We start from the raw sequence: 126,162 nt of genomic DNA on the forward strand, positions 1-126,162 counted from the left end.
GCTTTTGATTCAGAAAGAAAACTGATCACGAGGTTCAGTGAACCTTCAAGGAAATCGACAGAAAACAATTCAATAGTTAGATTTGGTGGGAAAGACGCTACTCTTTGAGGGAGATTTAACACATTTAAACCACGTGACTGTCTTCACCCGCCCATGTATGCAAGGGTCCACATCTGAGTGCAGCCCCAAATGTGTGACTGTACGTATTATATGCTAAGCAATCGTGCCAAGTGTGCTCGGTCCAGTTTTGTATGTGGTGGATGCTCCTCTGGTTATCCAAGAAGAAGATACCAACATTGACGTTTGTTTTAAAGGGAGATTATGTGAGGATATCCGCCGTTATATCACATTTATAGCATTCGTTTTTATAGGAATACAAAAACGGTTAAATGGCATTGAACTCCTGTCAAAAATCGTTATGGTGCATTACCGCTACCAACTGTTACCGTGGATCGGGAAACGCGCTCCACCAGACCCACGCGGACTCTCAGTTGTAGTATTGGACCACGTGTGTGTGTGACCGGAACAAGTCAACCGCTAACCGCAGAAAATATGGGCTTTACAGTAAAAGCCCAAACAGAAGGCTAATACTGGCTTCGCTTGCAGGCTCTCCCTTATGAGGCAGCTCCAGGAAGTGTTGAGTTAGCTTTAACAGCACACTAAGAGTCCACTGCTGTCTCATTCTTCATCTTGGCCCGGTAGGTCAGAGCAAACCCTGAGGGGGAACTGGTCCTTCAGCTGCAGGTCACTATAGTGCAGCTTACTCTATAAGGTAGAAAGAGTAGTTTTATTCCTAAAAAAGATAAAATGTTGACGTGTGGTCAGTTGAGCCTGTCATCAAAATAAAAATCCACTTGTTGAAAAGGTTGATTGTACACATTAAAATCTCTGCTCTATATCAGATCAGTCGTCACACCCGAGAGCAATCAGGGGATGGCTTTCGTGAACGAGTTTTAAGTACTGTAATTCAAATCAATGTGGCCGGGCTGTCTATTCGAAATGTGTCTTCTGGCACTGCTTGGTTCAGCAAACTCGAGAGCTTAATGTGCTCACCGTTCAAACAAGTAAAAATGCAAAAAGTTGTCTCTTCCTATCATGGCTTTCAGCTGCAGGCCAGGATCACAGAATTTTCCAGCTCAGTGCTTCATGTAATCATCTGCTCTCTCTCGTAACATGATAGAGGAAGAAAATAGAATAGGATAAGAACAAAAACGTATGGCGAGTGCTGCTCTGCATTTAATCTCCTTTTTAAATGGAGGCTGGTGGAGGAGAAAGATTATTCCTGCCTCCAGGTTAGAGATGGAAATGGCCCTCAGCATTATAATTATCTTATTCTCTCTCTCAACAGTTAAGGTGCAGGGGCTGACAGTAATTACTTTGGTGAATATTTACATTTTAGCTCCTTTATCTTTTAGTACCTTTGCCTCAAAAGTGTTCAACATTTCTTTTGGGTTTCTGCTATTTATTTAGGCATCATTTAATCTGGCAGAGTTGTTTTGAAAATGAGAGCTGGCTAAGACTTGCTAAACAACAGCAACCATCGCCTCACAACGACGCCGATGATGGAACGCTGAGTGTTCGTGGACTTAAATGGAGGCATGAATGCTGCTGTGAGTGTCAACGCTCCTTTTTAGATGACGAGAAATGATCTATAGATGGTAAAATGGTGAAAGAGCTCTTGGTAGCGGTGCACATAAAGGTGTAATTTCACATTGAATGTAGGTTCATAGCTATTATCACACTATGTATTGAATCCACTCTGCTCACCATTGATTAAGAACCAGAATAATATTCTTTGCACTCGGTCTTCTCTTACGGCTGCAATCATTCATAAATTCTAATGTGGAGTTTTAAAAAGTGTGTGTGTGTGTGTGTGTGTGTGTGTGTGTGTGTGTGTGTGTGTGTGTGTGTGTGTGTGTGTGTGTGTGTGTGTGTGTGTGTGTGTGTGTGTGTGTGTGTGTGTGTGTGTGTGTGTGTGTGTGTGTGTGTGTGTGTGTGTGTGTGTGTGTGTGTGTGTACACATGCCTGTGGATCCAAAGACAGACACACCACGCTCACATATGCTGGGAACGACACAGCTGAGAGGGAGTGTGGCATACTGAAGGGATTCGGAGCAGGAGGTTGGCAATTGTTTGCGCTCCTCATCTTTGACCTTACCTGACCTCGGAGAACATGGAGGCTATCGGATCAAAGGCTGTCAGCACGGGGAGTTATGCTTTTAATGCCCATTGTTTGGAACAACAAGTAGAGCCTTTTGGTTTGAAATTATACATAATGGCTGCAATCTGGAAGTATAGTATATACTATATATAAGTATAGTATATATACTTTTTTGCAGTTATGCAAATGCCTGTTGTCCAAATTAATTAAAAACATAACAAATCTAGTCATTGAAGTTTTTGTTTGTACTTTATCCTTATTAATATGATTAAAAGGAAACTATTCATGTAAGCTGAACATTCAGTGCGGAGTCCGTTTCTTTAGGTTTGTACAGCTTTCCGTGCCACGGTTTTAATCTCTAATAAATCCCACTGGGTGGAGTGTGTTTGAGTAACAAAGGGGCCCTGGACCTCTGCGCAGTTTTGTAACGCATCATTTTCCTTAAAGAAAAGTCTTGGGGCTTTTGGAGCGTCTCTTGGTGATTTACAAAGAGCAGCTGAGAATGACAATGAACACACTATCTCTCGCCTGATACACACACACACACACACACACACACACACACACACACACACACACACACACACACACACACACACACACACACACCCGACATGTACATGCTACACATGTATTCATGGATCTACAGATTCTCTGGATTGTTTAGTCTTAAAGGTGTCAAACTGTTTGCATTTCATTTGCATTTGTCCTTATCAAACAGCTTGAGCGATTAATCGATGATGAAACATGTTATTATCATTTTCTGTCGGTTGAGTAAGCAGCAATGCACTCCAGCAGATAGTTAAGCACAAATTGCTCACTCATAGAGATTTGGCCGATAGAGTTTAAATTTGCTAAAGATACTGATAACATGTATTAGTTATTACTAATGGAGCATATCGGGGCGTTAATGTGAATCAGATACAGATACAGATTAGAGATTAAACGGATTGCATTGACTGAAATGTGATAGCTATGTTGGATGTAATTCAATTCAAATTGATTCTGCTAATAAGATAGAATCATGCAGTGTGGACACAGATCGCGTGCTGCAACACGTATAAAAGGCACGGTTTCAGAAAAGTGATTAAATTCAAGCAGAGAGACGGAACAGTGGATATCAGTTATTATGTTTCCGCTATGTAACAAGTGAGCAATAGAAGTGCCCACATATAAGAGAGTAATGGACAAGGCACAGGCAAAGGCAGCAAGGCAATTATTTTCTGTATCGGGACATCTCCAATCACATTATCATGGTTGGGAAAATGTCTCCATTCTTTCGGTATGCCGCATCTGGACTTGTATCTAGAGTGTGCATGTTGAATCTTTTCATATACGCTCTCAACTACAGCATGTTTAAATGAGACTCGGGGCTGGTTTGCATCTTGAAGTCTTGGAAGAAATCCCAACGGCTATGCTGGCAATTACAAGCCCGCGAGTGACATCATACTCTATAAGAAGGGGTGTTTGGGTGAGGAGTGGTAGGTGTGGGTGGTAAGTGGGGGAAGGGGAGTGTAAAAGATGTTAGGAGAGTGAGAGAAAGAGGAGAGTGAACGCGCAGTACTTCCTAACAGGCTATCACAGGCTAATTTCCCTTGAGCTTCTCTTAGAGGAACGACTCTCGTGTCTCCCATGGGAGTGTTTACACTCACACCTACACACAGACACACACATGCAGATGCACACACACACACACACACACACACACACACACACACTACCACACACTGAAAGCGAGGCCTTTTCTGGGTTTTCTTTTTTCTTCTATTTTTTACTGTTTCTTCAAAGCAGTTGCAAGGGCAAGGCTGCTCTCAAAAGGTGCATTTGCATCAATGAAAATGTGTGTGTGTATTGCAAAGTCCCAGCTAGCAGTAAAAGCTCTAACGTCATTGCCATGACAACAGCCCTGTAACAACAGGGAGACAACACCCATCTCAACCCTCCCAACCCCCATCAGTTGTGTGTGTGAGTGTGTGTGTTCATGCTTGATTACTTGCATATTTGATAGTGTGCATTTGAGCGAAATTCCAATGTGTGTGTGTGTGTGTGTGTGTGTGTGTGTGTGTGTGTGACCAAGAGGGCGGCCATTAGGGAGTGTCCTAGCAGGTACTGTCTGTGTCTCTGAATGATGGACACAACCCTAATAGCTCTGCCTGTATGCCTCAGTGGGGAGTGGTCACACATACAAAAACACACGCACACACACACGCACACCTATACACATGCACACACACACTCCATTGCTGCCTCTGTATGAATGGAATTGACACCTCAGCGGCGCTCTCCCACTGTCTGCCTCAGCCAGCCAATTGTTCAGCTCGCTTCTCAACCTCCGGGAAGAGATGACATCATTGCTGGCCAATGGCATCACAGCTCTAGGGTGTGCTTCTTTCTAACGGTCTGCATGATCAAGGGTGACGCGGAAGTGTGTGTGTGTGTGTGTGTGCACGTGCACGTATGCATGCTGGTAATAGAGAGATAAAACTGATTGATTAGCAGCCGTGGCCGCTCTGTGGGATCAAAATGTTCCTCATTTCATCATCATATAACCATTTCCTTCTTGCCTTTTTTTTTTCTCGACTTCTATTACTTTTTATCTCTTTTTCCCTCATCCCTTTTTATTCTTTCTTGTTTTCCTCCCATCTCCCCTTTTTCATTGTCTGTTTACCTTTTTGCGTCTGCCTTTCTTTCTGCCTTCGCTTCTAACTGCATCATCATCATCATCATCATCATCATCATCATCATCATCATCTCTTCCTGTATGCGTTTGTGTGTCAAGTTCCAAGGCCAGTCGATAGTTCATTGTTTGTACTGTGACTTGGCAAGAAGTGTGTGTGTGTGTGTGTGTACTGACACAGCGGGGACTATAGGATGACACTGACTGAGCTACAGATAAACTTGTTCATGATACACTCCTCTACTGTGACCTTTCATATAAAGTCAGTGTTTGCATTATGGAATCCCAGACATGGACTATTTGCTGGCTTCATATATAACGGAAAGATATGAGAATGCAAGTTTACAAGGCAGTAAATCCTTTTCTTTAATCTTAATTGAGTTTAAAGTCGAGCTAATCCTTAGCATGTACAATTACATAGATGTTGTTTATAATGAAGCATCATAAGCTATGGTTTGCATCTACATTCTGCTTCTTGGCCCTGTTTCAACCATCAAAGCTGATTAATCCTCTGCTGTCAGTCATTGATTAATTAATTAGATGCTGTGTCACCATATGTGCGAGAAACCATGGTAACGAGGCTGCGGCTTAGGACACAGCCTTTATTGAAGTTGGAAAGTAATACAAGCAGTAAAATGGTATGTAATGTGTAAATGTAATAAGTACTAACACAATATGTGTTATGTATTTTAAAAGTACAAGTTATTGCACCGTTATTGTCCAAACAATGAGCCTCTGCACTGTCGGTCACTTGGCAACATACAACACATATAAATTGCTTTGTGTTACAGCATTCCTCTTAAAGTCAATGAGAGATACAGATTTCCATTTTAATGTTAAGCAACCAAGGGTCTCTTCTCCCTCCTCACCAACCCCCACCTCTCATTGAGCCTCTCTGCTGCCTGTCCTTCAACGGCTGCTTCCTCCCTTTTGGCCCCTTTTTAACTGCATTGGAGAAATGCATTGTGGGTTTGTGGTGTTTCCCTTCACACCTGTCACTATTAAGATAGATGGTACTAGTATGGATGGTAATGTTGCTGGCTTGTTGTTAAATGGCAAGCAAGCAAGGTGCGTGTGCGTGTGCGTGTGCGTGTGCGTGTGCGTGTGTGTGTGTGTGTGTGTGTGTGTGTGTGTGTGTGTGTGTGTGTGTGTGTGTGTGTGTGTGTGTGTGTGTGTGTGTGTGTGTGTGTGTGTGTGTGTGTGTGTGTGTGTGTGTGTGTGTGTGTGTGTGTGTGTGTGTGTGTGTGTGTGTGTGTGTGTGTGTGTGTGTGTGTGTGTGTGTGTGTGTGTGTGTGTGTGTGTGTGTGTGTGTGTGTGTGTGTGTGTGTGTGTGTGTGTGTGTGTGTGTACTGAGGATGGCCAGTATTGATGCGTCTTTAGACCTTCCATCCATCAGTGTGCTGACCTTTTACCCCAAAAAGCCTGCAAATTAGCCATAAATGGTTCAGCCCAGAGAAAAGAGGATGACAGCGAGTGGCACAGCCCTAAGGGGTAATTGTGTGTGAGTTGGTTGTGTTGCGTCTTTCTGAAGAAAAATTGTGACCAAGCTGGGCAAAAAGTGTTTGACTTTGTGAGAATATGCTGCCAATATTTATTTATCATGATGAGGTCTATTTTAAAAGAAGGCTTTGCAGTTTGCAGAGGGTCATGATTTTCATGACCCTCTGCCCCTCCAATCACAAGCTCTCCTCTGAGCTGCCAAAATGAAAGGTTAGATTTGTATTTCCAGTCGAGTGAATAAACTGCCCCGAGCATCTTTCAGCTGTCCCAGCTAGTCCAGCTTGTCAATAGGCACTAACAGCTCCTTTTTCAATTACAGACCAAAAGAGGACACTCTTTATTGTGAGTGAAATGTGCAGTAGCCTTCCTAATATTGACCTCTTTTGAGTAAATGTGCTCATTTATTTATATATATATATATATATATATATATATATATATATATATATATATTCTTTTACATTTCATATATATATTAATCCTCATAATGCATTGCGTCTCTCTGTCTCTTTTTGTCTCTGCTTCGCTGATGGCACAAGGTGATGCTCCTGCTGTTGTTTTACATCAACACACATTCACTCACACAAACAACTACACACCCACGCCGACAGACCGGCTGAGTGGATCGTTGAGGGAAAGTGCACAGGGAGAGGAATGATGTGATATGTGGTTGAGAGATGGCAGGTTACAGCAGGAGGGCGGGAGGGAGAGATGCACTGACAGTGGTCTGCAATTAGAGAAGAAAGAAAAGGAGCATTTTGAGTAAAGGAATGGAGGAAAAAGACAAAGGATAATAGAGTAGGTTGCAAGGATATTAAAGTGCATATTAAGAAAGAGATGAGAAGGACAGATGAGCCGTTGTGCTTGAGATAAAGAAGAAGAAAGGGGAAATGAGTCAACTGGCCTCCATTCTATTTACATCCTTCTTTCTAAGAGAGAGGGAAGATAAGAGAAAACATATTCAAAGAGCATGGGAAACTAAGAAGTGCAGAAAACAAGTCTTCAGTGTTTGCCTAAAGCATGGTAAGTGGAGAAATCTGAGGTAAAGTGGTGGGAAATAAAGCAGTAAAGGAAGGCCATTAGTCTGAGGTGTGTGTACATTTGAGCGGTCTATAAATTGCACCGCAACGAGGGATGAGTGAAGAAAGGCAAAGGAAAGCAGGCTGAAATGCAGTGATTGAACAGCAAAGCCACAATTCTCTTTGATTACTCTGAGCTTTAGCCAGGAAAGATGGACGGGGTTGATTCAGCTGTCAGTCAGGATTTATCTGGAAAATGAGCTGTTTTGAAACCAGTTTCTACGTGATCCAGATTCTAAAACGGTGTCCGGGATTTATTCCATATCATTGCTAAATGTGAACTGACAATGTGGGGTGCACACACTGAACACAATATGGCAAATAAATGAATAAATAGCCTATTTTATAGGTGCCGTGTGGAGTTTTTGAGCACTAGCAGTGCTACAGAGCAATGTTTTTAAGAGCGGGTCCATGTATTGTTTGTGTTTATCACAAATGCACCAGGACAGTTGGCCCCACGAGTGATGCAATACTCAGGCCTGCCAAAGTTAAGCCAGGTTTAATCTTTCTTGTCTGTGTGTGTGTGTGTATAAAGGTCTTCTTGCTCCACATTGTTGATCAGTTCTTGACATTTTAATTATATGTTCCAAATGTCGGACATCAGCACAGAAAGCAAAGCACACAGAACACAATGCCGCAGCGATGGTGGATTAGCCGTTAGCTATTATATCATAGATGACAAGTTCATTGCTAAATCTTTTATTATTCTTTGTGTACGTTCCTGTGGCGAGTGACGCTACAGTGAACAAAACTGAGAGCTGAAAACGGGACTGCTGAATGTGGTACTTGTCTCAAATCCTTTCAGCCATGTTGGCAGAAGCCCAGGTCACCACGATGTAATGTGTGTAAATTTAAAGCATGAGTCACCGTGAGAAAAAAGCCCAAAAGCTGTGTGACTGCTGAGGTATTTGTTTATGCTGGTGTGGCTCCATGACGTTGCTCTCTGCTATTGTTGTGGGTCTACGATCGGATTCTAATTAATTTGGATCGAGATCAGATGCTGTCGGTTCATTCTTGGCAGTAAAATTTATCAAAAGAATTTGATGTTTTTCAAATGAAAGTTGAATCATGATTTGTGAACTGCTTCACCAATCAATAGCAAAACTAACATCGGAAGAGATCACACGCACACAATCTGACACACAATGGAATACCATGATGGCTGCCCCCAACCAGCCATGTTTTCCTCTTGAGTACACCTCATTGCACATGGCAGAGCAGAGCACACACGAGGCACATTAACCTCTCTCCGACAGACACACACATACACACACACACACACACACACACACACACTATCCCAACACTATACAGTTCTCCTCAGGGAAACACCAGCTGGGGCATGCAGAGTATGGAGTTACCATGGCAACGGCATCTATAGGTGTGGCATTGCTGAGTCGACAGTAAGGGGAGTGGGGTGTGAGTATTTGAGTATGTGTGTGCGTCTTATTTTTGTATGTGTAGTAGTGTGGCATCTGGTGTTTATTCTGGATAATGGTTTTGTTTAATGGACATCTATCCATCCCCTCATTACTGCAGCAGTCTTTCCATTTTACAAACGGGCATCTGCAGTCAAGTCCTGTATAGCCATATACTTTCCGCGTCTCTCTCTGCTACATGCACATTTCTATTCAGTAGTTGTAAGTAAATAAAAGGGAAGGTTGTCTAGTGTTTCTAAAAGCTGTTGGCCTATTTTGGCCAAGAAACAATATTTGCATTGTACATTTCTGCAAACCGCGGATATGTTGAATGTTGATATCTTCGCTTTCAGGCCGAGCAAATGATGTAGTACGAGTGACGCATGGATCACGTGACATAGTGTATCGAGCGACCGTTATTTAAAGTTCGGTGGCATAACAACGCATATAAGAAGCAAGAAAGTGCACAGACACAAGGTGGAAGGAGTGGTGGGGAGGTCAAACAAACACAGAACTTTCACTCAGGAAACGGCCTTTCCTGTCCATTGTGAAACCAAAAGTAAATGTTAACTTTGTCAGAAAGTCCATTAATGATGTTGCTTTTATATTAAAGTTACATTAAGGAAGATCTTTTAAGTTACATTAAAGTTACATTAAGGAAGTAGTTTTTACCTAACCAATTGTTCCTTTTTAATTGTGCGAGCGTGATACCAGGCTCGCATATTTCAGAAACGTTGACATTCAACGTATCTGTGGTTTGCAGACACGTAAGAAAATGCCAATTTTGTCTTTTTGGACATCCATTTTTTTCCAAGGTGGGTGACGCATTGCTGCATACTCCGGAAAATGTAAGATAATTAAGCAGAAACCGGTGACATTTATTTGAAAATTGGTCAAATTTGAAATGCAAGACCAGGCATCAAATCTTAGGTATGCATAACTGAATATAAGCAACATCAAATTAAAAACATCTTCGGATACTGTTCATTTGGAATTAAACATTCAAAAACTCAACAGCTGTCTCCAGATTTATTAATTGTTGCTGAACCCTGATTGATTCTCAGATGTACGTTACCTTTTTACAACTGAGACCATTTCAAACCAGTGAGACATAATAAAGCCAGAAATCTCTCGTGTGACAGAACCCAAACTTTGTCAGCGAATATAATTCTTGTTTACGATCCAATCTCTCATTGTCAGAAGTTAAATGAGAAAATGTGTTTTTAAGGCCTTTAAGCTAACCAGCTCAGTTATGACCCGACCCCTCAGTCATTTATGTCCTCGGGTGAGCTTGTGCAAATAGAAATGTGCATGCGTTAAATTGTGTATGCAATTACACCAACACAGTGTGTGTTGCTACATAGCTGTGTCATTAGCAGAAGTATTAAACTAATTCAAATTGAATCAGGTTTAGTCAAGCTATCTAATTTCATCCAGAGAAACTTCTAATTGAATCTGTCTAATCTCTAATCAGTATCTGTGTGGTTCTCTGGGTGACATCAGCGTCTCAATCGGTCTTCACAAGTTATCAGTACCGTCTCACTTTTGTCTTCAAGTATATGCGCATGTGGGGGGGAAAAGGCTTGTTTGTGTCTGTGCGGACGCTTTGGGGAAATGGATGTTTACTCCCCATCTCTCTTCCGTGTGTGTGTGTGTTCGTGCTTGTGTGTGACAGATAAAACATGGGTCAGGAGGCGAGGGAGAGACGTGCAGTTTGGAGTCCTACTTAACAGTCAAACATCATTAAAATGTGTGTGTGTGTGTGTGTGTGTGTGTGTGTGTGTGCGCGCATCAGAATGTCATGTGTATTCATATCTGTATGTGTTTCTCCGTCTGTTCACGTTTGTGGGGATGTAAAAAATATTTTTTTCTCTTTTTTGCATTTCTGTGATAAGTATTATATATATATATATATATATATATATATATATATATATATATTTTCTTCTTCATAAAATGAGCCAGAAAAGATGAAATTAAATTCACAGGAGTGACAGTATTGCCGATACAAGCATGATAATGATGATAATAATACACAAAATGAAACGTGCACACATGCAGCACAAACACATCCAGGGAGGATATTCAGCCTCCTTTTATCGGCATATATCTATTGGCAAGATGACATACACATTGATACATAAAGTACTCTCGGTAATGGTCTTTTCATCAAAGTGCTGATAGATGTTGCTCAGCAGGTTGATTAGCGAGCGGGAGGGAAATGGAGAAAGGAAATGCTCCAGTGGGTCTTTGAGCCATAAACAAAAAGCATCAAAAGAAGTGAATCAGAGAGGCGGAGGAATTACAATATGAATGTAGAGTCAGACACAGAGAGGGAAGCGATGGGTTTGGTTCATAGAGAATAAGGCAGCTACTTGCATAAATGTATTAAAGGACATGTTTTACAACTCGTGTTTTATTGTCATATTTGTTACAATCATTCATACCAACTTTATTGATGATAGACACAATGGGAGGTCGTAGCTTCACAAATGGTCTGACATGTTTTTATGTAGCCTGTGTTAGACACGTCCACAGTTCAACTATATGACAGGTAACCAATGAAGGGAGATTTAAGGGTTGTTACCCGAGTTGACCCAATAGGCTGAGATAGACCAGAAGCTGTGACTCACAGTGCTGCAGTGCAAAGGAGGATTCTAACAGACATTTTGGGTGCATCTGCTTTCATTTTTAAAACAAGTCTTCTTACTGTCCAGCCGCCATAATTCAGATGAGAAGAGGGAAGAGTTCATCAAAATGTTGATATGCTCATCAAGGTCACTTTCAATTGTCAGAGCAATTAAGCTTTTTGAGCAGACAAGAGTTAATGAGGGTCTTTCTTTTCCCTGGGGCGGTGTCTCTCAGGCTACATAGAGGCATCTGCCCTGTCCTCTGATGAGTGGAGGTTGAACCTGCAGAGGACTACAGGTACTATAAATACCTCAGAGTCCTTGGCACATTTTGGAGTAAAGACTCTGTTCTATATGTTTTTATCGCCCTCAATATTCTCCAAAAAGAGATGCTATATTTTTCAGTTAATAATGAGGAAGTAAAGGACAGTACTCATTTTGGAATCGGGTATCATAAGGTACAGGCTTTCCATCAACAATAACGGCGGAACACAGTGTAGGAATCATTATATCATATTTAAATTTTCTAAAATGATGCATTTGTCACTGTCCTTTCTATAAATGAAGTTAATAGGTTGAGGGAAGGCAGGAGATAACCTGGGAGAACATAGGAAAAGAGAAAAACACATAGCTGATAGCAAAAGTGTAAATGTAGAGCAGATTGAGAGGGAGGTTTAGAGAAAGAGAGGAAACCCTGCGGTGAAGAGCGGCACCGTGCTTCCTGCAGTCTCAGTGGGAGTGGAGCTGTATGTCATATCCTGTCCATCAGCTGTCACTCAATTTAAGGAGTCTCTTCTCTGACACCATACTGACTGACAGCTCAAAATATATATATATATAATCTGTAGGGTTTATACCGGCATCTAGCTGCCCTAAAGGGTCGACGCCCTGTTTGTGCATGTGTTTGTAGACACACTCATTGTTAACGACAGTAGAAGGTCATTGTCATCAGTCTCATAGTCTCTGCCTGTCTCTCCACCAGTTGCCACAAGCTGTCTGTCTGAGGCTGGTTCTCTGATACTGTCTGATCACATGAAACGCCATCCAAGTCTATGTAGGATACTTTCTTTGGTCAATTGTTTCTTTGTTTATGCAAAGTGTGCAGAGACGATGTCTTTCCACGATGATTTGAAACTAAGACCAAAAGTAATAGGTAATAGGGTAATAGGTCAGTATCATTGACAAGTATTTAATAGGATTCAGGCTTGTTACACTGCAGTTGCTCAGGTCAACTTCAGACTGTACCCACTGTTGAGCTTTCTTTATTGCATCTTTGCTAAAGTAGTTTCATTAGCTCTGATTCAATGCCAGTCCCACCTTGCTAAGAAAAAAAAAAATACAAGGTAAATATAAAAGGTCTAATCTTACCAGCGCTCCCTCTAATGCTCGTATCATTTTACATGTGCGTTAATAATATACCCGTGTGAACCAGTGTGAATGTAACAGGGGAAATCAGGCTGGAGGGCACAGAGGGATTAGTGTGTGTGTGTGTGTGTGTGTGTGTGTGTGTGTGTGTGTGTGTGTGTGTGTGTGTGTGTGTGTGTGTGTGTGTGTTGAAGGGGGTGATAGAAAGCAGAGTTCTTCAAGAGTTGGACCTCTGACCTTTATTTGTGTGTGCGCTCATGACCAGGAATTGCCCCCGCCTCTACCCCCAAATCAACCGAATCCAGCCCCCTCCCTCCCCCCACTGTCACTACCGCTCGTGGGCGCTACCATGACAACGAGGTTAGAGGCTAGCCCGCACGCTGAAAAAGAAAGAAGATGCATTCTGACATGAGCTTAGATCTAAGTGCTGCAGTCTGTTGAAAAGGCATTCCTCTCCTTTGTTGGTGCTTCTTCTGTTGGAATGTGCTCCTCTCTTTTTTCATCCATCCTCTCCGTTTCTTTTCTCCCCTGCAGGTTTTTATACTTGTCAGCAATTGTATTATATTTAATTTCTCGTTCATGCCTTCTGGAGTTGTTAGTTTTTAGTCACTCCCCTGTACACTGCTCAAGGTACTTGCCTTTGTGCTCCTTCCGCAAAAATTAGCAAACAAACTAGTTCAACCACAAACGGCAACATGCTGATTTGTGCCAGTTAACTCTCTACCTCCCACTGTGCTGTGCATTGTAAATACCTGTGGCTGTATGTTTTTGACTCCACATTGAACCACACCACAGTGCAGTGATGAGAGGGTTTTAGTAAAATGTTGCTGTAATGACTATTTAGATTGTTTGTTGAATCAAATAATGTCCATGTTCACTTTATTTTAGAACTGAAACCCCTGCATATTGACACAGAAAACAAGGAATACAGCAAGCATGCAAAATGGACAAAGAGATAAACATATATAAATTAACCAATTTATCGTGGAACAGACAACAAAACAAAACCAAGAACGGCAGTACACACAAAACATGCTAAAAAAAGACGTGTGGCCATAATATATGTATAAATATGTGCATACATTTAGAATGTCTCCCCATTATCATCCCTTTCATTTATTTTCTTTTTAAGTCTGTGTTTTTTTCTGACTGATCTTTAGTGATGGTAGTGTCAATTTTCACTCGGGGAGGTTGTGGCCAAGTCCTGCAATGAAATCGTCTAATTGGCTCACTGAGGAAAAGAGGCTCAAGTGCATGTTGGTGTAAATTAGGCAATGGATCACACTGTGTTATTATCTATAACTCCATAGCCACGCATGCACACACGCCCCTAACCCCTATAGCATATTCCCTGACTCGCCCCCATCCATTCAATCTGTGCAGTACACCCACCATTATAATTAGTGTATCAGCGCCAGTCTTTATATTAACAGCACTCTTTTCTCTGCTTAACTAAAATAGAGCTCCATCCATTTATAGTGCCACCCATGTAGAACACACACATATGCAACTACACCTACATGGATGGATGGACACCCATACACATCTTGCATGTGCACACACACACACACACACACACACACACACACACACACAAACACACACACACACACACACACACACACACACACCAATCACTTTTCCTCTCTTTGCCCCCCAGGGGAAACAAAGTCCTGCATCAGCTGCTAAACTGCCTCAACTCTCTCATCTGCTAATGGGCTACCTGTCTCCCTGCGTACTCTGTCTACATTAATGAGTTTGTCTGTCTGTCTGCCAACTAAAAACATAAACTGTAGAAATAATAGCACTGAGACATTGTAGTTAGTGTAAAGTGTTATTAAGTTAGTATTAAGAGATAGATAGCAGTTGAAGTCTAACAAGTAATATAAGTATTTGTTATTAGTATAAGAAGCAGGCTATACATTGTAGCGGTAGGCTGAGGATAATTAATGATGGTAGTATTGGTATTTGTAGTAATTGTAGCAGTATTTAATATTATGAGTATTGTTAGAAATCATTACTATTAATATTATTGGTGTAGTACACACTCAGTGGAGTTACTGCTACTATCTGATGGAAGACTCTTCTTCGCACACCAACAGGCAAACAAACAGTTATACAGTATGTTGCTATTGCAACCAAGGACTAAGCGTATAGTGATGGTGAGTTGCATTAAACCTAGCCATTGTGATTAGAATAGTAATATCATACTGGTCTTTGTAGATGTCTCCCATTGGACCCTTTGTGCCATCCCCTTTTCTCCCCAGTCAACACATGTCTCCTGAATACCATTTCATTCTTTATTCTCACCTTTTCTGTACTCTCACAGCTCTACTTCATATCCGTGTGTCTGCTATTGCAGCACAAAAGAATACATATTAATATTACATTTAGATGGATTTAAATTGGTGTGTGTGTGTGTGTGTGTGTGTGTGTGTGTGTGTGTGTGTGTGTGTGTGTGTGTGTGTGTGTGTGTGTGTGTGTGTGTGTGTGTGTGTGTGTGTGTGTGTGTGTGTGTGTGTGTGTGTGTGTGTGTGTGTGTGTGTGTGTGTGTGTGTGTGTGTGTGTGTGTGTGTGTGTGTGTGTGTGTGTGTGTGTGTGTGTGTGTGTGTGTGTGTGTGTGTGTGTGTGTGTGTGTGTGTGTGTGTGTGTGTGTGTGTGTGTGTGTGTGTGAAGCATACTTTCAATTTTCCTCATATGTTAGAATACAATGAAGTTGATGTTTCTTTTCTGTGTCCTTGTCAAATCACGTTTTGTCGATCCATTTTTCTCCCCTCTTTCAATGTGTCCTGATGTCGGCCTATTCCATGAACCGTATCATAAATAGAGCCCCTCTGACATTTCAATTTCCCCCATAACCCTTCATATATATACACACACATGCACACACACACAATTATACACACCAAGTTCATTTTTGAGCATCAGTTCAGTGGCTGGCCTCGTCTGGGTTTCCAGGGAGACGAGGAAAAGCAATAACGGCACACTTGACCCCCCCCCTGCACTTTTATCGGCTTCTTCACGCATACACACACGTACACTCACACCCCTCAATTCTAATCTGGGAGAGAGTGAGCCCCCATGGCGGTATTCCTCCATCTTCCCCGGAGGATTGGAGAAGAGAGGATGAAGAGAAGGGGAGAGGAGGAAGTTAATAATTTCATCCTGCAGTGACCTGGAGACCATACAATCGATTGTTTGGCTCTTGTAGTCTCATGTCACACACACTCTCATGCGGGAAGTTGGAAACACTCGACATACACCCACAGATCATCAGTTTCCAATCCACGCTCACACCCTTACAATGTATTTGTAAGTCAAACAACTTACTGAAATGTTATGATTTTGATGAACGGACGGCATGAGGGAAAAGCTGTGAAGGAGAGAAAATAGTCGAAAAACTTTGAGCCAGAGAGAGAGAATCAAAATATTAGGAGAAACAACAGGGTAGCCGTAGCGACAAGGCTGTGTACTGTTTATTTTGGTCCCAGTCTCATTTCTCCTCATATTGGCAGAGTTGAAATGATTTCCTTTTGCTGTTTATTCCTGTGTGGGTTTCTATTTGTTTCCTTTTGAGGTTGTTTGTATGAGAGTTTTCTGTTTGCGTGTCCCCTGTTTGCCTCATCTAAGATCATCTTTGTGAACCCAATCTTTCCACAATCATCCGTTGTTATGGTGTTGTCACGTCACATCAGGGTCCCAGTGTGGGATTTCATGTTTTTTCTTTCCAAACCCACTCAAATAATTCCTGAGTCAATCACGTACAATCTTCAAATGTTTTATTGCAATGCATTTATTTGTTTATACATTTATTGTGCATAGTTTGTTTGGGAATTCAACCAATGCTGGTCTCAATATCACCTAAGAAGCTCAAATGCTTGTTGTCATTATCTCTTAAACACACTTAGCTTGAAGATTAATTGTATTTAAATAATCATTAAAAATTCTGTAGACATTTATTTTCATGTTTTACAACCGAGATTTCACCTAAGTGATGTTCTTTGTGAAAACAGAAATATGAAGCTTTAAAATGGGAAATCTAATCCGTTTGTTTGTTTATAATGACAGAGACACACACACACACACACACACACACACACACACACACACACACACAGTGTGTGTATTTGGCATTATTATAAGCCATCAAAGCTAGGTCTCCACTGTACATGAGAACAATAAGAGTATAATCATGACAATTTCTGCCTCTTTGTAATCAGGTCAGGGTTGATTGGATTGGTGTGTGTGTGTGTGTGTGTGTGTGCTTGAGTGTGTGGCAGTACACAGTGTTGCTTCCCTGCCGTGTTGCCTTCTGTAACAAAATTGTGTTTTTGTGTGTATTTGTGGCAACGGCGCTCTGTTGCGTCTAAAAGCCGTACACCTGTGTTGCAATATTATACCTGATTTATATTGATTTTTGTATTGTAAATTATACATTCTGTAGGTATAAATATGTATTTGCTTCAAGTCTCTCTTCCTAAAATCCTAATCTCTATGGGATGTACCTGAATAAATAAGTTCTATATCAACTGATCGTGGTCGGTTACACATGAATACACTATAATACTTGTGAAGAGTCCTTTCTGTAAAACTCATTCCCTCTAATGTTGTGTTGTCCTGTGTTTGTTCCACGCAGTTCTCCAAGGAGAAGTATCTGCTGGAGTCTCCTCCTGAGAAACTTCGTAAGGAGTTGGAGGAGGAGCTAAAACTGAGTGCTGCTGACATCAGGAGCCATGGCTGGTACCATGGACACATACCCAGAGAGGTAAACGCACACTGAAGTACACTGTGGAAACTTTACGCATGCACAGCAGAGAAAAATGGAATTAGACTTACACTAGGAGTCCTGAATGGATGTTGGAGAACAGATGGGTACACATAATACATTAAAGACAATCAATCCTTGAGGTAATGCACTTCCTGTGCAATAAGGCCCAGCACATGAGTAGCCCATATACACAAACACACACGCACACACACGCACACACACGCACACACATATGCAGGCAGGCATATCCCCCTATCAGGCTAAACTTTCATACTAAATAACCAAAACTCAAGCCTTTTCAAACCTTTAGTTGTCAAGAAACCCATTAAGATATGAATAAAAAGCTTCAAGTAAAACTTTATGTCACATTCTCTTAGTCCCTGTGGCAGTGTAATAAATAATGAATGAAGATGTTATGATGCTGTGGTTTTTATTTCATGATGCATTTCAAAAAGACATGAGATAAAAGTACAAACACAATAGTATTTATGTGCGGGTTGATGTGCCTGTCAACCAATAGTATTAGTGAGTGATTACTTGGCCAAAGTCTCTGGCATTGAAAGCGCAGTTTAAATGCGTTACACACAAAATGACACTGATTACAGAATCCCATCATCTGTCACAGCTCAGTAGAAATTGCTTTAGCATTCAGAAGAAGGGGAAACTCTGCCAAACAGACAGCTGTGTGTGTCGCTGATGCACGCTGTCGGGTGTCACAGCTGGTGACCTGAGACACGGATACACACAACAGACCTGCACCCACCCACGCACAAAAATGCACGCACACACACACGGCATGCACATGTGGAGCGGACTCGTTCATAGCCGCTGCCTCTGTCTCTTGATCAACCTCTGCTCTCACACACACACACACAGACACACACAAATCAGCCATCTGTGAGTCTTTCCTCTTTTTTAAATTTGCATAAAATATTCATGCATTCATGGTTCGCACCCGTGGAAACTTGGGGAAACCCTGAGCCCTCCGGTTACCAAAACAATACTTAGTGATTAGACTTCACACACGTGCTGTACATCCAGTCCATCCTTCCTGCTGGTTTTCTTCCTTCTGTTTGTTCTTCGTCCTTTTAAAGTGAAGACTTCCTGTATGACCGATGTGGCATTCCTTTTATATTTTGTTATATATATTTTGTTACAAAATTTTGTTGCATTTAGTGCAAAACTTGAATGCAGTGAGTTATCAAATAATTAAAAAGAAGTGACCCCTCCACAACATAATTATGTTTAGTTATGGTCAATATAAAAGGATCCTGTGCTTGGTTGGAGCTTTAGATCTTTGTATATACTGCCTCCTGCTGGTGTCTGAAGCACTGTTTACCTTGTGCTGTGCTGCATTGCATATGTCTTGCCTTGTTTCCTGTGTAAAGTGAATTTAACATGTCACACCTTCAGCCTTCATCATTCGTCTCCATGCAGGTAGTTTTAAAGGGAGCACTACTTGGTTTGAAATGTGTTTCTCTTTTTCTACATGACGATCAATAATGATCAATATTTGCATATTACCATGAATGGGAGTGTGCATGTTTGCATTCAAAATAACTTGTATTTTATATTTTACAATGGTGCTGAACTCGATTAAAATGTATCCTCTGAAAGTCATCCCAGCCATCGTCGCTGGTATTTCGTCCATCATTGCCAATTCAAGCTGTGTAGCACAGACATTTTGTCAGGGGGAGAGTGTGTTTGTTCAGAGAAACGGCAGTCCTAAGGCATTGTTATAAATAATCATGATTCTATTAATTCAATTATTCAACAATTGTGTCAGAAACAAAATATTCACACACACATGCTCAGTGGGCCAAGTTAGCTTCCAGCTCGTTAAGATTGGAGCCAGTGTTGGTTTACTAACTTTTAATCATATATATATATATATATATATATATATATATATATATTCATTCTCTGTCTAGGTGTCCGAGAGTCTGATTGTCCGTAATGGAGACTTCCTTGTGCGTGACTCTCTGACCAGCGTGGGCGACTTCGTACTGACCTGTCGATGGGACAATGAGGTGCTGCACTTCAAGATCAGTAAAGTACTGGTCAAATCCAACGAGACCAAGGTGTGTATTTAAGCTTTACTAAACTCATCTTTTCTTAACAACTTTAGATGCCTTTTACTTTATTTTTCTCTCATACCTAAACGTAATGACTTAGTTAGCGTTATTATTTACACCTGTGTTTGGCAAGTCAAGATCCATTTGAAGGGGCCTACTTTCTCTCTGTGCCCGTAATGAGGGGAGTCGTTACAGGCCAATGTGATGCAGGTGTGCCTTGTTGACCCGCTGTTCCTCTCTTGCTTCTCTGTCTGCCTCCTCAATTCCCAGCCTGCTCCCTGATTTATGTTTCATTTTATCATGCACAAAGCAGGTGTTGGATGCTGCTGCAATGTGTAAACTGGTCTGAAGCAGAGATTTTAAGAGGAACAGGAGCATTTTGTGCTCCATTCTTAAAGAACTCCTGAGGGTAGGCTCCCTTTCCGGAGTGATTTGGGGACAAAGAGGAAAATACCAAAATCGGAACAAAACAAACAAAAAAAGATGTTATATTAAATTCTGTAATCTCTTCCTCCTCAGGTGCAGTATGTGTTGGAGTCCGACAGCTTCGACTCGGTCCAGGAGCTCGTGCGGTTTTATATTGGCCAGCGCAAACCGGTCTCCCAGTCCAGCGGTGTCCACATCTACTGTCCGGTGAGCAGGACGCTCCCTCTGCGCTACCTGGAGGCCACCTTCGCTCTGGCCATCAGCAAGCAAAGCTCCGCCTACTCCCCATCCAGTCAGAGGGGAGCGCATATCAAGAGACGGAGCGTCACCATGACGGATGGGCTGACGACGGAGAAGATGATACCTCACAGGTGAGCCGGGGAGCGGGTGTTGTGCTTTTTATTGCCAGCGCTACAACAGCTAAGCAGGCAATTATAAAAACCCTGGCAGTTCTTTTTTGCAGTTTTTCATGATATTTCATTCTTGCTTTATGTTACATACATGATCAGTGACTCAGACAGTCCCAGTCCAGTTAAGACACCAGTGACAACACCAGAACCAGAGCCGGAACGTGTGCCCATCTGCAGGTTGTCTGAGTGTGTATGTGTGACACTAGTGTTGTGTTTGAGCACTAAACTAGTGCACTTCCCTCCCACATTCCTTACGTCCCCTCACTTCACAAACACCGTTAGCACCTCCCTCAGTGATGACCATCAAGTCCTCTTAGTCCTCACAATGAAGTTGCAAAATGACTTGTTCACTTGGCCACTTCTGCACTGGATTCACTCAAGTTTCAAACAGAACAAGGCTTTTTGAAACCTGAATCTACAAAGAAGGAGCAGACAAATATGTTTGTACAGTGTGTGTGCACAGTGGAAGTAAACGTTAGCCTCATGCTAATGACGCACTGTGCTATAGAAGGCAAAGATGTGTAAAACATATATATTTGGGCGTGATTGCTGAAAATATTTTCCAGCGTTAATGCACTCAAAAAAGTGATTATGAACTGTAACTTTAACGGATTAGTTGAGTATTAAAATGCTTCTTTTTAATGAAGCTACACTGTTACATTCTCTGCTCCTGCTTTAAGGTTCTAACACCGTTTTAATTCCTGAATAACACATGAGTTTGTCATGAAGTAATTGTCTTCAAGGTTGCACCAACTGAAATGTCTCCCACTTCTCTCACCCTAAAATAATTAGCCTTTGCATCTGTTTTGACACCATTCCTGTCATCTGAGACTGATAATTGTGACACCCTGAACTGCACTGCTTTGTGAGGTTCCCTTCAGTGCTTTGATGGATGTTAAATCCATACCCAAAGATTATTTTTTTTAATCCTAAAAATGCTATGTGTGCAGCCCGTCGACAATCCACCACCATAAAGACGCAATGCGGAACTGTGCGATGAGCATGGACCAGATTCAGGAGTATCGCTGCCCCTTGTCACCTGTTGGGGAAACCCCACTGTCTCCTGCATATAGTGCTAGTAAGTACCAGAGACACACAGACACATGGGTACCAAAATAAAAGCTCTCCCACTCACAAACAAAGTCTCCATGAGAGATAGTGAGACTCTTCTCTCTTTCTACAGTCACCAGGCAGAGAGCCCACTCAAGCGGGAGGGCCCTGGCTGTCGTCCCTCCCTCCCCCCAGATGCGTCGTTCCAGCGACCCTCAGCTTAGCCCCTCAGCGAGTAACAACCCTCCAGAGCATCCCGCGCATACCTCTCACTCGGCGCACTGCACGCCCGCCCATCTTCCCAGCTACCAATCACATTCCTCAGAAACAGCAGGGAGCTACTGTGACCTCGGACCTTGCCCCGCTGGGCCCGCTGGGCCCGCGGGGCCTCCTAAACCCCCGACCAAGAGCTACGTGGAGCGATTGCGAGTGGAAGAAGGGAGGGGGGACGGAGCGAGGGCGGAGGGAAATGGGATGTTCAGCGCTCCACAGGTGGAGACGGCGTCCTCGTTCAGGCCGTCCAGGTACACATCCACACAGCTTGATATGCAAAACCATACAGTTATAATGTTGCTAACAACGGCACACGGCAGCTGAGTATTTTGAGACGAAGGGAGTCACTTCGGCATGAATCGTTCTCGTTTTATTCGTCTCTGTTCTCTGATGTTTCATTGTCCAGCTGCTAAGGCTTAACGCACATAAGTAATACTTGTCATGTCCATTGGAAGAAGAGAACGTACAGAAATATGGCCTTCCTATGTATCAAGTAAATTTATGGCTGGTCTTTCGGCTCAGTCAGATTGATGATCGGTAGAAAAGAATTTCACTGCTGAAGGGAGCTGAAAAGAAACCGTGGAGCACACGCAGTGAGAGCTCCTCACTACAGCAGGGTTCATTTTAAATTCATGTGTTCAAGGGTTAACTGCTGACATTTTGTCATTGAGGACAACAATAGTGGAGGACAGCCTTCAGTGATCAGAGACTGGAAAAAATACTTGAGTAAGCAACTGATAATCCTGTGGGAAATAGCCTGAAGGCAGACTTTGTGCTGTGGTCAGAGACACTGTTTTATTGGGCTTACGGTGCCATGGGAGGACACAGCAGATAAGGCTTGTCACAGGAAAATGGTCAGGTACACTGACGGCAATGGACCAGGCAGCAGCTTTAGACACATAAGGTCCCCTGTGAAATGTTAGCGCATGGGAATTAGTGACACTAGTGGGGAAATTGGTAGTAAAGGCAATTTATGATTGAGGCACTAGTGTGCGTCTGTGACACAGTGTAACAAATGTTTAAACTAGTGTTGAGTGTCATTTTAGTGAAATATAAACTGTGTATTTGGTTTGGCTTGCTGATGTATTAGTCCAGTTTGTTGTTGAAGTCCAGAGGCCTTACATATCCATGACATAGAGGGTTGGATGGCTACCATTTGTTGTAACTTTGTTCTTATGATGAACTTAAAGTCATAACTCTGGACCGCTGGATAAGCCTGCCCGTTTAAAAAAACATTATGTTAAAACCTGTTGATCTTAACAACACTCTTCTCTTGCAGGTACGAGTCTTGCCTAATGCCAGCTGAGAATAAGCCTCTGGAGATGTTGGTGCTGAAGAGAGTCAAAGAGCTGCTGGCTGAGGTGGATGCAAAGACCGCGGCTAAACACATCACCATGGCGGACTGCACGGTACAAACACACATATACATGTATGCAGTTCACATGCAAGCACACAGGCTTACACGTGCATACAAAAGTGTGCATTCACAGGTATGCGTACAGGCACACAAAGAAAACAAACATATTAACACACTACCATATGGCTACACACACACACACAACTAATCTATTATTGTTGTTGTACTCTTGGACAGGTGGCTAGAATATTAGGTGTAACCTCAGAGATGCAAAGGATGATGGGAGTGTCCTCAGGGTTGGAGTTACTGACACTACCACATGGACACCAGCTAAGACTTGACCTACTGGAGAGGTACAAACACGCTTTGTTTTCCCCCTGTTCTTTTATACATCACTCACTAACTCCTTCATTAATTCATCTATTGATTAGCTGTACTCTTCTGTTCTTCCCCTCCATCTCTTCTCATTCCTCCTCGGTTCTCATCTTGTAACACACTACTGTCTGCCACAATGCCAATTTCCAGAGGGGTTTTCAAAATGGGCTTTTGACTCGCCACCCTCCGCTTCCCTATCAGCAGCAGCAGTAATGAACTTGTATTGATGCATTTTATTGAATAGCACGTTGTTCTTTTCTCAGGTTCTATACCATGTCTATCATGATGGCAGTGGACCTGCTAGGCTGCACGGGAAGCACAGAGGAGAGGGCGGCGCTGCTCCACAAGACCATCCAATTGGCAGCAGAGTTGAAAAGCAACCTGGGCAACATGTTTGGCTTTGCTGCAGTGATGAGAGCCCTTGAGCTGCCACAGGTAAGATATATATATATATATATATATATATATATATATATATAGATATAGATAAAAAAAACAGATAGAACTCACCAATAATTTGCTAAACAAATTTTTGCATTAAAACATGTTCTTGTTTCGTCATACATTTCCACAGATTTCCCGGCTGGAGCAGACGTGGGTGACTTTACGCCAGAGACACACAGAGGGAGCTATTCTATATGAGAAGAAGCTAAAACCTTTCATGAAGAATATGAACGATGGCAAAGGTGAGACCCTAGTTTAAAGTATTGGCCTGTCTTTGCAGTTTTTTGTTTTTTTATTCGAAAATGTGCAAAAGTGTGTATTTATTTACAATTCTCAACTGAAAACTCTCCTGTGATCACAGAGTCAAATGCCCTCTCCAGCACCTCTGTGCCCCACATCATCCCCGTCTTGTCCTTATTGGAGCGGGGCATGGCGGTTGGGGAGTTGCTGGAGCCCTGGGAGAGTGCCGAAGTGGGAGTAGATGTGGTCATGTACCACCTAGAGGCAGCTCGCACCATCGCACATCACGGGGGGATCTACAGAGCCAACACTGAGACCAAACTGCAGGGTAAGGCCAAGGGCAGTCTTTGGAAGTGTGACCTGAGACGGCATCTGTGTTGCTGTGTGTTCTAGCCATGCTAGCACTGTAGCACTAAGTATGGCAATGTCGGTCTGTTGGTCCGTGTTTAGTGGCATTTCGGCCGCCCACCACTTTGGCCCCTGATGAACAGTTGGTTCCCAGACCATGAATCCTAATTATTTTAGTGAGTTTTCCTTTACTAATGGATGGAATTGCCATGATATTTGGTTCACACATTCATGGTAAAACTTTAATAAATGTAATAACCTTGGTGATCTTTTTGACTTGTATGGAACAATTCTATATAATTGTATACCCAATACTTAGGTTTATGAACAAATACCTACATAAAAAATTAATTATTTCATCCACACCTTAAGAAACCATTTTCTCTGGCATTGTGTTCCATCTCATCTTATTAACGCATTGCTGTTAATAATGATGAGTGTTCAGTATCACTGATTTGATGTAAGGATTATGTGTGGTTACTATGTTAACTGTATTGACCTCTAGTACCTCCCCAATGATTCTCAGTTTGAGGCTATTACTGCTTTATTGAACAGTGTGTCAATAGGTACCTGCTCACATCTGTTTCCTGTTATATCTCGCTATCGATCAGCCAGACCTCCGTCTGCTCCCCTCGTCAATATTTCTATGAGCCGAAGTTAAGAAGCTTACTTCATACAGTTGTCAAAACAGGTTCAGCTTATGTTCCAAACCTATTTGTAGTTCATATAAAGGGTAATTAATTGAAGCGTTTCAGCTTGGATAATCATTGTTTACCTTGGGGGCAATATGTGTGACAGAATATTGTTTCAACCTCATCTCATGGTCTTCATCAAGTGGAACTGGCTCCAGATGTCATCCCTTGATCTGGAGTGGGCACAACATAATAAGTGGTCATATACAAGGGAAACCAATGCAGATGAAGTTTCACGTGATATGGTTGAAAAACTAGTTTGCGAACATTTCAATTTAGATTATTTTGTCACACAGAATGATGATAAATACGCACTATTTAGTTCCTACTTTACCCTAATTTATTTTTCTTCCAATATTGTTTTTTAATGAACTTTTCCCCCTCTCCTCTCCTCCAGGATTCCAGGAGCGAGCAGAAATACATGAGATCTTCCAGACAGAGTTTCAGATGCGTCTCCTGTGGGGCAGCCGCGGCTCTGAGGGCAGCCAATCGGAGCGCTACGAGAAGTTCGACAAGGTTCTCACCGCTCTTTCACACAAGCTTGAGCCTCCTGTGCGCCACAGCGAGCTATAGCACCTGACCCAACAACATCTCCAACAGCCCCATCTGCACACACCACTCATTGTGGTATGGTCTTTTTGGTTTTGCATCGTAAAGGATGATGTGATAGAGTCCGGCGTGAACACTGGGAAGGGGGAGGGGGGGTGAATGAAGAGGCAGCTAACAGATCATGAGCAGAGTGTAACAGAAAAGAGGGTCTCACTTATAACACGTGTTACGCTCAATGTGTACTTCTCTTTCTGTTCCTTCCTTTGGACTTCCTCAAGCAAAGTGGAAAAGAAGAAGAAGAAGAAGAAGATGGAGGAGGAGGGTGACCCGCTCCTCTGCATGGTACAAACAGTAACATGTGTACAGTGGCTCTCGAGGGCCACACAGAGCTGCAGAGTTTGGATTTGCTCCAATAAAACAGACTCTTGTTTCAAACAACTGCTGTCACACACTGTAGCAGGAATGCTAACAATAACTTGCATAGCTCATATAGATGTTTTGTCTTTGTGAGTGTGTGTCTGTGTGTATGTTTGTTTACATTCCTTTATTTTTGTATGTCATTAATGTTTCATGTATTTGTCTTTATGTTATTTATTTGTTTTGATCAAAGGATATCTAGACATCATGGACGTTGCTTCACCAAACTCATGAGAATCTGCTAAAGCCTATTCTGAGGGAACCATATTCATAAAACCTAATTAAATATGTATCAAGCTGTCCCTTTGAATCGCATTAAAAATGTATCTGGCATGCATTAATAAATGTGTCAGAAATTAAACATTTGCAGAAGTAATGCAGCAACTTCAATATGAGGGCTTTGCGAGTTGTTAAAAAAGACAAAGCGACTTCCCTCTGTTGCATCTGTGTGACTAATACATTTGATATTGTGTTTCTAGTGCACATCATTTAGCTCAAAGCAGCACTAAGACAGAAGAAAATGGGATGTACACTCTTTACATTTTGTTTAAGCAACTTGGTAGGTTTCAGTTTAAGTTGCAGAAATAACAAATGTTTGGTGCATGCAGCTACAAATCTTAGTAAAATGTTGCTCAAAACTACTAATTCAAATATAAACGTGTCAAACTTGAGAAATAAGCAGATAATAATAGTGATGATCTTTCAGGTCTGTAAAATAATCCAAATTGATACCAAACAGACAGAGAAATCTGTTATTTTTCTCCAGTTTGAAAACCAATACATAGATCACAGCCCTTCTGCAGGGAATGTCTTTTGATTGTATGTTTTGAGTTTGTGTTTCAGCAATGGAGCTAATCCTTTTATTGCTATGGGGTTTTGTTATGGATGTGGACCTGAGAGGGCTGCAGCTGACTCAGAGCTGTTCCATCATTGCAACCAAGGGTTGAAACCCCTGAGGTACAGGCACCCATTCACAAAATTCACTTGTTGCCCCCCACCCCCCCCCCCCCCCCCCCCCCCCATATCACCTATTATTTAAAATGTATATCCTTTGTTCTCTCTGATGATGTGAACCAAAGTCATATCAGATATCAATCAATCAGAATGAATTCTAAAAACACCCGTCTGCCTGATAGTTGCATATCAGAGATTCTTAACTGGGTGTTGATTGTCCTGCTTTCTAGTTTGAGTCTGTATCTGATCATGAGGTGAGGAGCCATGTGCCAGTTCCCACTGTGGTCCAACAGGGGGCGATCTTTATCAAAACACCAAATCATTAATTGTAATACAATATAACAGGAGGAAATATATACAAAAAACACATGTATTGTGTGTTTTGAGACCAATGTTTGATACCAATATAATTAGATATGAAATCTACAGGTTTAGGTTGGATATCTGATAACACGGATGATGAAAAGGTGATGATAGTGTTGATGTGATGTGTTTTTATTTGTCCTGTTGAATGCTGTACAGGAATGCTCCGACCGTGTATGGATACTCCTGTTTTTTTTAATAACGGGACTGCTTGAGTTGAATGTGAAAAGCAAAAAAGACAAGAAATGTTTCAGGACGATTTTTTTTTTACGAACTGTACAAATCAATTCACTGTTTTTCAAATAAAATGATTGCTTGTGTGAAGGAGTTTAGTTTTGTTCAGAAAAAGTTTTGGTATCATTGTTTTGGTATCATTGTGTATAATTATCTTATACGTTTCATATTCATCAAATCCCATGAAAACCAACAATTAAGTGATGCCTTTGAAAGTCTGATATTCCTTATATCTCTGTGACTTAGACTTCAATTGTTGCCCAACAACTATTAGAAACACATAAATGAGCCACACTGGCACCTGTTGACATGAACATATTTACTGATAGAAACCTGGGGAAGTTGGAATGTATTGAGAGAACATTGTTTGGGTCTTTTTATGAGAGTTGTTGACAATAATTATTAGAACTAAAATAAGAAAAAAATAGAAATATATAGATAATAGCTACATAATAGCCACATTAAACTAAAAACACTATATATATATATATATATATATATATATATATATATATATATATATATATATATATATATTCTTGTTATGGAAGAAAAGACTTAACAACTGAATTCCAATGAAGATACTTGGCAACAACTGGGTTAGAATTGATGGTAAAAAAAAGGCTCTAGCTTTGCTTGCAATGCACAAAAGTAACCAATAGGGGACACCATTTCACTACCAAACCCAAGCTGCACACTTACCCCGAGAGCCAACTGCTCTCTGCAGCTGTGAACATCCTGGTTCTTGGTCCAGTTAGGTGGCTGGGTCTCGCTCAGGTAAACAACAACATACATTTTAGTCCACTGTTGTCTTGGATCAAGCACCCTCCTGGGCACTTCAACTCCCCTATTAGTGTTAATGTTCTTAAGCATTTAAATATGCAATGTATCTCATGTTTCACTGAAAATGCACTGCATGAAGTGACCATGCGTGATGTGCGAAGCATCACACATTGTTTAGCAGACAGACCCTGGTGATGGCAGTGGGAGGGAGACAAAAACAGATGGACTGTGTGTGTGTCCCTCATGTGTGAGCGTGTTTCCAAGATGTGTGCATGTGTGTGTTTTTGTGTCAGCGTGTGCTTTTTGCAAACGTGTGTATGTGTGCCACAACACAGATGTTGCAGGAATACTGCTGCTGCTCTTGCTGCTTACTCCCTCCATAACGGAGGCAGTAGGGCCTAGCAGCTACTATACTGAGGGAGGGGGGGGAGTTTATTTCAGGTGAAAGATTTCCTGGGAAAAACAGAAAGTACAATTACTGCATTTGCGACATTAACAAAGCTATAATGTAGAACAGAAAGTATCAACAAAATCGAACAGATTCGAAAAGGGTAGGATGCCACATAATCTGCTACAATGGAAAATGATCATTCGCTCTGCTCTTTGTCTCCCCTTTCCATACAGTTCCATAGGCGTAACATGTTATGGATGTAATCTCTAAGAGGATTCTCTCTGCTTGGTATCATGGTACATGTTAATTTCAGCTCTTTATGTTCCTTATTGAAACCAAGATCTCCCTGGCTCGCCAGCCAACCAGCCAACCAGCCAGCCAACCGTCATCAATTCACCCCTAATCTCTCCCCCCAGTCCTTTTATAGCTAATCCATTGTGTGGGTCATTGTCATCTGATCATGTGTGACCCTGGCTGCTCTATAGCCGGTGCCTGGCAGCGTAGCACTGACTATTGACGTTCATCTGTAGGAAGATATGGACCGTTTCCTAATATCAAGAAAATGTCCCAAATCACATCCAACTTTGAGTTCAAGAGGCTGAGATGAAGATGGTGAACGTGCGGGTGTGATATGGAGACGGCCAACAAAAAACCCTGTAAAAACACAGTATTTATCATGCCAGAGGTTACCACGGCTCCTTTACATAATGTAATACTAGTCTGATTAAAAATAATCTAATAAAAATGGTTGGACCTCATGAATCAGGAAGTGAATCATGTTTTGGAATGTGCATATGAATATTATCATTGGATGATAGGAGCACATCCTTCTAATAGTGTGTTGTGTATTTGAGTTTTACACAGCAGACATGAGCGTGTCTGCAAAAGTTAACAGATGTTTCACATCATCTTCAGGTGAATTTAACATATTGAAAGACCACAAAATCCGCTGGATTTAAAATCCTAATAAAACTAATCGCATAAAAACTGTAAATATTTGTGTACACTATTTTAGTCACTACATACTGAGATGAAGAAAGCACAATAAGTCCATCACAATACAAAAAAAGCACTGTGTACTATCCACAGCTGTATGTGCCCCTCATGACAGCGCAGCACATGTGACGTGACACCCAGTGATGGTGTGTCATGAAATACAGCCATAACACACCCCACCTTCTGCCTCCTTGTCCTCCTTCTGACTGTATGCCCCTCATCCCAGGACGAGAGGCTGCAGCCACTAATGGCACCCATCATGTCTTCATCATCTTTCAAAACTTCCACTGCAGCCTCCAGCATCAGAGGACGCCCTTGTTTTCCTGCCTGCCTCCCCACCATCGCCTCACCCCTCCCAGGCCCCAGGTCGATCTGTCTATCTGCCCCTGCACTGACTCCTCATTAACACATGAATGAGGAAAAGGAAGGGCGTGCGAAGGCTTGGACGCCAACAGAAGGCAGCGGATTTGCAATTCAAACCTCTGACCGACCCCCTCCCACACCCACCTCGTCCTCCCGGCCCTGTATACTGGGGACTGGAACTGTCACCAGTATGATTGAGGATGCATGTAAGGAGGGAGAGAGGGATAGAGAGAGACAGATGTGCATTCACACACTCATGTCAGGCCTCTGCACACTTTCATATTGACATACACAATGCAAATACATGCAGACATGCACAAGGCATGTGAGAGAGGGAGAGTGAGAGAGAGTGCTGCATACTAATGACTTTCCAATATAAGGATTTTCTAAATTAACATTAAGTTCAAGGAAATACCAGTGCATAAATGGGGCCACCGTCACACAGAATCAGTTACAGAGATGCATACTGTTTCCAGAGTGCAAACTAAACATGGAGAAGCAGTATTTACTGAGCCTTAAATACTCATCATGAACCATCTTGTTCTCCTATCCTGTATTTATGTCTCTCTCCTTAACATTTTAATTTCCTTAATTAGCATTTTTACGTTTTCACGCTGTGTTTCTTCATTCTTTAACAATGTTTTTAATGCATTATGTAAAGCAAATTGAATGTTCTTTGTGTGTGAAATCTGCCATACAAATATACGTTCCTTGCTTTGGGATAAAGGAGTTTGTTTTGGAATTTTGAATTCTGGCGTTCAAAGAAACTAAACTTAACATGTGTTCAGAACAAAACTCAGTCCAAGTTGCAGACATGTTTAGGTTAGAAAAAGAGAGTGTATAATGAAAAGTGTAGAAATGTAAATACTGTAAATAAAAAGAAAGAAACAATTATATTATCTTTCATTCTGAATCATTACATATAACTCATATATATGAAAGCATGCTTTAGCAATGCGACCCTTAATTATGGGCATGCAAAGAAAGAAAGAGGTGGAAAATATAAATTAAATAATAATATGTTTATTAACTAAATAATATTGATTCTAAAAATATTATATGATTGCTTTCTGATTTTTTTAAAAACATTTTTTAAACACAACATTGTCCATACCAGGGTAAAAAATAAATACTAATACTACTACTACTACTACTAATAATAATAATAATAATAATAATAATAATAATAATAATAATAATAATAATAATAATAATAATAAAGAGAAAGTGATTCAAAGTATCATTGGCCATGAGAAATGTATCCTGAAAGTAATATTCGTTTTAATTGCCTTCTTATTCTTAATGTTTCTTTTCTGTTTGCCATATTAATGCAGTCCTTTATATATTAACGTATCCTCTTGTATGTAAAAAAAAAAAAATCTCATGCAAAACGTCACGTCCGGCTTACCCACTCCACCACTTCCTGCATGTGCCGACAATATGGCAGCGCCCGTAGCGATTCACCTGGAGTTTGGGTAGGCGATGATAAAGCTCCTAATGATAATGTAGTATGCAGTGTTGTTGTTCTGTGAGCAGCTCTGTATTAACCTTTGTATGAACTCGTCTCCGTATCGTCCGCCTTCGCTTAGCTACTTCAACAATACCTCAAACCGGTTAACAGCTAAGTTAGCTCCCTGCTAGTTTTGAGTTTGTTTATGAAATATTCACCATCGTGGGGTCGCTTTATTTCTGTAAATTGTCAGGAATAGAGAGACGTGTTGGCTTGACACGTCTAAGAAAATGACCAAAGAGAAAACATTCGTAAAGCGGTACACAGCAACAGAAGTGAACAGAGCTGACACAACTCACTAACTTTAGTCAAACCATTTAAACTGCGAGGTTGTCTCGCGCTCATCGGCGACGCACCTGTTTCCTCTTGCAGCTCAGCCAGATGTGCAGAAGTCTGCCTTTCAAAACATGCCAGGAGTTTCTGAACGCTATCAATGACCTGCAAAACAAAAGGAAGACCAGCACCAGTCACAATGTAGACCTGAGCCTCAAGTCAGACCTGGTTCACTACAAAGGAGGACTTAGGGTTTGACGTGTGCTTCGCTGCTGTGATAATTGCCTTTCTTTAGACTTCTCAATAAAACAATAAATATGACAGCGACAGACATCAGTACATGTGTGGAGATAAGTAAAGTCCATTTTCATGCTTTATGTAATTTAAAAATGAAAATAAATATTGTAATTTATTTATTTTGTGTTAAACTTTATTGTACCATCATAGCACCCTGTTATTATCTAGAAAGTAACTCATAATAATAATTCATAGAAAGGTATTTTAGCCTGTGAACCACAGGTCAGAGGACCTTGCAAAAATGTCTAATAACAAACATGCATTGTAACGAATGTGGGAATAATGTTTCCAATAATAAATTACTGTTTTCTTGGATTTAAATGCATCTGTCAGTTTTTTTTAGTCATTAAGATTATAAACAGTTTTTCAAGAAATTCCTCGACAACCCAACACGGCTGACTACAACAACAACAACAAAAATACAATTTCAGAACGCTGTCTTTATTTTGCATCCCAGAAAGTCCTCTGGACAAGTGTGTTAGTTGTGTGACTGCAAAAGAACCAAACAAATCATGCACACTGTCGATCATGTGTACTTTGGTCCTCAGACATTTGTCAGGTACAAATGAAACAGTACTAGCCCCCGTACATACTGACAAATTAGCTGATGTTCTTTCTTACCAAGGAAAAATAGGAAATTACAGACCTTTGAATGAAAGTGTTAACTAACTTCAAACAATTGACTCAATATGGTAACAATGACGAGACACATCTGTCTGTGTTCTGGCTGATCTAGTGAACTAAATACCTGACCAGTCATAGTACTTCATCACAGTAATGCAAAACCCGATAAAAATACAACATTGTCATAAATCTGCCATGCTCAATGATTTGCAAAATTAACCTGAGCTGCTGTTGCAGTGTGATGGTCAGCATTCAGAGAAATAACAGACTTCTGTTTGTTCATAAAAACCTGAGATTTGACTTGGACCTGCCCCAAAAGACTTACTTTATACAAAAGCTTTCTCTTCGTCTCGCCAAACTGCCCCAGTCTCAGAATAATAGAAACCAGAGATACATTAGTTTAATCCTGCAACCTGTCTGATCACTTAATTTGATGTTCTTTAACTCAAATGTGTTTTACGCCTCTATTCAACGGCAACTGCATTTTTATTTCCCATCACTCAGCTTTGCAGACCTCATGACATGTTCGTCCTATCTTTTGTGAAAGTATGTAAACACCACATAAACAAACACTTAATTGGCCTATTTTACTTTTTTTGTGTGTAGTGGTGGAGCGGAGCTGCTTTTTAATGGTGTGAAGGAACATCATGTGACTCTTCCTAGCCAATCCGAACCTTGTGAGTATCACCTGTCTGTTCATGTCAGAATGAGGAGTCTCTGTCATAGTGACATTTTCAAGATGCTTTTATTTCAAATAGATGTGGTGTAGTGACTGTAGTGAGCCAATGTCAGGTAGCTGCATCTCTGGAAGCGAAATGTTACTAATGAGGGTTTTTTGGTTGCCACTTAAAGGTCATGTCCAAACTGTGTCTTATTTCTCCTGAGGTTTTAATTTTCCAACAGAGCCGTTTAATTAATGCAATGTGGTCAACCAACCCTCAATTCACCAGCTCATGAATAGACCATCTTTGATGACTTTTCAAATATATCCATGTTTTTAGCTGCATTGGTATGTGATGAGGATGTTAAATTAACTACATTTTAAATGAGTTCTGAGGGTTCACTGATGAATCAGGTTTATCAATTTGAGTGACATATGAAATCAATGGAAGCCAACGGCAGGTAGGATGGTTTGAGGAGGAACTCAAAGAGTCCTTCACTGTCGATCACTTGTGTTCTCTTAATGACATGTCTGTCCTTTTCCTGATGCTAGTGTGCAGGATTCTTTGGTTTGTGATCCAGTACACCTCAGTGAAGCTTTTACTTAAGGTTTGGAAATGTTTGGCGGTCATTTAAAGATAGATCACGTACAAATGCAAACATATTGTCTTGTTTACACATAATACGTTTAGCATTTTTAATTGAGCCTTTATTTAGCCAGGAAGTCTTTTGAGATACATTCTCATCTTTGACATTGTAGCTTTCACTTTGTACTTCTCTGTCACAACATCTTCCATGATTCTGCTGTTCCATCCTCACCCATGAATGGATCCTTTCACTTTGTATCACCTGTTGCCCGCTGTGAATACCAGTGCTTGTGTGTATGTGAATGGACGTAGTAAAGGGGGCAAAAGGGGAAGTCTATGTTCTTTCTGTTGGTTGCTAAAGAGCAGTAGGGTGACAGCTTTTTGGGGTCGGTCAAGATCATTTTGGCTGACTTAGCAGGCGTGTTCTATTTCTGATTTCATAAAAACTTTCCTACCTCAGGATCCAAATTGATTAGATTTCATTTTTCTGTAGGATTCAAGCTACTTCCAATATGGGTCACTAACTCGCATCGAGGGAAAAATCTGCCTGCAGCCCCCCGATTCTATTTCCCAAACCCTGCTCAGGACCCGGGTCACTGAGAGAAATATGTGTTTTTGGTGCTGATGTTGCCATGACAACAACATGACAAAAGTTGTGTGTGTGTTTGTTTATAATTTCAACTTCAAAGCAGCACAGACATTTTGACACAACCTTTCCTGGACGTATTGTCTCATTATGATCTTAAGTCTGAACAGGTTGTGTGTCTGGCAGGTTTGCTGATCCTGAAAATGTCCCTTTTCGAACTAATTTTGCCTTACTGTGTGTGTGTGTGTGTATGTATGTATGTGTGTGTACGTGTGTGTGTGTGTGTGTGTGTGTGTGTGTGTGTGTTTGCATGAGTGTCTGTTAGTACAGAAGGGGTGAAGGCAGATATAATTGGTTCTGAATCCTTCGTATTTCTCTTTGACCCCAGCCGGTGATTGATGACCCTCAACTGAAAGACCCCTCCCCCCCACACACACACACACTCTCTCTCTCTCTCTTTCTCTCTCTCTCACCCACACACACACACACACACCCACACCAAAACCCTGTGGTCTCAGGATCACCCAGCTTTTGCCCCTCAAATCAGCAGAAAGCTGATGTGAGCCCCCCCCCCCCCCCCTCAAATAACAGTCATAATCGCACAAAGACAGAAAAGCAAAAGGAGAAGAAAAGGGAGGGAAACTGCATGCACAAAAGAAACGCGACCACGGTTTTGAATCGGTGTCAAAATGGCGCCCTTTCCCTCCCCTCCCCTCCCTCCGTGTCTCCTCTCTATCAACGCAGCTATCCCAAGATGCTTCAGGAGCCTGTGACGCATTTTCCCTCTCTTGTCTTTTTGTTCCCTCATTTATTTTCTGTGCCCCTCTACCTGGACCGCAAAGCTCTTTCAAAAACCTTCACCTCTCAGTCGCTCCATGTCATTGTTCTCGTTCTTGTCTTTCTCCTCTTTAACTCTTTATTTCTTTACGGTGTCTTCCATTTTTAGAACAGCCCTTTTTCGACTGGATGACGTGAATTGGTTGCCCTGTGTCTAACCTTTTAACAGAAAGCCAATAAAAGAACAGCGCCTGATGACTATTTCTGTTATAAAAAAGCTGTCTGAATTATTATTGATCTGTGTATTGAGCTAAGACAACCTATTTATTTTCTATGTGCAACTTTGTACATGTTTTCCTGTGTGTGTGTGTGTGTGTGTGTGTGTGTGTGTGTGTGTGTGTGTGTGTCGAGGGAAGGAAATACAAATAAAGGCTAAAGATGGAAGGAGAGAAAAGGTTTTATGAGAGAATGAGAGAGAGAGAGGGTGTGTGTGTGGGTGGGTGTGTGGGAGAGCGAGCAAATGATGTAAATGGGCGAGAGGAGCGAATAAGGGGTAATGGTGGAGAAAAATTACCAATGGTTAAAAGGCAGAGAGGGAGCAAAAAAAAAAAGGAGTCGCCACAAAGAAGGAGTTATGACTGCTGTCGTGATTAGTTCTGTTTTTAGCCCTGCAGAGGTGCAGGTCAATATTCACTGCCTGCTCCGGTGTGTGCGTCTGGTAGTCCTTTTTTATATGGAGGCCTGGAACCGTAGAAAACTAGCACTATCATTATACTACTGAGCTGGCCGACAGCACTGCAATTAACCTGAGCACCAGTCACACATGCATGTCCACACGCACACGCACACACACACACACACCTTATACATCACATATCATCCACACAGTAAGCTTCCCTCTTCAGTGACCAGGCAGGTGCCGCTATAAATATATTTGTTACAAGCTAAGTGCTGCAAGTAGACCTTTATTTTATTACTTTGTGAAATGCGTTTTTACGTCTTCTTAGTTTGTATTTCATTTGATTACATCTTGTGGTTATTTGTATGAAATGCTTTATTAGCAAGCACTGTCCTTTCTCTTATTTTATGGCTGAATAAATGAAACCTTGAACTTAAGAAGATGACTCTTTGACGGAAGATACAAAAACAAATGTTTTAAGTGTGTCTTAGATGTGTGGTTTATAACTCCTCTCAGTATAATTTCAGAACCTGAAACCTCAGAAAAGGCAGGTATTTTTGGTGGATTTCAGACACCAGAATGTCTCAGTAATTTTAGATATGCTCACAATGTATGCCTAGATGCTCTAATATAATAATTTATTGAAAGTAAAAATTGGGCTACACCTGTGAACATCTTTTTTTCTGAATGTATTTCATGTAAAAGCTGCTGTGGTCTCTACACAGTTTTGACATGTGATATTAGCTCCAGCTGAAGTCCCTGTGTGACTCCAACCTGCTACGGCTTCAGCGCTCGCCTTCCACCTGGCTTGGGATGACTCGTCCTCTTACCCTCTGCTCCATCTGCTGCTGCAGCCGTGCTCGCTTCATTTTCCTCCCCTGTAATTTATTTTCTCTCGCTCTCTCTCTCTCTCGTTCATTTATCTCTCCTCCTATGTTTCCAAACCTCTCCTCTGTTCTTTCGTTCCTGTGTAAACTGGTCAAGGAGGCCGATACTGTTAATTTTGTGTGTGTGTGTGTGTGTGTGCGTGATATGGCTACCAGAAATTGCACTGCTGCTCTCAAGTGTAATGCCGAGGCGACAAGAAGACAGCTGGGATCATAGACACTCACACAGCACACTCAAGAACAGGAAATGGTCTCAAGAAAAATATTAGATGCTTGTGTTTTGTTGCATTTGACATTGTGCGTGTTTGTGTCTATAATATTACGCCGTTTCCTTACAAAGCATACATTTATTTAAGGAAACACACCACACACTAATACACACACACGCAGAAGCCCTCAGACCACCTTGAATCTTGATGTGAACAACAGCCATAACTCTAATATATTCATTGTTAGTAGTTTTGTGGGGATTTATCCTAAAACCTCTCATTGTCATCGCCTTTGTGGCTTTCTGTCAGTCGGTCTGGGCGAGGCTCAGCCTATTGTTGAGACAAGGTCAATCTGATTGTTCAAGAGGTCAGACTCATAGAAAAATCAAGCATTGCTGATATCCAAGCTCAGGCGAAAAGCAGTGCATTTCATGTTCGAATCTAAGAAAGAAAATTATAGATAGATATTGGATTTTCAGATTTTTTTGGTTTGTCCTGCGTTGAAAAACCTTCACTACAAGTGTGACGCTACAGAGAAATATTATTGCATTTATATTATATATTTTTTAATGAAGATGCTTTCCTTTTTATTTATTTTTTGAGGTTTTAACCTTTTGAAAATGTAGATGTAGATGTTTTCTGATTTCTAATCTGTTCAGTCGTTTCTCGATTTATACACAAAAATCATTCATTTAATTTCGTTCCAGCCAAGGTGAACAATGTCGCTCTTGGCCATCGACATCAGTCAACCATCCCCCCATTTCCAGTGCCCCCCCATACACATACACTCATAAATATACATGCACACAGACACACACACACACACACACACATATACACAGCCTCGTCCCGCCTGGTACTTCTGTCGCGTCACATCGACCAGGGGGCTGGAACCGTGCACCTTGACCCTTCACCCTTGACCTGTGACCTCTGTTGTCTGCCTGTGTATGGGCTTTGTGTGTGTGTTTTTCAGGGGACGTGAAGCAGCTGCTGGTCTGGATCCAACAGAACCTGCTGAAGGAACGGCCCGAGCTCTTTGTCCAGGGAGACTCTGTGTGTGTGTGTGTGTGTGTGTGTGTGTGTGTGTGTGTGTGTGTGTGTGTGTGCGCGCGCGCACACACACACACTTGACACACGCGACACACACTTGGATCTGTGAACAACAATATGACCTTAAAGGATATGTTATACAATAGCCTGCCACTGAAGCAAAAACTGCCAAATGTGACTGTAATATTTGATCAGAATTGCTCTATAAGAATATGTGAAATGATGAAAGTGAAACTGAAGTAGGTCGTGAATCGAGGAGCTTTCTGAAGCATTTTTTGAAATGCTGAAAGAAAAACACTGTCTAGCCTTGAGGTTATGGGTTTCAGTAAGATGATTACCTGTGTGCAAGTGTGTGTGTATGTGCATCTGAGCTTTTGTGCTCACGTGTGTATGAATGTGTGTGTGGGGGGGGGGGGGGTCCAGGGCTCACAGCAGCCTTATAGGACAGGCTGACTTTTACAGCTGCCTTTGTGCTGCACTATTTATAGCACCACCTAACCAATGAATGGAGAAATAGCTGGCCTACCTATAAACCGAATATATTTGATGTGTGTGTGTGTGTGTGTGTGTGTATTTAATGTTGAAAGCACACACTGTTTTTGAGCAAACCATCATCAAGGTGTTTCTTTCATTATCTTAAAAAACCGAATGAACCTGTGTGTGATTAATTTACAATCTTTATCTTTGTTTTTAATTCTTTTGTTTCCTCTCAAAGCAGACCTGTTTTTAGTGTTTGTGCTCACAGGTTCCTCTCACATTGCCCTTTCTCGTCCACGTCATAGAGCACCAAGGTGGAGAGAAGCATATTTGAACTGCTTCAGGCATTTTCTCACTGCCCACAATTCCTCTGTGGTGATGAGAAATTAAATAAATCAACTTATGTTCAGAAGACTGCACCCATAGGTGTTTGTTGTTGCCCTCTCCCCGTACCCCCATTATCCTCCTCTGAAGGGTGGGGATTGTTTTTGTCTTCATCCGTACGTTATTTTTGGGCCCGCTATTAATTGTCAGTTGACAGTTTGTTTCCCCCCACGATCTCGCTACTATTTTAGTCCGCCACTTATGTATGTTTTATTTTATGTTTTTAAGAGAGAGATCCTTATATTCAACCTTTGTTAACCAGAAAACAATTTTCTGAGTTTGTGATTGATAATACAAGTGCTTTATGCATATTTAAAGATCAAAGCAGTTTCATGAGAATAACCCCAACGTGCTTGTTTATGATCTTATATGATCTGTAACATGGACATAACACACGCATGCAGTCACAGATACTGCTCGATGTTTTATCTTAAATATACCAGTGTTGAAAACGCCTGACTATTTTCTCTGGGCTACATTTTGCTATTAAAAAATAATAAGAATACTAAAAAAAGTTACTTGAAGGTGTATTCAGCAATTATCTTTTACTATTATTTATTACTTTGATTATGACTGTTATTCAGACAGTGCTTGCAAAGAAAAGACTTCTGTGACCCAATGCACCACCCCGAGAATTTTGACTGTAAGTGTAATATTTAGTACAAATGTATTAAGTATTAATACATATTAACTTTGGGCCGTACCCAATAAATAGAGGAGGCTATTTCTCTTTCGTTTAACATCATTTAAATCTTTATTGTAGTGTTTCTTTCATTCATCTAGTTATATTTCAAAACGACTCTAATTCATTTTTATTGGATGCAGGATGCAGATTATTTTTTTCTCTTATTGTGTTTGTGTTTTTTAATTTTTTTATTGTGCATCTGTGGAGGCATTCTGCTCTACCGGTCTGCATTTTGCACACACACACACACACACACACACACACATATATACACGTGTGGTTGTGTGTGTGCTGCCTTTGGGAAATGTGTCTGACTCAAAACGGTGTGTTTTCCCACAGGAGACCTGGGATACTGGTGCTTATCAATGATGCAGACTGGGAGCTAATGGTGAGCATTGGGAGCCGTGTGTGTGTGTGTGTGTGTGTGTGTGTGTGTGTGTGTGTGTGTGTGTGTGTGTGTGTGCATTATAGTGTCAAATGACTGGAGATCATGTCTTTATGCATAGATCCCTATCACCATATACCTAACATTTCATTCAGGACTGCTTGTGTGGGCAGGTTAGCCTCACTGATACCGAGATTTCTCATTTTCTCTGACTCAATGTTTCATGTAACGTGAAAGCAGCTGACAAGTTTGTCCTTGGGGTCTCATATCTGAACACATATTTACATGCACACACAGAGCGAACGCTTCAATTTGAATCCATTGATTCAATTACAGGACGCAACGCAGGATGTAAATGAAATGAAAAGTTTGTCATTGATTGGACGCCGGTGGGAGCACAGGAACAATATGCACATTTGTATTAGTAAAGACAGATATTTCTCCTTTGACTTGGAGAGATGTTTGAATATTGAATCCTTTGTGTGTTCTGTGAACCTCAGGGGGAGCTGGACTACCAACTACAAGACCAAGACAACGTTGTGTTTATTTCTACTCTTCATGGAGGATAGCAAATAAATGAGGAATACACAGTAACATATCCTTCTCTGTAACAGCCTTTTCTCCAAATCCTCTGCACTCTTCACTCCCCCCACACACACATATCTCAACAACACACCACCCTATTGGTTGCTGTGGATGTGTCAACCTGCACCGTGAGGTCTAACCGGGATCGATGTTTGGTCCACAAGAATGAGTGAAAATTCAGAGATGATTACTAAGAAAAATAGATACTGTGAGATGGGAATTCTGCTTTTTAAAATCAAACTGGACAGGTGTAAAGGGCAATATATGAAGCTCTGGTTACTAGCCAACTAACAGGTGTGAGTGCAAACACCTGCATTTTTGTGTTTAAACTTCATCTCCCTGCTTCCCCAATGCCATGATGACCATGAAAGACAGAAAGACCGCATCTTAAGGTCTACAATGACCTTCAGGAATATATGATAAAAGGTTACACTTTGCTTAATTAGCATTTCTAAGCAGTATACAAACATTTAACAATATATTCATAAGGAAATGGCAGGTGTGTTTTTTTCATTTGTCAACTTTTATCATTTCTCCTATGATTTTTTTGTATCTGTTTTACAATATTAACATTTATTTATACCCCAAAGGCAAGTTATGGATGCTTCACGTGGGTTACAGCCGTTGACAAATAGTTAATTAACAAAAATGTTCTTCCAATGTTTACAAATACATTATAGTGTGTTATACAATGTTTATATAATGCTTAGAAATTCGAATCACAGGGGTTAAAATACACACACAGTGTTTTTTCTTCTAATTGTTTATATTCTTCCTCACAAAATGAAAAAAAAGATTAAAAGATTTTTTTAAAGAAATTGAGTCCTGACTTCTGTAATTCATTTTTTTTAAAGTATTAATATGTATTCTTTACTTCAAAGGAGCTAATATTTCCAGCACAGTGGTGAAATAAGGATTGGGAACATTGGGAACACTTAATTAATGTCTTCTATTCAATTTATTGCAATGCATAATATTTGTTATAGTGTATAACTGCTGTCTCTGTTATGATTATTGTTCTCTCCAATATGTTATTGTACAACTGCTCCAAACCACATCACGTGTTTCTGCTCTAAATGAACTACAACATCTCTCTCGCTGCCAATGTTGACTGCAAAGTTGCACAGCACACTGTGCCGCACGCAGAGGCCTAGCACAACGCTTTTCTTAATTAGGATTTTACATCACGCTTCGATTATTCCTGCTGGAGCTTATATCTGATCGATTTAGGCCGAGCTCTGTGATCACACGGCAGTTTTAGGCTGATTAGACGAGACTTGTGGGAGATTTGACCGTCCTGCAGCCCCTCAGCCGGAGTATGCAAAAGTAAGAGTGTGTGTGTGTGTTCGCGCGTGCATGCGTGCGTGCGTGTGGGTGGTGGGTGGGGTGTGAACTACAGGACCACTGCGGGAGGTCGAGGTCTCGCCCCCGGGCTGCCCTCCCCTGAACGCCCGGGGCCACCTAAAACCTTTTCTCGGCTGTGGAGTCCGATTTGCAACGGGAAACCCGCCGATAAAGGCGGTCAGAAAGGAAATGCTAATGAGGCTGCGAGGGGGTTAGAGAGAGGAGAAAGTGTAGCACTGTGTCAGCCAGTGCAGGCTGGGAGACTGCGTGTGTGTGTGTGTGTGTGTGGGGGGGAGGGGCTTCACTGTTTTCAAAAAGATGTGTCTAAATGCGTGTATGGACTTGGTGCCTCTTATAGGTCACCGTGTTACATTTTTGGACCAAATATTAACAAGATCAAAGTTGGGCTATTGGATTTTAAATCTTTCGAACATTTTATTTCATTGTATCTAATAATGCGTATATAAATAATAACTTGAGACACTAGCTTGGCCATGTGAATGAGGTTTGTATTCCCACTCAGTTTTCATTATTTAATGTAGGTTTGGACTATTAACCGCACAGTTTACATTCAAGTCCACTTCCTGCTCACCGCTTACAGGAGAGATGGTGACGATGCTGGTGGAGAGAGTCGCCCTGGCCTCACAGGTCATAAACGTGTATCATAACGACTCTGAGCTCACGTTCCAACAGTGTGAATAAAAAGCCCCTGTAATAAACAGCCATGTAGTAAACATTAGTAAATAGCCATTACAAATAAACTGCCATAATAGCATTGATTTAGTTTTTAGTTAGTACATTGTAGTTGTTTTTTCTAGCAGGCTGACAGGGTGATACTTCTTTTTTTTAAGTATTACTCTGTTACGTACATTAAAGAAAATATATATATGTATCCCACATTTTTCGATTATATTGACCAAAGCAACTGTTGCCATTTTACTCTCCATCGTGTTTTTCACCCTAGATGTCCTGCAGTGAATCCAGAGCTGAAACTCCACTAAACGTGCTGATTTTTTATTAATTAAATTAAGCTCTTTCTTTGGAAAAAAAATACATTCGTGTTGCTTTTTGTTAACACGTGTAGTAAAGCACGTGCACGAATGTTTGCTTCAAATGAAACACAAGTGAATAAACAATTGTAATTTGGAGGCTATATTTTCCGTAAAATAATTAATGTGAATCAGTAGTCCATTTCACACAGAGGCATTTCTGCAAGAGCAAACATGTATGATCCCCTGGAATTAATAAATGTTAGCCTTTAATGTTCAACAACATTAAACACACACACACACACACACACACACACACGCACACACACGCACACACACACACACACACTTTGGCTGTGTGGATGTGCTGTTGTTTTCAATTAAATGTTGAGCCTACAAAAAAGGGTTTAAAAATATATTTGAAATAAGAATATATCTTTAGGGGTAATATAGTATATTTGTAATGTTTTTACATTATTCGTTAATAACTTAAATATGTTTGTATTATCCAGCTTTGAATGTTCAAACATTTGTCGTTTGAAAATGTATAATTATAATTATGTTCAAGCAGTACAAATGGTGAAATAAAGAAAAGAATAAACCATTTCAGTAGCAAGATGAAAACATCGAATAGGTGTCCCACGTGATATATATGTGACGCTGTTTGGCTCCAGAGGTTTGAGCGTCAGTCATCGTGCCTCTTGTGTTCTTCGAAGCTTTTTACAGCACTGCAACCTACAAATAATAATAATACATATGGAGTAGCCTACAATAATGCCTTTGACTTCCCTTAAGAAACACTAAATGAGTTGTACAATTGTGTTTCAGTAATATATCTCTGGTTAGCATGCAATTGCCTAATAGCCTCTAAACATGCTCTATATATATTAATACATTATGGAATTCTCAAAGAAACATTATTTTCCATTACAATGTAGCGTTTGACATTTCTTTCTATTTAATATGCCTCGTTCGTTTATTTTGATTCTCCTCGTTTATGACTTCTATATCTGATGTTCCAGTTAGTTTTTTTTTTAGCTCATCTCACGTGCGTCTGTGCTGCATGCAGGCCTCACTCTGCCAGCACTCAACTCCCTGGCTTTCCACTATTTGCCCAAACATAGTCGATACATCGATGCTTCCAGTCGATATTAACCATTTAAAACAAACACTCTTGATTAGATCTTCGACAAAGTGTAAATACCAATCGGGGCCAACCACCGCGCGCATCTCGACAAACACATCACACGAGGCAGAATAAGGTTTCCTCCACTTTATTGGCCCAGTCCCGAGCCCGTTTCCTCCATAACACACACGTGGTTCGTATCTTACCTGAAACGAGACAGTTACAACACAAGCCGAGACTAAACACCGCGCCGGAGCCTTCTTTGTGCTTCGCAGGCCGACAGCCAGCAGTGATGGATGTGAGTCTGCAGCAACAGATGTCCATACACAATTCTCGCGGTTGAATTTGAGTTTACTCAAGAATTGCGTTTGGACAATCAGCCGCTAAAGACTCTGAAATACCCTCTGCCAAAGATGTTTTTTTAAAACAAGACGAAATGAAGCATTTGATTATTTAAATCACAAGTGTGCACGGGTAGTTATTGTATAGGCCGTGCATGGCTGCACCTGCCACGGCTGCCTAAATGATGCCCTTTGACAGCATTGGCTGCGACTGACACTAAAACCGGTTTTCTCTCCCCCTTTTTTCCCTCCAGGATAGGGAGTGTGCATTGTGTGTCACATCCTCGCTGCTCAGCATTGCCCTGGATTCAGCCTCTAGAAAGAAATCTCACTGTGCATTTCCACCTCCGAGCTGTTTCAGCAGAAAACTAAACCGTTCGGAATTTTTTTTTTTTTTTGCAATGAAACACATTTTCTTGAGCACATTCCTCTTATTATATCAGAAGCTGATCCCCTCTGTTGTACTGATACGCTGAAAGAAAGTCCATGCTTTTTTTTGTGTGTGTGTATTTGTTTGATAATGCTAAGGAGGCACAAGCACTGTGTGACTTTTTTCTACTGCTGTTTGAAACAATCCTATTTCCTACTTTCCATTATAGTGTCCGTGTCTTTACACTGGCTGTTAGTTGTAAAGTTAACCCCAAGTCTGTCCAGATCTCTGGGCCCTTAAGATGGCTGAATGGCCATTGCATCTTTAAGTAAAATGTCACCTCCTTTGATTCACCAGAGAATCGCACTTTTAAAGTGCCTCAAAGAAGGCGAGAAAAAGAGAGGAATCAAACAGCTGGAGTGCACTTCATTTCAATTTAAAGTCCGAGGTGAGAAACGTCGGCAAAACGCAATTTCTGCACCTGTGTACTGTCATCGATTGACGGAAAGAATGTTCAGTTCTGGTGCCTCAAGATGCACAATGGCTTTCCACGGATGTTACGTTTAAAGAGATCCCCTCCTATTTGAAAGAAAGGCACCTGGAGCGTTTATGTTCTTTCCTTTGGTGTTTTTTTAAGTGGTTGATGAAATCGAAATGAAAAAAAAATTAAAAAAGGAAACCCCTTAGTTCCCGTTGGTGCGTCCTTTGGTTCAGTTCCCACTGACGGCGCGTTCTCTCGGATCTCTCGGTCCCAAAGCCCCCCAGCGAGCAGCGGTGGATGGTGACGAAAGGAGGCTGAGCAGCGTGCTTCGTACACTCCGGTCAGACCGCTGCTTGCTTCCTCCCATCCTTCCTTTACGGGTCTCTCGGGCTGACTGAGTGGCTGACTGGATGGATGCCTCTCTGCCCTCCTGGCTTTTTCTTCTCCAACAACAAACGCTGCCGGCCGCGACGCGAGGCGGAGAGGAGTGGAGAAGGTCCTCGCTTGGTACTGAATTTGAATAACACCACGGGGTGATACATGTCCATTGTACTGCTTAAGTAATGAATCTCCGCTGTCCTCTGTGTCACACACACACGCACACGCACACACACGCAGCAGCTGCGATGAGGGACCAGCAGCCCCTCTTAAAGAAACAACAGCCCTATTTTCTCCCCAAAAAGAGATTACAATCCCGACACTGTTTACTCTGACCGCACTGCATGACGTTTAGTGTTTGTCTTGTGCCCCCCTCTCTTGTGTGAGCCAACTAGTGCAACGCTGTAACCAGGCACTTGGACATAAAGCGGTGCCTTCAGCGCCATGTGCAGCCATTCTGCTGCAGAAAGGGCAGCCTCACTGGAGGCCTCTGAGGCAAGCGTTGTCCGGAGTGACAGAAAATGACTCGATTATATGATGCTCATGTGACGGACGATTGAAGGGGCTACAATAGGCCACATTACGCATCTGTATTTATACAGTATATCTTTATTTAAGGTCAAAGATGTAATACAAAAATGTTTAAAAAGCGCACACCATGCGATGGTTATTGTGTGTCGGCTTAGCGCTGCTTTGCACACGTCCTATTCCACTATAAACACCTAGTATGTTGTATGTGTGCAGGTGTTCTTTTATTTATTTTTAAAACGCCAAGGTTACATATTTTGGCCCTCGGCGGACCACGGTGAACACTGTGACTAATGAGATCTGTTTAAGTATTTTTTTTTTACAAGCATGAAAAAGCAAAAACAAAATAAATGAAAGAGCTCTGCGCAGCGTTTTGTGTGTGTGTGTGTGTGTGTGTGCGTGTGTGTGTGTGTGTGTGTGTGTGTGTGTGTGTGTGTATGTATGCCTGTATGCATTGTAAGCACTGTGAAACATGTTCATGCGTAAAACGGTTGTGTATAAATATAGGAGGATGACTCAAGAGGTGAGAGGTGTCGGGCTCGTGTCTCTTTCTCTCTGGAATCTGAACCCAGAGCATCCTCATGTCGTGCATATCAGCAGTTTTGAATGCTGAATTTGCTCTGCAGCTTTTTGATGCTTACAAACGCGACCTACCCCTCTCTCTCTCTCTCTCTCTCTCACTCTCTCACTAATAAATCATCCTGTCTGATCCCACCCTGGGCGCAGGGGATCCTCCTCTTTAAAGCTCAATCCGGGTTTTTTTTCTCCCCTTTTCATCCTTCTGAAGAAGCCGAGTTAACCTCTCCTGATCCACAGGGCCAGAGCCCCTCTCAGCCCCAGCCCGCCTCTCATTTAATCAGCCAGTCACTCATTCATTGCTCTTTTTTTGACTGGTGAAAAGCAAACCCCTCCACCTCCAATCCCCTCTCTCCCTCTCTTAGCCTTTTCATGCCAGGGCTCTTCCAGAGGCGGGAAGCCCAGGAAGAAGTCAAGAGGGTCCCCTTTCACTCTCACCTTGACATCCCTCAGTATACTCTGGGTTATGGATCTAACGAGTTTTAACCCTCTCAGTTCTACTGTGTTCCAGCACCGCAGTGCAAAGATGCATTTTTGTTTTACCTTCTAACCACATTGAACATAAAACTGCTGTTAAGATCACAAACACACCGGCAATGGTTTATTTTGTCATTAGGATCTAAGAATGTTGCATGTGTGGAAAAAAAACTCAACAGCTCAACAAGTGATGCATGAAGGTTTGATTTAACTACTGAAGAAAGCACTTTGTCCCTTCCTTTAGTTCTCTAACGTTGTGTGTAAATACATTTTTAAAAAAACGTATGAAATTAATTCAAGGATGAAAAGCAACACGGAAACATTTGAAACACTTTCAACTCCAGCTGTTGATTTAAATCCTTTTAGCTCAGTAGCGTTCATGTTGGCTGTTAGTCTTGGTGGTGTATAGTAGGTTTGTGTGTGCACACAGTAACAGTAGGGGACCGCTGTGCCTCCCTCCATTCACAAATCAATGTTTAACCCGCTGGCTAAAAGGCCTGGCAGGGAAGAGGGAGGCCCAGTCGGCGGGGTGGGCTATGAAACCATCCCGTCAAGAGACGGAGAGGAGAGCGAGGACAAAGGGAACAGGGGAATCCTCAAAATAAACCTCCTCTGGTGAAGGCATCTCCTCCCTGCTGCTATAGGGCACGGCTATCGAGGAAGAAGAGCGGAGGAGAGAGGTTATAGAGGGAATGTCAAGGACATAGTGGGAAGCAGGTTTTGGGGCAAGCTAGGACATAGAGTCAAATGACAAAGAGGTCAATTTTGCTCAGTGGACAAACACGAGTCCATCCATATGTTCCTGCTAGTGTATTATCTGAAAAGAATGTTATGAGAGCAGCACTACACTAATTTCATTCAGCAGCCATGATAAAAGTGGTTCATTTGTATTGGCACCTTGCAAAAGTTTGTGGAGTAAATGTAAGAAATATATGTGCCATTAAAATTCAGGAAGCCAATGATAGAGAGGCAGAGACATCTTAAGGCCATGAGACTCATATAAACATGCACTTTTTTAAGAATCTGACCTTTTTTTTTAGCGTGAAAAAAAGTGAATTCATCAGAGATCAGGATGTGTTCCTTGTAACGCTGATGAAAGGCTGGTTTGTAAAATAGATCTTGACATATCACCAAGTGGCATAATAGCTGAGATTAAAAGATTAAAAGGAAATTCTCATGGTATCAAACCCTGAGTGTGTCCTGCTTCTCTTGACTCTGACCAGTACACAGTGTAGCGTCTCCTCTGCCACCTCACACACACACACACACACACACGCACACACCCACACACACACACACCCACACACACACACACACACACACTGCTTCCCCCCAAGTATGCCGCTGCCTAAACATCCCCCAGAATTCTTTGACAGTGGCTGCGCTGTTGCTTGGCAACGAAGCGACGGACAGCGTCATAGGGAGTAACAGAGAAGATGAGAAGCAGAGAAGTCTACACTAATCTCACCATTACTTTGGAGAGATCACAGGGCTCGAGAGTGTTCACAAATATCCTGTAATTTGTTATTGTATGTCAGTGTTTGCAGGACTAAGAGATACAAAGGGGAACCTGCCTTTAACTAAATGTGCAATGTTGAGATTTCTGAGGTTTTTTTAAAGCTGAAATTCCTGAATCATGTTTCAGCATCGAAATCTCTAAATTGACTCAAACAACCATTGTAAAGGGAGAAGATGAGCTGAAGAGTGAATAAACAATTGTAATGCACACTTGTAATTTAGAGGCTATATATATATATATATACATATTGTTGATCTGTGTCGTATTCAGAAGATACCTCTACTCATAATCTCATTATTTCAGGCATCACCAGAGCATTCAGCCTGAACATCAGTTTCTTTGTGCTGACTAAGTGGTGTTGTGTAAAGACTTTTTTATTGCCATTTGACTCTAAGTGCTTAAATCAAACAGCCATATTGGCCACCTGGAGTAAAACACACTGTACAGTATATACAGTATATATAATATATATATATATATGAAAAATACCATTGGTCTGGTGGTCAGATTATCTATCTGCCTCTTCACACTTTGTTCAATCATGATGTCTTCTGGAAGGTTCTGTATTTGTGGTTTAAACATAGTTAGTTTATTAAAAACACACACAAAATCACACTGACTAGTCGCTATCTTAAACATGCAACAGAAACAGTGAAACGTATTCTGGATTCTTGGAACATGTGGTGCAATAAAAAAAACAACGAAATACAGATTTTATTTTATGGATACTGCCATGACATTTTGAGGACATAATATGAGTTCTAAAGTGGTTGGAATTTCATGAACCAACAGAAAAAAACTGCGATTAGTGTGTTTAAAAAAAGATTAACCAATTAGTGAACTGACAAAGAACATTTATTGATAAAAATGCAGATAATCACTCGTCTAATTCATTCTTCTGCTTCTCAAATGTGAAGACTTGCTAATTCTCTTTGTTTTATATATTTGTAAACACCACTGGGTGTTGGAGATATGGAGTATTAAAAAAACAAGAATCAAAAGCATCTTTAGTCACTATGGATTGGAGATAAAACACATGACTCCTTAAATTGTGGTAATGTCCTGAGATTCAGACAGAGGGAGTCATCTGTAGCTGCTGAGTAAGAGGGTGTGTGTCACGGCTCAGGCCCTGAGTGACAGGTATTGACTCGCCCAGCCAAAAGATGTCTCTGTGGGAACACTATTGATTATTGCCACAGCAATAAAGGTCCCGGAAGCTTGTGAGAATGTCACGACTCTCCGCTGCCTATAGCAGCCGCTGGTCCCAACACACGAAGACAGAAGCACACATCCTAACCTGCAACCATGACTCATTCTCTCACCTCCCGCCTGACGAAAGAGAGATTGGTGGCATCTACATTTGTGGGCACACATGCACGAGTAGCTCCAAAAAAAACACATTTGCCCACTTAAATTCAGTAGAATCATGGAGAGAGTTTTTGTTTATTTTGCTTGAATTTTTGAGATATTTGTCATTTAGATTTCTGCTGCCAGGTGAATTTTAGTTTTAGTTATGATATTCGCAGCAATTACATATTACAGTTAAAAGAAAATCCAGCAGCAACCTGTCTTTCCACAATCATTGTCCATGCTCCTCGTAATAATTAGCAAAACATGTGTTTTTTTCTCTTTTACTTCACTATTTCGTCACAGCAAGCGCTCTGGATTATCCAGGATGGATGGAGAATTGTCCCCGAAGACACTTTTATTCTATTCATCTCTATTGTATTGGGAAGGAGGCAGAAATCTCAGGGCTTGATATTTCAAAACCTCCACAAATAAAACCAAAACTGAATACGATTAGAGACAAGTCAGAAAAAACGGGGTTTTAATTGTAATGTGGGTGATCCACCCATTTAAGACAAGTATAAGCCTCAATATCTGCCGTTTCTTTTCTGCAATCTGGTCAAAACAATTAAGATTTCCCTTTTCTCTCACCGTCTGTGTTTAATCCCCCCCCCCCCCCCCCCCCCCACACACACACACACCCCCACCCCACACACACACACACACACACAGACACACACACACACACACACACACACAAACAAACACCATCTCCACCCTTGACCTCGCAGTGAAAAGTTAGTGCACCCAAGGTTGAACTTTCCCAGATCTGCCTTCGCAACTGACGCTGGGAAAGTGCCCCTGACATACGCATGTGTGTGCGTGTGTTTGTGTGTGAGTGTGGCAACACTTGGGGTGTCATGAATAGGAGAGATTTGACCCTCAACCCCGCTGACCTGTCCACAAAAACGAGCCCTTTAACCCAACCCCGCTATTGTCAGCCATGACTGCCTTCCTTTATTCAGAGAGCCCGCCAAAGGAGTCAAAATTCATTATATACCACTTTGCTTATTATTTTCCACCCATATTTATATCTTTATGCCTCTCCTCATCTCTTCACTATTCTTGCCATCAGGCTCATTCTCCTGCTTCCATCCCTCCTTTTTTGGCTCGTTTTCACAGTCGACTTAATCTTCTGATCTTGAGTTTTCACTTGAGTGCTGAGCTGACTGAGCATTAGTACTAAATTATTTGCATACTTAAATTCATTACAGATTTAGCCTTACTCAATTATCAGCTACAAATGTACCACTGTGCCACTGTAAAATATTCTTTAACTTGAAAATATTTTTTGTATTTTCCCCCAAGCTGTTCCAATGTATATTCTTAGAAAAGCATTCTTCTTCTGACACAAGATGTATTGTATATGCATGTGCAGACACTTGTAATGTGATTGTACATTGTTTCTATAACATAGATTGTTTTAATATCTAATCCCTACCGATTGTCATTTACTAAAAGTGTGATGTGGCACCTTAAAATTATTTGTGACAATACACTCTCTAAACTAAGATTATTCAAACTTTTTGGATGTCACCTGGGATGGACTGGGTTCACGTTTTTATTTATTTATTTTGAAAAAAGTCTAAGCCACAACTGTCGAAGGAGCTTTTCCAAAGGGGCCACATGGGAGCCTCCAGGGGTCATTGGGGAGGTTCAAGGTGGTCCACTGCAGCAAAACATGTTGCCTTATGTGCAGGAGATGCAAGAACATACCAGGTATGACCTCATAGAGGGGACTATTCAATAAGAGAATCTGTTGACCTTTGACTGACAACCAGTGTCTATTCATTTCAGTGAGTGATGGAAGCTACGTCCTACTGTTCATCTCTGGGTGGCATGTTCCTTTAGTGTTGGCCTTGTTCCGTCAGTAAGTGATCCAACACACATAAAGTCTATATACCTGTTTGAATCCTCTGGCCTCACCTGTTTGAAACTGACCCTTTTTTCAAAGACAAATTACAAGTTGTATTTCAAATGTTGAGGGACCTCTTGAAATACCAGAAACGTTCCGATGTTGTGAAGAACTGCTTCATTGATTCACTGATCTGTCCCTCTCCAAGCTCAGTTTGGAGTCTTCTTTATTTAAATTTGAAAAATTAGGTTGAACACCGATCTCATTGGTTAATACAAATTCTTTGTTTCACTGATCCAGCCTCCTGCCCCTGTGGCATGCCACCACCCAACCCCACCTATAGTTGTAGTTTATAAGGCTGTATGGAGCCTGTAGTAGATTTGAACTCCTGCCTTCTATTTCTTTGGAGCAGGTGGCCAGATCTTACGCAATGCACCTTTGAGTTCAAGTAGCAGCACCACACTGTAAAAATAGTATTTTCAAGAAAATGAACTTGAAGCATCACATTTCGTTGTTGTGAAGAATACAAATTGTATATTATTACAAGGGTGCATCTCATTTTAACCGCTTTATAGTACTTTAACTTGCAACAATGCATCATATTTTGTAGATTGATACTACTTAGTGTTGCTAAATAATGCATAGTGTAGTATTTGAAAAAATGCAATTAGTTGCATTCCCCCATTAGCCAAAGAAACCCATAAGATCTGACCTCAGTCCCACACTCAGCCTGAGTAATGGACCTTCTTTTGCATCACATCCTCCCTCTGCTGGTCAATCCCTGAAACTGCAGCCAATAGTAACAACCAGAACAACTATATATTTACCTAAGGATGTTCATCAACTTTATCTAATATCTCTCTTACCTACTATAACACATACAAGTACATCGTCATGCATAATGTGTAGGCTATATAAATGTATAGAACACTGCCTCTAAATGTGTACACGTTATCTGTTGATTCACATGGTATGCAAACAATAGTTTGTTTACAAAGTAACGACATATCTCTTAACATTGTTACTATGACTGAATTTGTAGTTTCGTCAACTTGTAGTTTCGTCATACCTTGAATAGGGAAGGTAGAGCCGTAGTAGCACTTTAGTAGCACTTAAATGTCTCTTACTGATAGCACTTTGTAGTTTGGCACTTTAGTAGCACTTAAATTTCTCTTACTGATAGCACTTTGTAGTTTGGCACTTTAGTAGCACTTAAATGGCTCTTACGGATAGCACTTAAATTGTACTTGCTTGATTCTTGTTGTTCTGAGTTTGGACTCATGGTTTAATGCACTTATTGTAAGTCGCTTTGGATAAAAGCGTCAGCTAAATGACAAGTAATGTAATGTCATTGGACACATGAAGGAATCACTAAGCAAAACTGATGTAGAAGTGCGTCTGACTGGATGTTAATAGTTTCTAGTTCGTGTCTCCAGAGATTTAAGAAGTAACACAATGTGGCCTTCATCGCCCAATAAGGGTGTCAGACTTTTCTGAAGATCTGAAGCGGAAGTGGTAATATCGGCTCTCTGGCTGCGTTTGGATATGATCTTGGAAAAAGCGAGCAAGTTTGTACACTAAGTCGAGGGGGGGGGGGAAACCCTCTTTTCTTTTTCTTGGACTGCTGACGCGTCCACCGGCGACGTGCTGTGCTGGAACACCGGAGCGGCTTTCGCCATGTTACTGCACTTTCTAGCGGTCGGGGCCTTGGTTTTCCTCGCCGAGGGCTACTTTTCGGAGGAAATGTTTCCGGAGGAGTCGAAGATTCAGCCTCCGACGGTGGTTATCGCTATCTTAGCCAGAAACACCGCGCACTCCCTGCCGTACTACCTCGGGGCTCTGGAGAGGCTCAACTATCCCAAAGACCGCGTCTCCGTGTGGTGGGTTCTGCTGCATGCACCGTGACCGCCCGGAGAGCCGCCCTCGCGTTAACCGGCCGTATAGCCGCCGTTCAGTCCCGTTAGGTCCAAAGCCTTTCGGTTAGTTCGGGAGAGCCGCAACCGCGTCCGTCCCCTCCCCGCCTCCCTCTGTGCCTTTCACTCCCCGCACTCACTTCCTCATGTGACCTGCATCCGTTGGTATCCTCCGCAGAGCTCGTTGAACCCGATACTCATTTTAATGAAAATATGACGCACGTTAGTGATTAAACCCCATAAACCGAACTGTCCTCGAAGGGGTTTGAGCTGTAAACGCCCCTGTGGAGTACTTCAATGTAGTTTATGTGTCGCAAAGTTACTCTTATCTCATTTAAAACCCATTCTGCTCGTATAGTTTGATTTGATGAAACTGGATCTAATAAGAGAGATTATCTGTTGCTGGGTTGCATGTTGATAATCATATGACACACGATATAGCCATGTTATAACGTTAAATGTGTGATATGTACTTTGTATAGTTGTATTGTGTTCACAGCAGTGTGTGTGCGTGTGTGTGTGTGTGTGTGTGTGTGTGTGTGCGTGTGCAGAATATTGAAGTATTCTTTCCACACTAAATAAATCTTCTGTCACAGTATGGGTCATTTTATAGCTCAGTATCGTAATAAAGAACATTTTCTAAAAATCAATTGAGAAGTTGTTAATAACAAGACAAGTGTTTCTGTGTTTGGCTTATCCAGCAAATGACATACCCGACCAATCATAATACTTCTCGGTGATGCAAAAATCCTGTATCCATTCTTGCAACAGAGACATTCTGCTAATTGATTAACATTGTAGGGCCCTGATGGCCTGCCATACCTAGATATGCTGTGATGGCTTTGAAAACTTTCTGAAATAAAAGGAAAAAGAGATCCAAAGCATATTCGATAGAAATATCATAATGCAATAACATTGTAACTGTAGGCTGTTCCACCGGATCAAGAATGTGCTTTAAAATGTACGAGAAAAAGAAAACTGCGACTCAATCACAGAGATGAGACGAGTTATTATTTATACGTCTTCAAGATGTGTCGGGATTCCTTTCCTCTCCATTAAACCTGCTTTTGAAGCCCATCAGCTCTTCAGTCTCACAACCTGCTTTCTCTGTGCTCTTCAGGGCGGCCACGGATCACAACACAGATAACACCACCGCCATACTGAAAGAGTGGCTAACCTACATGCAGAAATTCTACCATGACGTAGAGTGGAGACCAATGGACCAGCCCACGTAAGTCCAACTACAGGAATGTGTTGTATTATATTCACTGCAGGGATCTGGGTACGCGAACATCCTGTGTCTACGCCAATCTTACTGTACGAAGCAACATGAACTAACCTCTGTCGTGCAACTATTAGCCGTAGGGGATCCACTTTGTTGCCTCGAGATAACACACCTTTCCACTTTGCATAATAAGGAATGACGCAGCGCGCCTCTGCTTGTCTTTACGCCTTGACTGTGTGGACATCTGCCTGAGCTGAAGTGGAAATGTGTGCATACCAACAATACAGTCTGACTGCTAATAGGCTGTGAATAGACATAGACAGTGGTTATCATATATTTAAAATGCAGCCTAATTCAGTCAGTAGTGAATTATGAGAAATGAGAAAATGCCAAATCAGTACAATAACATACTTCAATGTCCTTCTTACAACTCTCTGTTTTAGGTCCTACGCAGGAGAGTCGGGTCCTAAGCATTGGCCCAATAGCAGATATGAGTATGTGATGAAGCTGAAGCAGGCAGCGCTCAACTTTGCCAGGAAACGCTGGGCCGATTACATCCTGGTACATAATAATATAATAATATATAATAACATTTTCTTGTGGCAGCGGTGTAAGATTAAAATCAGCTTCATCCCTTGATTTATCTGATGAGATTTGTTCCCTCTTTGCTGCCGTTGCTTCATCCAAGAGAAGAAGGTTCTCCTGTTACAGAGACGTGACTCATCTCTTTCCCCATCTCTCCCCGCTCTCCTCTGTGTTTATGTTTCAGTATGCTGACACAGACAATATCCTCACCAACCCTGAAACCCTCAACCTGATGATGGCAGAGAACAAGTCAGCCATTGCTCCCATGCTGGACTCTCAGGGAGCATACTCCAACTACTGGTGCGGTATCACCCCACAGGTGAGTGTGGACTTGATAGTTATCGATCATAAAAAAAAAGTCCCTCTTTATATCAAGATCCCTGGTATCTGACACCATCGCTCTCTTTTAAGGGATATTACCGCCGAACAGCAGAGTACTTCCCCACCCGCCATCGTCACAGACTGGGCTGCTACCCTGTGCCCATGATCCACTCCACCATGCTGCTGGATTTAAGGAAGGAAGGCATGACGAAACTGGCCTTCTTCCCGCCTCACAAGGACTACTCGTGGCCCTACGACGACATCATCGTGTTCGCCTTCTCATGCCGAGCTGCAGGTTGGTTAGCGCCGGTTTGTGGTTATGTTTTTGTAATGAAATCCGCAAGCATACTTACTTCACTGTAGAATGATGTACTGTATAGGGGAATCTTATATGGTACACAATGAAGGTCTCAACAATGGCATAATGTATTGATTGATTGATTGATCTTTGATGCCACGCAGAGGTACAGATGTATTTGTGTAACAAGGAGCGCTACGGCTACCTGAACGTCCCGGCCAAACCTCAACACACCTTGGAAGATGATCGCCTCAACTTTGTCCACGTCCATCTTGAGTCCATGAGTAAGAGTATTCAATATAAATATTACTAAGGAAAGATGCTGACAGGGAGTAAATCAAAACTCATACAGTATGCTGTGTTGGTTCAGCTTTGTTATGTTACATTATTCTCTTAATATTTTTTGTAACAGTTGATGGTCCTCCAATGCGCCCCTCACGATACGTCTATATGTTCCCCAAACAGAGAGACCTCATGGGCTTTAATGAGGTAAGAGACACCTCATTGGTTTTTTTCTGGTAGAAGCAGCCATGTTTTAGGGACATATTATTACTTTTGGTATATTTATATTGCGTATATACATTCGATATTTCTTTTCAACCAACATTGTAGTTTCAGCAACTGAGGGAAAAGCATTACATGTTACTTGCTCAAGTTTTGAGTCAAAAATAATTATAACAAGGCACATTTTCCGGGGTAATTATAACATAAGTACACTAAATCTTAAACAATGGGCTATGAAATACTGAGATTGTGAAGGCATATTATTTAGTCCTCTTAGGCTTTTTTCATCATTCAGAGTAATAATGAAGCACGGTATTACATGAATAAATGTTGCTTATTACAGACGTGTCTAAAGAAGTCAGGGGGTTAATGATATCCATTTCAGTAATAATATGCAGTTAACAGGTAATTAACTAGTTGTCCTCCTCTCCTCAGATATATCTGATTAATCTGCGACGGCGTCCGGACCGGAGAGACCACATGCTGTTCTCTCTGAATGAGCTGGAGATTGACGTCAAGGTGGTAGACGCCGTGGATGGAAAGTGAGTACGCTGTCAGAGAAAGACTGAATACAGCAAGACCACTCAACTGGCTGATATTGAGAGAGAGAAATCCATATCGAACGAGGAGATACTGACATAAAATGAAGATTGGCGAATGGTTGGTGAGAAGGAAAGACCTTTCCTTCCAGAAATGTACCGTTACACATGGTTTTGTTAAATTCGTGGTAGTGGGTTCGATAATATTCTGATATTCGATGCAAATTGTGAATGCCCTCTTTATTATGGCCATTCAGTTATCTGTGCAAGGTTAAAAGTTATGTCTCCTTAATCTGAGGTTTCATTGACATGGTCCAGTTTCCAACTGCCCTTTTCCCCCTTACTCTTACCCTCTTGCTATGTGTGTGTGTGTGTGTGTGTGCGTATGCGTGTGCGTGTGTGTGTGCGCGTGTGTGTGCGTGTGTGTGTGCGTGTAGTGCACTGAACAGCACTGACATTAAGATCCTGGGTGTGGACCTGCTGCCAGGCTACTATGACCCGTTCTCTGGACGCACTCTCACCAAAGGAGAGGTGGGCTGCTTCCTCAGCCACTACTTCATCTGGAAGGAGGTGAGAAAACACACACACATTATACATGCAAGTCTTTATTGGTATGACTGACAGTGAGAACAATACAGGTAATATGATCAAGAGGATGAATGATGGCATTCTGATTGAGAGATGGGATTAGAGGGATTTTTCTTTGGACCTTTCTAACAATACAAAGCCATCCACATCTCTTTTTGTTATATAAATCTCAATTTATATCATTTTCAAGTATAGATCAATTCTAAATAAATGAACATGTTAATTTGAAGACTGAACTTCAAAGAACTCTGAATGTTGCCATGTAGATACTTAGCCATTTACCCAATAACTACTCAGATCATTTGTCATTTTTGTCTTTGCTATTATAAATAAGAAGATAAAATGTTTTTTGTTTTTTGTTCCAACATGGGTTTTTCTAACTTGAGAATGGCCCTAAAAAAGAACACAGCGTACTACATATATGGACTGTGCTGTACTTTTTACTATTCCGACCACTCAAAGCGCATTAACAACACATCATTCACCCACTCACACACTGATGGCAGGGGCTGCCATGCAAGGTGGTGCCCATCAGGGCTATCTAACATCCATACAACATTCACACACCATAGACACTTCTACATGAGATTTTGAAACCAATGTTTTTCCAGATGGTGGACTTGCAGATGAACATGACGCTGGTCCTTGAAGACGACGTTCGTTTCCAGGCCAACTTCAAGCGACGAGTCCTCCTACTGATGGAGGAGGTGGAGCAGGTGGAGCTGGACTGGGACATCATGTAAAAGGGACACGTTTTTTATTCACACAGTTCTTGTTTAGGCGGGATGAGGTTTAGGTTGAGTCAATACAGTTTGCTCAAAAGTATGTTGTGCATGTGTGTGTGTGGAGGAATCGGATAAGAGGAACAATTCACATCCAGGAATGCATTGCACATCACTCATTTGTGTGTTTGTGATTAAGGTATCTGCAGGACATCGAAACAAATGTTTTCAATTGAAATCATGCTGAAATGATTAGACAAAACTTCAGACACACAATGAAGGCATTTTGAAACTATCGGCAGGAAGATAGGAAATGTACTAGCTTCTTTTTTTGTGTCTATTTGTGTTTGCGTAACTTTCTGAAAATGGTGAGACACACATGCAGAACAAATGCTGCAAAAACACAGACTTCCAGAATGATTTCCAACACGTGGCAATAAAGCAGCATTGCAGCAGATTTCTGGACTCGAGATGTTTTAGACATTACTTTGTTTCTTCTTCTTTTTGTTTGTTCTTCATCCTTCTTCCTCTTTTTCTTCTCATTGTGTCTTAACGGTGCTGCAGATACTTTGGCAGGAAGCAGGTGAATCCTGGAAAGGAGGAGGCGGTGGAGGACGTTCACAACCTGGTAAAGGCCGACTACTCGTATTGGACTCTGTCCTACGCCATCTCCCTGCAGGGAGCCCAGAAACTGCTCAACGCTGAGCCGCTGTCCAAGATGCTTCCTATTGATGAATTCCTCCCCATCATGTATGACAAACATCCCAAGTATGTATGATGGCAGCTCTGAATACTCCTTAATAACCCGCACCTCACACTTTTCTTGTTTTAATCTGGATGAACAATGTTGGAGAAATTATTTAGTTGTTGTTTTGTATATTGGTCTTTTTCACATTTCTCACAAACAACTTGTTTTTCATCACTCTAAAACCTCCCTGCCAGAACTATAAATAATTGTTCATAATTGCCATAAACATTATTCCCATAGTTGCCTAAACTTGCATACATGCTATATATGTTGTATAGGGAAATCTGTGGTTGAAGGGTGGTAAAGTCGGTCCACTACTGTGATCCCGACTGAAATATCTAAGATTAGGATCAGGATGGATGAAATTATGAGGATGAATCCCAATTACTTTTTTCCTCCTGCGCTACCATGAGGTTCACGTTTGAGTTTTTAATGAAATGTCTCGACAACTAGGCCTATTGGATGGATCGCCATGAACTGGTACCGACATTCAGGAAGAAATTACTTGAATGACCGCTTAACCTTAAAATAAGCGCCATCAAAATGTTAGTTTGTTCAATACTTTCCATCAAAATCCCATATTTGCAAAACGACATATTATCAGCCTCAGTTATACTTTGTGTTTATTGCCGATTTAGCAAGTGTTTGCATACTCGCATCCGAAACTAAGACTGCTAGCACGGTTGACAATATACCTGCTAAACATTAGAATATTAGCATTGTCATCATGACATGTTAGCATCCCAACATTAGCATTTTACTCCAAGCGCCACTTTGAAAAAGTGCAGCCTCACTGAGCTGCTGGCGTGGCTGTAGACTCTAGTTTACTTTCTTTTATTCATGTTGACTTCACATGTCGTAAAACAGCAACAACATGTAGGTCCTCTCACCAGTCAAACATTTTTCAATATGCTTCTTTCTTTATAAAGTATACACTTCACCTCAAGAATCTCTTTTTTTAATTTATTTTTTGTATTCATTGTCTGCACCTCTTTGCAGCCCTGACCCAATTTCTAACCCTAATCTTCCTCAAACGACTTTTCTCATCGTCCCCCAGTTCTGATCTAGCAGACTAACTGAGACACATGTGGGGCACTGACTGTAAGATGAAATGCACCTTGGACTGAAGGGCCTGCCCACCAGAAGGCTTGGCAGTGTCCGTGTGCTCCATCATGTGTGGGAAACTGGCGTATAGCCAACCCACTTTCTCTATTCTCTCTCTCACCTCTGTGATTCTAATTCGATATGCTTGACTAGTCCGCAAAGAATGCACAGCGACCGCACACCACACATCGGTCCTGCTGTCGCCCTCTATGCTAAGAGCAACTGAACTGTCTCTGTCTCCATCTCTTGTCGAATCAGTGAATTCTAAATAAATCCCAAAATAACAGTTATATGGATTGACAATGAACATTTGCAGTATTATTATTATTGCACTAAAATTATATTTCTGATGCAAGACGTATATTTTGTTTTTGTGACATACTCGAACGAACCCATTCACATCTATATAATCTCTATCGCCGTTCCCTCTTTGCAGTGAGGACTACAAGTCCCATTTCCCCAACAGAAATGTACACGCCTTCAGTACACGCCCCCTTGTGGTCCAGCCGTGTCACTACGCCGGCGATCCCCAGTGGGTGAGCGACACAGAGACGTCGACTCTGTGGGACGATGACGCCGTACGCACCGATTGGAGGGGTTCCCACAAGACCCTGAAAGGGGCGGCGCCGCCGGCCGACATGCTGTCAGCTGCCTACAAGGATGAACTTTAGTGCGGAGCAGGCATAGCTGTGGAGAACCTGCAGGTCAAAAGGCCACGAGGTCAGAGAGACAGATGCTGAGGAGAGAAAGTGTTCCCAGACTTTATTTTCGGCCCACCCTGTGTCACGCCACTGACATGCTCAGTGTCATTTATACTGGACATTTCAAAGCATGTCAGCAAGAGTCTGGCATAAGAGGATATTTTGGGTGGAAAGCCGCATAAGGGCTGTTTGTAAAGAAATGTATTTTAGTACTTGTACAGATGTCAGTCCACCAGACTCTTCTTTTCTTTAATTCAGACATTTTTTATATTACGAGAGTTTATACAGTTTTTGTGGCTGATGTTTTTTTAAATGTTATGTATGGTTGTGTTGGTTTGTGTGCTAGTGATGATTGCATGTTTATAATGTTAATTAGACAGCATTTAAAAGGAGAGCGTAGAGGTGACTTTACAGGAACATTTATTTGTTAATGTTTTGAGCGCTGACTGAGGCTCCAGTATCGAAGTGTGCTATTGTTATTGATTTTATACCTTTTTTCCCCCTTTGTTGGTATATCTGTCTGCCTATCCATTTCTCCATTTTTGCATGTTTTCCATTAAGATAGACGCTTGTATTCAACCCAAAGCTATATAGATCCTGATTCATATTTCCGTTGCCTTCTATAACAGTTTCCACGCCTATATACCTCATGGTTACTGTATGAGACTGTTTCAGTGGTACCAGATTATATTAAGGAAGTGTTTTGTTAGTGAAACAAACACATTGAATGTTTGCATTTTAGTGTTTTGATATATATATATGAAGTCATTCATTCACAGATGAACTGAAATAGCTTTGACTCATTAGACTACCTTTTCCTCTCTAGCTGTTTTAATATTTTTCACATTTAGCCACAACAATTAGTTTCTAGTTTGTATATTATTTATTTAGCCCTCCTAATTCTACCACCATCAGGTCATGGTTTCCACTCTAGGTTTTTAATTGTATGTTCTTGGAGGTATCAAACTGTATCTATATAAACTTTTACATTGTATTATATAATCTATATTATTGAGCTAAAACCACGAAATATTCACACTCCAACTAATGCTTATCTGACATTACTTTTAATAATATTATTAATAATAATAATGTACACTTTTATTTTAAGTGTCTTTAAAACCAGTAAACATGATAAAATACTTGAAAATTGGATAATATAACTTCAATTAAATCAACGGTGATCAGAAACAAAATGCAGGTTCCAGTTGAGAGTCTATGTTCTCAGCATTATAACAATTATTTGTCAGTTTACACATGTTTTATCATATATTGTGATTACTTCAGAGCACATCTTTAGAAATAAACCAGTATTTTCTGGAAATGGTTGCAGAAAACCAATCTTGAATGTTAAAATGGGATCTCCTGGTGTCTGCTTTTGCTGAGTGCTCCTACTTTTTTGGGGACCTCCAGCTGCTTTGCTGTGATAAATCTTATGTAAAGAATGTACCCAAACTGTTGACAAGCAAAGCAATTCCATTGAAACTATAATCTATTAAAACTCAGCCTTAAATAACATTTTTGTATCACTGGGATCCTTAAGTCGAGGAATGTCTGGACATTTGCAGACTAGCAATGCAAGTACTGATGATGTCATTCTGATGCCCCTCGTGGATTTAAATGATGATGATCAGTTATACTAAACGTGTTATATTAGTTAGCCTTTGAAAAGCATTTATAATGGTCAGATTTGTATACATCTGTTTTCTTTTATTATACGTGTATCTTTTCCTAAATATGTCTTCATTTATTTGTCGCATGTTTCTTGATACAAATGATGCATTAGTCACAAGACTTGATGTACAGCAAGCAAATTGCAATCTCTTCTGAAAAAATATTTTGTGTGTTTGTGTCCTTAAGCAATACATTTGTATTCAGATGTTAGCACAATTGTACAGCAGACTTTTCTGACGTAAATAGTTTTTGTCATTGTGGTTGTGAGTTTTGTATTAGTTAATAAACCCAACTTTCTGTGGACAAAAGTATCTAAATATATGGTCATTAAAAAATAAAACTGTAGTACTTCCAGGTGTTGCATTGACACAAATCTACCACAAGATGGTTCAGTTTTTCATTTTGTTGACTCAAAAGAATGTACCCAAATGGAAACCACTTCAAGTAATTTGAAGAGTTCTGTGTTTTTCTATTTATTTTTTATTACACATACAAACTTGGCACAGACAAACGGCTGCATGTAAGCACACAGACATTTACGGATACAGCTGTGCTACATAAATACATTTGACTTATGTAATATAAAATCATCTGGTGTACGTGGCCTTATTTCCCTCTGGAACATCATGTCATAGATCAGAATGAATGAAATGTAGATAAAGATCGGTCACAACATACATGATGGCTTACTGTTTGCATATAGCACAAACACTTGTGCATGTAAAAGTGTATGTGTGTGTGTGTGTGTGTGTGTGTGTGTGTGTGTGTGTGTGTGTGTACATGAACATGCCATGCTGCACCTAATTACTAGTTTGGAACCTACATGAAAGGGTTTTAGAGAAGACATGGTCAAAGGTTGGTGTAGACAGCCAGAACACACACACACACACACACACACACACACACACACACACACACACACACTCACACACTCACACACACTCACACACACGCACACACACACACACACACACACACACACACACACAGATAAAACAGAGAAAGGAGAAAACCTCCTCTCACAGGAGGGAACCCAAACTCAGCGCCTCATTGGCTGCTGGATTGGAGTTGGGCAATCACAAGGTCAACTTGACAGGCAGAGCATTGCATGTGGCTCAGTGCTTCGGGCACAAGGTTTCATAATGTTCAGTTGCTGAGACAGCGAGGGTTGTTTTTTCCTAGATTACTCCAACCGTGTATTCAATGTCTCACACATACAAACTCTTCATACATGATGTCTTATGAAGATCTTATGTTCCACTCCTGCTTGGTTTGGTCTCTGGACTATGAGGCCTCTCAACAACAGCTGCTACCTTGACATCCCCCAACACACATTTTATATAATTGAATCTAAATAAAACTAACAACTAAAACGTCTTGCCGTCCTCCTATGACGTTATTTTTGTGCTGAACATTACCATAAAGGATATATTTTCTCGTCTCATGTAAATATTAGTTACTTGGATGTAACACCAGATCTATGAGTATTTTCATAGCCCTTTAACGAGCTTCGCTACTGGCCTACCCGATCTGTAAAATAGCGGCACAACCATCTGCTCCCTTTTGAGGTCAGCAACTTACAACAGGGGCCAGCTGGGCATGCATGTAGAGAGCTAAGCATGTGCTGATGGATTTGGAGTTACATCCAGATAACTACTATTTTGTTCGCGCTTTGTCTTCTAATGGGCTTTGCTATGGGTACACATGAGGAGAAGGCTGTTAGGGATGTGATGTGCTCCCAGCTGGGCCCAATACATACATTCAGCAACTCAGACCCAACTGCTGACTGGTCAAAAAGAAGTGAAGTGGCCAGGTCACTGTGTACTGCACGGTTCACCTGGGGGTCCGTAAGCCTTACCATATGCCTAATGTAACCAGCTGGTATGAATCTGACCTGGATGGTTCCACCAGAGACGTTGCACCAAGTTAGTTATGCGGCTGAGCAGCTCTGGTCATATTAGCACAAGTGTGCTCCACAGCCTGGGCACCTGCAACACATATTTCCACGATGAAGTGCCCTCTGGGGTGACATTCCAGTGGAGAAAACATGAAGAAGAGCCCTCTGGGGTGACCTTCCAGTGGAGAAAACATGAAGAAGTACCCTCTGGAGTGACCTCCCAGTGGAGAAAACATGAAGAAGTGCCCTCTGGAGTGACCTCCCAGTGGAAAAAAAACATGAAGAAGTGCCCTCTGGAGTGACCTTCCAGTGGAGAAAACATGAAGAAGTACCCTCTGGAGTGACCTTCCAGTGGAGAAAACATGAAGAAGTACCCTCTGTAGTGACCTTCCAGTGGAGAAAACATGAAGAAGTACCCTCTGTAGTGACCTTCCAGTGGAGAAAACATGAAGAAGTGCCCTCTGGAGTGACATTCCAGTGGAGAAAACATGAAGAAGTACCCTCTGTAGTGACCTTCCAGTGGAGAAAACATGAAGAAGTACCCTCTGTAGTGACCTTCCAGTGGAGAAAACATGAAGAAGTACCCTCTGTAGTGACCTTCCAGTGGAGAAAACATGAAGAAGTGCCCTCTGGGGTGACCTTCCAGTGGAAAAAAGAAGATGCAGTGCACTAATGGGTGCCCTTAAATGTGATGCATCCGCAGAGTGGTTGCCCTATTTGCAAGAACACTTATTTTAGTGTATATATATTTTATAATAATAATAATAATATTAATGATAATAGTAATACTTATTAAAAAGTACTTTACAGGGTAGACATAACAAGAATAAAGGATGTAATGCAATGTCAGACACACACCTTTCAAACAAATATGAATAAATCTGAATCTGGTTTGCAAACCTCAGATAGCGATGGATCTAACAAGGGTGGGCAAACTAGGGCCCGCGTGCCGGATCCGGCCCGTTGGGCGTTTTGATCCGGCCCGCCGAGTATTATGAATGATAAATTATAGTAAAGACCGCTGTAACGCTTCGTACGCTCGGGGCTGCGTGTGCGCGCTCCTGCAGCAGAACACGGCAGGTTAAAGAGCGCCGTCACGCTTTCTGCTGCAGGAGAGCGCGCACACAAACAGCTCGAAAGAGCTGATCAATAAATCAGCATTACGAAACATCGATGCTGGTCTGTTGCCGTCATCGTGCTTCAGGAAACTCAAGTCGGGAACGGAGAAGCGTCACCGCGCTGCGTGCCGTGCTTTCTGCTGGCGCGTCAGGCTGCGAGTCCAGCCTGCTGCTCGCTGCTCACGTCCACCCTTCCCCTCACAGGCAAGCTCACGGTAATGTTCCGCATACCGCTGGAAAGTTAAGCTTCTTACTGTTCACAATCCTTTTGAATTACGTCGTAAAACGTTAACTTTCGAAGAGTTCTGGTCATTTTAATTTGGCATGTCACTTTCTGTGGCCGGAGAGTTGTACAATTAACAGCTGCATCCAGAGTATTTTTCCTCGGCATAACGAACGCACATCAAACCCACGGGACTGCACCGCCCTGGACCAACAACACTGTTCCACTGAAACGGTTTCTTTACTTTTAGTTATTGGCTTTTACTTGTAATTCATATTGGTTCACACAAACACTCTCCATCAGGGGCGTCGTTAGGCCTATTTTAGGGGGGCTACAGAATGTTAACAGTGTTACCTGCTTACATTCAGGTTTACCTGTAAGTTCAGGTAGTTACATAATGTGGCTGTCTGTAGTTGTTAACGATTGTTACCTGCTTACATTCAGGTTTACCTGTAAGTCCAGGTAGTTACAGAATGTGGCTGTCTGTAGTTGTTAACAACTGTTACCTGCTTACATTCAGGTTTACCTGTAAGTCCAGGTAGTTACAGAATGTGTCTGTCTGTAGTTGTTAACGATTGTTACCTCCTTACATTCAGGTTTACTTGAGGCAAATGAAAGGGAAGTTAGAAACTGTCTCCAGTGAGCGAGTGTGAACAAGCAAATTCGAAATACAAGAAATAACTATCTACATCTCTCTATTCTTTGCATTAATATAGATTGTTATAATGTTTTTTTCCATTGAATGGTATATTTGACACTGAACTAGTTCATCTTTATCTCAGTGATAGTGTCCAAATGAGCATAAAATATCACTATGACCCTGAAATGATGTCTCTTGTTTTATCATATACTGAATGCAAGCAAAACTACAGTGCAAAATCACACTACTTCTGATTGAACCAATCTATGAACTGTCATAGATTGATATCAGGGGCCCGAAGAAAAATTTGCTGTGCGCACACATTCACCAGGGTGACACTCCCCTTGGGGCTTAGCCCCCCCCTTTCTTGGAATCCTACAAACGGGCCTGCTCTCCATCCATCTGATACTGGCCCTGCCCGTCTGTCAAATTTTAAAAGTCAATGTGGCCCCTGAGCCAAAAAGTTTGCCCACCCCTGATCTAACAGGATTATTGACATGTGGATCTGTGTGGTTGTCTGACTGCGCTCTTTGTGGGTTTATCTTTGGGTATTTGATGCATATACGCTATGATGTGTTTTTCTATTTTCTATATGTTGTGATTTGGTCTTATTGTATTGAATGGGGCGGGCTTAAAGTTGTGATTGGGTTGGAAACTGTCAACCTCACCTGGCAACACCGCCCCCTGTGGCTGCCGCCTGGTCTCGCCCACACGCGCGAGGCGAAGTGTAGTTCACTTCGAGCAAGCCTCAGTTGGACAGCTGCTGGACCGCAGCCCCACTACCACGCGGCTTGTCTCCGATATAAACAAGTACTCGGACATTTATTTTTTGTTTCTCCAATCCCGTATTTTCTGCAAACTATTTTTTGTTTTCTTCACTTTTTTCACATCGAGCGTGTTTTTTTTCCCCGGGAGACCCCGTACAAGGCAGAACCGAGTGTAAGTGTGCACGTGAAGACCGAACTTTCTGTTGTGCAACACCGTTTCTGCACGGTGGAAGCTGCTGGTTTTGGTAACCTCGTTTAATGTGACCGAGGCTTGATGTCGCGTTACAACCTGCAATCCGCTCAGGCTGCTGTTATGTTTTAGGACGTGGCGTTTACAGGCGAATGCGTGCTGTCTTGTCCAATGGGTTACGTTACGTTGACGTGCTAACGTGGTCACGCTTTTGCGTCTGTTCCAGAATGAAGCGACAAGCACGGAGTTTAAACATTGAGAGTGCACAAGAAACAGAAAACCGAGACAACAGCAGCAGCAAACCTCTGCATCCAAGCAGCCCCGACGCGAACGAGTCCAGCTCCTCCCCCTCGGCGTCATATTTATTTATGCATTTAGTTTGAAGCACTGCAATGACCACTGATGAATAAGCACTTGCGTATAAACTGATTTAGTCCACAGTAACTCTTCGGCAAATGTCACCCTAAACCGGGTAGTCAAGTTTAGTCGGTACAAGACGAGTCAAAGCAACAACAAAAAAACACATAGAAGCTGCATAATTATTAGTTATAGCATTAGTGTTATGCTCCAAGTGTGTATCTCAGTTGTGTAATGTTATGGCATTGCACGCAGATATGTTTCCGTATTAAACTTGTTTCTCATTCATTGAAAGCGTGTTCAAGTTGCAGCTTAATCTTTTATTTGTAATACACGACACGGTGAACCTTGATCTCTTATGTGTTCAGCCTTGGCTGATTGGAACTGGAGTTTGACAACATTATCTCAAAGCACCGGTTTCACCTGACTCCCTGAAACTTTCCACCATATTGTATATGAAATAATACACAATGCAATTTGATGAAGTGGTACACTGGCTTGTTTTTGCATATTTATTGGCTATAAATAGTGTGACAGCTTACTATGCCTTACTCCTACAGGATATACGGTGTACATTATGTAGCCTTGACATTGAGAAATGGCTTTCTGTAAATAACTTTGAACAAAGGTGTATTACACATCACTTTACTATGGCCTTGGATATTCGGCATGAATACAGTCCACATTGTTTCTGCAGCATCACTCTGCCTCTTTGTATCCTCTGACTGATCACAGGGGCCATGGCCTTCCTCGGGCGTGCAGTGCGGCGTGTGGTGACGGCAGTGCGGCCTCCTCTCTCTCCCTTGTGCCGGACAACCGCTCGGTCCTACAGCTCGGAGCCCACCAAGGAAAAGAGTGTTCCCTACGAGACGACGCTCCAACAAAAGGATGGATCCTCCTCTGGACCCACTAAACCTTTACCCAGGTTTGCTTAGTGGGCGGATGGTGTTACCTGTGTTGTGTGCACTCAAAGTGACCGTTGACTTGCAGTAGCTTTTGCATTTTAAGACCAGCTTCTGTTGGAATTTTTAAAACCACGGTGAGATGATTTGGCATGAAGAATAAACACACACCTGGGTAAATTGAGGGTTTGTGCGATGGATCAATACATTATGGCTTGCATCACGTAATCCCCAATAAAACCAGAAACTTTTGTTTTTGCTGTTTTTGCTCTGCTTTTTTTGGTAACTCTCAACAAAAAGAGTGTACAACTTGACCTTTTACATAAATAAAATCACTTTGGTTTTGACTTAATTTAAATTATTGTCGCTGGTTTGAGTTTTACGTGGCATCGCCTTTATCCCACTCTGAAAGCCATGCTCTCAGCTCACCTGTGGTGGTCTGCTACCTGCCTCAGATCAGCGGATGTGGTGGTGATCGGAGGAGGCAGTCTGGGCTGTCAGACCATCTACCACCTGGCTAAAATGGGCATGACCAACGTAGTTCTGCTGGAGAGAGACCGCCTGACGTCTGGCACCACCTGGCACACCGCAGGTAACAAACCGCATAGAACATGGAGAATGAGGGGTACTTTTAGGTGCAGTAGTGCAATGTGAGTTCAAACCAGCCATCCTTACTTGTTTTCACTGCACTACCTACTGTATCTTTTGTCCATATCTCCTGTGCTTCAAGTATTGATAAGGTATCTGCGGATAACGTGCTCACAGTTGTATTTTGTATGTGGACCTGCACACTGAACATGCCTTATTTGTTGATCTGCCATTGTGTGTACGTTCACTAGGCCTGCTGTGGCAGCTCCGTCCTAGTGATGTTGAGGTAGAGCTCTTAGCCCACACCAGGAATGTGATCAGCAAAGACCTGGAGGAGGAGACGGGCCTCCACACAGGCTGGATTCAGAACGGAGGACTCTTCATTGCCTCCAACAAGCAGAGGCTGGACGAGTACAAGCGCCTCATGTCGGTGAGAATAAAGATTGTTTAATGTGATAAAATGCAATTTGACTTTTCCTCTGTGAAGTGTCACATTGGGAACCAAACTATATTCTCATAAAAATATTTATTTGACTTTTTAAACACAATTCATTATCAAACGTGGGCCTAAGCTGTTTCCTAGCAATGTAATTATGATCAAATAGTCGAAATGGATCCGCTCAGAAAATATTTTTTAAAAAAACATAGTTTTTGTAAAATTCCTATACATTTATGCGACAAGCAAAAAGCTGTAAATCTCAGCAATGCTCCACAAAAGATATCCTTGGTTCCAAAATCAGTTTGTAAGTAGGAGATGCAAATAATCACTGGCCAACTGCTTGTACACTAAAGCGTAACGATCAACAGGCTCCTACAGTGCATGAAAATAATTGTATATTCAACTGTGATTGCTGCAAGTTAAATGTCCAAACGTTTCTACAAATAATTACTGATTGTTTCTGTCAGTTAGAGGGCTCATAAATAATGATGTTATTGAGATAATGACCAGAAACTTGATTTGTGCGCACAGCCCACCCTCCTAGTAAATTAGCAGTTTTTAAGAATTGCATTTAAATGGGTCGAAACCTATTTACAGCTACTCTTCGGGCTTTAAAAAGCAGAGTCGATATTATTCTGCACTTCGACTCAGGACTTTGACGCTGAAGGGTGAAGGTTGGAAGGCCCTCTGCGAGCCGAAACACCTCCATAGGCTGCGAAGACGTCCTTGTGGCTGTTACTCAACTCCTCCTTCATACAGTGTGCTTCAGCAAGTGTTGTGCAAAGTGTTCTCGTTTTGACGTAGAATAAAGGTGATGCAACAACAACGATCTCTCCTCTTTTCTAGCTGGGTAAAGTTTATGGTATCGAGTCCCATGTCCTGTCACCCGCGGAGACCAAGGACCTGTATCCTCTGATGAACGTTGATGATCTGTATGGAACCCTGTATGTACCAAAAGATGGCACCATGGACCCAGCAGGCACCTGCACCACCCTGACCAGAGCTGCCACCGCCAGGGGAGCCAAGGTAAGAGCGCCTGTCTGCTGACTAGTGGTGTTCCTCCTGGACCAGCAGTATACATAATGTTCTGTTCTATTCATGGACACGACGCGGTGTGTCTGGCTGTCGCTTGATCACTTACAGTATATATAGATATATATATATATACGTGTGTATTATTTACATGCTGTTAAATTGGACCCCTCGCTAGCAACATCAAGACCGCTTCTAATAATCTTTTCTCTATTAGACTACTGTAACTTCCTATTTCCTGCCATTAGCGCAGCAGCTAGGTGTATGTGCACTTGTATGTGTATGCATGTTCCTCCTATATGGGAGGCACTTAACCATGTGTTTTAAAAAAAATATTATGAGATTCATCATATAATACAGTGGATTGCAGTTTAGTCAGCCAAATACAATTCTATTTTTGTTTTTGAGAACCTCAGGCTTTAGTCTGACTTTTGGGCCTCACGTAGACAAAGTTTGATTAACAATTGTCTTACGCTGTACTAGTAATCTTTGAGGAATTGAATATGAACAGGATTATAAAAGGAGAGTGATTGAGTCAGTAGACCGAACCGCCACTGCCTTCACAGCAGCGTTGGAGAACATCAGGTCTTTTCACAACATCAGAGAGCAGATACAAGGGCTCTAATAATATCACATTGGATAACTGTACAACTCGTCAGGGTGGAGCAGAGCATATACATTATCTTTTAAAGCGTGTCTTTTATTCAGGTGATCGAGAACTGCCCTGTGACCGGTATCCAAGTGCGGACAGATGACTTTGGTGTGAAGAGGGTGAAGGCCGTGGAGACTCCTCATGGGACCATTGACACACCTTGTGTGGTGAACTGTGCAGGTGAGACTCAGACAAGATCAGCGAATGAACTTGAAATGGATTTTGGTTTTATTTGACATAGGATGCGGCATTCTGGGTGTAACTCAAGGGGATATTTGGAGCTGAGTTGTGAAACTCAAATATACAATTTGCTGCAATTTTTTTCCCCAAATTATATTATCTACATGTAAAGGTGGCATGCTTATAATATTTGTGTCCCTGTGTGTTATATGCAGGTGTGTGGGCCACCAAGCTGGGGGAAATGGCTGGAGTCAAGGTCCCTCTTATTGCAATGCATCACGCCTATGTGGTGACAGAGAGAATTGAAGGCATACAGGTAGGACCTCCATGTGTCATACCTGAACAGCCTCACTGTGGTTCATCAATCAATCAATCAAAGAAGTGGCTCCTGATCATAACAGCTCTATTCTGTCATTTGTTTGGTTTATGGGGCTCATAGAGAGGCAATAACATTCAATCATGTTTTATTTGTGCTACTTGTGTATGTGTATGTTTCAGTATGGGGTCATTTTAATCAGTAGTGTTGTTTCATTAATTCTACCAAATGACTTGTAGAGCTGTTGTGCTCTTTGCCTGTGAGTAGTATTGATACAGCATACTTTGACCATGTAATCTTCTGTTTTCCATCTCGTTAAAATACAAAGCCTTTCTGTAACATTATGGTTACTCATACATGTCATAACATTATGGTTACTCATACATGTCATAGTATCATATGCTTTTTATTCTAAGCAAATTGTCAAATACATTTTTCGGACAACATAAAGCAGCATGGCACTTTCAACAACTTATTGCCTTTCAGAACTCTATGAATCCTGATTGTATATCTGATGACACAATGCCATTATTACCTTGTGACAATTATTGTACGATGTGACTCTTAGGATTATAAGGAAGGCTTGAAGCTTATACATAATATAGAAAAAATACTATACATAATACATGTTTAATGCACTATTCATGCATCCTCATACAAAGTACTAATATAGCTTATATTTTGGATTCTGCTCATTTAACTCCCCATTGAGACAGACATTCCTTCATCTGTCTGTATTAAGTCTGTATGTCCTGCAGGGGGCACTGTGACACCTGTAATGGTCCAGAATGTTATTAGTGAAGTGTGTGTGCGTATTTGTGTAAGAGAGAAAGGGAGATTGATTTATTTGTATCCTTTTAACGCTGAGTGTGTGTGTGTGTGTGTGTGTGTGTGTGTGTGTGTGTGTGTGTGTGTGTGTGTATTGCAGATGTATGCCTCGATATGCAGATTCAACACATGTCTGACACGGCTTGTGTAAACTTTACCACTGATTGTGAATCGTGTGTGCGTGTGTGTGTTAGCTTTAGTCAGTGTGTACACATGCATAACTATGCTCAGCCTCTAGAGGCCTGTGGTTTTAGGGGGGCTGTCAGAGCTTCTCTGTGTTATGTAGTTTAAGAGCAGCTTAACCAGCATTACTGCGACATCATGTCCACAGACATCAGCCCACACAAGCAGAATGACACAGTCGGAGGCCACCGAGAAATCTGTTCCCACCAGGGTGTGCAACTGGTCAGGTCAAACGTCTCATGCTGACCACACGTCTGCGTGTGAATACATGTGTTTTTGCCCTCCGCTGCTGTGGTGGGTTTGAAATGCTTGCTGATAACTGGTGCATGTGGTTCTTTTATCTGTGAGTGTATCGAAGTCCAGTGTTGACCACACGGAGTAAGCTGCTTGACTGTACGCGCTAAAGAAGAGAGAGGAAAGGCGCAGTGTGGCTGTTATTATATGTAGCGTGCTGTTTCCAAATGTCAGCTTGTTCACTGGTATTTTGGTTTTGTACCCACGGAGCCAATTGGCTTTGGAATGAAAAGCACTCTTGACAGAATCCATCCAAAGGACTCGTTTATGACTATTCGTGAGACACTTCTACAATAATATTTACTCAGATCCAAGGGGATGAATGCTTCTCTCTGCTGTGTTTCGGAAAGAAGATTTCATGGGGTGTCATGCCGTACCATACGTAAAGCAGCTCTCTGGTTTGTTAAGGCATGTCATGGTATGCCACTAGAGCTGTAAAAACTTTTGTCGTTGTTATGTCCTGTATTATATACCCTTTTCTGTATGTATGCCTCTGTGTAAAATACCAAACACTACTGAATACTATGGAAGAATATGGGTGGAGTAAAAGGAAAATGTGCTTTGTAATATGAACTTTGGCTTTCGCAAAACCTAGGTTTCATCATAAGCTTAGTTCATTTTCTGGTTAGAATACCAAGCGTTTTCTGGTACAGCTTGAATTATGTAACATCAACTTGCTTATTTTTGTGTCTTGTCATTGTTAACGTTACAGTTAGATCTGCCAATCAAACACAGTAATCTCTTATATGTAGATTGAGGCTCTTATAATTCATCTTTCTTTTATAAATCTGCCCATCATTTAGCCATTGAAACACAATTTGTTTGGACTAATTCATGTTTTTAATGTTTCCACTTTAATCTTCACTCGTTGCAGAACATGCCAAATGTCAGGGACCATGATGCATCAGTGTACCTGCGCCTCCAAGGTGACGCCCTGTCTGTGGGGGGTTATGAACAAAACCCCATCTTCTGGGATGAGGTAAGCTTGAATATCATCTGATTAACAGTTATTGCCTATAGATAATTTACAGACGCTGAAGCCTTACGTAGTGACTGATGATATGAGTTAGATGACATACAATCAAACACTTCAATTGAGAACTATATAAAGTTTAATCCTGTTTATATACTTAGTCAATTTGTCTCTTTTAGTTGTTTTTTTCTTGCCTTTAGTTCTTACTGCTGTATTAGCATGGAGGTCAAAATGTATTCATAGCAGGACTATTACAACTGTGTGTTGTTCACTAATCTCCCAGTGGTGGAAGGAGCTATTCAGTAGTGGCAAAATCATTATATACACTGCACAAAATAATGAAGGAACCACCTAATCATCACAGTATAACAAGTCAATTAAACTTCTTGAACATTGATCTGTCCCATTACGATCATAAACGATTGTGAATCAATTTCACCTGGTTGTGTGCAAATGAAAGCAACAACAGGTGGAGGCAACAGCATGACAACCATACTGTCTCCATACTTTGCTTTAAGAGAAGCTCACCAGCTTCTGGTTCTAGCATTATATTCAGTACCAACACAATATTTTTAATAAATCAACAAACTAATGACCAAGAAAGCAAGTAAGCCTGTTTCTTAAAAATGTGAATAATTTCTTTAAAGTATGGAGCCGGACTCAGGATGTGTTATTAGTTTAGAGAAGGTGTAAACAGCCTGGCTCTGTCCAAAGGTAAAAATGAATGACTACTTAACAGTTAAAAGCTGACTTATTAACACAATCTATCTCATTTGTTTTACTCGTACATGTAGAGAAATGCAACAGTGACAATTAGTGGTTCATAGCGGGAGAGTGGTGTCATCAACCCTCTCATCCAACTGAAGACAAGAAAACAAATGAGTGTATTTCCCAAAATGTCCAACTTTTTCTTTTGCTATTAAAATTGATCCAAAAGTGGATGCCACATTGCAAGTCCTGCAACAAGCGTGTACAGTGTACACTGTACCTGAGGTTGCATTGAAGCAAGGTTGGTATGCTGATTTATAAATAGAAATTAATTAATTAGTGAATTCCACACTAATGGAAGGGCCTAATAGATTCAGAGTTTTTTGCTAGATATCGTGGGCATTTGAAAAGTAATGTAAATCTGAGCATAACATAAAGATTGATGAGCATAGCATATGCTCCAAAGGCAATAAAGCCATTGATTTAACACCACCAACAATGTATGTATATTATATTATATTATATTCTTATCTCCGCTACAGGTGACATTGCTTTTATTGGAATATAACAACTAAAACATTTTTTTTGTAACACAAAAGGATGTGAAGATGAGGTCAAATGATTAAAACGACTCTCTTGGCTTGTATAATAGGTAATCGTACAGGCTGTTTTTCGGGCCCAGACAGACTATTTAAAAGGGATGCGTACTTTCTCTCAAGGAGAGCTTTTTAGAGCAGCGTGTTAACTAGGCTGGCCGGTTTGGTGGCAGGCATCTTGGCTCTTTTTCCCGTTCTGGTGTTCCACACTTGCGTGCCCGTTTGATTGATTGATTTGTTCTTTAAATCTGTGCTCTGACAATCCAATCCTTGACACATACCATTAACAAGTAAAGGTTGCTCTGCTCAACCTGTTCATGTTTAAGAGTGAGCCTTGCGATGAAATACATTTAGAAAAGATACCTCAATCTTGAATAAAAGTTATCGAGCAGGGTTTTTGCAGGACACTGATAATATTGACTTCATGACTTTCCGTCTGGCTGCCTGCCTGTCTACACTCCTCCAGTGTTTTTTTACATTTGAGAGGATTTCTTTGTGCAGAAGCAGCTTCTTTTGTTCTCGTTCTGCAGCTGAGCGTTGCTTTGATGTTTTGAGGCGAATGGAGGAAGAAAGAGGAGATACAGAGAGGAGAATTAGCAGGGAGACGGAGAGAATAGAGGATGCCTACTGAGTGGAGATGAGCAGGATCGATGGCTTGGGAGGGATTGAGAGAAGTGTGGCGTCTAGGACAAAGAGCGCTGCACCTCAGATACTCCGGGTTGAGTGTCAGTGCTGGGTAATAATGCAGACACTCTTTGTTCACATGAAAGGAGCTACTGTCAGCGCGTACTTCCCTGTGACATTAAAGTCTTAATCCAAACTAATTGTAAGCCATAGGAAGTCTTTTCTCCCTCAGAAAGCCTGTCTAATTTAAAGACCCACTTATATTTAACATATTAGACCGTATGTTGATGCTGTTATCCAGCGTGATTTGTCTACACTGACTCAGAAACACAGTCACGCTCTGAAAGTAAGACGCCGACTGCTTTTCTGAATGTGCTGGACTCTTCAATCTTTATTATTAATTAGTGTAGGAGGGGAGAATTTTAAGGCATGGACGATCGGCACTGAACGGCATGAGTTGTCGGACCTAAAGGAGGGAGTTGCAGATGGGAGCAAATTAAAGCTTGGACAGGGAACTGAGAGGGATTTGACAGATGTTGATTCCCCGGTTAGAAAGATACAACAGATGCTACGGGATTGTGCTGTGGCTGCAGTGAGTGTGACTTATTCACACAGCCGGCGGTCTACAGTCACATGTGGACAGTGTTGAGGAAGAAAAAGGAAAAAGAGCACATAAGTTAAATGATTTTGACTTTAAGATGAACATTGAACATCCAACAATCCACTGAAGTGGTGTGGATTCATTGTGTGGCAAATATGAACAAGACAGACGGAGCCGAGTATATTTTGTTTTATAATAAAAGTGTATCAAATAACAATGTTGAAAGCTGTCGCTCGTAGTGAGCGGGCAGTTGTCAGAGACTAAAAAAGGATCTGGAGATAGTGAATATTGGAAAAACATTGATTAGGTGGCCAGAATGAACTGTTATGAAAGGTTTTTCATTTAATTGTGTAGAAAACACACACAGTTTCTACACAAAGACTCTGTAATCTAACTTTTTATTTATTGTTGTCATTGCCTCACTCTTCACTTTGTCACTATGGGATGTGTGCTCTTTGCAACAGCACCTCTTTGCGAACAGCAACGTGTTTTTTCAGCAAGATGCATTATTTACTTGAAACACAAAATCTATGGGAAACCACTTTAAAAACCTGGATATTTTCACATTAAAATATGTAAAATTGGAAATCAATGCTCCTTAAAAACATGCCAACATGAGCAGCTGCTTTTAAAAAATAACACTTGTGTTTTGCCAATATTAGAAAGTCCTTGCATACACTTACACTGAGTTGTATCTCCTAGGTGTCTGACAATTTTGCCTTCAGCCTGTTTGACCTGGACTGGGATATATTCACGCAACACATTGAGGGTGCCATCAACAGAGTTCCTGGTCTGGAGCAGACTGGCATCAAGTCCACTGTCTGTGGACCAGGTACTATCTCACACACACGCACACCCACACGCACAAACACACACACACACACACACACACACACACACACACACACAAAACACACACACACACAAAACACAAACACACACAAGTTCCACAGAGGCGGACATTTTTTTGAAAACCCTGCAAGCCCTTCTTGTAAATTGCTTATAACATTATGCAGTGCAGCAGGGGACGAGCAGCATTCATGACACTTCTTAAATTGGACACATTCTAATCTAAAACTGAAATGTATCCGCTTGTAAAAGATCTTGTGCAACTCTCCACTGATACATTAGCTCATGAATACTGAACCTAGCAGACTATGTGTCATGTTTGTAGAGATAGTTCGATTAGCTTCACGTCCAGGCAATATCACGTTGCCGAAGTGGTTGAGTGAGCCGGTCTGTGCAGCCTTAAGTTACAGCATTGAATTAGATTGTTCATCATCATAGTGTGATGCAGCTGTTTGCAGAGAAAGAAGTGACAACCGAAACATAAAGTTACACAAATATACACAATTATACACGCACATGAAGGACCAGAGAAAAGATGGAAAACAGAGAAACTGAGAAGGAGATGTGGGAAAGACAGGAATAATCTTTAAAGCGTGTACAGAGAAAATTTGAGATAGTAGTAGCGATTCACAGAGTGAGAGAAACTACATAAGTAGAGAAGTAAAGAAAAAAAGACTGAAGCTCAGAGGGAGAGGAGGCTCCGATGAAATCCTATTTTTTGTATCTCCATTTCTTCCGAGTTGTTGCAAAGCATCTCCTCGGCTGTGAATCTCACATTAAGGCTGTCTTTTGTTTAATTTCAACTGTTGTGTTGACGTGATGAGTAAACCACACTGAGTATTAAGCTGACGGAGCCCTCGACCATGATCCAAGTGCCTACAGTATGTCCTTATATCACGTAAAAGGTAGGCTTAGGCTTAAGGTTGCAGTTAGAGTTAAGTAGATCAGGCTAAGAGAAAGGTTACACATATTTATTTTGGCACACTCTGTGGCTGAACGGCTCACAGCTAACGGTGCTAACAATACAGAGCGGTGGCCATGAGCTAACTACTGATTGCACGCTCACGTGCACTAACATGCACTAAGCGGTTGGCCCTGCTGGAACAAAGCAAGGATTACATCACACGCATAGGGAGAGTGACTTCATTCACATTACTTTTATATTAATGCTCTAAATATTGAATAGAAAACATTTAAAAAAAATTTGAGACACAGGATTTCATCAGTGTTACAAGTGGTGTTGATTGATTTAATTTGACATCTCCAGAAGGAAAAGTAATCTGTGTCCCCCAAAGAGCTCCCACAGTATTGCATACTATCCCAGATACAGTGATACATTTCTATTTAGGTTGTAAGTTCCTACCTTGCTTTATACAGGTTATTGTTATTACCAGTGTTGAGCTGGTTACTTGAAAAATGTGAGCAGTTATTTTGTATTACTTATTGAAAGTAATGACATTACTATTTTCTCGACAGCTAAACTAATTGTTTTATTACTCGCTCCATGGCTTTGAACAGGGCTCCACTACATAACATGCGTGGACATGATAATACGAGACTTGGTTTAGCGGGCTTCTGTTGAGACTAACCATTAAGGAATAGCCCAAAGAGCAGCATCAATTAGCAACACATGGCTAACAACTATTTATAGCACAGTAAAGATTTGTGAGACATTGACAAAATGTAATTAAAAAATCGTCTTTTACACAAAGTAAAAGACTTGTATGGGAAAATCGTGTAACCTCTGTGGTAATTCTGTGTTTGTTACTTTTATTGACAAAGTTTCTCTCGCTGTCTGTTTTCAGAATCATTCACAGCTGACCACAAGCCACTGATGGGAGAAGCGCCGGAGGTCAGAGGTTTCTTCCTGGGCTGTGGTTTCAACAGTGCTGGTAAGTGCTGCAGAGACGGAAAGATTGAAAAAAAACAGGGGAGTTTTTTTTTTTTTTAAAGAAAAGTGAGAGAGATAAATGAGGCTGCACAAGGATGACGTCACACATGAGTGTAAAGACATCTCCGGTCAGAGCATCAACGTCTTAAACAAATGCTACATATCACTCACGTTCAAATACTTTGTGATGTAGAGCTTTCCCTTGAGGGAACCATGAAATGGTAGAGCTGGGAAGGTCTAAGCAATCCTTCACACACGGCAACATAAACAGGAAGAAAATGAGCAAGGACAAATGGCCGAAGAGTGTTTTACCCATCCTTTGACCCAGCCTTCGCCAATTTCTGTGGACACTCTCACAAACACATGAATAATGGAGAACTTAATCCATAGAACACACACACACACACACACACAACCCAAGTCACTGCATTACTTCACTCATAGATGTGCTTACCTTTGACATTAGACAGGCAGAAATGTGAGCGTCTCAGCCATCTGAAACATCGAGCGAGGGGGCGTAAAGGGTAAAGTAATCGTCATGAGCTTTAAGGCAGGCTGAGAGAAGGTTTTTTTCTGCATAAGAGCAAAAGACCACAGGGTCGAGCTCTAAAGTTGTTAAGAGAAGTGGTTGGAGCTCTAATGAGTGAGCATACAGTGGTTTCAACACTAACACACGCACACACACACACACACACACCTACACACACACCTACCTTCTCTGTTGTTTTCTGCTTCAGAAGTTAAGTTTTTGTACGTTTGATGCGATCTACTGATTGATCCTTTGCTGTTGAGCGCTTTCTCTCTTGCTCTCTTAATCCTCAACCACTTATCCACGAGAAACTCATTCTGTCCATCAGTCTGTTTGCAGGTGAGTTAGTACCTCGTTATCTGTTGCCAGGTTAACAAGGGCTCACACACACTGCTGTCCCTGAGCTGTTGGTAGCTCGTACACCTTGATACACATTGCCTCATGCCGTATTGGTTGGACCTGTATTGCTTATGGTTTTTATGCTGTGCTGTACAAATTATTTATATTTTTCCAGTGTATCAGATGTGAAGGTTTGCTGGCTCTCTGTTATGTATCATTGCCAAGTTAATATTTGTGTAAGTCAGAGAAAACAAGCGAATGGGCTTGTTGGAAAAATGTCAGTCATAGTCTAAAAATAATATGTAAAAACCCATGCAGTATTTTATGCAAATAAAAATGTAACAATCCTCTCTGAATGGAGGTGGAGGACGTATTGCGGTCCTCTAGTTTGAATGCGTCATGCTGGTATCAAGCTCATTGAAATGGGGCCCAGCGATATATAGCACCTGGTAACAGTGACCTGGTTATGCACAGCAAGGATAATCTGACAAACGCACACTTGAACTCAGCATGCTCACAGCCAAACAAAACATGTTTGCTTTTATCAAAGCAGGAGCTCAGCAATTTCTTTTCCTCATGCTGTCCTCGTTTCCCTTCTTTCTTTACATACGTCTCTCTTTCTTCCCCCTGCCGCGTCGTCCCTCTGGCACGGGAAAAGTCCTCTGTCATGTTCACTCCATCACACAAAAACACATGCACACACACATGAACTCACACAGCTTATTTGGCTCAGGGCAGGGCAAGGGAAGTGGGGTAATTCACAAACCACAGATTCACATAAAAAATATCCATCACTGAGTGTTCGGTAACTTTTTGACCCTTCTGTAGTTTTGTTTGACTTGCTAGAGTTCATTCTGGTTTCCAAGCAATCTGTAACTTTGCTTACTTGTAGAAGTTATATTTGTTACCTAGAAACCTTAAGTTACTTTTTCTTTGTGTCAAAACCATCACGATGAACTTTGAGAGTATTTATTCATTCTGATAATCATAATACTGAGCACCTTCATTGGTAATTTGGTTGTATTTCTGTATATTTAACAAACAAAGACACATTGTGTAATTATTCTTTAGCAGCTTTTAGTATAAGAGAATCAACATTATGCATCATTGGATCTAACTAGCTATCTCTGGCAAATATATTCAAGCAAAGGTTGTGCTTTCAACAAATTCTATAAAATGGGGCCCAGTTTTTGATATATCTATCCCAGAAGCTCCTCTGATTATATCTCAACCCAATTTAGAAAGAGCTAAGAGTTACTTCCTTGACGCTGTGTTAAACCGAGGGAGTTTGCACTGATTTCCACTGCAGAAGAATTAGCCTTGAGGCCGGCAGTGTTATTAATGCTATAGTGCAATTGATGTACGACTTTGAGTTATCACTGCTTTGACCGAGACGTCTTTGTCTCTTCCCCTGCAAAACAACATGTTTACAAGACTACTAAGGTAAAGAAGGATGAATATAATGATGCATGTGTTCTCCCTCTTTAAAGCATTTATTGATTCACTCGCGGCATCACTGTAAATGTCAGAAGAAAGGGAGAGGGAAACTATCTACAAATAATTTGAGAGCAATACAGGAGAGAGGACAGGGAGTGACAGATAATTACATACAGGAATACATGTTTGCACACCATAAACAAACAGTAATGGAGCGAGATACCGATGGAGGGGAAGTGGAGGAGGAAGTACAATGGCAGAGAGGAGGGATGATGAGATGAGTGGAAGCACAGGCATAAGGGTTCACACGCAGATACTCGCTCACACATCAGTGTAGTTATCTCTGGGGACATTCATCAGTGCCACCTCACCTTGTTGGTTGTCTCCACATAGTGTTGGGAGAACTCCATCACCCCCCTACCACCTTCCTTCCTCTTTCTCTCTAACCCCGCTCCCATCCATCCCCCCATTCCGCCATTCAAACATCCATCCAGGCTTGGCACCCAGAGTGACTGTCTGCAGATGAGTGAAGCGATGATGGATAAAGGGAGAAGCTACGCTGTGAGAGATGGAGAAGGAGGGATGAAGGAGGGATGCAAGGACACACTGATCGTGCTGCTGCATATAGATGTTGCGTGTGTGTGTACACGCACACGTTTTTGCATGCAAATTACCAGCAACTCAACACAAGAAGGGGGTTGCTAAAAGGGAGCAGCTCATTAACCCAGCGGTTTTGGGACCGAATGGATAACATATTGAATTGCTAGTGTTGTTTGTTGGTCGGGATGAAAAACAAAAAAACAAAGCTGTCGCCGCTAGGTTCAGCTGATGAGGTCAGGTTGCTCAGGGGCAGCTGTAACCAAGGGTCAAATGATGTTACACAGGTCAAAACAATCCTCTGTAGGTCATATGACATATAGAGGCTCCAAACTAATGAGACACACTCACAGTCCAGAGAGAGAGAGAGAGAGAGCAGTAATCTGTGAAAAACTGTTTTTGATTTTGCAACGAACAATCATTTTCATTAGCAGGTAATTTGTCTGTAATTTTTCTCTTTTGTCTGAGATTTCATCGACTAAATGGTTATTCACATACGGATTAATGGATGATGAAAATAATTGTTAGTTGCAGCCCTAAACCAAAACCAAAACTTCTTCAGTCAAAAACTCAGATTCAAGAATAATATAATAATACATTCCGTTGTGCACACGTCTTAAGTGATGAACCCGGGGTCATAAGGTGTTTCTCGGATCATTAATTATCAGACATCCTCACCCTGCTGACCCAGTTGGGGGTGATCAGCCCCAGACTTCAAGTGGCCCCCTTCTCCACGGATTCCCCTTCTGGATCCACAGCATGCGCAAGGCCTTTTCAGCACCCTTAAACCTGGTCCAGGTGGGAGCCTCCGCTCGTATCTCAGCCTGACCCAGTTCTTCTCCTTTGCTTTGGGGAAAAAACTGCCCAGTCCTGCCCGCCCCCAGTGCCCACCAAGATGTTGTGACACAGCCGCACCTCCGCTCTGTCTGCCACTTCCTTCTGGTCTTTACAATGATTCCTGCCGAGGCAACTTTAACCTCCCTGGCTCGACTTGTTGCCTACTTGTTTCAGCATTAGCTAACATGTGAATGTTGAGATGCTTTTCACAACTGTGTGTGTGCGTGTGTGTGTGCGTGTGTGTGTGTGTGTGTGTGTTTGTCAGGCATGATGCTGGGAGGTGGTTGTGGTAGAGAGCTGGCTCACTGGATTATACATGGCCGCCCTGAAAAGGATATGTATGGTTACGACATCAGGTACATCAATGCACAATAAGACTGTCTACAAACCTACAGAGGTGAAACGTTAACGTATTTTAATGAGGTGTCATAGGTATGGTTTTTGTTTTCTTATCAGGGTCCGAGCGACTCAGAAAGTCCCTATTTATTTGTCTTTGAGTATTATGAAAAGCGCTATATAAATTAAATGCATTATTATTATTATTATTCTGTTCAACTTATGTTTGGCATTTTATTTTAAAAGACAGCAGGAACCAGAATAATGAATAAAGTCTGAATGATTGTGACTTTTAATGAGCGTTAATCTTTTGAAATTCCTCTGCCTCCCCGTCTCAGGCGTTTCCATAACTCGCTGACAGACAACACGAGCTGGATCAGAGAGAGGAGCCATGAGTCGTACGCAAAGAACTACTCTGTGGTGTTCCCTTTTGATGAGCCGCTGGCCAGCCGAAACATGAGGAAGGACCCTTTTCATGAGGTAGACTTCAAGGAAACAACCCTGATGTGCGTCTTTCTTGTTGGAATTAGTCTCCCTCCTTTCAACTGTGGTTTGATGAGTCACCATAGGTTTAATAGCAAAGACACTTTCCTTTTTTCTTCCTCCTACAACCATTACTTTAGAAATTATTTAAAAAAAATAGGAATATAAAGAACCATGAACGATGATGTTTTACTAAGATAACAGACAATACACACAATAACTCCACAAAGGCTATTCTCTTGTTATTTTGTCTGTTCCCTGTATTTTACACATAAACACAGTGTTTGTGTCAAATGATTTGTCAAATGAAAGCAACAATATCCTATGCTGTCGCCTCTCCCTGCGATGTTATGAAAGCATATTCATCTTTTTGCTCGATCTGATAAACATTAAGCATAACCGTGGCTCTGTTGAATCACTCTGTTAGGTAAGCAAGGCTTCTACGTTTTGTGAAAACGTGTAGGCAGTGTTGTGTGTCTCTCAGGATTCAGCCAGCTGGACACCTTTTGGCTTGAGCAAAGCTGGGGGGCAACTTTCTGGACCCGTATTGACGAGGTTTTCTAACATGGATGAAACCAGTTCACCTCTTAAAGTCACAGGATCATCTTAACTGCCATAGAACCTGACCAGTCATCTTTGATCACTTCCTATATTTGTAGAGGTTGTATGACTCACTTCTTCTCTCGTCTGTCTCCTTAAGCCTTTCATTCCACTCCTTTTTTCAGTTTGTTTCCCCCATGCATCTACCCACGGCCATCACTCATATGTCTCTCATCTTCTCTCTTTTTTCGACATCCTCCTCAACACAATTTCCTCTCCTATTCATACGTAATGTCTGTTTCTCCCTCTCTCTCTCACTTCTCGTCACTGTCTTTGTTCTCGCTCCAATCTGTATGTTGTTTCAGAGCGAAAAAGAGGCGTCGCTGTTTCTTCGTCATCTTTTGGAACTGCAGCATCTGGTTGGATAATTGATACAGCAAATATATCAACATGTAAACAACCCCCAGGTTGTGCAGGCGCCAACGTCTGTGAGCATGAATGTGCGCAGTACGTCATTGACCTGAGTTCACTTCAGTTGCTAATGCTAAAAATCGAATTTACGCTGCAAATGGGCATGAAGAAGAACTGCGCGTATGCTTCCGTGTCTATCATTGGATATGTTTGCCGAGCTAGTCCTGAAGTACTGGTGACGCAAGTGTCTGCAAAGATGTATCATTTGTCAAACTCTGAGCCCATCGCTGTCAGTACTCTCAGTGTGTTTACAGACCGTCTCCCCCTCGCTCTCCTCTTATGTCTTCTCTGCTCAAATAGCTGATGCAGGCTCAGGCACACTGGAGCTAGTGTAACTTATCCCCAGCAGCTACATTTATTAATGCGGTCCTTCCCAACTTGACTATAAATGATACACTTAGCTTCGGTAGCTTGGTCTCGGATGTCTTTCAGCTTCTTTTCTCTCCTTCGCCCGACACAAACTGTTAATAGGCCTCGCCACCATATTTTATGCATTAATGACCCACTTAGCCTCGCTTTCCTGTTCCAGACTTCATTTACCTTTAACTGTTGCAATTTCTACCCCCGCTCACGCATGCAGGCATTCTCTCAGAACAGATTACTGTTACACAGATCGCATTAGCAATGTTGTCAATGTATTTTGTAGATCATGCATGCTACTGCTTACTTACAGCTTGTTTTTATTTAGCTTCCCTGAGACCTTTCATGCATAATTAACCAGATTTTCCGAAGGGCTTTTTTAAGATGTTGTACAGAATGAGCAAAGACATGAGAGGATAGTAACTTTTTTAATGTTTCTTTTCAGTTAGAAGCTTGTGTCTCCATAATGAATGCTTAGACTACGATGAAAAAAGTCAAATTGTGTTTTGGATTAATTACTATCCGATTTATTATTGTAAATAGGAAAAACAACCTTTCGCTTCAAGCTCTTTAGTACCAAGGGTTTATAAAGAGAGCTCCAGCTCTCTGAAGAGCAACACACTCTTGTCGTTTGATGAACGTCAAAGCACCGGAAACATTTCTTTCTGAAGACCACACACCGGCTGAGTAAATGCCACTACAGTATCTGCATCAACTCTCAAGAAGAGCAGTTTTATCATTCACCCTGCTGATAAGCAAATCCTGGTACCCTTTAGACTGCTTGTAATTTGATAGCAAAAACCTAATCCTTAATCTAATGTAAAACATATGACACTTCAAAGGCTCAATAGATTGGGTCAGCATGCAGCCGTGGCACATTTTCTGTCCGGTTGTACAACACTGTACCATTAAAGACTAAAGTCCTTGATGTTACACTTTAAATTGCATAACACTTGTATGTCATCTTCAGTGTAATTATGTCAAGAGATTGTATGCTAGCCAGCTACAGTATAGAGCACTGAAAAGACACAAATAACTGCTTTCAGGTTGACAGACCTTAGTGCGAAGGAGACCACAGTCATTGTGAGATTGGGTTGGTCCTCGGCTGCAAGCCCATTAGACCCCTGCTAATCACTCACCAAGGGCCATCACCTAGCAACTAGCCTTCCTACTGTTGGAGAGCATCAGATACATGGATGCAGTTGGCAGATCAAAGAAGGGAAAATAACACGGAAAAGGTCTAATTATAATTTTTCAAATTAGATTTTGTTCACCTTACTGGCTCTTGTTCCTAATCAAAATGCATTGTATTACGGCTAAGAGGTGGTTAAGGTCTTTGACACGCTGTCATTGTGCAAGTAATGAGACTGTCTGCTTTTAGGAGGAAATACAACATTATTTCAGAGTACAAACAGGCCGTCGCTGACACTGCAGTGCACACGTTTTCTCCACCTCGGTAGCACGGGTGGTAAATATAGCTTGGTGTGGGAAGTCCTGGCAAGAGACAGCTAGCTGCCTGCTAGGAGGGGAGCATAGCAGCACATACCTACTAACTGTGGGCGACTGTCGGTTTTAACAAGGATAATGGCGAGTGCTGAAATATCTTATTTAAACACCAGTCAAGTGTACTATATTTGCAATAGTTTTTTCTAAAATAGTGTTTGACCATCACTTCTCAATTTGTTGTCCATCATGTCGTATTGTATGAGGTTAACAGCGGATCAAGTGCCTGTCTGTAATGAAGAAAGGGGTTTGCTTATAGTGATGAAACTGCAAAGATTTATTATCCGCTTGTGTAAATACGCAACTGTTGGAGCAAGTTTCCCCGGTCCAACTTTATAGGCTCATGACTCATATTTGGAGCTTGTTCTGCTGTTAGTTTTGCTTAAAAACAGCAGTTAGAATGAGCGAGACTCAGCCGCTCTGATTGCTCCTGCAATTGATGTGAGCAATTCTGTAGATGTGAAGAGTGAAATTGCTGACTTTGATTAAATGTATGACTGTGCAATTCTGTGAATATATGGTTCATATATTTTATTTTTAAACATCCCAACTTTGGCCTATGTTTTCATGCACTAACATCACTAAATAGTAAACATTCTGCACTGTGTACTCTCTGTACTGGGTTGACGTGTGTGTGTGTGTGTGTGTGTGTGTGTGTTAGGTGCTGACGGAGCAGGGCTGTGTGTTCCAGGAGAGACACGGCTGGGAAAGACCGGGCTGGTTCAACAAAGATGGGCCCGCTGCTGTGAGACTCTACAAACATATACTGTACACAAGCATGTGCATGCTAATGATTTATTTACAACTACATATTGACAATAGGCACTTGGAAAGATGTAAACAATCGAGATGCACATTTTTCCACAAGGCTTGCTGGAGAGGTACTGTTAGAAAAGACAATAATAATGGACGGCATTGACACAGTATCTGGCCCAATTTTGTTGTTGTCTGCACATGGAAACAATGATGATTAATGAGCCTCTAACTATTTGTTTGTCTTTGTTATTGCAAAGCTTAAAGACTACGATTACTACGGGGCGTATGACATGAAGAAGAATGTGAACTACAAATACAACGAATTGTTGGGAAAAGAGTACACCTTTGGCTTCCCTCCACATCATGACGTGGTAAGATACCAAGCATAAACACGTGTATGTGTGTGTGTGATCATGTGTGTTATTTCGTAGAACAATGTAATTTAATCAAATTCAGCTTCCTGTTTTGTCAAAGCTTATGAGCCCAAAAACCCCTCAGGGTTGCCAGAAGAGTGTGAACTCTGAAGGCTCCCGTGAGGAAAGGGAACACGTGTCCTCACGGGAAATGACAATCATGGACAATGCAGTGATGAGGGAACTGTTAGTGAAGTGCATGGTGCATCATGACGAACTAACTCAGAGGGCAGATCGCGTGTGGAAAATTACCAACCTTGACGTCAGAATCTCTTTCCCTTTATTTTTATAGTGATATATGTCTGCTTCAAGGATCTGGATCCAAATATTTTAGAAATGTCATGTTTGGCAATGAGAAGAAGACTTATTTATCTCAGGAATGCCTGGAGGAAATGTCTTAATATGAACTGATTAAATTTTGGTGGTCAACGGTCATTGTCACCTCACAAAACACGTGTTTGGCCAAGTATTCATATTATAATTATGTCAATTTCACACAAATGTCTAATATGATGTTGATGATGATGAAGTGGCAACATTTGGATGCAAACTGCAACTTCAAGGCTGAAGTATGTATGTATTTGTTTTATTGCAGATTAAGAGTGAGTGCCTCTCGTGCAGACATGGCGTGGCAGTGTTTGACATGTCCTACTTTGGAAAGTTCTATCTCACCGGACCAGATGCCAAGAAGGCGGCTGATTGGCTGTTCACTGCTGATGTCAACAAGAAGCCAGGTCAGTCTGCTGCAGCGAGAACACACACACACACACATACGCACGCACGCACATACACACACACACACACACACACACACACACACACACACACACACACACACACACACACACACACACACACACACACACACAGACAGACAGATGGGAGAGAAGATTGACAGAATGAAGGGGCATACCCATGGAGAGGGAGACAAGATGCCAACACAGGAGCAAAACAGTCCACTCTTCCACAAAATCTCAAATACCACTAATAGTAAATACCAGTTTATAGTCTCTGAAAAGATTTTTCTGGGACTTTTCAAAATCTACAAACTGACAGCTGTGCCTGCTTATAACAGGTGATTCCAAACTTTTGACTTTCATTGTATATTAAAATGATCAATAACATCATTATCATCTAATTTTCATTGTTACAAGGAAAATGAAAAATATAACATGAAAATATATAACAGGAAATTACTTAAAGTATTATATAATGTAATATAATAAGTATAAAAAGTGTAAGTTAAAGGTCTTGTTCAAACAACTTGTAATAAAACTATCAAACTCTGATTGAAGTATAATTTAGGTGCCATAGGTTAAGAAGAGTCATTTAAAAGCATGTTGAATGCTGATAACTGTTTATATAAATACACAAAGTAGAAGGTCCCAAATAGTTTTTATATAGAACCATGTGTACAGATAGATCAGAGTGGGAATCAGAAAAAAAACAATATTTGTCAGACTCGCATATATACTAAATTGTCAAATGCAGCAATTTTAAAGTCCCTATAAGGGACTACTAGGACATTCGGGATACCTCTCCAGCCTCTGCTGTATCAACTATTGACTATTTAGTCTCTTTGGATAAAAAAATCAATAAAAATGCAACAGTAAATTGCTGGAATAACCCTTTTAGAATGTAAACGGACAACTTTTCCCCTCTAGCATGTTCAAGCGTTATTATTGTTGACGCAGCTGTTTCTCAGAGCCTAGCAACTACCAGCTCGGGACACACTTTGTTTGTTTCGCAGTCCACCATTCCTGTTACTGGGGGACAATAACTACGAGAAACTTACATTGATACTGTTCGGGAACCCGGGATAGCTAGCGATAGCTAGCGGAGGAAACGGAAGCGCTATCCTCTTCCTGGTTTTGTTGAGCAAAGGTTGACGCACTCCCTTTGTGCCAAGCTTTCATTTCCCCAGGGGATCACCTGATGGCAGACGGAATTACATACTGAAAGTGAGGCTCATAGGGAACCAAGCAATACGCTGATGGTGTCGTTATTCTATGACCATTATATTCACATCATGAGGATAAGTTAAAGCAAAAATAACAATGTATCTATTGACACTTTAAGCTTTCACAGCTGCTGTTTTTTTTCTGCAGCCTGTGTCATTTGTGTGTTAACATCTACTTACTCGTGATTATCCTCCACTAAGTATGACAACCAGATCTCACCCCACCTACGAAGGTAGTTGCTCAAAAGCTTTTTCGACATCTTGGATGACGCATCGTGTGACCTCGCTTGCGGTCTCTTTGCCCGCTCACACTCTCCTCTGTGCACCCAGTTCTCACTTGCAGCACTAACAGCCGTCGCACTCGCCCGACAACATTTATTATCTCAGCAGGTCGACCTGGGCTTCGCTTGCACATTTACAGTTTCCTTTAACACCCGTGACAGAATGATGAAACTGTAACAATCATTCGTTCAAATGAGAGATGGCTGGGGAACGGCCACGTTTTAGCTATCGGCAACTTTGGCCAACGGATTACGGGAATGTTAGTGTTTATTTTCCGTTTTCTGTAATTAGATGCACACTTAATTTATTAGGAGTTTTGTTCAGTGATGTTCTCAGCTTTGATGGCGTTCGTATTTCAAATATGTCTGAGGCAGAGATTTATAATTGTTTCCCCTTAAAAGCAAGTTGTGAAAGAAGTGCACTTCAGTTACAAATCGAAAAATTACCTCAAATGTGGGTTCTTTTTTTTATTGTGAGATTTCCTTTGGCATTGTTTCAAGACACTACAGCCTTTAAATTGGCCTATAAAGTCACAAGTTAGTTGTCTGTGTGTGTGTTTCAGGCTCCACTGTGTATACCTGCATGCTGAATAAGGGAGGAGGGACGGAGGCTGACCTGACAGTGAGCAGACTGGAGCCTGGTGCTGCCAACCTGCCGCTGGCCCCACAGTCCAACGGTGAGAAAGAGGGAGTGTGTTGTTTTCATATCCGTGAGCCATACTGATCGATTGCTCTCTCTGTTATTCAATTACTCTCTCTATCATTCCATCACGGTCATGTTTTTGTCATTTTAAGTGTTGTATTGTATCTGTCTATCTGTCATTGTGTTGGATCTTATGCTTTTGTTCACGGTTCTTTTTATTGTCCTGTCTCCCAGTATCTGTCAATACTGTGTCTGCTGTATTCACTATTATATTCTCCTACCTATCATTCTATATTCTCTTTATATTCTAGCTATCTCTTTTAAGTGCTGTTATCTGTCGTTCTACTTACATTCAGTCAGTATTTGTCTGTTGTTTCATTGTCAATGTTTCTGACATACTCCCCCGTAATCACTGCTTCCTTCTTTTGTTTCCCTGCCCTCGCTCCAGGTGATGTGTACTACCTGGCCATTGGAGGCGGTGTCGCAGAACACAACTGGAACCACATCAGAACAACTCTTCAGGACCAAGGCTTCCACTGCCAGCTGACAGACCACTCTGAGGACATGGGGATGATCAGCATCCAGGGACCCAAGAGGTGGGGAAAGAAAAGAAGGAGGAAGGGGGGGGGGGCTACGAATGAACGGAGGCATTGTCGTGATTTAAAAATCCAGATGAGAAAAAAGGGCAACAGGAGTGAGTGAGGGCAGAGAGCAGTGGAGAGGAAAAACAGAAGGAGGTAACTCTAAAATGTGTTATGATTCACCTCCTGGAGACAAGAGGTGGGGAAAAGACGAGCAGTGGGATCAATAAGAGGAGAGCGGGTAAAGTGCCTATTCTCAAGACTTGGCCTGAGGCGTAAGAGGTGAAAGAATACAGAGACGGAGGTTGATTGAAAACAGGAGAAAGTAGCCGAAAGGTTCGAGGGTAATTCTGCAGTTTAATGTAGCCGTTGGCTGTTTCACGGTGCTGTGAACCCTGCAAAGTAAATTAAAATCTCTTTTCAACGGAGTGAGTGATGATGATAAAGATTACTCTGAGCAGTTGCGCTCTCCGTCTCACAAACAGTTTACACCTTGGGTTATTATGATCTAACCTGAGTGATAGAGGGACCTGTTAAAGACGTTGTCTATGGATCCTAAATGCCACATGATTCCAATTACACCTATAGTTTTTGGTTTGGTCATTTTCTCTTTGGATGGCAAAGTCTGCCAGTCTACACACATCATATACTGTATCCATGGTCTCCAGGGGATGAATTGTAACAACTTTGGGGGTTGCTTAATTACCCATTCAACTGTCCAATACTTTGGTTTATGACCTGTACAACTAGTGACATTCCAATTGGGTTCAGCTGTGCTTGGGTATTTTGTTTGAAAATGTCTGTAATAACCGTTGAATAACAGTAGGATTAACACAACATTATTAGAGGACAACTAAGACCTCACAGTCGAGACTGGTGATCATATTTGAGGCCCCTCAACTCTAAACTCTGCTCTTCTAAGTCTGAATACTCAACATGATATTAGTAATTAAAGGTAATCCTATAGAGTCATATCTCTTCACCTGCAGTGTCTGCCGCGATGACTCCCCAGCGTCAACACGGCAGGGATGACCTTCAAAGACTCGTTGTCAAAAACGTTTATTTGGTATACAGAATTCAAATGAGGTCTTCTGAAATCATACCGTTTGCAGATTGTAGCACCCTGCTGTTGGGATAGTGCTGTTCTCCCTTTGGTTTCTGTTTTTTGGAGCCTTGGTAATTTCTGAACATCTCACACTGTTCCAGTTTTACCTCTCGTCCATCAGAACCTTCATCCATTGATTTCTTCATCCTAGGATGAGAACGTGTGTACAGTACAGGGGAATGGTGCTGCACATTCGGACATGGGATGTAGTCCAAGCTTGTCACTTTTCTTCTCACTTCCTACAGTTTTCGTTTGTTCTTCACTCTGAGAGCAATGCGGGCCACCTTTTACCTCTTCCCGATCTCGTTCTCTGAACTCCTCATCTGTCTTTTCTTTCCCTTGTACCTCCCCAGCTCGCCACCCTGCATCTTTATTCTTCCATCTTACCCGCAGCAGGGTCAGGCCACTCTGTTCTCTGTGTGGGCTGTGTCGATTTCTTCTCCGTGAGACTTTTTTCCTCATCTTCTGTTCTTTATTTTCTCTCAGTCCTTGGTCTCTGTAGATCTTATCCAGCTCTCTCTTGAAGTCTGATTCTGTTCTTCTCGCTCTTATTGCTTACGTCAAACCAGAAATCAGTGCGTCACTAGCAGCAGTATATATATATATAATATATATATATATATATATATATATATATATATATATATATATATATATATATATTGGAGCATTGGTAATTTCTGAACATATATATATTGTGTGTGTGTATGTGTTTCATTATTAATACACACATAAGGGCGACTGTGGGTCAGTGGTCAGTGGGTCCGTCTTTCAATCAGGGGGTTGGTGGTTCGCTAGTCGATGTGTCCTTAAGGAAGACACTTAACCCTGCATTGTTCCCTGTAGCTGTGTCTACAGTGTATGAATGTAACATGATTGTAAGTCGCTTTGGATAATAGCGTCAGCTAAATGACATGTAATGTAACATGCATGAAAGGATGTTGATTATGGAGCTCATTGAGTTTTTCTGAGCATCCAAAGCGCATTCAGCTTGTGAGTGTTTGTATTTGCATCAGTGGACGTTTCCTTGTGTGCGTGTCAATAATGTAAACAAGATTAGCATCTCTATTGCCTCCCTCTGCACTGTGCCGTAATGATCCTCAGATCCTTCTTTATTGTTTTTGCCACATATGAGGGATTGCGGAAAATCGACTCCAATGTTTGGGGGTTTGTTCCCTTATGAAGCAAATTTATCTATTTAGAGTTTGAGGAGATGGCAAATTACAGCGTTTATGGAAATGCATTTGCCTCCCAAAGATTCTCCATAGAGGAGGGAGTCTCTAGCTTTGGCTGCGCTCTCCAAAGGGTGAAACTGTCTGCTTGATCATTTGCTTTGTAATTATAAACCTTATTTATAATATATGAAATTATGTGATATCCTGTAAGAAAGCGCTGTGTATGTTTGCATCCTCTGAGCCACAGCTGAGAGGCACAGTTAAGTGGCAAGACAGAGAGAAACAAATTGGTGGTTGCAAGACTCCCTTCCCCACCCCAACACACACCCACACACACACACACAGAGCTATTCAGTGATTATATATAGCTAATTGGCCTTGCTCTTAAGAGTTCAGTGAACAAAGCAATGCTTCAAGGAGTACAGAAACTTGAGGACAGCCTGAAGAAAACATTAGCTTATGCATCATTCCAGCAGATGCAAGGAAGAAATGTTTTCTTCTCATACACATCTTTCTACATCCAACTATGACCACAATGATAGCTTTTTATAAAAAAATAAAAAAGGGACACCCACACTGATGCACAAACATGTACAGCTCACACAAATGTAACCTAAACCCCTTCCCCAAATATCTTCAACCCTGGCTTCCTATCACACTGTTGCAAAAAGATCTCCCAGAAAAGGCCTCTACCTGCCCACTCACAAACACACAAGAAGCAAAGGAAGCTAAACGTAGTCCCTTTTTTCTGTTGACTCATTTTTATGTAATATTGATTTTTAGTGTGCGAGTTGGTTTGTGGGAGGAGAGATGGTACTATTCTACATCAAATATAACGAGTACTCCTATAGTTTTGTAGTTTTCCTGAAATATTTAAGATGACGACAAAAGAAAATCTGATCATTTGAGTATTAAAAAGCACACAGAATAAGTATCGTTCACCCAACCGGGTGCACAGGTGCAAACTCAAAATATAATGATCAATTGACCATCACTTCTGTGTTTTCTCTTCATGTGCAGCCGAGAGGTGCTGCAGGAGGTGTTGGACACAGACCTGAGCAACGAAGCTTTCGCCTTCTCTACCCACAAAGTTGTCAACGCAGCAGGGCATCAGGTGAAAACACACGCACACACACACACACACACACACACACATACACACACACACACACACACGCACACACAGTGCCTCCACTCATTTCTACAATAATTGGATGAGCTTAAAAAAAAATACCACATCTGTGCTAGATGAATAAAAGAAATACTCTTAATTTAATAATACTGGAGTGAAACTGTTTTATTTTTTCAAAGGTTCAGTCAATAGAGATGTGTGTGTGTGTGTGTCTGTGTGCATGCGTGTGTGCACGTGCGCGTGTATGAGAGGGGACAGATGGCATGTTTCCGGCGTCCTTGTGACTTACTAGATATCACAAATGTCCACACCTTTTTGTTTTTCTCAACCTTCTATCTCTTTCTACTTCCACCCCTGAGGTCTAAACTCAAAAAGTTATTCCGCTGTTGTTTACAAGCACAGAGGAAATCATATATTTATACTTAGCACTATGTTTCATTAATTTTTCAAACAACAATGCAGTAAGGCGATGGCGCCTCAGCCTCTCAGTTTGACCTCCTCACTGTTCCTGGCCTCGGATCAAAAAGAGCATGTTGTACCGGCTCATGCAGCGACACATATGTCCACACACGCTTGCTCTGTCTTCGTCACTATTGCATGAATTATGCAACGCTCCGGTGATTGCAGTCAGCATCTTCTCACAGTTCTGCAGAGGTGTTTGCGCATGTGTGTGTGTGTTTGCCCATTTGTGTGTGTGTGAGTGTGTGTGTGTGCTTTGCTTGTGCTGCGTTCCAGCTGGTTGCTGGCCTCGTCTGGGTGACATTTTAATGGCTGCACTGCTGCGAAAACAGAGCGCTCTCTCTCTCTCTCTGCCCTCTGCTCCCCTCATAGCTCATTACACTCTCTCTCTTCCCAACTCGCCGGATGAAGGGAGTGCGCTGGCATGCGTGTTAGGTCATGTGAATTCATGTTTATATGCATTTTTGTACTTGTGTCTGTGCTCTGTGGGGCCATGTTTGATGTGTGCCTGGATACATGTGAGTGACAGCGTGCATAAGGCCCGCCTGTGTGTTTGTCGCCTGTGTATCTGGTGTGTGTGCGGTGAATGAGCGTGGGCCTACTGTCCTCCCCAGAGTTCCATGGCGTACATATGGGCCCAGGGTGATCCCTGGCTGGCCAGATGGCCTGGCTTTCACAGCACCCACTGGGGAAACTATTGGAGAGTCTTTTTAAAAAAAATGTTTTAATTTAATTTCACATCTTCTCACTCACTTCCTTTCCTTTTTGATTTTCTTTAGCCTTCCTTCTTCTTTATTTTTTATATATATATATATATATATATATATATATATAATTTTGCATCCAGAGCATTCTGGTATTTTTATTCTCATAATGTTTTTATTGTGACCACAATGGCCTAACAAATACAAAGAAAGTTGACAGAAATCATAAAACTGTTGTCTTTCTGTCTGATTGATGAAATTTAAAAACGTAATAGTCCCACGAAAAATCCCTGTAGCTGTTTTTGTAAACTGCAGAGCATAATTCTGTCTGTCAGCCATATTAATGTGCACACACCGGTTTCTTCACATTAGAGTTTCTATACATTGAGGCTGTAGTCTGCCTTTTATTGAACTTGTGTCAACCCTAGAGATGTAGGAGCAAACACAGAGAGCTAGTTTATTTCAGAATTGGAAAAACAAAATGTCAGGATACTCTGTGCGCTTCTCATCGATTGCCACTATAAGATAGACACATTCCTATTACTGGTAATCGTTCCCCAGCTGCTGAGCAGTTCCAGATGTTCTGGGTTTACTTGCAGTTTGAAAGACACATTTTTGAGATGATATCTATTAAATTGAGTTTTTCTTGGAAACTGTGTCCCATTCAACATTGTTTTGCGAGACTTTCTAAAATCTCTGCAATAGAAGTTTTCGAATCAAAAGGGTTTTCATGCCCAATATTCATAACGGAATTATGAGAATAACACCCAGGTTGGTAAATACCTTCTGATTCATAGTCATTTCACCTCTTCTTACCTTTCAGTCTCTATCTACTTCCCTGCACTCTTTCTCTATTCTGTTTCTTTTTCACCTCTCTGCTTCCTTTTAGTCCTCCTGTCATTTTCACCTCTTAACCCCCATCAATCTCTTTTAGGACTTAAAGCATTATGGACATTCATGTCTCAAAGGAGATTAAAGTTCCGCTGTTTCCATCTTTGTGTGTTTGATCTTATCATTGCATCTTTTCTATTCCAATTCTTTCCTGCCGTTTTTTGCTTTTCGCTCTTCAGCGGCAGCAGTTATTAAAATGCATATCCGGTCCTTAATGATGGTGTGTGTGTGTGTGTGTGTGTGTGTGTGACTGAGTGCAAGCAGAGACATGGCAGCTTGGGCCTCTACATGCCTCTCTCCATCACTCTCACCCTCCGCTCTCTCTCGTCCAGGTGCGAGCTATGCGTCTGTCATTTGTCGGAGAGCTCGGCTGGGAGCTGCACATTCCCAAAGACTCCTGCCTCCCAGTCTACCATGCTGTCATGGCTGCTGGTGCAAAGCATGGCATCATCAACTCGGGTTACAGGGCCATCGACTCACTCAGCATAGAGAAAGGTAAGTTATAAAAAGAGGCCATACTGTAGCTAACAGACAGTGAGGTGAGGTGCAGCTCATGTAGAGCTGTCTTTTCGTGCTCAGCTGAAGTCTTTGCTCTTTCTCTTGCCCCGTGTTTCAGGCTACAGACATTGGCACGCTGACCTTCGCCCAGATGACACTCCCTTGGAGTCGGGGCTGGGCTTCACCTGTAAACTGAAGAGCTCGATCCCCTTCCAGGGCCGTGAACGGCTGGAGAAACAGAAGGAGGAGGGGCTGAGGAGGCGCATCGTCTGCTTCACCATTGATGAGTCAGTAAAGCCTGAGATTATATGCTAGTCAGAAATACATTCATGAAAAAGCTGAAAATTGTAATGTGAAATGTAACACAAATTAAGAAGATGGAACCATAACACATAATAATGTAGACAATGGTCTTACTTGGAGAACAAAATCCTTAATATTGATGCATTTACCAAATGTGTAGTGAGAAACTGTAATGCTGATTATGACGTGCAGCCACAGATAAGCTGTGTAAACGGATCAAAAAGCAGTTTAATGGAACATTATTTAACTTCCCAGATGTCTGTTTCTTTTTAGACATTTTACATGCTAGATTGTAAGTTAATACATTATTTGTAAATGCAAGCCTGAACCTTAAAAAGAAAGTCTTTTTTTTTTTTTATAATATTTTTTTCAAAACACATTTTAAATATTTCACTTGGTTCAGATTCTAAAATGCAGATACATTAACTCGTCGTGTGGTTATTATTAATGTTTAATTTTCAGATGGGATAACATCTTCGAGTGAGTTGAGTAAAGTCTACAGCAATCTGCCATCAAGAGAACATTGCTTTCTTCAAGTGAAAGAGATGTTATCGGAGTGGGCACATTCTGTTTAGTCCTGACAGTCATGATAAGTGTGAATGTGGGAAGTTGTGTACGCGTCTGTATATACCAGAGAATCGGGAGGGAGTACGTCTGGTGTGTTGGGAGTTGAAGTCAACAGACGTACATGTTACTGTGCACAAAAACATATTTCATTAAATGTGCTCTGGGTTCAACTTGAATGAGTTGATGTTGTGTGTCTGTGTGTGTGTGTGTGTGTGTGTGTGTGAAAGTCACAGGGCATGTGTGTATTCTTTGAACGAGGTGAAACACTTCCTTCTCTCTTCTTCTACCAGGAAAGTACCGATGTTCGGTCTGGAGGCCATTTTCCGTAACGGCACTCCTGTTGGTCACCTGCGGCGCTCTGACTATGGCTTCTTTGTCGACAAAACTATTGGATATGGATACATCCGCAACCCTGATGGAGGAGTGGTAAAGGCCTTAAACACACAACACTTATACATGTACCCACACACTGCATTCCTTTCATTAGCCTTTTTATTGTTCTGGGTTTAATGCATGTTGTCTCTATTCTGCCTAATTCTTCCTAAATTAAGAACATGTTTTACCAGAATGGTGAGATAATACCACTTGTCTACATCCACCCCCCCCCAGGTATTGAGTAGAAATGTGCATTAAGATCAAGTATTGCACTAGCATTAACAAAATATCTTGAAATATCTCCTTTTTTTTAATGATTTGAGGAATCGATAATAGACTAGTTTCATATTTTCTTATATTTGCTTGGGTACATTATACCTCTCAAATGTCTTAGTTATGATAATGAATACTTACACTTCTTAACTAGAAAAACAAAGTACTGTAGGTGCATCAGTCTTATTATAGCCTCAGGCTGTCGGTCATGTCCCACCACTGACTTTACACAGAATAATATGTTTTATTGGCCAGCATACAGTTTCTTGTTTCTCTCTCGATGATAATGAAGACACACACAGGATAACAGATGGAGCATCAAACAGAAAGGTGGAAGCAGCAAGAGAGACACACAATATTGGTTGAAGTGATGTGCAAAACATTTTTTAATCCAGAAAAATCCTTCTGTGATTTGAGTATTGCGATCCATATCTATGAGCGTGTGTGCTCAACAGACACACACGCACGGTGTGCACATGTGTGTGTGTGTGTGTGCGTTCATATCCATCCCCAAGTGTCGTGACCAGCAATGCAAAACAAAGCGGATTGACCCGTGCCTTTGTCGAGCACTACAGTCTAGAAATGCACTCTCTAAAATGTGGACACATGTGCATGCACACAAACACAGACAGACATAAATTGGGTTTAGATATACTGTGGAACCACTTTAGAAACATAGTGTGATTTAGTATTTTAATATAATACAGTTAGAACGGCTGCAGGGTTGCTTTTAAGAATCTGAGATTAAGAGGATTTTGAGGGAGCACTGAATCCAGCCTGTAAATTATGGATACTTTCATTGTTTGATGTTGTAACTAGCCAGCATGTGTAATATTTGTCCATTCAAACTGAGACACTTCAAACTACTTCCTTTAACGTGGAAGTAGTAAAATCCAAATGGGGATAAGAGGGAGCTCTGGGTTAGTGTGTGTGTGTGTGTGTGTGTGTGTGTGTGTGTGTGTGTGTGTGTGTGTGTGTGTGTGTGTGTGTGTGTGTGTGTGTGTGTGTGTGTGTGTGTGTGTGTGTGTGTGTGTGTGTGTGTGTGTGTGTGTGTGTGTGTGCGTGTGTGTGTGTGAATAAAAGAGGGACAGATCAGTGGCAGAGCTGCAGGGAGGGAAGAGGGAGTCAGTCGGTGAAAATGAGCTCTGTGGGTTACGAGGGAGCTGACATTGACTCATGAGTGAATGGATTGCTCTCAGCGTTTTATAACTCCTGCGCCATTCTCTTCTGTCAGCTCCAAACACTGTGAAATCGTCCGTTCTGGAGTGCTCTGCCAGCTGGGAACACTTATTTTCACAAAGAGTGTGGATTAATTGGTCATCTCATTTTCACTCTCTGTTTTAATCTCCATCGTTTCCTCATCCCCCCACAATCTACATTCCCTCCCTTCCCCTCTTCATCCTCTGATCTATCTCTTCTTTTCCCTGTCAGGTGAGTGCCGATTTCATAAAGAGCGGCGAGTTTACGCTGGAGAGGATGGGAGTGATGTACAAGGCCAAGGCCCACCTCAAATCTCCATTTGACCCTGAGAATAAACGCATCAAGGGCATCTATGCTTGAGAAGGACCACACACACGTGAAAACAGAAGAAAACCCACTGGTCGGAGAATGAAGCTGAGAGAGGTTTCGCAACTGTGATATATATTTTTTACTTGCAGATGCAGCGTTTTTTACACTTAACATGCTGGACTCTGTCACTGCTATGCATCTTAAATGTGATAATTATCTGTATTTAATATAACCGGAGGAGAAGAGATTGAACAGATGGTCTAAAATATGAATCTGGTATGAATGTTTTGTTAAGTACCACGTGTTTAAACTTTCTCTGGGTTTGAGAGTGACACTGTTCGCTTGTGAGTAGCATGACTATGAAGACAAATTCATTCCTATTATCTCCATTAGTAAACTGGAAAAGAAGGATTCGTAGTCCAGCTAACTTAGAAAAAACTTGTGCTTTTCCTGGATTGACCACATGAAATATCTTTAGTTTTAAAACAAAAATGAACAATAGTTGCTCCTTTCAAACAGTCAAATTAAGTTCATTCAGAATGTTTACGTTAACTACTTTAGGAAGACAACAGTTACAGATAAATACCTTCAATTCAGCAGGCCTTTTATTAGCCTATAGGCTAGTAGTAGGTCATCGTTAGTTTGTCCTCATAGTACACTATATTGTATTATGATGCAGTGCTTTAATTTTAAATGTATCTTATGATGCCATAGATAATCATGTTAGGGAATACAGGTATATATTGAGTTGTTTACGGTGACTGATGTTTGTCCTGATAATAAAGATGAATAGAAACAGGGTTTCACTCACTTGTTTGGTTCTTATGCAGACAGTGTGTATCAGAGTTGGAGAGAGAGGGAGGAAAGAAAGCACCCTGAGGCTCAGAGTACCAGCCTGAGACAAAACACTGCTGGAGAAAAATGACGGGGAGAGACGAGAGTTATCGGAAAGCAGCCGTTACAGATGGAGCCCCCGTTATTTCTGATCCGTGCCCCATGTTGCTGGGCTCTGCGGCGATAAGCTGATGCCGTTTGAAAACTCAATTCTCTCAGTGTAGTTTTTTAACAGATGCGTTTTTGTTTGATAAGACGTGTCTACAAATTCAGGCATTATAGGAGCTCTAATTTTGTGTTTTATTGCTGTTAAATCAGTTTCCCCAACTGAGTCTCGCTCCCAACTCGTCAAATACTGACGCTTGGTCAGGCCGGGTGGGTCAAGCAAACATCGGACTTTCAGCCAGAGGAAACCAGTAACCATAACCCAAACCAGTGTTCGTATCCTGGGCAAAAGTAAAAGGAGTTTGGAGTTAGGCCGTGTTGGTTTCCTCCCAGAAGGATCATCTATAGGAGGTGTTGAGCAACGCAGTAAACAATGCCTTTGCAGCCTAATGCTTTCAATTGAAAGTATGAACGTAGGAAAGTGGATAAGTGAGTGACTGTATTGTAGTATTTGTTTTAATGAAAGATATATTGACAATATAGGTACTTTGGGACTGGTCTAAATTTGATAATTTACTGACTCACCCTTTATGTGTGTGTGTGTGTGTCTATATATACATACAAAGTAAAGCTGTTTACATGTTTGCTAGCTAGGTCCTGGTTTCTTTGTGTTAAACAGCAAAAAAGAGAAATCAGCAGTTGAGCACCCTGATAGCTAATCCATGTCTTAAATGCAGGTATGATGGTGATGAAATATGTTCTTTTTACACCAACAAAGTTTAGGCCAAACAAAAAACTAAGTTCCTCACACACACACACACACTGTGTGAACAGCAGCCAAAACGGTGTGTGTTGGAGGCGTTTGTATGTATGGCTACTTGCTGTGTTGCTCCACATTCAGCACATGTTTGCTAATGTGGAATGATTAATTGATTCAGCCCAGAAGGCCATTAATCATTGAAATGGTTAATAAGAAGATGTCTCTGGGAAATGTGAAGCAGACTAATAAAACATTATCAATATGTTCAAAGGTATTTTTCAGTTTACAGAATTTCTCTTCCTTCCATGGTGTGATGTGAATATTGCAGAGGTCCTGATTTATGGAAAGCAGGTGAAGTTGATTTTTAAATGTGAAATGTCTTCAGAGAGTTGTTTGACCAGTTCAAATAACAAAAATGACCATTGAAAACGTAACGTTAAACCACACTCAGTTAATCTGTCCAAAGCAATTTTGCATATTAATAAATTCCTTTTTAACTGGCAACATTTTTTGTGACATTTATTATTTAATAATTCAAGAACACACAGGGGCATGTAGAGTAAAAGAAAGGGAAAATTACAATTTTAAACTGTAAAAGTGATGAATGAAGTCATTTCATTTCTTTATTTTCTGCAAAAGTAATAAAATAATATTATTTACTTTTAAATGACGCGGAAGAAGTTAACACGTTTGTCCCAGGAAACAATTCATTAGTCACACTTTTATACATGCCAATCCCAATTATCAAGTCCATGTCCCATGCTTTGAAACAAGACATATAAATCTGATTATCATTTGTGTGTACTGATAATACCATAGACGTTGGTTATAAGCATATCATTACAGCGAGTGTCTGAAAACCCAAAAGAGGACGTTTTCTATCCCCAAACACTGAGATAAAGCAGCGGTGTATAAACTCACATGGAGCTTCTTAAACTCCCCTAGATGAAGGGCCCTCTCGTTGGGCTGAAGCTTGCACCGATGCCCCCTCCTCCGCTCAGACGGCAGGTGTAAGGGGTTGGCTGGTGGGATGTGCTCCTCCCTCACAAGGGTAGCGAGGCTTTTCAAGGATGGAGGTAACCACCGGTACGGGTTGTTCATCCCACTCTCCCTGGAGAAAACAGATGTATGACATTGGTGACGTTTGATGGGTTGTTTGGCAGAAAACAGGTAGTACCCTTGATATTAGACTGCCGTTTGTATTAGATAACTGCACAGTTGTTATTGAACAATATATTGAACTTGTCGTCGAAAAAATACACTCAAAGCCATTTCCTTTTGGTTTTGAGTGTATTTTCTTTTTTTATGTGAAAAGGCTGCTTCACCTCTCTTCACAAGGTCCAGTTAAGCAGCATTTTTGTGTGAATTTCTCAATTGCAGTTCAGTGTTTTGACACTATCTGTCAATTACTTTCTGCTCGAGATATTATTGCTGATACTCTCATTCAGTGAAAGTGAAAACAGGTGGTCATTATCATTATGTCCTCCGAGCATTGGGTGATTGGACGCTGTCATGTGATGGGAGGAGGGGTACAACTTAAAGTTTGTGTGCTTGTGTGTCTATAGCTATATTTAAACGTACGAGAGATAACTAGGAAATCTACAATGGATTGTGTAAGATTCGTGTTCAAAGCTCCGGGTCCCGTGGCCGCAGGAAATTCAGGATTCGAGTTAAAGTTTAACAATATTTAATGGCAAAGATAATACTCATGTAGCGTTCACGATCGTGGGGCCAGAAAGGAGGAACTCTCCACAGACGGAGTGCAGCTCCCAGGGAGCCACAGACCGGGGCTGTCTCGAGTCTCCAGACCAGTAGAACCATGTCTCCCCAGAACAAATGCTCGGCTATTAGTATGGTCATGCAAATGAATTCACACCTAAAGGTTAGTTCCATTGGTCAGTTCAAAGGATGCCGCCGTTCTGTTCGCTAAGCCAATTAGTAAAACTAGCGGGGTCAAAGCTCACTCTTCCGGTCAAGGACAGGAAGTTCCCCTTCACAATAAAACCCTATTATCCTGCCTTCCGAATAAAAGCAACACATTAGGTTTCAATCGGCATCCATTTTAACTATTGTCTAAACAATAAAACATTCATTCATTCTCATGCATCATACAGTTAATCATTACATTTGTCATTAAAACAGAATAATAAAACAGTGATCCTCTCTTATGTTTCATAATACATTCCTCCAGAATATTCCTCATAATATCCCAAATTAATTATCATATCTTTCTTTATGTATTACTTTAAAACACAAACTTCTCTTATCTACATGTGCAAATATATATAAAATCCACTACAACCTAACAATTGCTTTGTATGTTATTGTGGATTCTTGAATACTTTGTAGCCGTCTAGCTCGCCCTATGTTTGCCTGAGCAGACGGTGGGTAGAGAGGGTGGAGGGCCGGCCCCTTGTCTGCTGCAGGAGGCTGAGAAGCCGTGGCTCTCCGTTGTTGATTTCATTTTTGCCTCTCACCATTTATTTATTTTTTGAAGAGCTCCTGTCTATAGTTGGGGCATTGCTTGTCATTGCCAAGTATTCTGCTGCCCTTTTGTATGGAGTGTAAACGCTACAACACTGAGAGCCCGACGATACCCTTGGCTGCTGAATTACTTTACGATTATTTTATCATGATGGCTTCACCCAAAATATCTTGAAAGCAGTCTTTCAACTGCCTTCCCGTGGAGGCACCATTAATGGTATACATGCCACTTTTGTTGTTGATGTTATTGAAATAGATTCAAATTAATACTCCTGACAGCAGCTGCGTATGAAGAGATCAAGCAGTATGCGTCCTTTCATGAGCCTCGTCCTGATGTTTTAAATTACATGCTGGTTTCCAAAACCGCTTACTTTATGTTGCGCTACACCTTTATGTTGCACTCGCACAACTGATGTTGCACATCAAGGAGGAATCTTTTTCTCTGGCAAAATAATTTTTGATCAAGGCATCTATACATTTCTTTAGTTTAATTTCATTATTTAATCTGATCCAAATGGAGCGTGTGGGTTTATAAGGCAAGTTAACAAGCTGTCCGTTCAGCTGACGTCCAACTGATGCCAGTTTGGCTTTGAACTGGTTTCATTGGTGGCTCAGCCGTTGTTTCTCATGTGTGTGATTGGGGACTTACAGGAAAGAGGCGTGCACTCGACTGGTTGCAGTGCATGGAGATGGGGGCAGTATTATAAAGGGAGTCCAGAACTTCTTCAGTGAACGTGTCCCACTGTAGCTGAGAATACTGCTCCGTCACACCAACCTCCCCACACACACACTGGTCATTTCCGTGGAACCTGGAGGGAAGAGCAAGAGAGAGGTTGCAAGATAGCCGATACAAGTAGGAGGCGGAGGGAGACTGGGAAAGGAGGAATAGGTTGGAGAAAAATAAATCAAAGCAGTTCGAATTGGCATTAAGAGAACACAGTTTCACTTTAAAGGACAAAGCATGTGGTTTTCGAGATCAAAAGAAGTAATCACATCTCTGGTTTGGGGAGTGAAGGGCAGAGGGGGAAGGGGTGAATGCTGAAACAAAAACAAATTGCTTAGTCACCGATGCAAACAGAATGAAGGACGAGGAGAACAAGCAAAAGATTTCAGGGAGAGAGAGATCGGTGGGCTGTGCGTGTGCTACCTGTTAATGAAGTTAAAGTATTTCTGCAGGTATTCTGGGTCAACGTGGCTCTTGCAGAGCTCCAGCTTAGTTCGAGGGTAGTAGTGAATGTAGTTGACACACATTTCATCCATGATGCTAAAACCTCCCTGAGGAGACAGGAGATTTGGATGGAGGTGGAGGAAGGTGTAGATATATAGCACAAAGAGCATATGTAGGTATTAGAGGGGAGATGGAAGGATTACGAGAATGAAGGAGAAAGATGGAGGGAGGAGAAAGATTAAAGAAGGCAAGACTCGAGAGTATTCTGTTGCTGTTGGCAGTGTTCAAGGTGAATTTACCACTGTAGGCTTGCTCCTATCTTCTGTGTTATAAGTACACTTTGTTATGAGAACATCCCCCTGCAGGATCAACCAGAAACACACCAGCAGTTCACCATATGGCATGTTTAACAAAGACCACTGAGGATAATTTAAGGTTACTGACAGAACATTTGTAATTTAAGAGAGCCAGTGGCCATTTATTTATTTATTTGCTTTGCTGTGTGGAGCTCAGCTGCTCTTCTTGAGAAGTTCCAATCACAGCACCGATTTCACAGCCTGTCACTATTTCCACTCCAGTTAAGCACCTTATCCAGCGGCGAGGTATTCTAATTCAATACTTTAAATGCAGCGGGAGAAACATAAAAGTACATCTGGGGCACTACCATTCACTACCGTTGGCTGAACTCGCAGAATAGTCATTTCCCATTCTTGTCTGAAAGTAACATCAGCAAACTGGAAAACTAAAACATATACCAGTCACTGCTTTTTGCCAAATACAAGCAGAGGGATCAACTTTATACTTACAGGTAAAACATTCGCCATTTTCTTTAGAACTCGGATCGTCTGTAAGAAAGATGACCAAAATCAAACACAGGACATTAAAATGAAAAGTTTGGGATTTATTTATATATTTACGCAGCAAGATGAAACACTGGTTGCTTTTGATGATTTCCTTAGAGGCAGCTTTCACAGTTATTAAGTGCGTGCGTGTGTGCTTGCGTGTGTGCGTGCACACGCAAGGTCCATTAGCTTTGCTGCAAATGGTTTGATAAAGTCTTCATATGCCTATAATAAGGCTGCAGGAGTTGGAACAACACCACCACACAGGTACACTCAGATTAGTCTAACATCAACCGCAGCTGGAGATTTTATCAGTCAGTCTAGCAGATGTCCTTCTCTGCCCTGTGTGTGTGTGTGTGTGTGTGTGTGTGTGTGTGTGCCCCAGGATACTGTGCATTAAAAAAACACAACAGATGTCGTCTGCTGTCTCTCAACAATGTTAATGTTGTTGTTTGTCAGTTCTGATATTGAGTTGCTCTTTTCTTGTATTCATTATGTCATGCTGTGTGCTGTACCTTGTGAGGCCTGCTATAAGTGTGACTGATCGTACAAGGATTCTAACTTTCTGTAGAATACCGGTAAATTGCACAAGAGCTCTAATAAAAGCTCCCGGTATTGTCTATTTACTTCTGTTTGAGTAACAACTCCTAAAAACTACTACGACTGTAATATGTTCTTACTTAATTCTATAGAACGGCAGGGTTTTAACATATTTGCAAAAAATTACCTACATACCATCAAGCATTTGCTTGTTCTTTTCAGCTGGTTCTAAAACCTATATGGGTCACCTGCTGTGAAAATAACGACATATTATAAGCCTTTATTGTAATGAGGTGGCAGCTTTTTATTTTAAAAAGTGCAGTAGAATCAGAGGATAATCTCCGTCCCAGTGGAACACGGCTCAGTGAGATATGAAGTGAAGCTCATGTTGATCCAATCTAATAAAGTATGAGATACAACTCACAGAGGTAGAGCTCTGCTCCGAGTTCCTCCGGGTAAACTCACCTGGTAGTGTGCACTGAAGTGCTGGTCCTCCTGTACCACCTCCAGCTCTTTGCCTCCCCTCACCAGAACTGTCCTCACCCCACGCCCCGCCAGGTGGGTGTGCAGCTGGGACGCAAATACATGGATTCCTCCTGGAGGAAAAGCCTAGAAAGACAAACAGACAGACAAAGAAACAGACATTTTAAGGTTGAGCTCCAACCAAGTTGTTTGTGCTTTAGGGACCAACACCTGAAGAAATATGTGGCAGGCCAGCTGGAATATTGTTTTTTGTATACATACAGTCTGGGTACACCTGGAGGTGCAATATCCATTAAGGTAGAAGGTGTGTTGTTTGGGTGGGATAGCCATGATGGGAGTATAAACAAGACCCAGCTCCATGATCCCTGCGTCGTACCGCCTCAGACTCTGGGTGAAATGTAACCGTATCCCCGATGAGTCCCGACGGCCTGCGTGAAGAATATCATGGAAGATTCAAATATGCAATTAAACCACTATACCCATAACAGAAAATACCTAACGCACGAAAGAAGTCAAGAGAATTAGAAGATAGTTCTGTAGGATGTATCCGTATTGTAAGGTCAGATCAGGATAACAAAGGCAAAGTCTGTGGCGACTTATACGAGCGAGATCAAAAGGTATATCTGATCATTTCTAAATGAATCGCTCTGTTCAAATAAGCCCAGCACTCATCGGGAGAGATACAGAGATTTGCATGCATGCCCACATGCCTGCTGCTGTGGGCATGCATGTGTTACAGCATGTGCTCAAGTTTAAGTGTGTGTGTACTGTATGTACCAGATATGAGGAGAGGGTTGTGGTAATGGACCTCCAGACGAAGGAACCTGGAGGAACCTGATCCACCCATAGGCAGCCCTGCATCAGGAGGATAGTAAAAAGCCTACACACACACACACACACACACACACACACACACACATGATGTGTTCCTCATGTGCTAAAGTCAAAATACAGGTGCACATCCTTTATTCACAGATTTTACAATAGAGGAGATTGGAGGAAGACGGTGTATTAGGTAAAGTAACCAAACTATTTCACAGGTCTTAGCTCAATCCTTTTTGGAGGCAGACGTCGTTATACATGACATCAAGAAGTCACCCAGATATATATTTATGTTAAACATGTGCCAATTAAGTGTTGAAACGCATGTACTGTATCCGCCCTCTCTGGAGTCTTGACAGGTGTTCCTCAAACTTCCAGATGAGAAAGTTTTAAATTCACCCATCCATGTCTTAAAGTCAATTAAAGGCTTCCACTCAAAACCACCAATGTGATCCCGGTCAAAGTGGGTACACCCAAAGAATCACACGCATCAGTCTTATTCATCTTTTTGCTCACACTGGAGAGATAATAGATTGTCTGTAGCTCGACTATTGTGGTTCTCTACAATGTTTGGTGATGACTGCTAAAAATAACGGCAAGCCCACTTACAAACTCCCAACCACAGATTCTAAAATTGTAACAGGGACAGATTGAGAGATAGAAAGAGATTTTAAAGTAATTATGATAGAGAAAACTGATTATTAACAACAAAATCAGTTAAGCCTTTAAAGCATCTGTTCCTTGTTGAGAGCCTTGTTTAGGGATCTGGCTCAAACAATGTTTATTGATTATTTATTTGCAGAGAACGATTGCATTCTCATATGAATGCAACCTCTAAAATGCTGGTTGGACTTGTGAGGTATATTTTCTTTTTCATCCTCTTTGCTCCTTTGATTCTGAACCGTTCTGCTTATCGTGGCAAAAATTAAGTTTTGAGTCACTTCTGGGCCCACAGGCCTCAAACCGACATGCTTTTATCAAGGAAACTTGATTTAATCTTGCTTCATCGTCAGTGTCTTCACCTATTTCACACCACCTCCATCCACTTCTGCTGACAGACACAGTTTGTAATGGAGGAGAAAATGGTTTCATTTAATCTTGTTTAATGTCATAACGGTAAAATTCACAGAGACTCGCAGTCGCTGTTACACAAGCGCCTCTTTTTCTCTGGTGCTGTCTTCTTTCTCCGCATTCTGGCCGTGTTGTATATTATTGTTTCCCCTCTTCTTTCAAACTTCCTCTTTGTCTCTTGTTTTGTGTTTTTTGCAAGGCCGCGTTTCCCTTTCCGATGCGGTGCCGGGGAGAATGAACAACACTATTAAGAGGTGATGAAAGAGGCCTGAATATTTCCCACCTAATCTTGTCTCCACAGCTCACAGAAGGCATCCTGCTTGTTTTTGTTTGGCTAGCAGATGATCCAATCAGACCAGGCTGGCTGTGATACTGTGGGGAGCGGAGCAGAGAAATATGGTGACATGCTCACCGTTCCCTGTCCTCTTTGCTTTATGTGACCAGCAGGCTGCTCGCTTGGTCAGCCAGCTGGTTGGTAGACGGGGATGATTTAATGCCTGATAGATGGCTGGCTGAAGAAACGGCTGTGTTTCTCCTGCCCCGACATCTTTTGTTGCCCCCTTTTAGCTGGGCATCTGAATAAGCCCTAACTCAACATTGACACATTGCGTTAGAACAATGTTAGCAGTGGCCTACAGCGCACACAGACTAACGTTAGCATTCATTTGGAGTCACGTTTCTGGCCAGCTGATGACTGCAAGTCCACTATTCACTCTCCTTTTAGCTTTGGTTTTGGTTTCCACCAACTCTTTTTAGCTGCTGAATGCAAGCTAGTTGCTTGTCGTTTTAACCATTGTTAATATGAAGTCAGCATGTAAAACACTCACCATGTGAAAAAGCAGCATGGACATGACCTCATTATCCTCAGTGGTAGTTAATATGTACTCAACTTGCAACATTTTAGCCATGATGAAATCTTTTCTGCCTCGTGCCTCTCTCTAAACTACCAATGGACAGACATGTGTGGCTTGTGTCGAGTGTCCATTTCAACCAGTTTGTGAATATTTGGTTGTGTGTTTAGTAGTGTACTTCCCACAGACAGACTGTCTCCGAGCTCTTAATAGACTTGTGCAGTGTGTGGGATCATCTTTACAAGGTTTTCTGCTTGCTGTTCTCGGCTCGGATATTACTTGCGTAGGAGTTTTTGTTTATCTCTCATAATGGATACGAGGACAGGACCAAAATCAAGATTCATTCCAACTCTTTTTCAATTACACACTCTGTGTATTAAAAACTTTTCGATTGTATGTGTTTTTTTCTGCTTTTTCTAACGGTGTTTGTGTGGGTTGGTTGTTGCATCTTCCGGGTTAGGACTTGGCTTTATTTGCATCATAACAGTTATATTCAGGTATGTGGTATGAATATCCTTATAGCACTTTTGTTTTTGTTTTAGGGAACCAGGAGTGAACATACTGTAGTCAGTGGTAGGTACCCTTAAGGATAGAAGTAAGGAGTGTGTGTGTGTGTGTGAGTGTCTGTTTCCCATCATACCTCAGCACCCACAGCCCATGCAGCGAGCACATGGCGGCAGAAGTTGAGCTTGCCTGGCTTCATCTTGTCATCACAGGAACCGCTGTACTCTGGAACGTCGCGGGTTTCCGGAGAACATTCGAACACTTCCATGTGATGCACGATGGCCTCGTTACCTGGAGTTACCAGTGACTCATACTGACAGGAACAGAGAGAGAGAGAGAGAGAGAGAGTGAGAGAGAGAGAGTGAGAGTGAGTGAGAGCGCGAGAGAGAGAGAGAGAGATGGGGAAAAGTGAGAAACGTGTTCTTCAATACCACTACCTCAGACAATATATTTTTTTACATGAAATGTATTATATGCCGCATAATGTGCAATTGCTTCTATATCTTACAATACTTTCAGTTTTTATACTCGATCTGTTCATATTTCTGAGAGAAAACAATAATGTGATGTTTGTTGTGTTTATACAGTTTCTTAGATGTATGTTTCTAACCATGACAACACCCCTATTGTAGGCCCAGCTGGTAAACAAGGAGCAATAATAAAAGCCTGTGCACAGCCTCCATCCAAAACACCCATTTTACTGTAAAACTCTATGTTAAGTATTTCCATTTTTAGAGGCATTTATCAGCTACCATAACAATGTGGTTCTTTGGCATGTTTTCAGGCAGCGCCTGTATGAAGCACCAGTAGGTGGTCTCTTGATTTGGGATGACAACGTTTGGCGCCACAACGTCCAGCGTCTGCACGTCTGGAGGCAGGGTGGGTGACGGCGTGTCGGGGCGCAGCATCAGCACTCGCTGAAGTCCTGTGTGGATCCGGGACAGGTTCAGCTGATCCAGTGAGGGAAGTGGTTCCTCCAGTAATCCATAGAAGATGTGCACAGTTCCCTCCTGAGCAATCACACAATAATCAGAAAAGAAAGCATGTTCTGTGGCTGCAAAACGGAGCACAAAGTCTCGAATTGCAAACGGAGAACGTTTCATTATGTTGTCATGGTGATGACCATTGCTTTTGTGTCTGCCAGAGGTCTGATGCGGCACCATGGAAACCATCATCATTTTAATGAATTTTTCAGTGTAAAATTGTGCTGATCAGTCTAACTATGATGAATTTGTGTCCTCACCAGAAACCATGAGCTTTCCACGATGATCACTCTCGTTGCTTTTTTTTAAACATACACTAAAGACGGCAGTTGACATCTCACAACCCGCAGACACACACCCTCCCTCCCTCCCACACACACACACACACACACACACACACACACGTACGCATTCACAAACTAACACGTACACTCTGTTGTTATGTTACACACATGTGCACTCAAATGCCATCTTTCCCAACATCCTAACTATCAATTTAATTTGGTTCAGGATGTGCAGACATCCTTTTGGCTTGAGGCCATGCAACATAAGTAACAGTCATTTTTTTGGGGAATCTTTTTTTAATATCTGCAAACTCAAGATTCTACAAAAAAAGTGGATGTAAAAGAGAAACAGAGACATAACCAAATGTCTCTATTAAGTACACATTAGACACATCGTCCCTGACATGTGCACAGACAATCTCCCAGTGTGGAAAGAAAGACGTGACACACCTCTATGAGGTAGTCCCTGGGATCACAGGTACTGAACGGCCTCTTGAAAAGCAGGTAGAATCCGTCAGTTTTGTGTTTGGCTTCCATCAACTCGTAGTCTTGTTGGCTGTCCAAAGAAACGTGACCCTCATTGTCGCTCCACGCATCCTGAAGGAGAAGATGCATGTTATTAATTTGATAAATTAAACCTGTAGATATAATAACCACCAGAGAGAAACAACAACATATTTGAGAGGATGTTGAAATGGGCCAATCGCATTTAGACTAGAACATACATAACCTTTTCTTAACTGAGGTTTTGAGGTCTTTTGTGGATGGTGTAATTGGGCCCATTTCAACCATTTCAGGGGAGCTTTGTGTCCATGCAAACCAGGTGGGAGAGTATACTAAAGAAAAAGAGCAGCTACAACTACATTGCAGAAAAATAACCAGTGGTTGAATTTAGCTAAAAAAATGTTTACAGGGGAAAGTTTATTGAGACACAAAACTTGCCAAGTCAGTGTCATTAACGAGAGGAGAAGTGATGTTGCTATTGATTGTTAATTTTAAGGTTGAACCTTCCCAACCCGCTGTACAGAATACACGTCTCTGCCAGGAAGCTTTGCAACAGCTCAGTCTATCTGTTTCTGTTATGTTTCTCACATTCATATCTGTCCAGAATAGCACCTAAGATTGCTGTATTTCTGTATCCCTCTCGGCCCCTCTTATGCAACCGTTCCACACAAACTGCATATGATTTTAAAGCCAACGATTTTGAAAATAAATACATGATATATAAATCTGAAGAAAATGTGGGCAGTATACAGTGTGTGAGTACAGAATACATGAGCTACGACATGCAGATGACGGACAGACGTTAATTTTTATTGTGAACTTTTAAGCCTTGAAATTGTTATGTTTATGTATAAAGTTGGTGTTTTGTTTATAGTTATGTTCAGGTCAAGATAGGAGAGGGCAGTTAGATCAACTTTTGGTGTAGTTTGGCTTTTTCTGATGTAAGTTGGATTCCTTAAGAAAAAAACATGTTGGCTAAAGGATAGTCTGTCTTAAAACACTACTCACATTCCCATATGTACAGTATATGTATTCCTCATTCAGATGGAATATTCAGTCACATATCTCATCCTAAATATTTCTTATAACGGCTTCAAGTGTACATATGGGCATGTGAAAATTGTTTGCAGACAAACTTAAACATATTCAAACTTATCCTTATCCTTATTTAGGTCCTGTTGGGGACCAACATGAGAGAAGTCCTGAAGGTGTCCAGAAAATGTCAACTATACATATTGTCATGTCTCTTGTTTTGCTGTCGACTAATTGCTATCACTAAACATACCTGATATACCTATAAATGTGAATCAAGACAAGACAAGAAAAGTCTTCTAATATCTCTGGTATGATATTGAGACTCACTCTTAAAATTCAAATCTCCTTTTGACATTTGACATTTGACAAAAGTTATTTTAGAAGTCTCTAAACTAGAGCGTATCTAAAATAAGCTTTGTGAGAAGGACAAAGTCAAAGATATTGTTAATGTAAATGTATGCCATGCACTGCTTCCAATTCTCCTCCCTTATGCACCTACAATGCAGACTTTGTCTTTGTATTATTTAAATACTTTCACCGCATATTTTTATTTTTTGTGTTTTATCTCCGCTGAATAAGTCAATACAACTTTACATTTTAATGGAGTTTTCTGGCCATTCTTCATTTAAAAAAAGAAAATGCTTATTTTTGTATTCCATCGATAGCGATCAGCATTAACAGATATAGTAATACATTCTGTAGAAGTAATATTAGCTTTGGAAGATTAATGTTAAACATTATAAAAAGGGTTAATACATGGTCTAAATAAAGTACAAAAGCAGGATAAATCTGCAGTCACCGACACTGGGACTTGATGTTACCCCTTTATATATGTTTGATCCATTAACTATTTTTGTTTGGTTCACATTAAACTCTTTCTGAGTTCATATTGCAGTTAAAGTAAATTTAGATTCATTTTTGTTAATTAACGATATTTACTGTGATCAATGAAAGTTAGTGATATGTAATATTATTGTAATATTTTAGCGGTTGTTAAAGTAGAACAAGTTTGACTTAAAAAGCTGTTTTTGGCTGGCGCCATTCTGCAATGACACAGATGTGTCATTATAGTCCAGAATCAGGACTGTTTATTGCCAAGTGCGTTACACATTCAAGGAATTTGGCTAGGTGAATGGTGCATAACAATATACACAGTGCAATACTATAAGACAACATTTAAAAACAGAAAATATGGTGAATAAATAACAGTATGTTAAAAACAAATATAATAATAAAGTGGCATGTGTATATGAATGGAACAAAAGATGTGCAAGAGTGTGTAACAGTAAAAGGTTATAGTTATAAATACACCAAGAGCTGGTTTCTGAACGTACGTCATGCAGTCACCAACCAAGTAGATGTTACAGTCTCAGTTCTTATGTCAATATTACGACACTGATCAAAATAGAGCAGATCAGAGAAAGAAACTGATACTGGATCATTTTTAGCTACAATTAGTATTCACCCTGGCTACTGCTTTTCATTATTCTTTACATATAAACCTTTAGACAAAATGAATATAAAAGAAGGTACATGGGGTTTCATGTCAATATTGTAGAAAAATGTATTTATGGGGAAATAATTCTTATATTTGTTAAAGCCTTGTGTGTAGCTAAATGAAAATGAGACCTTCTACACATCTTAATTATCACAGGATTACATTTTGATATGCTAATAATCGCTAATGATTCCCCAAAGAACTTCAGCTATTAGTGCAGTTTGAGTGATTTCCAATTAGCAGGGGCCGATAACATCCTTTGTGACTATGTGATCATGAAGCAAGCCGTCCGCCGGCTCCTCGCGCAAAAACACCAATCTCACGCCTCTGGGACCACAGACAGAAGAGGGAAACCTCCATTCCTCAAGGACTTCCATGTAATCTCCCTGCATTTGTGAATCTGACAAGTGAGTGAGCAAGAAAGTAAAATGATTAGATTTTACACCTTGTGTAGAAAACCGCTTGATATCCACACAGGCGAGACTTATGTCAATCTGAGTTTTGTTTTTTATTTAACTCCCCAAATTCTTTTCAAATCAATAATTTGGATGACAGATAAAACACATTCCTTACCCCAAAGTAGCTATTAGCTCCAGAGTCCCAGAGCACCACCAGGTCAGCGTTGGTCAGCTCCCCGCGGTTGGACAACCCCAGGACCACGCCATGTTTGATGTCTGCCACCCTCAGCTCCATGTAAACCTCCTGGTCAGCATAGCTGATGTTCCAGGCCAGCTGGAGATCCCCTCGTGGGTCAAGCGGCACACGGAAGGGCATGGGAAGAGGTGGGAGAGGGCTGTGTGGGTTTAATTTAAGGCCGGACACTTCGATAGCATTGGTGGGCGCCTGATACGAAGCCACCAAGATGACCATTAGAGCAGCCAGGGCTGTGAAGTACATGATGGTGATGTCCTGAAGGCGGAGGTTCTTATTGCAGATTATCATATCCTAAATGAAGGAGCCCAATCAGTGTGGTCGCAAATTGTTTCACTTCTGTTTTGTCTTTCAGTCTCTTCAGCCAGAGTTTAACAAAAATGTCTTCAGCGCTGTAGTTACAATGCCATAGTTACAATGCCATAGTTACAATGCCGTAGTTGTATGATAGATTAAACTCTCAAACACTCACTGGTTTTGTTTTGTCTTCTTGGCTCTGCTCTCCTTTCTGGCCACAGTGTACTCAGTATCTCCCTCGCAGTGGTCAGGTGAGGTTGGTTATTCTTTTCTTCTCATGTTTTTCTGAAAAGTTTGAGTTTTCACTAATCTTTCCGGTCTTTAGGTTTCTCTATTTTCAAGCACCTGTGGGTATTGTCTCTTTCTTCTGAGCAACTGATGTCTCTCTCGGTCTCATCCCCCTCCCTGGTTTTTAAGAGACTCCTCCCTTGTGAGTTGCCTGTTTTTATCCACTCTAATGGTATTACATTTGTTGAGGAAAATTGGATTGTATCCTTTAAGCCCTGGGGTCAACCATGATTCTGCACATCTGCCCGCCCCTAATTGATCCTAATTCAACCATGGACATTATCAACGACAATCTGCTTACACTAACTACACTTTATTCCTCCCTGTCTTTTTTTTGTTGCTTTGGTGAGCATATATCATACATTTTCTTGTACATTTCCTGACAAAAAGTATTTCCAACACTATAACTTTCAACTTGCTCGTTGGGTATTTTGATTCAAAGTGGATTCAGGGGGCAGCGAGCACTTGTGGAGGTGAAAACAAGGCATTGATGCATTAGGCCCTTTCCTGATGCCACCACCTCAGGCTGCAGAAGACCTAATCAAAGTGTCAATTATGGGTTTCAAACGCGAGAGGGACACATTCGGGCTTGGTTTAAAAGGTCAGTAAAGCCCCTGTAGAAAAGTATGTGCTTGCTTGTGCTCTTTGGCCTGTCCCCGCCTTCACCACATTTGAGAATGCCTACAGCATAAAAAGATTACAAAATGGAAGCTTGACATTGCAGAACATCAGGATTTAGAGCAAAACAACACATCGTCAACAAAGACAACAAGAACTGCAATAAATTGAATTACGTCAAGTTCAAAATGAGGAAATGCATTTTTATAAAGCACATATGAAAACACATACTTTGTTTGTTTTTTAAAGAGAATTGAAACCAATGATAGAAATCTTCATATGCAGTCTGATTATTATTTGTATATGGTACACTTCACAAAACAGTCACAGGGGGCGCAATCCAACGCGCTGCAGCTTTTAAAAGGCCCTTTTCACACACAGGACATGGCACTGTAAAATAAAATCAATGATGGCTGTTTTCCATTTAGCTGCTTCAGTTTCAGGAGCCATGGTGTTGTGCATGTTGCCTCAATGTCACACTCTCGTGACTCACTGGGACCCTTGAATCAAACAGAGCTGTTGGTAATGTTGTTAGTAACACCTGTGCTTTTCCTACTAGGACGAGTCAAATGTCTTCAGGGAAAAGGTCTTATTCTAAGTGATGTCACTGGTAGGTGTTTCCCTCCCCTTAAAGGTTCTATAAACCGGATTCAGAGCATTAATGTAGTAGCCAACAACTATTTGCTATGTAAAGATCGAGTGGAGTAATGTCTACCTAACCAGAGAATGAAGTCGCTCTCCCTCTGTTGTAATCTGAGCTTCTCTGTGCTTTGTCTACATACTTAGCTGTGAGCCGCCGGCTCAGCCGTCGCCATGTTGAGAGCCGAGTGGAGGATTATAATAAATATGCTCAGATTTTCCGTTTTGAGCACCTTTAAAGGATTGCTGTCAATTGGTGAAGGAATGAGAACATAAAGAAAGTAAGAAGACATCAAGCACAAATAATTGGCAATCAATGCAAATCATTTCTAAGAAGAGGTGTAAAGGAAGACAGATATTTGAGACATGGAGACATTCTGTAGCCTAACCTTTATGGGTTAACAGTTCAAAAACATGTTTAATGATTCTTTCAAGAGTAACTGACCTCTAGTAGTTCAATTTCACTCCTTGCTGCAGGGATGTACAGGTGTAGCCCAGTGACATCACTGTTGGGTGTGGTTACAGAGGCTGCAAAGGACCATGCTGACCCAACCCAAGTGAAACAGGCTTTCAGCCAGAGAGGGCAGTGAAGCTCTGCGTACGGGATGGATGGATGGACCGTTTGCAGGAGATGCAACCTCATTTGTACATCTATTTTTATGCCACGAGGGGCTGATTCAATACATTTCAAGTTCCCGTGAATTATAGGGAAAGCTCATCATCAAATGTGCTATAGGGTGAATGTGTATTGGACAACATTTTGTACATTATGTCAAACCATTTAATCCATTTTTCCGTAAAGGAAAAGGTTTGGATATAAGCATAAAGCGGAGAGAGCAGAACAGAGAGGCACCGACTGGTTAATGTAATAAAGGCTGTTAGTCCCTGAGGCTAGATGTGTGTCTCTGGCCTTCACTTGAGGCTCAATAATCTTCTCTTTCTCTATGTGTCTTTCTGTTTCGTTCCATCTTTTACACCACAGCACTTTTACCAGTCTGTCTCTCCTCTGTCGCACTGCTCTCTGCTACTGCTGATCACCCTCACTAACTGTCTTCCCGCCATGTCATTTCTCTAGATGCACACTTACCTGTCTGCCGCCACAGCGCGACTGACGTGTCAGCAAACATAAATGCCGTAAAGTCAGCTATGATCTGGAGGGAATGACGGAGAAAGAGTAGGATAAAATGGGGGATGGGTGGGGAAGAACAGATTTAGGGAGAGCATGATCGTCCTTTGTGTAATCGTGTGTGTGTGTGTGTGTGTGTGTGTGTGTGTGTGTGTGTGTGTGTGTGTGTGTGTGTGTGTCTGTGGTGTGTGTGTGTGTGTGTGTGTGTGTGTGTGTGTGTGTGTGTTTATGCAAAAAGCCTGGGGGTCTATCTGACATTATCCTGCCTAGAACAATCCAGATATTGCTCCCCAAAGCTTCCCATCATGCTTTGCTTTCAGTTGAGGAGAAGCTGATGCATGGACAAACAAGCAAAAAACACAAAAAGATGCCAAAGAGAATTATGATTCTATGCAACAACTGATCTGTAGCTTATGTACATGGTTTTATGTATTTTTTATCGCATTATATTACAAGTATAATACAAAGCAACACTAATAGTCCTGCAACATGTTCATCATCTCAGAAACTGCATCAGAGAGATAGTGTGTTGATTTAGCTTGATGGTCATTTTTTAGTGTAAGTTATTTTTGATACATTTATAGAATTTATTTTATTATCAGGTTTGCTTAATAGTGCGAGAAAATGACATCACAGTTATGCCTTTTACAAAAACACACCATAACTACAGCCTAAATAAGAGAGTTGATTTAACAACATTCTGATAAAGTTTCAAACAAGCGTCACAAAAAGCATTGAGGCTCAGGAGCTATAACTCATTATATGTGCAGTAATTCAACTAAACACAACTTTATTTTAAAATGTGGGCATTGTGACTTTTATAGTAAACAGTATTACAACTGGATTTCTACACAGGACCCATGGAGAGTTAATTGCCTCATTGTTGGGTGATGATACTGAATGTGCCTAAGATGAAGTTTATGTAACATTTGCTGAACAGCAGCCATTGTGGCCTCAAGTGGTAATTACAGGTTAATGCCAAACATGTAGTGTAACAGACCCACAAGAAGTCATACAGTCTGCAAGTTATACAGCAATATATTTCCAGTTTGCTATAATTAGCTAATGTCAGTTCTTATAATAAAGACCAAGTACAATAAAACCTGAATCTATTGAACTGAGGAACAGTCTGTTTTATTGCTTATGAATTCAACTTTTCTATGACACAATAAATGTAGTTGCATAGTTTCACTTTAAGTGGTGCACATTCCTGACAAGTTTACAAAACACCAAAAACGATGTATTTCGATTTAGTTAACCTTGGACATTCGCGACCCCTAGAGGTCAGGGGCCCAAGGCAGATGGCCACGTTTCCTGTTTGGTAAACCAGCGTGTTGCAGTGGTCGATGTTATTGGGCATTGCTGTTCATTGATAATAGACCTCCAATAAAAGCTTAATTCAAATTAGCTGTTTACTCTTATCCAATCCTATGAGCTGCCTCTTGGCAACTCTGACTCACACACACATACACACACACACGCACACACACACACACACACACACACACACACACACACACACACACACACACAGAGAGAGAGAGAGAAAAGGAGAGAGAGGAATGGATAAAAGCAGAGTTACCATCAACATGACATATCCAACCATCTCATTCTCTCTTGATATCAATATTTTATTGCAGCACACTCTCAAAGTGCACTAATCTCCACTTCTGTGAGTTTGAATAATGAATGCAATAAAAACTCACACTGCTACTCTTAACGTTGCCTCAAACTGCCCCCTCCTCTGATCTGAATGGGATAGGTGAGCCGTTGAACGGGTGGATTGGATAATAAGAGGAGACGATGAGTGAAGAGCCAGAGATGAGAAAAAAGAGAGAATGATGGATGAAGATAAATAGGGAAAAAGTATCCTTCCAGGGGCAATTGTGTCCGATGTGCTAATGGCATTTAATCAACGTTTTGTTCCAGACAGATGGACAGAGTTTGTTTTTCCAACTTGGCCGAACCTTGGGCAGAGGACAGGTGTAATATCTTAATTATCTTTATAGAGTTGGCTGTCACATATGCATATACCTTGGGTGATTCACTGCCTTCAACTGGAAGCAGGAAGCTTAATGAATGTTCTTGAAATGCTGCACCAGCTTTGTGGTGTCCAGTGCAGCAAGGATTTGGGCTCGCAGTGGCTGTGTGACGGCCCATGGTTGTACATGTGCAGAGTGTGTCTGAGAGCGGGCACTTCCTCTCTTCACTTCATCCTCATAGCACTTTGATTTGTTTATTCCTCCAGACTTTCAATGATGACCTTTTGACACAGGATTCAATTATTTGTTCTTCTTTTCTATGTGATGAAAATGTCTCTCAACGTCCCCGACCTAAAAATCGAGCCGCACTCAAAGCCTGTAAGTCGTCCGTCCGTCCGTCCCCCCCCCCCCCCCCCCCCCCAGTCTCCTCTATCTTCTAGCACCTACAGCCACTCTGAGCTGTGACTAAAGCGCCATCTCTCCAGGCTGCCTTCACTCACTAAGAGCCACCTCCGAATTCAAAGCGCATGAGACTCGTCCTCGCGCAGCGCCCGGACGTCGCTCTGCGGAAATCCGCAAATATCCAACAACCGTGCGTGAAATATACTGTAGCCTTTTATTCTCTACGACCAGCAAACTGCGGACACTTTAGAGACCTTAGAGCGACTGGCCGGCTTGCTATTCGCCAAACATGGGGCGCAAAGAGAGAAACGCGCTGGCGGCGGGGAGGAGATAGAGAGATAGATTGATAGAAAGAATAGAAACGGAGGAAGAAGATCACACAAAAAATAAAGTCGCGCGTCCATTGGTGGCGGTACACGGAGCAGCATCACAGCAAATATCTGACCTCGACCTCCTCGGACGGTGGGGGAACTGGTTGTTGAAATGAAGATGTCGAGATGTTCTATCTTCCCGTCTCCTCCTCCAACACACGCGCTGCTGAGGCTGATGATGATGATGATGTTTGCGTAGGAGTGTTTTATTTTGCGGGCAGCGTTGGTGAACCAGTCGCTGCTGGTCAAACAACTCCAGACAAGCGGTGGATGGAACTGCGTGTGGCCGGCACATCTTTCCAAAGATATTGTTGTCGGAGCCTTTTTCTCGTCTCTGGGGTGTTTTTCAGTTGCCTTTCTGCAGAGTCTGGAATTGACACACAATGGTTGGTATGCGAGTAACAATAATGTGTCTGGAAAAGTAGTAGAATACGAATATTTTGCAAAGGACGCATATGATATTTCGTCTTTTTTTATTTTGATGAACAACTAAAGAGGATCAGGCACAGCTTGGGGTTCATTTGGACTCAAGTCAGCTCATCTCTACTTCCATAGCTGGCACTTCAGTGTTTTGCTGATTACTTCGCTGACACCGGGGCTTTTTTTGCTATTGGTCTCATTATTCAGTGACTGACACAAACTACAACCAGCAGAGGTCAGGACCTGAGCTCCGAGGAGCCACCACTACCCTAAATGTGACCCGGTGAATTCCACTTATCTCTGGAGGTAAGAGTCTTCTCCTTTTAAGAAATAACGTATTGTCTTCTGATCCATTCATTCACCCTTCTGCTGTTGTTACGGATACATCTTGTTGAGTCATGCATGCAATTGAGAAGTTCGCTGTTATAGTTGTTAGACAATAAATACGATTAATTGTTAGGACAGTGAAAGACAGCTAGACAGACAGACTTAGACTGAGAAGCAAAGTGCTACATGAGTTTCTTGTTTCAGCACCATGGACAGAACCACACTTGACTTCCAGCAGGATGTGATACATTATTTCACCCAACACATTTAGAATTCATTATATACATCCATATAGCCAACATTAATGTACAGAGTGGGCTCATAGAAGCTTGAATTAAATGGTGGTACAGTAGTGGAAATGCAACAGCTTTAGCTATACAAACAGGTGCAGAGATGGAAGAGAAGGAGAGGATAAAGGGAGAGGTTCAGAGCTTTGTATGACAGACTCGCTGGCTCGCCTGGCTTGCCACATGCTGACAAAACAGCATGGCTCGTGAGCCACAGCTACTGTCACCAACTGTTAGCCATGGTCACATCCAAACCGTTCGCTCTAGATATATTTAGGCAGGATGGAAATTCATCTAGAGCAGCATTAAGGCCATAAAACACAATAAAACATTCCACTGAATGTGGTTGAAATGACAAAAATATTTCCGGATGCAACGTACCACTCACTGCGTGTTTTGGAAACACGTTACACACTTGGTGGATGAAGAAATCCCTGTTCAGCTCACATGTAAACCATCAAGTCGCTCGGATTTTACCCTTACATATTAAATGTAAAAAAACAGGAGGAGCAGGAAATTGGGCTAAGATAATAATTTGCACAATCCACCTGATGATTATTCCTGACCAGTTCATTGGGAATATGAGGTGTTATAGTAAAAGGATGGACATTAAGATTCTTGTGGATCATTTGCTTGTTTCATACTGCAGATTGGAAAGTAATTTCCTTAATAAAGGCATTACAATCTATGTATTGTATTCTTGTTCTTAGGATATCCTAAGTTACTCCTCATTTTTTGTTCATTTTACTACAAAAGTCAAGCAACATACCTCCCTGTGAGAGGAGCAACACTCCTCTGTGCTGTTTCCGTGCTAAGTTAAGTCCCAGCTGAGGCTCCATTGTGCACTTAAGCCACCAAATGAAGTATAATATGCATTATTCTCTACTGTGCTGGGGTATGAGCAGACGTAAATTATTCTCACATGTCATTTATTGTGTCTGTTTCCCTTAGCTAATCTCCCTGAATGCAATGAATTCACTGGGAAGTTCAAAATCAAATCTTACCAGATCCCCAAATGATTATCATTACATACATCTGTGTGACAAATTCAAGAAAAAAACAGAATCAATGAGCGGAGAACAACGATGCAGATGTTTCCACACAAGGCACAAAGGGTCACTGAAGGCATGGATATGCTGGGAACCAATTGCTAAAGATTTCACTGTCACCATCTTTCAATGCTCTCCACCGCCACCATCAAAACACCAAGGGGAGGATATATATTTTGGCAGATTGGTGTTCATCCCTCCAGTATAGTTAGAGAAGGACTCTGGAGGCTCGTTGTGTCCCAACACCTTAGATGGTTATTGTAGGTCTTTCCTTTAATTTCCCAGGGGCAAAGAGAGCTGAAGGTTGCACATTTACTCAGATTGATAACAGGGAGTCCTCAACTGTGTGGCTGTTCACTGAGCTACAAAGAATTATGTGGCTATGTCAGTGGTGTTATTTTTCTAAATCATAGCCATGTTTGTTGCCTTTGTTGTAGCATCACCATTTTAAACACTGCATATCATATCATAGCATATCATAACATATTATTTAGTTTAAGACAGTATGGATTAGGGATTAACCACTGGGACTTAATTGATGTTGTGGACTTCAAAGAACATGAATTTACATGCAAACACTTATCATGCTTTTAAAGGGCCGACAACAATGAAAGACAAGACAGGACTTGTGTTCCCATGGCGACTTCCTCAGTGACCCTCGAAATAACCTTGGCCCCTTGGGAGATCAGTCATACTCCTGCGTACACACACACACACACACACACACACACACACACACACACACACACACACACTCTCAAGTGCCCATTGAAGCGTGACTATGAGTGACTGTGTGTTTCTTTTCTGCTTGCTGCTGCTGCCTCTGTCATTACAGCAGGAGGGAGATGAGGAGGAGACAGACAGAGAGTGCGAGGGAGTTGAAGGACAGGCAGATGAGTAGGATGGAAAAAAGCAAATTTCAAAGACGGATGGGTGATGAAAAAAAGACTAAAAAAGGTGTAGGGTGAAGAATGCATGTAACATAGGGAGAGAGGGAAGGTGAAGAGTAGGAAGAGGTGCAGGTTTCAACACGGCCACCTAAGAGTGAATGCAATTACAGCGGCAGCATATCCACTTCGGGGTTTTTTTGTGCATTTAAAGTGCGCTCACATACAGGTATCAGCCTAATTACCTTTAAAATGCACAACCGGGAAAAGGAGTCATGATAGCTTAGCTGTTGTCGAGATAAAGAGGAGATGGGAGAAGCAGAGTGGATGGATTGAGACTGGGGGAAGGGAATATGGCTGCTCAATGATCATGTTAAACAGTCATCACCCGTTTCTCCCTTCCTCCACCCGTCCCCCCCCCCTCTCGGCAACATGTTCCGCTCATCCCCTCACAGCTACACCCTGACATGCTCACACATTACGCTCACGCACAGATGGGTTCCCACGCACACAACAGAACCAAGGCACGCCTGCCTGGCGCGAGCACACGCGTGCACAGGCCGGTGTTCGGCTGCCCTCATCCCAATGAGTGATTGTAAAAAACTGAAGCTCAGTGCAAAGAGAGAAGACGAACGGGAAGAGGGTGAGGAGAAATGGCAGCAGAAGAAAAGCTGTGAGTCCTTCTCTTCTTGTACCTCATCCATGGCAGCTTCATTATCATATGTTTCTGTGGCTTCTCATGCATGTATTGTAAGTAGTCACATTCATTAGTGTTTTCTTTCCTAAGATGGGACTTATTTCCATCGTCATGTCCATCATTCCCTTACGGTTACAACATCTTACTGAGCAACTTAATTGCTAAGATTTTGAAAACAAATTACATCACTAGATGCACTTTTT

General features: G+C 41.5%; 5 protein-coding genes across 7 annotated transcripts in view; 4 read left to right on the forward strand and 1 right to left on the reverse strand.

Annotated features, from left to right (window-relative positions):
• sh2d3ca (SH2 domain containing 3Ca) overlaps window positions 1-27,250 on the forward strand; it is a 44,453-nt gene extending 17,203 nt beyond the window's left edge. For both annotated transcript variants that reach the window (XM_034547281.1, XM_034547282.1), the window contains exons 5-15: window positions 17,466-17,594; window positions 19,529-19,678; window positions 20,192-20,469; window positions 21,459-21,586; window positions 21,692-22,082; window positions 23,111-23,240; window positions 23,426-23,541; window positions 23,827-23,998; window positions 24,138-24,249; window positions 24,369-24,575; window positions 25,685-27,250. In XM_034547281.1, coding sequence (XP_034403172.1) covers window positions 17,466-17,594; window positions 19,529-19,678; window positions 20,192-20,469; window positions 21,459-21,586; window positions 21,692-22,082; window positions 23,111-23,240; window positions 23,426-23,541; window positions 23,827-23,998; window positions 24,138-24,249; window positions 24,369-24,575; window positions 25,685-25,860 — 1,989 coding nt within the window. In that variant the 3' untranslated portion in view covers window positions 25,861-27,250. The remainder of the gene's footprint in view (window positions 1-17,465; window positions 17,595-19,528; window positions 19,679-20,191; window positions 20,470-21,458; window positions 21,587-21,691; window positions 22,083-23,110; window positions 23,241-23,425; window positions 23,542-23,826; window positions 23,999-24,137; window positions 24,250-24,368; window positions 24,576-25,684) is intronic.
• Window positions 27,251-31,758: 4,508 nt separating this feature from the next.
• urm1 (ubiquitin related modifier 1) lies at window positions 31,759-41,005 on the forward strand. The gene is made up of 5 exons (XM_034547468.1): window positions 31,759-31,812; window positions 33,648-33,718; window positions 38,400-38,481; window positions 40,362-40,410; window positions 40,908-41,005. The coding sequence occupies exons 1-5, from the start codon at window positions 31,778-31,780 to the stop codon at window positions 40,974-40,976; spliced, it is 306 nt and encodes a 101-aa protein (XP_034403359.1). The 5' UTR covers window positions 31,759-31,777; the 3' UTR covers window positions 40,977-41,005.
• A 12,832-nt stretch (window positions 41,006-53,837) lies between these two features.
• cercam (cerebral endothelial cell adhesion molecule) lies at window positions 53,838-63,762 on the forward strand. Of its 2 annotated transcripts, none has more exons than XM_034547469.1 (12): window positions 53,838-54,203; window positions 55,357-55,467; window positions 55,905-56,022; window positions 56,231-56,365; window positions 56,458-56,662; window positions 56,830-56,949; window positions 57,078-57,154; window positions 57,605-57,711; window positions 58,146-58,278; window positions 58,908-59,035; window positions 59,583-59,786; window positions 61,307-63,615. In XM_034547469.1, exons 1-12 carry the CDS (start codon window positions 54,001-54,003, stop codon window positions 61,539-61,541), a joined length of 1,776 nt encoding a protein of 591 aa, XP_034403360.1. In that variant the 5' UTR covers window positions 53,838-54,000; the 3' UTR covers window positions 61,542-63,615. The 2 variants fall into 2 exon arrangements, with proteins under 2 accessions (XP_034403360.1, XP_034403361.1); XM_034547470.1 differs by having other exon boundaries at window positions 54,056-54,102; window positions 61,307-63,762.
• A 4,088-nt stretch (window positions 63,763-67,850) lies between these two features.
• Window positions 67,851-101,949, forward strand: sardh (sarcosine dehydrogenase). The gene is made up of 22 exons (XM_034546802.1): window positions 67,851-68,062; window positions 69,173-69,362; window positions 69,795-69,931; window positions 70,179-70,357; window positions 71,213-71,392; window positions 72,107-72,230; window positions 72,446-72,546; window positions 74,726-74,830; window positions 78,056-78,185; window positions 80,008-80,094; window positions 84,098-84,188; window positions 84,507-84,648; window positions 88,187-88,270; window positions 88,539-88,652; window positions 89,290-89,428; window positions 91,499-91,612; window positions 92,027-92,174; window positions 95,460-95,553; window positions 97,958-98,120; window positions 98,242-98,410; window positions 99,284-99,419; window positions 101,073-101,949. The coding sequence occupies exons 2-22, from the start codon at window positions 69,178-69,180 to the stop codon at window positions 101,199-101,201; spliced, it is 2,751 nt and encodes a 916-aa protein (XP_034402693.1). The 5' UTR covers window positions 67,851-68,062; window positions 69,173-69,177; the 3' UTR covers window positions 101,202-101,949.
• A 1,897-nt stretch (window positions 101,950-103,846) lies between these two features.
• Window positions 103,847-116,860, reverse strand: dbh (dopamine beta-hydroxylase (dopamine beta-monooxygenase)). The gene is made up of 12 exons (XM_034547263.1): window positions 116,492-116,860; window positions 113,332-113,478; window positions 112,367-112,624; window positions 111,751-111,927; window positions 109,144-109,246; window positions 108,628-108,794; window positions 108,349-108,492; window positions 107,308-107,346; window positions 106,801-106,860; window positions 106,481-106,608; window positions 105,983-106,142; window positions 103,847-103,960 (listed from the first exon to the last, which is right to left on the reverse strand). The coding sequence occupies exons 1-12, from the start codon at window positions 116,858-116,860 to the stop codon at window positions 103,847-103,849; spliced, it is 1,866 nt and encodes a 621-aa protein (XP_034403154.1).
• Between the last annotated feature and the right edge of the window lie 9,302 nt (window positions 116,861-126,162).

The sequence above is a fragment of the Cyclopterus lumpus genome, chromosome 12 (genome assembly GCF_009769545.1).
Source record: "Cyclopterus lumpus isolate fCycLum1 chromosome 12, fCycLum1.pri, whole genome shotgun sequence".
In the NCBI taxonomy this organism is placed as follows: domain Eukaryota; kingdom Metazoa; phylum Chordata; class Actinopteri; order Perciformes; family Cyclopteridae; genus Cyclopterus; species Cyclopterus lumpus.

Coding starts and splice junctions, on each gene's coding strand:
- urm1 (XM_034547468.1), top strand. CDS start 31,778: ATGGCAGCGCCCGTAGCGATTCACCTGGAGTTTGG. Junction 33,719..38,399: donor TCCTAGCCAATCCGAACCTT/GTGAGTATCACC, acceptor TGTGTTTTTCAG/GGGACGTGAAGCAGCTGCTG. Junction 38,482..40,361: donor TTTGTCCAGGGAGACTCTGT/GTGTGTGTGTGT, acceptor GTTTTCCCACAG/GAGACCTGGGATACTGGTGC.
- cercam (XM_034547469.1), top strand. CDS start 54,001: ATGTTACTGCACTTTCTAGCGGTCGGGGCCTTGGTTTTCCTCGCCGAG. Junction 54,204..55,356: donor AAAGACCGCGTCTCCGTGTG/GTGGGTTCTGCT, acceptor TGTGCTCTTCAG/GGCGGCCACGGATCACAACA. Junction 56,663..56,829: donor CTTCTCATGCCGAGCTGCAG/GTTGGTTAGCGC, acceptor GATGCCACGCAG/AGGTACAGATGTATTTGTGT.
- sardh (XM_034546802.1), top strand. CDS start 69,178: ATGGCCTTCCTCGGGCGTGCAGTGCGGCGTGTGGTGACGGCAGTGCGG. Junction 78,186..80,007: donor GTCCACTGTCTGTGGACCAG/GTACTATCTCAC, acceptor GTCTGTTTTCAG/AATCATTCACAGCTGACCAC. Junction 88,271..88,538: donor ACAAAGATGGGCCCGCTGCT/GTGAGACTCTAC, acceptor GTTATTGCAAAG/CTTAAAGACTACGATTACTA.
- dbh (XM_034547263.1), bottom strand. CDS start 116,860: ATGATAATCTGCAATAAGAACCTCCGCCTTCAGGACATCACCATCATG. Junction 113,479..116,491: donor GAGCTAATAGCTACTTTGGG/GTAAGGAATGTG, acceptor CTTCTCCTTCAG/GATGCGTGGAGCGACAATGA. Junction 106,861..107,307: donor AAATGGCGAATGTTTTACCT/GTAAGTATAAAG, acceptor TTGATCCTGCAG/GGGGATGTTCTCATAACAAA.